Consider the following 144179-nt stretch of genomic DNA (forward strand, 5'->3'; position numbering starts at 1 on the left):
GTGTTAACTGATATCATCACTTATTATATAGAACAAAAAGAAGTAGCCAATATTTACACTAACCATTTTGCGATGACTCGACGAGATGATGCTTTCGTCTCTCGTTCCTCCGGATACGATTTTCTCGAGAAAATTCTTCGAGAAAGTTCTTGCTTTCTCAAGTTGATGTTCATCCGGAAGCATAAGATTGCTGGCTCTATAAACGTTAAGGAGCACACTTGAGAAGTATTCAGAATGTTTTTCGATGTGATCTCGAACTTCTTCACGCTCTAGAAACCAACAAAAGCTTGCTGCAAAATGCAGAAAACAATTGCAATTAATCGAACCACTTCAAAATATTACCCATGAAAGACCCCAAGGTAAAGGAACTGATTGAGGAACTGGTAACACTTGCAACTCGTACATGGTGATACACTATAACCATGCATGCGCAAAAGCCAGAATTCCAAGCTATCTTTGTATAGCTCGGCAGCGATTGAATGAATTGATTTCGTGATTGGTTTTTCATGCTTGTAGTTCCTGAAAAGAGATATGTTAGTTTGCTTGAATTAGCTAGAGATGTCATATGGACAATTTCCGTGACCTCGAAAGCAATCGTAGGCGACAGCATTGTAGCAGTGGATTTTCTAGAAAACAGCAGACTTGGAAACTTATACTAACCGATAGATTTGTGCCAAAATTTCATCCTTCTCCCGGTCAAAGAACTCAGTCAACCCTAATTTTACGAGTTGATAAGCCATGGAAAGTTTTGTAAGATCTTCATCCACGAGATATACAGATGGAACTGCTATAATCATCAAGAAAAGCCGAAAGATATTCAAGGGTTAAGAACGGTATAAAAGAAAAATATATAAATAGTAAATAAATATTCAAACTTTATGCTGGTGGTATATGCTATATTTTATTCTCTTTTCCGAAAATGATGATATATAATTTTCATGAAATGAAATTAGTCAGGGAAATAAGAACGACATGTTCCAAAAGCATCTAAAAATCTCTTGAACATGGCATTTACTTACCACCATTAGAAGCACAATTCGAAGCAAGAGATTGAAGATAAGCCAAGCATTCTTTGTTCCCGGTGGCTAGGTATGCGCTTGATGTTGCAGAGGGTGACTGAAACAAAGAGCCGTCGCCGTTCAGATGCTTCAATATGGTTTCATGGCTGATTTTGTAAGTTCGAGGCAGGACCTCAAGATACGACAACAATGGGTAATATTGGTTCTTGTCGACAAGTTCTTCCCTGCAAAAGGCCAAAACCCTAAAAGTTATGATTGTGTCTGAGGAGGAAAAAACAAAGTGGTTGTGGCTGGCTTTAGGGCCCCAGCTTTTTGGCGCTTTTAGATCTGAGGCTTTGAAAACCCATTTGTCTAATCTTCTAGACTTAGATTGCGAATGATAATCATTCCGTTTTTATTTTTCCGTTTTAGAAATAAGTTCGGAACAAAAATCCGTTTGATAACGCAATTTCATTTTTCAATTTCTGGAACAAATTTTGATTTCAGAAATAGGTTTCGAACAGAAATGAAAAGTAAAAATTTTCTACTTTTCTATTTTTGAACAAAAATAAGAAATTCTTCTCATCGCTCGCCCTCGCTACTAGCCGGTCGCCCATCCACCGCCCACATGCCGGCCGCCGCCTCCCGCCATTTACTATCTCCCGCTGCCGGCCGCTGTGGGCTGCTGTCCGCCGGCCGCCGTCTCCCACCGCCGGCCGCCCTCCTCCCTCCGCCGCCCGCCTCTTGCCACTGCCCTCCTCCTCCAGCTGCTGCCCGCCATCCGCAGGCCATCATCTCCTGCCGCTCTCCTCCCGCCGTCGCCCCCCTCCCGCCGCCGGTCGTCGCCTACCTCCTGCCGCTGCCCAACATCGACCGCCTCCAGTTGCTGTCCTTCACACTGGCCGCCGCCCCCCTCCCGCCACGAGCCGTCGCCCACCTATGGCAACTGCTCGACGCCGGCCACCTCCAGCCACCGTCCTCCACACTGGTCGCGTCGCTGTCCGCCGCCACCACCCTCCCACCACCGATTGTCGCCCGCCTCCCTCCACTGCTCTACGCCGGCCGCCTCTAGCTGCCATCCTCCACATTAGCCGCATCGCGGTAGGTCGCCTCCTCCCCCCGCCATCCGCCGCCTGCCGTTCGCTGCCACCGTTCGCCACCTGCCGTCCGCCACCGCCATCCACTCACCATCCACTCGCCAATCACCCGAGAGGGAGAAATTTTGTGCCTTTATCAAATAAATTTTTGTTTCGGGAATAAAAATTTTGTGTCGTTATCAAACGTGTTTTTTTGCTCAGAAACTCGTCAAGGAACAGAAATAGAAAAATTTTCTGGCCAGAAATTGATTTTTGAAACAGAATGGTTGTCATTCGCAGCCTTACTATCATTGAGCCAAAATTCTGGTTGGTCTCACTCCATGACAATTAATTGTTGTTAAGTTGGTCAACTGATGAAGACATCTTCTTCTTTATATTGTAAGTTCCTTTAACAAAATAAGAAAAGAAACCTAAAGGGTAATTAACAAGTCAAAGCAAAAAGTTGAAAGACAAAACTAGCACAAACACACCGACGAGTTCATCGATGTCGGGTAATTGGGTCACGCTTCTTCCATGCGACTCAGTTTTCAAGTGAAAAAGGTGAGACTCATTAACAAGGACGAACGCAATCGCTTGTCGATTTGGTCGAGGGAATGAGATTGAACTAGATTGAAATGGTTGGGGCTATATGAGTACGAAATGCAAAAGTAGGTCCACTAGAAAAAGAAAAACATACGATTATTTTCAACCGATAAAGAAGGAGAGTATTAGAATTACCTTTTGAGAATTCGTTGGCGATTGCTGAATAAATCTGCAATGGCACGTTCTGTGCTTTCGGGGAATATAATCTCCAAACCAACAGCATGTGCCAAATCAACCAATCCGGGCAAGATGATAGCGATCCAACGAGGAAACTTTCCATGCTTGTTTCTTGAAAGAAGCAATTCCGCATTTTCATGAATGAACTTTAATCCTGAAAAGTGAAAAAACCAGAAAATGGAGAAGTATTAGAGAAGAGTTTGTGAAGAACTATATCACTATTGGATTTCATTGAGAAAACGAATACAATAGTTACTTGCATCATCTTTTATATGCTTTCTTAATATGAGAGGTCTCATGTCTGTGTTAGCTTAGATTTGACTTTCGTCGATGATCGGTCAACTTTATTTTAACTAGAAATCACATTATATGTGATGGGTCAGGCCATGGGTTAAAAAGTGAACAAAGTTGTTGGTCGAAGATTGAAAGTTAAGTATAGAGTTCAGTTAGTGATCACAAAAGTAATCTAATCGAACAAAATTATGTTTGCAATGGGCATAGTTCGATGTAAATAAAGAAAAATCATGTTTGTCATGGCCAAATTTCAGTGTTTATTTGAAAGTGAAGTAATGGTACCTTTCTCTATCAAAGGTGAACCAACATGCCACTTTTTTAGCACGGTCATGCAGACAATGGCTGAAGCAAGACACTCCAAACCGTCGGACGTTTCATGTTCGTCGTAATCATAATCTCCCCAAAATCCTTCTTCTTTCTGATTGTGGAGCACCCAATTCAAACACTCCTCGAACATGGGACAATCATGTTGGCGAGGATCGGGAATCATCGCCAACCATGCGGTGTCATATGGTGAAGGAGAGAGGAATGAGTGCGAGCCCAAGTTGGGGAGTATCTCTCTTTTGATCGCATTGACGAGAGATTGAATAGATTGGGACTCCATGAAGATTTGGGTGAGAAGAATTTGGTACGCTTCTTTAAGTGAGGGATTACATAAACCAATTAGGTCTATTTATACATGACTTTGAGCCGGTTCCTTCTAGGAGCTGTCATGTCAAAACGTGAATCGTGAGGGGAGAACTAAGATTTGTTGGATTGCATCTCTGACGTTGGTCTGACTAGTATTCGTGGCACCAGACAAAAAGAAACTTCTCTTGTCCCGAGGTGGAAAAGAACTTTTTTGGCCAAAAGAGGTGGAAAAGGACTTTTTTTACTTTGAGATGGCACTTGAATAACGTGTCAACACCGAATAAAGTGAGATGAGATCAAGGTGATTAGGTTCAAGAGAGGAAGCGACTAGTGTCGTGAGCGAGTGAGGCTGCGAAAGGAGCAACGAGTGTTGTGACTCGTCAACGCGCAAGGGAAGCGATTTGCATCTTGAGCGACGAGCGATGCTGCAACCTGCGAGCACCGAGAGCAAGCTGTGAGAGAGACTAAGAGAGCGAGACTGCAAGAGAAAGTGAGAGAGCAAGCTGCGAGAGAGATGAAATGAATTAGGATTTTTTTAGAGAGAACGTGAGAACTGAGGAACGTGAGAGCTGGAATTAGTGTTTTGACAACATAAAAGTTAAATCAGTCTAGGTAAGTGGTTCCACACCTGAAACTGATAACTTAACCGATGCTCACAGGTTCTTGTGGATACCACCCAAAAATCGGCCGGTTCGATCCAATTCAGGCGATTCCTTGCCCATTTCCCGATCTTTTGCTTACCCCTAAGTGATAGTGGGATTATGTGCGATCTAGGAATCAATGAGATGGAATTGAGATGACAGAGTTTGCTCGGGAAGCTCAATTGAAGTGTCGAAGCTCAACAGAAGTGTAATGGCAGAAGGGTAACGGTTTCATTACGAGGAACGTTATCAAAAGAGAATCCAAGATGAACCAATTAAGGGAGACCTATTTTGGCATAAAAGAAATATATGGACACGCTTGCGTTCAAAAGCTTAAATTATTGAGTTATGAACTTACTGAATATGTTAACCACTTCAAAAACATCTATTTTACGATTTGGGATTTCTTTCATTGGCATGTTCGTGCGAGCACCGTGACAAATCCTTTGTTCATTTTAAATATTTCATGTTAGGCCAACTCTTTCCTCAAATCCGGCCTCAGGTATCCATGTACACCACTCCTTGTCGCCATGCATATAGCCTCCATCGTCGCCATCGGTCACACCTATAGTCACCATCAGACACTGGAGCATAGGGGTATCTATTTTGTTTGCCAAGCCCCTCGTTGATTTAATTGCAAGAACTATTGCATTTTCATAATATAATACAACAATCTTGCGTGTTTTAATTTGCTTGTGCTTCCTGTGGAGATATTCTTTTTCTTTCATGTTACTTCCATGATCATAGGAGCAATGGTCGCCATACTCAAAGTACAAAAGGCATGGTACTACTTATTGGAAAGCACAATATATAACGTATACCTCATTAATTACGGGAAGATCAATAAGGGGAGCCCAAATTCGAATTCCCTGAGGTATCTAGTCGGACATAACTTTCTTAAAAAATGAATTCGTTGAGTTACGAGCATATTAAATACATTAATTGCTCCAATAGGGTCCCAATTATCCAATGTGGAACTTCTTTTAATAACAGCTTCACACGTAAACTTTAGCACGATTGTCCATGTTTCAGCTTAAATACGCTAGCCCTGTATAAATAAATCATGTCAACAGGCAATTGGCAAAATCAGATAATCTTGTTACTTGCCAAAAGCACCATTAACTATTGAGGATTTGGTCTCAATGAATTAGATCGCAGATCTGGATCTTAACTGACTGATGTGTCCTGTTATAAAGGTGTTATCCTATTACAAATAAATAATCTCAGTATATGCTGGGCAAAAAAACAATCATCTTGATATTTGTTAAAAGCACTATTAATTCTTAAAAATTTGATTAAGTGGTCAAAGTGATTCGTTAGGACGAAGTAGATTGCTTATTTGAATCACAACATTTCTAGCTCATAATAATCCGAAGAGCATCCCACCATCTTGTGAGTGGAGCCATATTTGATGGCCAGTGTTCAGAACAAAACCAAAATAAAACCCTTCAAATAATTTTGATCAATCACCTCCTGCAAATCGAGTTGCATGACAGTACATCATAAGCTACTGTATTTGTCTACCGCTACCATGTTAATGGCATATTAGAATATACGGTATCTATCCTACATATCTCCAAGCACAATTCCAGTAGAAAGTTGGTAAAGACCCCACTAGAAAATTCTAAACATATTATACAGATGCCAATTTAGTCCTAAATTTTTCAATTTTGTCAATTTAATCCTATACCTTTGTGCAAAATTGCAATATAATCTTTCTAGTCAATTTTTGCCGGAAATCACTCACGTGGCTGTCTAATCATTGTCGGTCGTCCTATGTGGCACACCGTCGCGTCAGGGATTGCTGGCAAGAATTGACCGGAGGGTTACATTGGAATTTTGCTTAAAGATTTAGCATTAAATTAGCAAAATTGAAAAGTTTAAGACTGAATTAGTATCCTTATAGTATGTTTAGAATTGATTGGATAATTTCTCTGGAACAAGGAGTTGAAGCCGGAGGAGAGCACGCCGCAAGGGGTAGCGGCTAGAAGTGAGAGGGGAGTTGCAGGGATGAGGAGAGAGAGAGTTGGAAATTGATGATCCAGGGCAAGTCATGGTACCTGCAATTTTTGTCTAAGCCATATCTCTTATCTAAGTTTGAACTTGATTTGGAGCTAGATTGTTTCGCTACTTTTTATCATTTTAAACTCGATTTTTTATATTTTAGGTCACGTTCACACGTGTTTTTTGGACACTTGTTAAGTATAGTTTTGAAAACAGTACTTACACATAATATGAGAAAAGTCAATAGACTAAAAAAATTCGTGTCCTTTTAGGGCTTTTCGCGTATATAATTGCGATTGCGATGTACAGCTAAAATAAATGGCAAAGTCAAGCATGAATACATGGATGTCATCAATGACGTGGTGTGGTGTGTTTGTTCATATTTGGCCCATGGGCATCTATTTATCAATTCCTAGTGAATTGGCTTCCTCCAGCAAATTGTAGACGTGGCTTTTTCTTGGTGGTGTTAATGGTCTTTTCGTAGTTTTTTTTCCTTTTTAGACTTTCATAATCTATAGAACCAAGTACAAGAATTGGTGGTGGTTGAGGATTTAGGCAACTCCAATGGATCACAACAACTTTGGCACACCATTCAAATGAATATTCAACATAATGAATGGTTCCATTAGTACTGGTAATGGTGCACGCGACCCGTTTGCGCTTCACTAGATCAAACACAAATTACAGATAGAAAATTTGAATATGAAACTAGATGAAAGGCCTAACTTTATATGGTGATGGAATATTTAACATATTTCTATCATAATTCAATTATTTGGCATGTAGAATCAAAGTCAAGATGTTTTAGGCCAATCCGAATTAATACAAATTATAAATATGATTATGAAACGCCAACACGAATCGCCAGTCCCAGTTCTAATCATGCTGCCACCCGACTAATACGTTAATCAAATAATTATGTTAGAAGTAGTAGCTTAGTATGCATGAATACTCTCATCACCTAATAGTTTAAGTTTAAATATGGTTTGATCGCATACGTTTACGACACATTTCGATATATTCTCATCTTACTGACGAAACAAGTGTTCAAATTGCAGTTTGCATCCAAATTGAAATTCTAACCCAGATAGCAACCACATTTACGTAATTTAAGGTTGAGAAATGCCCGAGCAGGGAGCTCGATTCGGGTCGGATTCCGTATAGTCCTGCGATCCTATGTAGGTCACAATTGAATCGTTGATTTTGTCCGAGCCAGTATGTTGATCTAACTGAATCTGTCACACCCGAGTCATCGTCTGTCGGAGCGACTATGACCAATAACTCATTTGCCGAGTTTTATCGATGTGACAGAATCAGTGACATTGATAGATCTAATTGATTTTCATGGCGTTTGTGTGAGATCCATGTAATTAATGACTTTAATTGATTGATCTAGTTCACTTAAGTCTAAATCATTGCATGTGCGGGTCATCTCGATTTTTTTTTTAATTCGTTTATCAATGTGGCAGAACCAGTGAAGCCGATAGATCTGAATTCATAGACCATATTTCTTCGAAGGCACACTAGGCAAGCAATCACCGGGCGCTAAAAGCTTTTTTTTTGTGCACTTTCACACACCTGAATTTCATTTTAGGATTTCTTTTGCCAGAAAAAGGTATACATTTTAGGTAGATAAATTTCATACTGATGAAAGTAATCCACTAATCTAACCATGCGAGCGGAATGGTTCAAAACAATAGCGTATGGTCCGAAGAAAGTATTATTTAGCGCTTGGTAGCGTAGAACATTGAACATATGACGTGCATTCAATCGAAGCAGACACATGTTCGCCCGTTGCATATCTCAACAAAAATTACACGTAAAAGATTCTGATTCCCGGTCATAAAACACACTATCAACAATGTGGTCATTAGTTTGGGTAAGATGGCTTGTGCTAGAGATAATTATGATATTTTCATTGACTCTTTATATCTCAGGAAAATACTGACCAAAAAAAAATCTTAGGAATGTGCATGTATTTGACCAAAAAAAAAATCTTTGATTGTATATATCCCTAAATGATAATAATTTATGTCTAAATCTTGTTAAGTTATTTAATAAAGCCTATAGATAGGCTCATATACTCTTCATTATAAAACGAGCAGAGAAATATATATAGAAAGTTATAGAAGTTACACAATTCTTTCTTTTGCCTTATTGTTATTTTGGTATCGAAGCTAAGCAACCCTAAGATGCATCGGGTGCACATTGCATCCGAAGCACACCTTGCATCTGATATCATTCTCTTTTTTTCAATAGATAGGTTCATGCACTCTTTTGACTCTTTATAAGTCCAAACCTCGTGTCGACGATGGACTTTTTCACCAAACGCTTTCACCGCACCTGAACAAATCTCGAACACAAGTCTGGTGTCCATCCATGCTATTGAACCTAACATATATACTCTTTTGCTAATATCTTGCGAATATTGATCTGCCTGTGGTTCCTATGGAGCTACACACTTACAAATCTTCTTTTTCTTTAGTGTAGCTTCTAGATCATAGCAGCACTGGCCGCCATGGCTCAAACACAACCACTGGGTGTGACAGCAAGGAGCAGAAGACGGAGGAGAGCACGCCGCAAGGGGCGATGGCTGGAGGTGAGAGGGGAGTTGCAGCGATGAGAGAGAGAGAGAGAGAGAGAGAGAGAGAGAGAGAGAGAGAGAGAGAGAGAGAGTAGTTTCCAGGATTTTGAGTGTAGTCTCTCATAAGAAGGGGGCGCTTTAGTTATTTTGGAGTAATTGTAGATAATCCACATCCTTCTTCCACGTGATCCTAATAAAATTAAAGCAAAACAATACTCGATATATTATTAACAAGAATTTGCAAGGTCATGCCAAAAGTGAGATTTAGACATTGACATGTATACATTGTTAGTTGCTATATTCATGTATTTTCTAAAGCAATCTTATATTGTACGATGTTGATGTAAAAAATCATTACACAAGTGAGATTTAGACATTGACATGTATACATTGTTAGTTGCTATATTCATGTATTTTCTAAAGCAATCTTATATTGTACGATGTTGATGTAAAAAATCATTACACAAGTGAGATTTAGACATTGACATGTATGCATTTTTAGATATTGGCAACTGTGCTTATGATATTAGTTGGTAAAAATTTCTATTTCCTGACTAGTGTGAAAAGCATTTTATGTTGGTAGTGTGTACCTCATATAAGTCCATTTTCTAAATCAGTTTTGTAAATCTTTCCTAGCTGGGATTGTATATTGAAATATTGTTATACACCCCTTTGTTGATAGCACGTGTGAGTTGTGAGAAAGTCTCTCTTGGTGATCTCCCCAAGTGATGGTAGCAGGCTTCTACTGTGTATCTCTAACAAATGGTATTAGACCCAATGTTAAATTAGCGGGTTCCCAATCTGTTTCGGTGTTTGGTGAATATCTCAATGAAGGAATCTCGTGATCAATGCAGTTTTCTAGCTATAGGCGTTGCGGGGTAGTAATGTGATCCTGATGAGAGGTGGATGTTTGAAATTCAAGTTGAGACATGTTGGTGCATAATGATACCTAAATTAAGGGGGAGTAAACCTAACGCTGAGCTCGCACGTGAGGGGAAGATTGTTAATATACACACTTGAGTTGTGTCAAAAAGTCTTACATCGGAGAATTGTGAAGCAGTTAATATATCATAATTGACCAATAACTCATTAGCTTAAAATTTGAGTAATGGTGAATTCAACCGAATATGTTGACGGGCTTGGCCTCGGTGCTGGCCCTTGAAAAAGGTATCCAGACTTCTGCTGCGCGGTCCCGACATCCTTTTTTTTTTTTTTTTAATGGAGGGCTTTTATGGAGAATGTATAATGAAATGTGTAGGTTCAATAATCAATATATAAACATTATAGGTGCGTTTATTTCGGGAAAAATCAATAACTTAAAAACTTTTCCAAAAGTGATTGCTTCATAGACTATTGTTGATTATGAAATATTTTCAATTGACCAAGTTTTCAAAGTAATATAAGTGATCATTTTGAGGATAATGTTTTATAAATCATTGATATTTCGCGAAACAAATGCATCCATCAGCGAATCCCTTAACAACTGACATTACGCTAATCAATTACTAGCTATTATTCTGGTCTAGATTAGCTATTAATCAGTTGGAGTCATTGTTGAAGACAAAGAACCCGCCAAGTAGCATATTTGGAATCAAATCGACCATCTTCAGGAGTTCCAAACGAGGAGGTAGGTTGTTCCAAGAGTTTGTGGAGTGGTAGGATCACTTAAAATTGAATAAGAGGACTCAAGTGATGGTAATATATGTATCACGATTTTAGTACTTCATAACTTATGATCAGGGGCAACTTATTGTACCTGCAATTTTTGTCTAAGCCCTACTCTTATTTTAGTACTTCAAAAGTTGCTTAGTATACATGAATACTCTTTCCACCTGATGTTATTCTTTATATATATATATATATAGAGGTGTGTGTGCGCGCGCGTGCGCATGCTTGCCGCCTCACATTTCTTGAATTTTATATATTTTGATTGCACTTGTTTATGTCACATGTCGATATATTGTTAAATCTCGCCAATGAAGGAATTCATATTACAGTTTGCATCCAAATTGAAGTTTTCTGACCCAGATGGCTTCGCAAATCGAGCAGATAACCCGAGTTTCACCAATCAGAAAATGCCACCAAACAATTTGACCGTTCAACTGGGTCCCCGTGGGTATTAGGAATTGGGCCTACTTTTACGTAATTTAAGGTTGAGAAATGCCTACGTTGGTGGATGTACTGTTCATCTGGCATGTCCGGAAATCATTGATACTGAAAGATGACAGGGCAACGGTTTTCTGAGATTTCTGTTGGATATTGTCGCAATAATTGCAGCAATGGCGAAAGCCTCTTGTAATACTGCCGGTATATTGCATCCAAATTGAAGTTTTCTGACCCAGATGGCTTCGCAAATCGAGCAGATAACACGAGTTTCACCAATCAGAAAATGCCACCAAACAATTTGACCGTTCAACTGGGTCCCCGTGGGTTTTAGGAATTGGGCCTACTTTTACGTAATTTAAGGTTGAGAAATGCCTATGTCGGTGGATGTACTGTTCCTCTGGCGGTCTGGAAATCATTGATACTGAAAGATGACAGGGCGACAGTTTTCTGAGATTTCGGTTGGATACTGTCGCAATAATTGCAGCTATGGCGAAAGCCTCGTGATACTGCCGGTGGGCTCGACTTTCTTTTTGCATCGTTTATCAATGGGATGGAATCAATGACACCGATAGACTCAAATTCATGGGCCATTGATTTGGATGATGCTTACATGGGATTCATGAGTTCTTGGCGACCGAAAATGAGGACTTATATCCGAAACTCTGCATGAAAACGAAATTAGCTTTACGCCTTTTTTTTTTTTCTCTTCCTCTCTTTTTCCCATATTTTTTGGAAGGTACACTAGGCTGCACTGAAAGCTTTTTTCCCGTGTACTTTCAGACAACTGAATTCCATCTTAGGATTTCTTTCACCTCGAAAAAATCTATTTTAGATAGATAAATCTACTAACCTGACGATGTGAGCGGTATGAGTCAACTAGAGTGGATGGTCTAAAGACAATATTACTTACGCTTAGTAGCGAAGAACATCGAAGATAACATGTAGATTCAATCTATGCAGACACGTTCACCGATTGCATATCTTAACAAAAATTAAACGTAAAAAATTCTAATTCCCACTCATAAATTAGAATATCAATAATATGGTCATAAGTTTGGGCAAGATGGCTAAAAAAGTATAATCTTAATCATATATGTGTCAGAGATAATTAGGGTATTTATATTATTTCTATATCAAGATTGTGCGTATTTCTCCTTTGATTATGCATATCCCTGATTAATTGTAATTGATGTCGTAATATCTTGTTACCTTAAATAGTAATCTAACACAACCTATAGGTTCATGTACTTTTCATTTTAAAGGCATGGAAATATATACACGAAAACATATAGAAATTGCACAATTCTTTTTTCCGCATTATTCTTATCTTAGACTCCGTTTGTTTCGCAAAAAACATTTTTCGAGAAAATATTTTACTCATTTTTCGACGTTTGGTTTTCTTAGGAAAATGAGTCAACGAAAAAAGTTATTCGAGTCAACGAAAAAAATATGCTTAAATTTAAGAAAATGATTTCCATTTTAAAATATCAGAAATCATTTTCTTAAATATGATTGAGTATCAACTCGTGGACCCGAAACTATACGTTTAGGCATGAAAACCCCAATGATGATTTCCATGTCCTCAACGTCCAAGACTAGGTCTCCAACACCTGGGCTCGGGTCCATTGAGGTTGGGTCCGTGACCTTGGTGCTTATGCTCGAGACCCCAATGCTCGTACTTGGGTCCTAGACGCCCGCGCCTAGGTCCATCGAGGTCGAGCCCGAGACCTCAGTGTCTGTGGCCAGGCCCCCGACACCCACGCCCGAGTCCATTGAGGCCAGGATTGAATCTCCGGTGCCTGTGCTCGATAAAGGCACCCGGGCCTGAGTTCATAAAGGCCGAGTGTGAGATCTCAATACCCGAGCTCGAATCCGTAACACCTAGGCTCGGGTCCACAAAGGCAGTGCTCGGGTCCTTGGTGCTCGGGCTCGGGTCTCTAGTGCCCGAGCCAGGGTTTTTCGAGGCTGAGGCCCGAGACTCCGGTGCCTATGCCTGGGTCCATCAAGGCTAGGCCGAGGACCCCGATGCTCGTGCTCAGGTCTATTGAGGCCAAGTCTTATACTCCGACACTCGCACCCCGGTCCATCAATGCTTGGCCCAAGACCCAAGTTCCAGTGCCCCGATCCCTAGTGCCTAGGTCGAGGTTCGTCAAGGCCAAACTCGAGACTTTGGTGTTTATAACAGGTTCCCCGGCTACCTACAAGTAAGTTACTAGCGCATGTATAATGTATGTCTATTTAGGAAAATTAAATCAAATTTTCAAAACCAAACGACGGAAAATATTTTCTAGGTCATTTTCACTTTTCAGCCAAACATCGAAAAGTATTGTCATTTTCCTGAAAAATGACCTCTTAGAAAATATTTTCCAAAAATGTTACATTTTCCTGAAACAAACGGAGCCTTAGTAGTAGAACTAGGCAATCCCAGTGCACCATGTGCACATCGCACCTGGATTACACTTTGCATCTCATGTCATTTTTTTAATTACTACTAAGAGGGCACACCTGAGTGCACATTCAAAGCACCCATCTTGTGTTATTCTCTTTTCAATAACGACCGATATCTCTCTTTCGACTTTCAACATTATTCATCTATCTTGGTGGTATCACGTAACCATGTCAACTTACCAATAGATATGTATTAAATGAATGAGTAGTTTAATATTTTAATATTCTATCACCTTAGATGGTCATCTTATAAAGTTTTAAAATAGGCTAATGTTCTCTTCGTTAAGAGACACATAGAGACATATACTCAAAAACATAAAGAAATTATACAATTTTTTATCCCACATTATTCTTATCTATTAGTTCGTAAAGAAAAGGTAGAGTTTATGCAATATGTATCGCTATCTTAGATGCACCACAAAACGTCTATCTTGGGGCTGCGTGAAGTGACGAGATGGTGGGAAAGTGATCAATTATAATGAGAACAATCAACATCCATAACGTGAACCTTTAAAGAAAAGTGTACTCAGGGGCGGCGCCGCCATATGTATAGGAACTTCAAAATTTTTCTCCTAATATGAATTTTTTCATTCATGAGAAATAATCAAAGTGTTATCTTACCAAGTGAGATTAGATTTAATTTTCCTATGCTTCTAAGTTTCAAAACGAACATATATGATCAAATTTCGGGTGTTCAAGTCACTCAGTCACTTTGTTATGAAAATAATGAATGGGCATTGATAAGGAAATTTTAGTCCTAATACAATTCTTTCAAGTTTCAAGTCACATGAACCTGTCAATTGCTCGAATTAAATTTTATATGCACGCATTATTGGATGATTATATGTATTTATGAAGAAAAGAAGCAATGTGGGAGGAATTGGATCGTCACTTATCTTGACACCTAAAATCTAAATAACCAATTAAAAACTATTTCACAAAAATTAGGAATTAAATTTTTAACTCCTAAAACAAAAATATTGTTATTGCATGGTATATAGACATTATGCACATTTGCATTAATAGTGTCTGTAACAAAAATCATGAATGTGTATTTCTCATTTCATTTTAGTAAGTCTCGCCCGGAACGGATCCTTTTCGGGATACTGACCATTAGGGAATGGCTAACTAGGAAAACGGTACGTGGACCTAAGAACTCGACCGTGAATCGAGTCCGATTCCGAGGAATGACGAGAGAATATTTTGGGCTAATGTGGGCCGATCCAAGGAAGGTGACGGATTTGGTTTGGCCAACGACGTACGATCGGAACGCGGGTGATTCCGCACGACCGAGAGTACGTGTGGCAAACAATCCCGAACTTATTCAGAACGATCGCGACCCTCGGACCTAATGATAAATTCTCGTGTTATCTTGGAAATCGAGATCGTCACGACTCGAGTAATCCTAAGTCGATACGCGTAACCCCTAAACAGCCGCCCGTTAGTGAGAGACGCTAAAATCGCATTTAAGCGAAATTGATCGTGGAATTGAGTCCGGACTTGAGTGTCGAATTTCATGGACGTACGCGACTATTTTTGCAAGGACAATGTCGTATTAGTGTGGCCAATTATATTTGGGATCAGTATAGTCGAAAAATGAAATTTCGTACCGGAATCGGAAAATTACCAAATTGCCCCTAAGCCCTAAGTGTTAATTCCGAATTTTAGAGGTTTTTAATTGATTCTATTCAGCCTAATAGTGCCGAAAATATTGGACATTGGTGCCCCCATCACTCTTGCTCAATTCCCTAAGTGCCCCTAGATATTTTGTGTAAGATTGAATCATGGCCATTGATCTTGATTGGATGTGATTGGCCTTTGAATATTGGTCATTAGATTAAGTCATGAGAGGAGTGGATAAAATGGTACTTGCTAGGGTAGTTCACCAACTCCCACCAACCCACATTTGGATAAAACCTATCTCTCTCTCTCTCTCTTCTCTCACTCTCACTCTCACTCTCACCATCACCAACCGGTCTCTCCTCCTCCCTCACGCCTCACTCTCTCCATTCCCTCTCTTCCTTGGCCATGAGGAACAGCCTCGCCGGAGCAGCCGCCGGCGCCGCTCGCCGGCGCCGCCCGCCGAAACCGCCGCCTGTCCGCCCACACACCACCGCCTCGCCTCACCATCACCACCCGACCGACTCTCTCTCTCTTCCTTCTCATTTCGGCACCATCACTATCACCATCACCATCACCGTCGCCCCATCGCCGTCCAGCCAGCCGAGTCGCCGCCGCCCGCCGTTCACCACCGAGCAACGCCGTGAGGATACCGGAGCGCCGCCGCTGAACCGGCTTGATCCAGCTGCTGTTCGGCCCGTTTCTCTCCTTGTTCAACCCACCTTTTGAAGCCTTAAACCTTGTGAGTGGAAACCCTAACCCTTAATTAGGATTATGTGTACTTTAGACAAGTTTTAGGGGTTATTAGGGTATTTTAAGGGTTAATTAGTGTGGGCTAATTAGGGCTGATTTTGTGGCTATTTTGATGGATTAGTGTGATGATTTAAATGTGGTTTGGTGGTCTAGAAAGGGCTGGTCATTGGTTGATTATTGTGGACTTGATTTGGGCTATTATGTGGATTAAAATAGGTACAATTTGTGGGCTGAGTAGTGGCTGATTTGTGGTGATTTTAATGGCCTAAGGTGATGATTTGAAGGTGGATTAGTGACCTAGGGTGGACTGATTAAGTGGCTATCCATTGAGGATTTGATTGGGCCTTATTCGGTTAATAGGTGAATTATTTGTGAAATGCCGAGTAAACCTTGATTTGCCTATGTAGTTGCTGAATTGAGTGTGATGGTTAATTGATTGTGTGATGCCATGTTGAGTGTTTGATGTGACTGAAAATTGAGGGGCATGGCGGGCCATGAGTGTGCTCAATTATATTGATTTATCGCATGAATTTGGGTGCCAAGAATGTGTTATGGCTGTTTAGAATTCATTGATTTGTTGGGCATGCTAAGAGATGATTTAAGCATGTCGTGGCATATATTGAGCATTGGCATAACCTGTGCATTATGTGAGTGTGCACGATTGGCATGAGCATGTGTTCACCTAAATCGCCCTGAGGCGTCGTTTACGCGGGGTTCAGATAATAATTGGTGGATTGCGCTCGTGTGATCACATAAACCCTGAGGCGTCGTTTACGCGGGGTAAGGAACCCGTTCTGAGGCGTTTACGCGGGACGATGCCCGGATTACCGGAAGATGGCCAACCTGAGGCGTCCCACACGCGGGTTGTGTCATGAGCCTGATGCGTTTAACACGGGGCGGAGATCGATCGAAAAGTGATAAACCTGATGCATTTTACGCAGGTCGATGAATAAATGGAAAGTTGGCACGTGTGCAAGTGTGCAAGTGTGCATTGAATTGTGCAAGCATAAGCATGACATTGGCAAGTGTGCGAAGAGTGCATAAACGAGTGCAAACATGTGTGTGGCATGTGACAGTGGCCAATGGACATGTGTATGTGCATTGCTGGGCATAGTATTATTATTATTATTATGTGTCTAACCTGCATAGTCAATTAGATGTTGGATTTGGGCCGAGGGCCTAAGTCATATAATTACTCAATTGTGTGTTTAGTTGATACTTGTCCGGGAGGTGCATGTTAGCCTAGTTTCGGATTAGGGGGCCTACTCTCTGAGATTTATTCTCATTGTTGTTTAAACCCCGCTTTTCATACCCCCGACCCTGAAGATGGTGGATGCGCCACTTCGTTTTGGGATCCCGTATCGCATAGATCGATCGGTGACGGTACACCCCGTAGGGAACGGGGAGTCGTATGTTAGGTACTACACTATAGTATGGGTCGATGAGGGCGGACCACATTTCCGGGCCCATCCCTATCTTGCGTGGTGTTTTCGGGACGAGTTCGGCACCCATGGACCTCTTAGGACCTTCGATGTCCCATTCGATATATTAGGCCAGCCGGATCCGCAGGCCGCCGATGGAGAGGTCGTGAGTCCCGCTGCCTCGTCCGAGGAGGATTCCGACGCCCGGCCAGTCATCATCGAGATGGATACTGAGTCCGAGGGAGAGGAGCCGATGGACTGGGAGTCTGACGTCGAACTAGAGCCGGAGCCCATGGAGCAGGAACTAGAGCCGGAGAGTGATTCCGGGGAGGAGTCAGTGGACGCCGAGTCTGAGCAAGATTCGATGGATTCCGAATACGAGTCAGCTGACGATTCGTCCGAGTCCTCAGGATCCGACTCGGACTGGATACCCTAGGGTTTGTCCTCGACCATAGTAGGGTAGGGCCGACACTTTTTGGATAGGTGCCCTTCTTAGGTTTAGTACCCTGACCCTTGAGCCACATACCCCTTTTTGATGTTAGTGGCTGTTGACCCATTTTGGTTTATATGTGTAGTTCTTTTGCGATGGATATTGTAAATCCATGTTGTTAATGCAAGTGTGTATTTATGATGGTTGTTGTTCGACGGCTATCCTTGGTCATTTGTTTTATCGTATGGGTGTAATGTTGCTTCCGCTTGTGCATTGTTCTCTATTTTGGATTTTGGGTCGGCGACGCGTCCTGGGACGTCGCACTGAATAGACCTCGGTTGGGTTGTCGCGCGCTCGTAGGGTTCGGGGCGTGACATCCCCTGTTGATTTGGTATCAGAGCAAGGTCAGCTCGATCTAATTCGGTCGAAGCCTGGAGTGATAAGGAGTGATGACCATGGGTAGCCACATAGGGTAACTTGCGTGCTACGTGTACCTCCGGACTGCTTGGTTTCTCGATTGATTGAGTGATTGTTGAAATGACCCGTAAAGTGCAGGTGCGGCAGGATCCGAGGTGAGTGCGCATATCTCTTGGTTGAGGCTTCGTGCCGTTGTGATTGATTGCTGTTGTGATTATGTGCCTAGGGCTTTAAATTGGTGTAGTTTGGCCTAGGTCTCTAATTCCTGAGTGGAATTATAGCAGGTAGTTGAGTAGTAAGGAAAACCCATAAGGATGAGCAGAGGAAGGGGAAGTCGAGGACAATTGAGCACTAGGGGCCGAGGAACAGGTGACCCGAGGATTGATGGGGTCATTCAGGCCATGCAGGAGATAGGAAATGTGGTGGAAAGGCAGGCTCAAGAAAGGACTGCCGCCATTGCCCAAGCTGCCGAGGCCGCAGCTTCTGCTGCTGTTAATGGAAACCAGGCCAATCAAGGGCAGGTCCCAGTGGTTGCAAATAGGCTGATGCACCAACTGGTAGAGCAGTTCCTAAAGTTAAAGCCGCCAAAGTTTGACGGAAAGGGTGACCTCGAGGCCGCGCCACGCTGGGTGGAAGAGCTGGAGAAGGCCTTTGAAGTACTGGGGTGCATCGAGGCTGAGAATGTGACCTTAGTTGTGTATCAGTTGCAAAATAATGCTAGTGATTGGTGGAAGGCCATTAGGGGAAGAGTATTCCCTGAGGGTGTCGTCCAGACTTGGGCTGTGTTTTCCGAGAACTTTATGGAAAATTCTTCTCTGAGAGTGCTAGGGAAAGGAAACTAGAAGAGTTTATGAGACTCCGCCAAGGCCAGATGACTGTGGATCAGTATGAGGCAGAGTTTGCTAGGCTGTCTAAGTTTGCGCCAAGGATGGTAGAGCATCCTGAGGACAAGGCGCGAAGGTTTCGGGATGAACTAAAAGCCGACATTCGCACTCAGTTGATACCGGTGAATTTGAGAACTTATGAGGACCTATATGAGAGGGCTCAGGCTATTGAACGGGATCAGGTGGACAGGGCAGCCGCTTCTGGATCGCGGTTTGCCCCGGTTAAGGACAACCACCGCTTCGGGAAGAAGCCGATGGCGGGAAATAGGCGATTTGTCCCTCCCGTAAGGAAGAACATCGGGAAGCCGAACTACGAGCAGAATAGGTTTGGGGCTTGTTTTAAGTGTGGGAGCACGAACCATCAGATCAGACATTGCCCTCATCTGGGTCCAACAAGACCACCAATGCGAGCTCAGCCGCCCCAGATCGGGAATCAGGCTGGGAATCCCCCGTCGGCTATTCAGGGCAGGCCGCCAGCGAAAGGAAGGGTGTATGCGATGGCACAAAGGGAAGCTGAGGACACGCCAGGCGTGATCACAGGTACGGTCTCTCTCTGTGATCATGCTGCGTATGCCTTGTTTGATCCGAGGCCTACCCACTCGTTTATATCAGAGCAATTTGTTAGACTGATTGGAATTGAACCGGTTATGCTTGAGGTTATGCTTTGTGTGACGACCCCTCTAAATGATAAGGTATTAGTCTCGCTAGGATATTTTAATTGTAAGATAGTGATTGGGGATAGGGAAGAAATGATAGATTTGGCAGTTTTGGCCATGTTCGACTTTGATGTGATTATTGGAATGGATTGGTTAGATAAGCAAAAGGCTGTAATGGACTGCAGTAGCATGGTGATCCAATTCAATCCGATTGGACGTCCTAGATTTGAGTTTCAGGGAAACCAAGGAGGAACCTCGATCCCTTGGATTTCTTCACTCGAGGTGACCAAATTGTTGGATGAGGGTTGTGAAGGATATTTGGTGAATGTGGTTGATCTGACAGTTGCGGAACTAAAGTTGGAAGAGATACCAGTGGTGTGCAATTTTCCCGAAGTCTTTCCTCAGGAATTGCCGTGTTTGCCACCAGAAAGAGAAGTGGAATTTGTAATCGAGTTGGCCCTAGGAACTGAGCCAATTTCGAAGGCACCGTACCGGATGTCCCTGTTGGAACTAAAGGAATTAAAGGTCCAGATGCAGGAATTGTTGGATAAAGGATTTATTCGCCCAAGTACGTCTCCATGGGGAGCGCCGGTGCTGTTTGTAAGGAAGAAGGATGGAACGTTGAGATTGTGTATCGACTACCGGCAGTTGAATTAGGTGACCATCAAGAATAAATACCCACTGCCGAGGATTAACGACTTGTTCGATCAATTGCAAGGAGCCTCAGTGTTTTCTAAGATCGATCTACGGACGGGGTATCATCAGTTGAGAATTCGGAAGGAGGATATTCCTAAGACGGCCTTTAGGACGAGATATGGGCCTTATGAGTTCACAGTGATGCCTTTCGGATTAACCAATGCCCTAGCTGCCTTCATGGATTTGATGAATCGGGTATTTAAAGAGTTTTTGGATCGCTTTGTGATAGTTTTCATCGATGACATCTTGGTATACTCGAAGAGCCCTAAAGAGCATGAAGAACATATGGCAGAAGTACTACGGATCTTAAGAGAACACGCACTCTACGCCAAGTTCAGTAAGTGCGAGTTTTGGCTCAACCGAGTAGCGTTCCTTGGACATATAATTTCCGGAGATGGAATCTCCGTAGACCCGACTAAGATAGAGGCAGTGACTAAATGGCCAAGGCCGACGTCAGTAACAGAGATCCGGAGTTTCTTAGGCTTGGCAGGATATTACTGGCGTTTTGTAGAAGGATTCTCATCAATAGCCACACCGATGACTCGATTGCTTAAGAAAGAGACGAAGTTTGAATGGAACGATAAGTGTGAGAGAAGTTTTCAGGAGCTAAAGCATAGGTTGACGACGGCGCCTGTGTTGACCATCCCGTCAGGACCGGGAGGATATGAGATTGATAGCAATGCTTCGCTTAAGGGACTTGGATGTGTATTGATGCAACATGGAAGGGTAGTTGCTTATGCATCACGTCAGTTGAGACCGCACAAGATGAACTATCGGACGCATGATTTGGAATTGGCTGCGATCATTTTCGCCCTCAAGATTTGGAGGCACTATTTGTGCGGGGAAAAGTTTCAGATTTATATGGATCATCAGAGCCTCAAGTATTTATTTTCGCAGAAGAAATTGAATATGAGGCAGCATCGCTGGATGGAACTTCTCAAGGATTACGACTGCGACATTTTATATCACCCTGGGAAGGCCAAGAGAGTAGCGGATGCGCTAAGTCGGAAGTCGAGTATGGCGCACATGATGGTCAAAGAGTGGAATTTATTGGAAAGGCTAAGAGATTCAGAGTTTAAGTTTGAGGTAAGCCAAGTGTCGAATCTACTTGCCGTGTTGAGAATTGAACCAGAAATCCAAATCAAGGTTAAGGCTTTGCAGTCTACGGACCAAGAAATTCAAAAGATTGTGGAAATGGATGTCACCAAGAGAAAGTCGGACTTCCAAGTATCCGAGGACGGGATCTTGAAGTTCCGTGGATGTTTGTGCGTGCCCGACGATTTGGAACTTAAGGAAGAGATTTTATCGGAGGCTCATAGGAGCAATTATAGCATTCATCCGGGCAGTACAAAGATGTACCAGAACTTGCGGCAGCATTATTGGTGGAATGGAATGAAGGTGGATGTGGCCAAGCATGTGGCCAAGTGTTTGACGTGCAAGCAAGTAAAGGCTCAGCATTGTAAGCCTGGAGGACTTCTGAGACCGTTGGAAATCCCAGAATGGAAATGGGAGCATATTACGATCGATTTTGTAACGGGATTGCCAAGAAGCCAGAGAGGACACGATTCGATTTGGGTGATTGTGGATAGACTGATTAAGTCAGCGCACTTTCTGGCGGTGCGAAAGGATTTTGAGTTAGAAAGATATGCGGATTTGTACGTTCGACAAATTGTCCGACTGCGTGGAGTACCGGTGACGATCACTTCGGATCGTGATCCTAGATTTACGGTCAATTTTTGGAAAAGTCTACAAGTGGCCTTAGGGACGAAGCTTCAGTTCAGTACGGCATATCATCCGCAGACGGATGGCCAGTCGGAAAGGACGATCCAGACCTTGGAGGACATGTTGCGTGCATGTGTATTGGATTTCCAAGGTAAATGGGAAGAACAGTTGCACCTGGTCGAGTTTGCCTACAACAACAGCTATCAGCAGAGCATTCAGATGGCACCGTTTGAGGCATTGTATGGCAGGGCGTGCAGAACGCCAGTGTGTTGAGATGAGGTTGGAGAATGGAGTATAACGGGTCCAGAGTTGGTACAACAGACAATTGAGTCAATCGAAATCATTCGGGATAGATTAAGGACAGCTCAAAGCCGTCAGAAAAGTTATGCCGATCAGAGACGGAGACCCTTGGAGTTTCAGGTTGGTGATCATATTTGTCTCAAGGTGTCGCCAATGAAAGGATTGTCCCGATTTGGCAAGAAAGGAAAATTAAGCCCGAGGTATGTAGGTCCATTCGAGGTTTTGGAAAAGATTGGAGATCTGGCCTATAGACTCGCTTTGCCGCCTAATTTGTCCCAAGTGCATAATGTATTCCACGTGTCGATGTTGAGAAAGTACGAACCGGATCCGACCCACGTGCTGAGATACGAAGAAATAGACGTGGACGACAGAGTGTCGTACGTGGAAATGCCAGTAAGAGTCGAGGACAGAAAAGATCGTGTGCTGCGAAACAAGACGATCCCGATGGTCAAAATAGTTTGGAAACATCATGGAACGGAAGGTGCCACATGGGAAAGTGAAGAAGCAATGCGACGTCAGCACCCCCATTTGTTTGAGTAGTTGGGTTTGGGTTGTAAATTTCGAGGACGAAATTTTTGTAAGGGGGGAAGAGTTGTAACATCCTGAATTCGACTCACTTTCGTGATCAATGAAATAGATGTGTATTTCTCATTTCATTTTAGTAAGTCTCGCCCGGAACAGATCCTTCTCGGGATACTGACCATTAGGGAATGGCTAACTAGGAAAACGGTACATGGACCTAAAAACTCGACTGTGAATCGAGTCCGATTCCGAGGAACGACGAGAGAATATTTTGGGCCAATGTGGACCGATCCAAGGAAGGTGACGGATTTGGTTTGGCCAACGACGTACGATCGGAACGCGGGTGATTCCGCACGACCGAGAGTACGTGTGGCAAACAATCCCGAACTTATTTCAAACGGTCGTGGCCCCCGGACCTAATGATAAATTCTCGTGTTATCTTGGAAATCGAGACCGTCACGACTCGAGTAATCCTAAGTCGATACGCGTAACCCCTAAACAGCCGCCCGTTAGTGAGAGACGCTAAAATCGCATTTGAGCGAAATTGATCGTGGAATTGAGTCCGGACTTGAGTGTCGAATTTCATGGACGTACGCGACTATTTTTGCAAGGACAACGTCGTATTAGTGTGGCCAATTATATTTAGGATCGGTATAGTCGAAAAATGAAATTTCGGACCGGAATCGAAAAATTACCAAATTGCCCCTAAGCCCTAAATGTTAATTCCGAATTTTAGAGATTTTTAATTGATTCTATTAAGCCTAATAGTGCAGAAAATATTGGACATTGGTGCCCCCATCACTCTTGCTCAATTCCTTAAATGCCCCTAGATATTTTGTGTAAGATTGAATCATGGCCATTAATCTTGATTGGATGTGATTGGCCTTTGAATATTGGCCATTAGATTAAGTCATGAGAGGAGCGGATAAAATGGTACTTGCTAGGGTAGTTCACCAACTCCCACCAACTCACTTTTGGATAAAACCCCTCTTCTCTCTCTCTCTCTCTCTTCTCTCACTCTCACTCTCACCATCACCAACCGGTCTCTCCTCCTCCCTCACGCCTCACTCTCTCCATTCCCTCTCTTCCTTGGCCGTGAGGAGCAACCTCGCCGGAGCAGCCGCCGCCGCCGCTCGCCGGCGCCGCCCGCCGAAACCGCCGCCTGTCCACCCACACACCACCGCCTCGCCTCACCATCACCACCCGACCGACTCTCTCTCTCTCTCTCTCTTCCTTCTCATTTCGGCACCATCACCATCACCATCACCATCACCATCACCGTCGCCCCTTCGCCGCCCAGTCAGCCGAGTCGCCGCCGCCCAACGTTCACCGCCGAGCGCCGCCGTGAGGACGTCGGAGCGCCGCCGCTGAACCGGCTTGATCCAACTGCTGTTCGGCCCGTTTCTCTCCTTGTTCAGCCCACCTTTTGAAGCCTTAAACCTTGTAAGTGGAAACCCTAACCCTTAATTAGGATTATGTGCACTTTAAACAAGTTTTATGAGTTATTAAGGTATTTTAGGGGTTAATTAGTGTGGGCTGATTAGGGCTGATTTTGTGGCTGTTTTGATGGATTAGTGTGATGATTTTAATATGGTTTGATGGTCTAGAAAGGGCTGGTGATTGGTTGATTATTGTGGACTTGATTTGAGCTATTATGTGGATTAAAATAGGTACAATTTGTGGGCTGAGTAGTGGCTGATTTGTGGTGATTTTAATGGCCTAAGGTGATGATTTGGAGGTGGATTAGTGACCTAGGGTGGACTGATTAAGTGGCTGTCCATTGAGGATTTGATTGGGCCTTATTTGGTTAATAGGTGAATTATTTGTGAAATGCCGAGTACACCTTGATTTGCCTATGTAGTGGCCGAATTGAGTGTGATGGTTAATTGATTGTGTGATGCCATGTTGAGTGTTTGATGTGACCGAGAATTGAGGGGCATGGCGGGCCATGAGTGTGCTCAATTATATTGATTTATCGCATGAATTCGAGTGCCAAGAATGTGTTATGCCTGTTTAGAATTCATTGATTTGTTAGGCATGCTAAGAGGTAATTTAAGCATGTCGTGGCATATATTGAGCATTGGCATAACCTATGCATTATGTGAGTGTGCACGATTGGCATGAGCATGTGATCACCTAAATCGCCCTGAGGCGTCGTTTACGGGGGGTTTAGATAATAATTGGTGAATTGCGCTCGTGTGATCACATAAACCCTGAGGCGTCGTTTACGCGGGGTAAGGAACCCGTCTTAAGGCGTTTACACGGGACGATGCCCGGATTACCGGAAGATGGCTAACCTGAGGCGTCCCACACGCGTGTTGTGTCATGAGCCTGATGCGTTTAACGTGGGCCGGAGATCGATCGAAAAGTGATAGACCTTATACATTTTACGCGGGTCGGACCCGATGCGTTTTACGCGGGTCGGTGAATAAATGGAAAGTTGGCACGTGTGCAAGTGTGCAAGTGTGCATTGAATTGTGCAAGTATAAGCATGGCATTGGCAAGTGTGCGAAGAGTGCATAAACAAGTGCAAACATGTGTGTGGCATGTGATAGTGGCCAATTGACATGTGTATGTGCATTATTGGGCATAGTATTATTATTAATATGTGCCTAACCTGCACGGTCAATTAGATGTTGGATTTGGGCCGAGGGCCTAAGTCATATGATTACTCAATTGTGTGTTTAGTTGATACTTGTCCGGGAGGTGCATGTTAGCCTATTTTCGGATTAGGGGGCCTACTCGTTGAGATTTATTCTCATTGTTGTTTAAACCCCACTTTTCAGACCCCCGACCCTGAAGATGGTGGATGCGCCACTTCGTTTTGGGATCCCGTATCGCATAGAGCGATCGGTGACGGTATACCCCGTAGGGAACGGGAAGTCGTATGTTAGGTACTACACTATAGTATGGGTCGATGAGGGCGGACCACATTTCCGGGCCCATCCCTATCTTGCGTGGTGTTTTCGAGACGAGTTCGGCACCCATGGACCTCTTAGGACCTTCGACGTCCCATTCGATATATTAGGCCAGCCGAATCCGCAGGCCGCCGATGGAGAGGTCGTGAGTCCTGCTGCCTCGTCCGAGGACGATTCCGGCGCCCGGCCAGTCATCATCAAGATGGATACTGAGTCCGAAGGAGAGGAGCCGATGGACTGGGAGTCCGACGTCGAACCAGAGCCGGAGCCCATGGAGCAGGAGCTAGAGCCGGAGAGTGATTCCGAGGAGGAGTCAGTGGACGCCGAGTTTGAGCAGGATTCGATGGATTCCGAATACGAGTCAGCTGACGATTCGTCCGAGTCCTCAGGATCCGACTCGGACTGGATACCCTAGGGTTTGTCCTCGACGATAGTAGGGTAGGGCCGACACTTTTTGGATAGGTGCCCTTCTTAGGTTTAGTACCCTGACCCTCGAGCCATATACCCCTTTTTTATGTTAGTGGCTGTTGACCCATTTTGGTTTATATGTGTAGTTCTTTTGCGATGGATATTGTAAATCCCTGTTGTTAATGCAAGTGTGTATTTATGATGGTTGTTGCTCGATGGCTATCCTTGGTCATGTGTTTTATCGTACGGGTGTAATGTTGCTTCCGCTTGTGCATTGTTCTCTGTTTTGGGTTTTGGGTCGGCGACGCGTCGTGGGACGTTGCACTGAATAGACCTCGGTTGGGTTGTCGCGCGCTCGTAGGGTTCGGGGCGTGACAGTGTCGATTAGAGCATATTTTCTTTATAAAAACAAAGAGGCCCGGCCCGACCTCCCTCCCCTTTTCTTTCCTTCCCGCTAGGCTCGGCCCAGCCCGCTTCTTTCTTCCCCTCTGGCTCAATGCCTCTTCCTCTTCCACTATCCCCTTCCCTCTCTCTGTCGCGAACGCCGCACAGCCGAGTGAAGGAGAGCGCTCCACAGCCAAGCAAAATCGAGCGGAGCAGAGAGCAGAGCAGGCGCAAAGGTGATTGGGGTGATGGCTGACGGCCTTAAGAGGAGAGAGAGAGGGAAGAGTTGAGGAGGAACCGGGAAAAAAAACACGAGAGGGAGAGTGAGCCGAGGGACAGAGCATAAGAGGGAGAATAGGAAGAGAGAGCATGCCCCGACCAGCGTCTTAGCCGCACGCGAGCTCCGTCTGGCCACCCTCGGCCGACACCTTTGAACCCCGAACCGGTAAGCCCTTATTCCATGCTCTGTTTTGGGCTCGTCGGACCAGACTTCGTCACTATCCGGTTTGTACGAGCCCCCGGCCCCCATTCATGTGTCTGTGGCTACTTTAGGTTGCTATTAGAAATTAACATATTTTTACAGTAATTCAATTGATTGGCATGTAGAATCAAAATCAAGATGTTTTTGGGTCAATTTGAATTAATTCAAATTACAAACACGATTATGATAAATCAACACGAATTGTCAGTCCTAGTTCCAATCATGCTATCACCGGACTAATGTTCCACCTTAATCAGACAAGTACGTTAGAAGTAACTTCATATGCATGAATATTCTCATCATGGAATAGTTCAAGTTCAAACTTATGTTTTTTCTCTCTGGTAGGAAGTTTCAAACTTATTTTTGCCACCTCACATTTCTAAAATATTCGTACAATTTAATCGCACTCGTTCATGTCACGTGTCCATAAAATCTTAAATCTCACCAATGAAAAAGGACTTCAAATTACAATTTGCATACAAATTGAAGTTCTGACCCAGTCAGCAAATTTAGCAAATCTTGCAGATTTCCAGAGTTGATCTGGACCTATCACACCCGAGTCATGTCTGCAGAGCAAATATGACAAATGAACTCGTTTTCTGTCCATCTGGCGTGTTCGGAAATAATTGGTACCGAAATACGATATGACAGACTAATTTCTAAGCTTTTTCCTCGTTTATCAATGTGATGGAACGAGACCCATGGATCCAATTGATTTTCTTGGCAATTCCATGAGATCCTTATCATTAGTAGCTTCAATTGATGGATCTAATTCGCTTAAGCATAAATTATTGCAAGAGTGGGACGTCCCGATTTTCTTTTTGCGTCGTTTATCAATGTGATAGAATCAATGACCCTAATAGATATGAATTCATGGAATACTGATTTTTATGATGCTGACATGAAAACGAAAGGGGATAAATACATTAAAAGTCTTAAAATCTATTATGAAAGTACAATTGAATATTAAAAATTTTAAAAAGTGTAATTAAGTATTAAAAATTATCATCAAAGTGCAATTGAGTTCTCAAATTTTTCAAAAAGTGCAATTGAGTCATAAGTTTTGTCAAGTTGGTGTGTTGAAGTCCTAAAACTGATTTGTATTTTCCGTTTGTTAAGTTTGACAGACTTAGTAGAAGGGCTTGATTACACAAACTTTACAAGTTTTATGATTTTATTGCATTTTTGAAAATTTTAGAACTCAATTATACTTTTGTAATAAGTTTTATGACTTTCAGTACATATATCCCAAAATGAAATTAGTTTTGTGACTTCTTTTTATCTTCCTCTCAAGCGCACTAGGCAGGCAACTACCAGGCGCTGAAAGCTCTCTTCTTGTGCACTTTCACACAACTGAATTCCATTTTAGGATTTATTTTATCACAAAAAATGATTTATTTTAGGTAGATAAATATCAAATTGATCAAAGTAATCCACTAATCTAACGATGTGAGTGGAATGATTCAAAGCCAGAGCAAACGGTCCAAAGATGGTATTATTTATGCTCGCTACCGTAGAACATCAAACATATTAAGTGTATTCAATCGATGCATACACGTTCGCCCGTTGTATATCTGAACAAAAATTGCACGTGAAAACGTCTAATTCCCGTCATAAAACACACTACAAATAATGTGGTCATAAGTTGTGTAAGGTGACTTAAAAAATCTAATCTTAATTATTAGTGCTAGATATAATTAGAATATTTTCATTGACTCTTTATATCGCAAGAATATGCGTATATCTCCTTTGGTTGTGTATATTCCTAATTGACAAAAACTTATGTCTAAAATCTTGTTAAGTCATCTGATAAAACTTATAAATGGGTTCATATACTCTTTATTAAAAGACATGTAGTGACATATATACAACAACATATAGAAGTTACACAATTCTTTCTTCCGCATTATTTTTATCTTAGTATCGAAGCTAAGCAATCCTAGGGTGCATCGGGTGCACATCGCACCCAAATCACACCTTGCATCTCATGTAATTCTTGTTTTTTTTTTCAAGCACTACTGATGGTTTACACTAACATATACATTCGGAGCGTACCTCACATCTCGTGTCATTCATTTTCAATTATTACTAATATCAATTTTCGACGTCATTCGTTTCAGTTAGTGGAAATGTCAGTAGTCTACCACGTCAACTTGCTGTGTGTGTAACCTGCTACACAACCACGTCAGTATGTTTTGCTGTCGCGTAGCTTGCCACGCAATCACGTTAGGTTGTTCAGCTGTCTTCTGCATTACAGCTATGTCAACCTCTTATGTTGTATTTGCATCGTTGAAACGTCAACCTCTTCCACTATCCCTGCATCGCAGCGACGTAAGCCTCTTCTGCCGTCCCTGCACCACAGCCACGTTAGCCTCCTACGTTGTTGAATAGCATGCACACAACCACATAAGTAGTAGAAACACCAACCTGTTGTCACGTAACCTGTTGGACCGGTTCTTTTATTATCACTTAATTTGATTGCATATGTATTTAAACACCAGTTGACGTCTTCTACGTCATGTAAGAGATAATTCGGATATTTTTATTGAATCTCTATATTTCTTCAAATTATGCATATATCTCCATTGATTGTGTATATTCCTGATTGACTATAATTGATGTCGTAATATTTTGTTAATTTAGAAAGTTATCTAATAAAACTTTACGTACTCTTCATTAAAAGACAAACAAAAATATATATAATTACACAGAAATTACCCCATTTTTCCTTCCACATTATTCTCATGTATAAGTTTGTACAGAAAAGATAGATTTTATGCAATCGATATGTATCGCTCATCAATCTTTTATCCAAGACTACATGCAAAAGAATCCCTCTCTTAGATGCACCGCGAAAATGTGTATCTTCAGGCGGCGTGATGTGACGATAAGTTTATAATCAAAATTGGTAACATCCACAATTTGAATCTTAGAAAATAAGCGTACTCCGGGGTGGGACAGCTATTCAAAATGTCCTCCTAATATGAATTTTTCATGAAAAATTAAATTTGCTCTCATATATATTTAATATATCACCTCAAACAACTAGTCACACAATGATGTTGACCCAATATTTTTTATGAATTATTACTACTAATTAACTAGATTGAGTTAAAAAAAAAGGGGATTTGATTTACAAATTCTCTGAGGCAATTTTTCTATGCTATCAAGTTTCAAAACGAATATATACGATCAAATTTTTGGGAAAACACTATACTTCGTTTAACTCATTTAACGTAGATAAATATTCCAGACCACATAAATAGTCAACCAATCACTTTGTAATGGAAATTGTGAATGACACGTTACTAAGGAAATTTTAGTCCTAATACAATTCCTTCTAGGCTCATGAACCTGTCAATTCTTGTAAGAGATGGTCATCAAATTACTAAAGCGCAGAAATGTGCTATGCAAACACGCGAAGTTGAATGGTTATATGTATATATGAAGAAATGAATCAATGTGGCAGTAGATACGACGGAAAGTTATACGATGTGTGAGATTGTAATGAATAGTTTTAATCTTGATATCGTTCAATGAAGTGATGGCTTTGAAGGTCTAAGGAACGAGATAAATATAAATTTCCAGCAAAACCTTTTAATGAAAAATGCATAAATAAATTTATGGGAATAAAATGAGCGCGTCGGTCTTCAATTTCGTCATTGCCCCCATTGATGAAAATAGTGTCTTGGGTTAAAGTTGTAATAGCTAACTTATGTGTATCTATTCATTCGTAATCTGTAATTTATTATTTAAAATTGACTTCCACCAGAAGGAGGCAATCCTTTGCTCTATCGCCCTACACACCAAGAAATCCATCTTGCAACCCTTGAACAATCTTTTCAAATCTTCCCAAAGTTTGGATCGTCTTCACAAAGTTTCTTAATCATGTGAAAGCCTAATACTTTCACTTACATAGTTAATAGCAAGGAATGCCTACAGCTTAATGCATCCGCCACTTGATTAAGAGCTCCAGCTCTATGTTTGATAAGAAAAGTGAAAGCTTGAAGAAACTCTACCCAATTGGCTCGCTGATTGTTAAGCTTATGTTGAGTATTCATGAACTTTCAAGGCTTCATGATCCGAATAGAGAACAAACTCCTTGAACAATAGACAATGTTGCCAATGATCCAAAGCTCTAATAGTAGCATAAAATTCCTTATCATAAGTAGAGTAATTCTTGCGGGAATTATTCAACTTCTCACTAAACAATGCAATAGGCTTTCCTTCTTGGCTAAGAATTGCACCAATTCCCACATTAGAATCATCACAATCAAGTTCAAAGACTTTATTAAAATCTGGAAGTGCAAGAATAAGAGCCTTAGTTACCTTCTCTTTAAGAAATTTGAAACTTTGTTGTGCTTCTTTAGTCCACTTGAAATGTTGTTGACACCCAAATTGTGGCTATTCATTTAGGGTTTAGTTACATAGAAAATTAGGAATTAAACTTTAACCATTAAACAAAATAATTTTTATTAAATTGCATAGTATGTAGACACTAGGTGCATTTGCATGAGTAGAATTTAATAGAACATATTTTCTCTCTCTTTTTTTTTTCTTTCTAAAATAATTAATTTTAAAAAAAAAAGAGAGAAGGGGGTGAATCAGGGTCGGGTCGGCCTAGACCCCCCTTTCTCCCTTTCTTCATGCCTAGGCCCAGCCCGGCCCGTCTCTTTCCTCCTTTTTCCCCCAAGCCCAGCCTCTCTTCCTCTCTCCTTTCTGCACGCAGTCTGACCGAGACAGAGAGCAAAGACAAAGCAGTGAGCGCAGGTTGATCAGTGGCAGCTTCGAGCGGAAAAAAGAAAGAAAAAGAGCTGGCTTCGTTGACTGGCCCAGGATCGTTTTGGAGGGACGCCAAAGAGAGAGGACCGGCAGGAGTCTAAAAGGAGGAGGCTCGGCGAGAGATACTGGGGGAGAGTAAGAGAGACTGAGAGGGAGAGCAAGAGAGAAAGGGCGAGAAAATCCATCCCGCTCGCTGAAATAGCTGTGGTTTTCGTCAGAGATCAACCTACTGGCCACCATTTGTCGCCAAAAAGCCACACAAACCATGTAAGCTCAAAAAATGCTCTGTTTTTCCCCTGCCTCTCAGGAAACAAAGACACCGGATCTGTTCGGTGATCTTCGGGTTCTTTCAATGGAAGCTTATAGTCGTTTCATACTAATTGAGGTCAACCTGAACATCGTATGTGGACAAATATCCATGAACCTTGTCAAAATCAGACCTGTAGCTTCATTTCTCAGTCGCCTCCCACGTGTTCGATAAAATGCCTCACTGAAACCGTATGAGCTTAGAATGCCAAATCTGGTCGTGTCGATTTTTAGAGTTTCTTTGTAAACTGGAACATATTTGTGGTGTAGTATGGTTTTTTATAGCTCTACACATCACGTTTGAGCCAAAAATCACGTTCAAGACCAGTCTTAAGTCCCTGTTCGATCGCGCCTACCACCTGTTCGACAAAATGCCTAAATGAAGTTCCGAATCTGTTTTTGTGAAACCGACACCCCAAAGCTTTGTTATATGCTTGAGTGGTTCTAATATAGTCACTGATTTTGTGCTTTCCTTCGATTTTGAGGCATATCGTTCAATGTCCGAGTCGGTCAAGATGAAACCTTTGTCAGAGGCGCCACTCCCCTCGCCGGAGGAGCTTGCGGTTTGAGGTCGCCTCAGTCAGTCCTATATTTCCTTAGCCTTTAGTGTGCATATACGTGTTTGATTTGCTGGAATGGCGTTTGTTTTTCTATGAGTGTTCTTGGTGACATTGACGTCGCCGGAATGGTCTGACGTTAGCCAGAGTGGTGGCCGAAAAGATGACCGACGGAGATGGCTTGGTGGTGGACGGCGATGTTGGCAATTGACGTCGATGGCTAGAGGTCATGGTCGACGGTGCTAGGGAAGTTCACCGGTGGAGAGGTTTCGGCGCGGTCTCGGCATTGAAGAAGACAGGCGTGAGGAGGTCTCGGTGAAGAAGAAGGTATACAGTAGAGGGGGGGTAAAGAAAAGGAATAAAAAATTAGAGAGAAAAAGAAATATAAAAAAAGGGGAAAAAATATAAAATTGGGATATAATCCGGGCGGGTCGGAGCGCTGAATCGGACCCGGTCCCCCGACCCGGTCCGGAGTTCTTCTTTTTTTAAAATTAATTTATTAATATTAAAAATTTAAACAAAATCAGAAAAATTCCAAAAAAATTCAGGAAATTAGGAAGTGTTTAGAAATTAGTTCTTGGCTTAATTTCATTAGATCTTAGTGTTAATTTCATTCTAGATTTAGTTTAAAAACTTATAAAAATTGAGAAAACGCTTTAAAAATTTCCCAAAAAATCAGATAAGCCTTTAGGATTAACCTTAGAACTTTTGATTGCATTTTCTTTTTAGAGAGAATGTTAGGTTGCTGATTGTTTATTTTCATGTCGATTATTTGGTTGCGCACCTTTAATACATTAGTTTTTATTTTTCATTTTTAGCATGGTTAGGATGAGCTTTAAGCTTCTTGATAGGCTGCCCTAGGGCGTTAGTTAGCGAGCGATCAAGTTTAGGTACCGAAATGGCACTAGTTAGATCACTAGTGTAATCAAGTCCCCGATCCTTTAAATCTCTAGTTACGTACATATCGAGATGACACTCCCGTGTTTCGATGAGGTTTCTAGCCAATCCTTGATTATGGCTAGTGGCGACTCCAATTGAATGCATAATTTATACAATTCTCGTTGCATGATATATGAGACTTGGAAGCACCTCGATCCTTGGATTAATGAACTATTTGGTTTGTCCTTCAAACGAATCAATCAATGTTCACATCCATCGACAAATATCTCTTGACCTATTCAATCATTTTTTTTCCACCCGATCGGGATGGGCAGGTCGCGACAAATGTCCACCCTCCAATCACCCAGTGATAGGCGAAATAATGGTGTTGAAATGTTTGATAAGCGACGATAAAATGATGCCAAACCATGGAAACTCTGAATATCATGTATACATGTTGGAATAGGCCAGTGTATATTGCCTCCACCTTGCTTGGATCCATCTCAATACCTTCTTCGGAAACAACAAAGCCTAGGAAGACAAGGTTATTGGTAAAGAAGTGACGCTTCTTTAAGTTGGCATATAACTTTTGCTTTTATAGAAACCTGAAAGCTTGGTGAAGATGCTCCAAGCGTTGCTCTTGAGTAGAACTACAAACAAGAATGTCATTAAAATGAACAACAACTAAGCTGCCAATAAATGATTTGAAGATATGATTTTTAAGGCTCATAAATGTATTAGGAACATTAGAGAGGCCGAAAGGCATGGCCATCCATTCATAGAAGCCACCTTTTGTTGTGAAGGCGATTTTCCACTGATCTCCAACTGTCATTCGAATTTGATGATACCCACTTCGAAAATCAATCTTAGAAAAGATAGTAGGGCTATGTAATTGGTCAAGAAGATCATCGAGTCGATGAATGGGAAAATGGTACTTGATGGTGATCTTCTTCTCCGCTCTACTATCAATGCACATGCGCCAACCATTCTTTGGCACAAGAAGAGGAAGGACAGCACATGGACTCATGCTTTCTCTCACCATTCCTTTAGCCATGAGTTCATCCACTTGCCGTTGTAGCTCTTCATGCTCTTTAAGACTTATTCTATATGCTGCTTTGTTTGGAATGATGACTCCCAAAAAAAGAAATCAATGCAATTTTGAATGTCTCTTGTGGGCGGAAGACCGGGTGGAATTTCTTCCGAAACAACATCCTTAAGTTCTTGGAGAAAGAGGTTCTTTATTTTATTCTAAAACCACAAGTACATATGCCTCCATGGATTCTTCCGAGGCCTTATCAACTTCAGATTTGAAGAGTAAATTAATTCCCTTCGCATTAGTTGGTTTAGGAGAACTCTCTATTTTGGAAGGACCCAATGTGATTTTGACTCCGTCTTTCTTGAAAGTGTAAGTATTTTTTAACCCATCATGCTTATTTTTTTTTATCAAATTGCCAAGGTCTCGACAAGCATCCATGGGAACAACATTACACCATACTTCATCATTATATCTTTTCCAATGGAGAATTGAACAAGACATCTTTTATCAATCCTTACCTCATTCACTTTGTGAAGCCAAGAAAGCTTGTAAGGTCGTGGGCGTTTCTCCGTCTTGAGATGCAATTTATCCATCATTGTTGTAGCCACTACGTTCTCACAGCTTTCATTAATGATAGCATCACACACCTTTCCATGAGAAGTGCATCTAGTATGAAACAAGTTGTTGCGAAGACACATACCATTTTCACTAGGTGTGGCATTCAAGACCCAATGAAGGATTACAGACTCTTCTTGATCTCAATAGATAATTTCATCTCTTTCCTCCGGTCCTTATTGGAACTAAGTGAGTTTTCACGTTGCTTTTCTTCAAGCTCCTTTTCTACTAGAGAGACAATATTACGATTTGGACAAGCGGATGCTATATGTCCAAACCCTTGGCACTTGAAGCACTTGATAGAGTTAAGGTGCTTAGAACTTGATGCTCCATTATTTTTAGCAGACAACTTTGAAGCGACTGCTTTAGTCCTAGTAGAGGCACTCTCACCTTTGGAATAGCCTTCTTTGTCTCAATACCGAGAGCAACTACCACGAGCTTCTTTAAGTTGTCATTCCACCTTTAGAGAAAGTTGACAAACATCGTTATAAGTCCAATAAGGTTGAAGTTGGACAACATTACCGATTTCTGATCGAAGTCCACCAAGGTAGCGGGCAACGGTTCACTCCTCTGGCTTAGAAATATCCCAAAACATCATGCGGTGATCAAACTCCACTGTATATTCTTCCACAGATAGCTCCTTTTGTTTGAGATTGTGAAACTGGAGGAATGTATCTTAACGGTAGTTCGTCGGTAAGAACTTCTTCTTCAATTCTTTCTTCATCTTCTCCCAAGTTACGATACAACTTCTTCCTTCACGAGCTATTTGCTTCTTCAAATGCTCCCACAAATAGATGCATGTTTTTTGAGCTTGATGGCGACTAGCTTCACCTTTCAATCATTTAGTATTTCTTTGTAGTCAAAGACTCTTTCTACAGCATGTAGCCAATCCATAAATTCTTCCAGTTGCATCTTCCCTTCGAATTTATGAATTTCAACCTTCACATAGGAATCTTGTTCAATTTCATGAAACCTTTGATATTGACATTGAGATCCTTCCTCACTTGAAGCACAACTTCGAGTACCAGCAAAGGGGTTAACATCCTCTTCATCAGAGAGATCATCTTCTAAATCATGACGCAAATCATCACATTCTAGAAGTTCGAAGCGTTGCAAATGACCCTGCAGTTGTTGCACTTGTCTCCTTAAATCATCCACCTCTACATTTTGTAGGTATTTCTCCAGCTGTAGAAGACTCAACGTTTGGTACACGTCAAGGATGAGCAGCCATTGAACCTTGCTCTAATACCAATTTGACGTTGAGAGAGTGTTGAGAAGTAGGAGGTCACACAAGTAAGAACTTATATGGATATGTCGCTTGCCACCCGTAAGAATCCACCTAAGGGATAAGAGCAGTACTCACCACTTGTAGGTAATCAACATAAGGGATAAGAACAAACAAGAAAAACTTATTGTTCTCAAGTCAAAGGCTTAAATAAGTTATGAGTCAATCGAGTCTTCCTTTTTTTATTCATCATAGCATGCTTATATAGATGAGTAAGGAACAATCCTCCAAGTATGAGTAATTCCTAGACTCATTGGAAAGACATAACATAATAAAATCCTTGGAACTAGAACTTTGACTCTTGGAATATTCATCACAATTAAGACTCATAAAGACCTAGGAACTAAGAAATGCAATAATGACATTTATGAGACATTGAAAATATGAGAAATATAGTTGGTTGTAGGTTTACAAATTTTGACTATTTCCAAAGATGCCGAATTAATGGCCTTCAAGGGATGCTCCGGCATCAATTAGAAAGTGGACTTGTAACGCTTTCCACACGGACAACAACGAGATTGAAGCATGAAATACCATAGTTGGTTCATGACTATAAGTACATGAAGATATACCACTGCCATAACTAAGCGAAATATAACTTAAAACTAGATGACTTGTACATCTTCTCCCATCTATTCACTGGACCAGTTTGGGAAGACATTTGATACCCAATAAAGCTTTTCCTAGGAAAACACTTGAGGCCGAATTTGCCGGACAGGCTCTTGGTCACTAACACCCGAGGCTTCGATCCCGGTTGCTCCGGCAAAGGCCTCAGGGGCTTCAATTTGGGGACTTGCGGCGGGACTACGAGCGCTTTCTGGATGTCGTGGAGCATGTCCGTGTCTGAGTCGTAGCGGTTGGAGGAGTTGAAGAACATGTGGAACACTTTCAAGCACCCAAGATGGAGCCGCCTGCTCGGTTCGGGCAAGTCGCAGAGCCCGTTGAGGACGTGTTGGAGGAACTCTTTCTTCAGTTGGTCTATCAGCAATTGTACGAATTTGATGGAGTCCTCAATGTTGGCCTCGGGGTTTTCCTTAGGTAGAGCAGCACAAAGTTCAATTTCCCTTGCTTTTCTTCTTTCTGTAATGAGAGAGAGAGAGAGAGAGAGAGAGAGAGAGAGAGAGAGAGAAGCAGGTGGGGCAAGTGAGGACAGAATCATAACAACAGGGAAAAGAAATAAGAGTGTGCCACCAATGAACAAGCGCCACCAAGGGAAGACCGGCCAACTATAGCTGCTTGGCCATTGGTCAAACTTAGCTCTATCATATTGAACAGGTCAAATAGCCTCAAGACATTAAAACCTTTACCGAGTAGCTTTGGATGTCATTCAACAACCGAGTGATGACCATGAGCAATTTGGTGATGGGCTGGTAGGGGTTGGACCACAGGTGATGCAACGGCGTCGTGGGGCTCACGAGGCACGACGAGGGAAGGACTAAGATGTGCGCTGCGTTAGACATAATGCCCACGTCAAGGTACTCGGGTGTCACAGGCGCACCTCCACTTCGACTCCACTTCGCTTCCATGAGCCACGAATGAAATGTCTCGCCCCACTTTCGAACCAAACACACCATTTTAGTCCATTTAAAAGAGAAATATTGCTCGATGTAGCAAAGTAAAGAAAGAGAAGTGTAATGTGGGAACATGAGACGTACTATATGTTGAAGGTTTTTCTTGACGTCCTTCCCCGATTGTTTGAAGCATTTCACTCTGAAGTCGGCGACGATATCATCGAGGGCTTCAAATAAGGTCTTTGCGTGCCCCCTTAGTACTTCACCGTCCCACCTAGTATAATGTTCGTACCGCATAGAAAGAGGCGATTCTAAGGGTAACTAATCGAATGGACTGTGATGCCATGGGAGATGAGTATAGAAACCATACACATACTAATTTTGTATCTAGGCATAGAGTCGCCTTGTGCATTTGGTTTAGTGAATGCACCTCTTGATATAAATTTTAGAAATAGTAAGTTAGAGTTGGACAAATACTAAGCCTTTGGTATAGGTTCACATCCTGTTGGACGCACTTTTTTTCCATCTACTTCTTATCTCAAGAAGGATATTGATAGTTTGAATGATTTAAATAAGAAATGCTTACAATACATTGTTTAGGTGATAATCGTACCTTTGAACTGCATTGGTAAGCTTTTCCAGATCCTCTAATGAACCTTCCATGTCGAAAAAGTCGTCGGCGACAGTTATTATGATTGCGCTCTTGGCAACCAGTACTCGCACATCGGAGTTGCAAGGCAAAGAAACGGAAGAGGTGACAGCAAAATAAGAGTACAATGTCTTCTCTCGACCGAACCCCATCTTGCTAAGTCCGGTTTTTTCGGACCACCTGAACTCATCCATTAATGAAGAGCCATTATAAATAATTATTTTCTAACTAACAACACTTAACTAAACCATATGCATATATACCCTTTTACTACGTCAAGCTCCATCCTGTAAACAGATTATCTCAGTACAAAGTTCTGCACAGCAAGTTGCACTATATCTTGATTATGAGCCAGTGATGACCTAATGAAATCAAAGAAAAGCAAAAAGTCAATTGCATGTTATAGCATAGTAATAAAGCAACATTCCTCTTTAAGACATTAATACCTATGGCAAGAAAATTTTCCCATCCATAATACACAAGCATCTTTTTCCTCCAGCCACATCCTATGTTCCAGGTGGTCGAGGCGAGCCATCCATGGAAGACCTAGTTTGTGCTCAATCTACATGGACATGTCAAGCGTTAACCGATATCGTAACTTATTATACAGAACGAAAAGAAGTACCCAATTTTTACACTAACCATTCTACGATGACTCGACGAGACGATGCTTTCATCTCTCGTTCCTCCGGAAACGATTTTCTCGAGAAACTTCTTCGAGAAAGTTCTTGCTTTCTGAAGTTGATGTTCATCCGGAAGCATAAGATTGCTGGCTCTATAAACTTTAAGGAGCACGCTTGAGAAGTATTCATAATGTTTTTCGATGTGATCTCGAACTTCTTCACGATCTAGAAACCAACAAAAGCTTGCTGCAAAATGCAGAATACAATTGAAATTAATGGAACCACTTCAAAATATCACCCATGAAAGACCCCAAGGTAAAGGAACTGATTGAGGAACTGGTAAAGCTTGCAACTCGTACATGGTGATACACTATGACCATGCATGCGCAAAAGCCAGAATTCCAAGCAATCTTTGTATAGCTCAGCAGCGATTGAATGAATTGATTTCGTGATTGGTTTTTCATGCTTGTAGTTCCTGAAAAAAGATATGTCATATGGACAATTTCGGTGACCTCAAAAGCAATAGTAGGCGACAGCTTTGTCCGTCCCCTACTCTCTCTGTTTTTTTTTAGCAGCGGATTTTCTAGAGAACAACATAGAGACTTGGAAACTTTTACTAACCGATAGATTTGTGCCAAAATTTCATCCTTCTCCCGGTCAAAGAACTCAGTCAACCCTAATCTCACTAGTTGATAAACCATGGAAAGTTTTGGAAGCTCTTCATCCACGAGATATACAGATGGAACTGCCATAATCATCAAGAAAAGCCAAAAGATATTCAAGAGTTAAGAAGGGTATAAAAGAAAAATATAAAAATAATAAATAATTATTTAAACTTTACACCGATGGTATATGCTATATTTTATTCTCTTTTCCAAAAATGATGATATATAATTTTGGTGAAATGAAATTAGTTAAGGAATTAAGAACGACATGGTTTAAGAGCATCTGAAAATTTCTTGAACGTAATGTTCACTTACCGCCATTAGAAGGACAATTCGAAGCAAGAGATTGAAGATAAGCCAAGCATTCTTCGTTCCTGGTGGCTAGGTATGCACTTGATGTTGTAGAGGGTGATTGAAACAAAGAGCCGTCGCTGTCCAGATGCTTCAATATGCTTTCATGGCTGATTTTGTACGTTGGAGGCAATGCCTCAAGATACGACAACAATGGGTAATATTGGTTCTTGTCGACAAGTTCTTCCCTGCAAAAGGCCAAAACCCTAAAAGTTATGATTGTGTCTGAGAAGGAAAAAACATAGGAGTTGTGGCTGGCTTTGGGCCCCTAAACAACTTTTTTGCGCTTTTAGATTTGAGGCTCTCAAAACCCATTTGTCTAATCTTCAAGACTTACTATCATTGAGCCAAAATTCTGGTTGGTCTCTCTCCATGACAATTAATTGTTGTTAAGTTGGTCGACTGATGAAGAAATCTTCTTCTTTATATAGTAAGTTCCTTTAACAAAATAAGAAAAGAAACCTAAAGGGTGATTAACAAGTCAAAGCAAAAAATTGAAATTCAGAACTAGCACAAAACTAGTACAAACACACGGACGAGTTGGTCGATATCGGGCCTTTGGATCACATCTACCAGCAATTGGGTCACGCTTCTTCCATGCTACCCAGTTTTCAAGTGGAAGAGGTGAGACTCATTAATAAGGACGAGCGCAATTTGGTCGAGCGACTGAGATTGAACTAGATTGAAATGGTTGGGGTTATATGAGTACTGAAATTTAAAAGTATCGTGCCCAAAATGCAAAAATAGGTTGACTTGAAAAAGAAAAACATACGATAATTTCCGACCAATAAAGAAGGAAAGTATTAAAATTACCTTTCGAGAATTTGTTGTCGATTGCTCAATAAATCTACAATGGCACCACTACAAAAACATGTTTTTGCGCCAGATTTTGACGAAAAATCGCAAAAATCCGTCGCAAATCATTTTTATGACAATTTAGCGACGGAATTTTTCTGTCGCTACTAGGTCGTCGCAAATTTTTGCGACGGAAAATATTAAATTTCGTCGCAAATTTGCAACGGAAAAATAATTAATCGCAAATTAGCCACGAACATTATTATTCGTCGTAAAGTTCGTCGCAAATATTTCGTCACAAAATTGTCGCAAAATCCGTGGCAAAATCATTAGCCACGAACATTATTATCATAAAGTTAAGCCGCAAATATTTCGTCACAAAATTAATCGCAAAATCCGTGGCAAAATCCGTCGCAAAATTCGTGGCAAAATCCGTCGCAAAATCCGTCGCAAAATTCGTGGCAAATTTTGCATAAAATCCATCGCAAAATTCGTCGCAAAATGCCATAAAAATCGCCGCAAAATTAGTCGCAAAATTCGTGTCAAGGTCGCAAAATCCGTGCTAAAATTAGCCACGAACTTTATTCGTCGCAAAATCCATCGCAAAATTAGCCACGAACTTTATTCGTCGCAAAATGTATTGGACGGAAATTATGCACGAACTTTTAATTTTGTAACGAACTTTTATAATTTGTGATCGTACGATAAAATCATTTATTTTATTTTTCGATTTTAAACTTAATTAAAAGCAAAATTAATTTCTGAAATTTATATTTAACATTGATTAAGCACTTAATAACATCAAAATATTATAATAATATGAAAATGAAATACATTCATCTACATTTTCCACAAGAATGACATAAATATTTATCTTTATAGTACACATAATGAGAGAATAAATAATCTTGCATAATAACTAATCTTGCACAATAAACAATGACGACAGAAATGAATCAATGACCAATGATTTAATATCTTTTAGCTCCTGCCACTTTGATTCCGCTTCATTTTCATGCAAATCAGTCTCTGATGAGGATATAATAGCCTCATACTCTTACTTCTGCCTCTTGAGATTAGTTGCAAGGTTAGTCTCAAGCTCTGCTTTTCTTGTTTCCATCTGCAAACAAACAAAAGTGATGACCAATATGCACAAAAATAGCACAACTGTACTCTGGCAAGGTTCTCATTGCCAGCCTCAATGTGAATATCAACAATACATAGAACCATATCCTACCTTTTCATCAGTTACAGGCTTTGTCAACTGGCGATTGCATTCTTGTTCTGAAGTGACAAGCAAGAGAATGAGCATCTATCCAAAGAAAGCTTCAAAAAAATTAACACATGAAGCACTACCTTCTGCAAGTGAAGTCTGAGTGTTCTTGAGCATCTATCCAACGATAGCTTTGTCCTCTCCATTTTCTTCCTTTCACCCAGAAAAAAAAAAGGAAGAACACCCAAGAAAGAACTCACGCCGATTCGAGCCTCGCCTCGCTATTCGCAACAGCATAAAAAAAGTCCAAAATTGCACGTCTATTCGCAAATTGGAGAACTGGCTCATTCATCAAACACTTGCAAAGCACCCTATCCTAACCCATTTACCCTATAAACTCACAAACATCCTCTCCATTTCTCGATGAAGACTATACCCAATTCCATTACTTACAGGATGTGGTAAGTCAGTAACTTTATCACTCTCATTTCGTATGGGATGGTCAAGTCCAATAGCCTCACAAAACTGCGCAGACATTATGATGTAAAGAGAGAAATTAAATCATAATCAACAAAGACAACCCTCTTCAGGCTGAACAGATCAAAGCACCAACGTCTTACAGAAAGCTCTGATCCTGAAAGTAAATAGCCAGTAAAAAAGATAAAGCATACCTCTCCCTTCCAAGAAATGCCATACAAGGATCCGTCAGAGAGTCCAAGCAGCATATGCCTGTTATCACTTACAATATTGCTCCTGAGGAAGAGACATAAGCTCGGTAAACATTCATCAAACATGCCCACTAGGTTTCTAGACTGCTTTGTTCATTTAATATTTTTTATTTTAAATGAGCAAAACCAATATACTTATAAGATGTTATGTGATTTTTGTACAACTTAACCGAGTTTAGGGAATAATAAAGACAATGGCGTGCCCACAGTCCACTAAGGCACAAGTTTAGATTTCCAGCATATACACAAATACATTAGCGTAATACTCACACAGATAAATTCATGTCTCCAAAGGGAACCTGCTCGCTGAGGAGAAGAGAAATAGTCGCAAAATACAAACCAGACGGTTGCTTCCCTCCAATCTGTACTCTTTTCTCAGAAAAGTGAACCTTAAATAAATGAAGATAGAGTGAAGTCGTCTGCAAAAAATATGAAAACACGTCATAAGAAGCAACCAGGTGCCCTCGAGGGGATAATATAAGAAGCAACTGGTAGTTTATTTTACTAGTCAAAGCAAGACCAAGGAAGGAGGAAAGAATGCTCGGATTCACTAACAATAGGCACAATTGACAAGCATCACCTCTCTAGCTTCTATTAGAGATAATTATCTAAAGGGTCATACCGATACCCCTTTGGCCAAAATTAAGTAGCTACAAAGATCAGTCCGAAGAGTGACAGCAGTCAACCGACACGCAGAATTTCTAACTGGAACAGCCAAAGAAGAGATCTACATCAGGGCACCCAGCCCTCATTTTGAGCACCATCCTTTGCGGATGCATTGCAGTCAAGGTAAGTTTTGTACACGAGTACATCCCAAAAAATGAACTTATACCAATCCATAGTTATAGGCCGACCAGATATGAATCAAGAACGGCAATGCAAATGCAAAATCAATTGCAATTGCCCGACTCACAAATCGACCGGATCATTTCATGTTTCATCAAACCTATCCATAAAAACATCTCGAACTCACCACAACGGCAATCAATTTGGCATCAGGGCTCCACACGGCCTGCGAATTCTCCCCCTCCCTCCGCAACGAATCCGCATCCCTCTTGTACTTCCCCAACCTCACCCTATGCTGATCACACGAAACCAAAGACAACATCAAGAACAGTCACTGTACGAAACCAGTGACGACCGCGGGAGCGAGCTCGTTTCGTACCTGGGAAGAGCTCCAGAGCTCGAGGTGAGACCGGGGACGAACTCTGTTCGGCTGGGAGATTGTGGGGCCCTCGGTGACGGAGCACCGGATCCCGGCGGGGCGCGCGAGAGGGCTTGTGGGCGCGGAACGGGCGGATGGCGACGGAGGAGGAGGCAACGGCGGCGGCGGCGGCGGTGGCGGTGAGGGTGGCCATCATGGCTGGCGGAGGGGAGGAGGGAGCGACGGAGAGGTGTTTGGCAGAGGGGGGGTGGTTCTGAGGAATAGCAGAGAGAGAGAGAGAAAAACCGGGGTGAGGGCAGGCAGATTTGAGAGATTGGCGGGGGACTAAATTCAGAGTTCCGTCGCAAATCTGCGACGGATTTATTTTTCCGTCGCAAATTTACGACGGGTTTTTTTTTCCGTCGTAAATTTATAATGGATTTTTATTCCGTCGCAAATTCGAGATTGCGACGGATTTTTTTTTTCCGTAGCAAATTTGAGATTGCGACGGATTTTTTTTTTCCGTTGCAAATTTGCGACGGATTTTTTTTTCCGTCGCAAATTTGGGACGGATTTTTTATTTCCGAAAAAAATTTGCGACGGATTTAGTTTTTCCGTCGCAAATTTGTGATTGCGACGGATTTTTTTTTTCCGTCGCAAATTTGTGATTGCGACGGATTTTTTTTCCGTCGCAAATTTGCGATTGCGACGGATTTTTTTTTCCGTCGCAAATTTGCGACGGATTTTTTTTTCCGTCGCAAATTAGAGATGAAAAATTTCCCGTCGCAAATTTCCATGGCAAAATTCATGTTTTTTTGTAGTGCACGTTCTGTGTTTTCGGGGAATATGATCTCGAAACCAACAGAACATGCCAAATCAACCATTCCGGGTAAGATGATAGCGATACAACGAGGAAACTTTCCATGCTTGTTTCTTGAAAGAAGCAATTCCGCATTTTCATGAATGAACTTTAATCCTGAAACATGAAAAATCCAGAAAAATGGAGAAGTATTTGAGAAGAGTTTGTGAAGAACTATATGACTGTTTGATTTCAATAAGAAAACGAACACAATAGTTACTTGCATCATCTCTTATATGCTTTCTTAATATGAGAGGTCTCATGTCCATGCTAACTTAGATTCGATCGGTGATCGGTCAACTTTATTTTAACTATAAACCACGTTCAATTTGGTGAGTCAGGCCATGGGTTGAAAAGTGAACAAAGCTCTTGGATTGAAAGTTCAGTAGAGAGTTCAGTTAGTAATCACGTATATAAAGAAAAATTATGTTTGTGACGGCCATGGTTCGGCGCTTACTTGAAAGTGATGCAAATGGTACCTTTCTCTATCGAAGGTGAACCAACATGCCACTTTTTTAGCACGATCATGCAAACAATGGTTGAAGCAAGACACTCCATACCGTCGGACATTTCATGTCCGTTGTAATCATAATCTCCCCAAAATCCTTCTTCTTTCTGATTGTGTAGCACCCAATTTAGACACCCCTCGAACATGGGATGATCATGTCGGCGAGGATCAGGAATCATCGCCAACCATGCGGTGTCATATGGTGATGGAGAGAGGAATGAGTGTGAGCCCATGCTGGGGAGTATCTCTCCTTTGATCGTATTGACGAGTGATTGAATAGATTGGGACTCCATGAAGATTTGGGCGAGAAGAATTTGGTTCGCTTTTTTGAATGAGAGATTACATGAACCAATTTGGTCTATTTATACATGACTTTGAGCCGGTTCCTTCTAGGAGCTGTCATGTCAAAACGTGAATCGCTAGCGGACAACTAAGGTCTGTTGGATGACATCTCTGACGTAGGTCTGACTAGTATTTGTAGCACCAAACAAAAAGGATCTTCTCTTGTCCCGAGGTGGAAAAGAAATTATTGTACATTGAGGGGAAACTTGAATAATGGGCGACAACAAAATAAAGTAATATGATCTTCCACAAATTGAGAACTGGATATTGCCCATTATTTTTTGGAATCACCCGAGAACAGATCATCGGTCCAGTCCGGCAACGGGTGTGGCCATATAACCGGCCATGTCTTGAGAGGTTGGAAATGGAAAATGTTTCACTGGCAGTTCATTATTTTATCTCCATTCTCAATTTTCTTCCATAAGCAGGTATTCCAACTCATTCAAGCTCTATGCGAAGTTACCATCATGTTCAAGGGGAGGTGCGTTCAAAGTCCATCATGTTTAAGGAAAGCTCCATGTGAGTATTTTACATATATACAAAAAAGTGTCTTGCTGAAAATTCCTAACTCAGAGTCCCGAGGGCCATGATCTGATGCAAATGAGAGTACCTTCCCAAACAAAAAATGGCTATACATGCAAGTTCACAAGATTGTACAGTAATGAGAAACTCCTAAACTCCTCTACATTGACTTTAGAGTGTTTTACATTCCTAATTCCAAATTTAATCATCTTAACACTTAAGGTCCACCACTCCTGAGGTCAAGTATCTACTTAATTCCTCATGTTGACCACTCTAGCCGGAGAGGGGATTGAGGACTTACAGGAGAGGGAGTGACAAGCGACGTGAGCGAGCGAGGATGCGAGAGGAGCGATGAGCGCTGTAAGCGGTGAGTGATGCTGTGACTACAAGAGTGAGTTGCGAGAGAGAGGCGTGAGACTTGAGTGAAGAAACTAGAAAAGGGGCAAATGGCAATTAGGGTTTTGAACTTATAGGAGAGGGGCGATAAGCGTCATGAGGGAGTGAGGCTACGAGAGGAGCGACGAGCGTCGTTACTTGTTAGTGAGTGAGGGGAGAAATTCACATCCTAATCGGCAAGCGACGCTATGACCTGCAAGCTCCGAGAGAGGGCGAGCTGCGAGAGAGATTGAGATAGCGAGACTACGAGAGAGAATGAGAGAGCGAGCTGCAAGAGAGATGAGAAAAATTATGGTTTTTTTAGAGAGTGAGGACTGGGGAGCGTGAGAGCTAGAATTAGCATTTTAAAAACATAAAAATTAAATATATATTTATACCGGTCCGGTCTAGGTGGTCTAGGTGGGTAATTCCACTCTTAGATCTAGGAACCAGATTAGCACTCACCGGTTTCCATGGGAACTGCCCAAAAACCGGCCGGTGCGATCCAGTTTGGATGGTTCTTTGTCCAATTCAATTCTTTTGCTCACCCGTAGATGAGATTGGGACTATGTGCGATCTAGGAATTAATCAGATGGAATTGAGATGACAGGGTTTGTTTGGGAAGCTCAACAAAAGTGTAATGGCAAAAGGACGACCATTTCGTTACGAGGAACATTACCAAGAGAGAATTCAAGTTGAACCAATTTGCATAGACTTGCTTTGGGTAAAAAGAAACATATGGACACATTTGCATTCAAAAGCTTCAACCATTGAGTTATGAACTTACTAAATATATTAATTCCTTCAAAACATCTATTGTACAATCTGGGGCTGCTTTCACTGGCACGTTCGTGTGAGCATTGTGACAAATCCTTTGTTCATTTTAAATATTTCATGTTAGGCGAACTCTTTCCTCAAACCCGGACTCAGGTATCCATCTGCACCGCACCTTGTCGCCGTGCATGTAGCCTCCATCGTTGCTATCTGTCACACCTATAGTCACCATTAGACACTGAAGCATAGGGGTACCCATTTTGTTTGCCAAGTCCCGACAAAAGACCCAATGGTATAGGTGATTTCGCGTTGATTTAATTACAAGATCCCTTAGCATTACAGCATTTTACTACAACCATCTTGTGTGTTTTAATTTGTTTGTGCTTCCTGTGGAGCTCATTCCTACAAATATCGCTTTCATATGACTTCTATGATCATAGGAGCAATGGTCCCCATTACTCAAAGTACAACAGCCATGGTACTACTTATTGGAAAGCACAATAGATATCATATACCTCACTTATTACGGGAAGATCTGTAAGGGGAACCCAAATTTGAATTCCTATCCAGTCGGACCTAACTATCTTAAAAAATGAATTCGCTGAGTTATAAGCATATTAGATCCATTAACTGCTCCAATAGTGTCCCGATTATCCAATATGAAACTTCTCTTCATAACACTTTCACACGTTAACTTTAACACGATTGTGTATGTTTCAGTTTAAATGCACCAGCCTTATTTAAATAAAGGGTTAATACCACGAAAAACCCCAAACTGGTACACTTGTGATCAATTTACCCTGAATTAATTTTTTAACAACTAAAAACCCCAAATTGGTATACTCGTGACAAATTTACCCTCCGTTAACTATTACAGATTTGGTCTCAATGAATTAGACCGTATATTCGGATCTTAACTGACTGATGTGTCCTATTATAAAGGTGTCATCCGATTACAAACAAATAATATCAGTATATGCTCGGCAAAAAATAAAATAAAATCATCTTGATATTTGTTAAAAGCACTATTAACTCAAGAATCTGATTAAGTGGTCAAAGCGATTGGACAGGACGAAGCAGATTGCTTATTTGGATCACAACAATTCAAGCTCATAATAATCCTTAGAGCATCCTCACCATCATGAGAGTGGAGCCATATTGGATAGCCGTGTTTAGAATACCTTTTCTAATCCGTCCCACAAAAAAAAAAAAAAAACCGACAAAACAAAACCCTTGAAATAATTTTGATCAATCACCTCCTGGAAATCGAGTTAAATGACAGTGCATGATAAGATACTGTATTTGTATTCCCCTCCCATGTCAGTGGCATCTTAGAATATCCGGGGCAAAAGGACACTATAAGTGCCATAACTTGTGTACGGAGATCACTTTGGTGCCATAACTTTTTTTCGGATCACTTTGGTGCCAAGTTGGAGGAAAAACGATCACTTAAGTGTCATAAGTTTTATTTGGATCACTTCAGTGCTAAAATTTTTGAAAAACGATCACTTAAGTGCTAAAATTTTTTAAAAACGATCATTTAAGTGCTAAAATTTTTTAAAAACGATCGCTTAAGTGCCAATCTCCGGCGAGCCACGTCAGCTTCAGAAATTAATAAAAAAAAATGCCACGTCGGATTTCCGGCGAAAAATTGTGTACGGCACCGGAGTTGGCACTTAAGTGATCGTTTTTCAAAAATTTTAGCACTTAAGTGATCGTTTTTCAAAAATTTTAGCACTAAAGTGATCCAAACAAAACTTATGGCACCAAAGTGAGCGCCGTACACAAGTTATGGCACTTGTAGTGTTCTTTTGCCGAATATCCGGTATCTATCTGTGATATCCTGAAAATTCGACCAAATTTGGTGATTTATGAAATGGTGATTTCATCGACGCTCTATTAGTTAATTCTCGCTCTGGCCTGATCACCTAGGGAATACTAACCAAAGAGGAAAGACTATCGAAAAATTTATTTCTAGCAACCGCCCGTTAGTTCGAGATAAACTATAGTTGCGATTGATCGATTTCAGCCACGAATTATGATCCGATTTTGCGTGTCGAGTGCTCAAGGATATCACACCCGAACTATAGGACGTCGCCTCATAATTTTTACAAATTGGCCATCGAAAATTATTTGCTAAATTACCCTTCTAGAAATCTCTTTGTTAGATTAAATTTTGGCTGTTAGATGGAACTTGGAGGGCAAGGCTTGATCTTGACCGTTGGATTAAACTTGGGCATCAAGAACACATCCTAGCCCTTGATCTTTGCTTGGGCATCAAGAACAAATCTCAACCATTGATCCTGATTTAAATTTAAACCCTCTTTCTCTCTCTCCTCACTTCTCTCTTATTCTCTCTCTCTCTCTCGGCCGAATCACCCCACCACCACCGTTCACCCACCAGCACCCTCACGCCACCATCATTGAGCCCCGTAGATCGCCGTGTGCCGCTCACCGCCGTTTGCCGCTTGCCGTGTCAAGCCGAGGCCACCACGGACAACTTGTGTCGTTGTTGTAGTCCTCGCGTTGTCGTCGTTTTTAGACGAGTAAGTTAGCATCTAATCCCTTGTTTAGGATGTTTAACTTGCATTGGGTAGTTTAGCTAGTTAATGTTTTAGTGCGTTTGAACTTCTAGAATGAGTGTTGGCGAGTCTTGATTGCTAGATTAAGTTGAAATAGATGTTGGATGTCGTTTTGAACTCTTGGTGTGGTATTTTCATGGCTGAGAAGTGGTGGATCTCAAAGTTGAAGGTGTTTCTTGGAGTTTTTATCTTGATTTCAGAACTGATTTTACTGTACGGTCCCTCGTTTTCCATTTTTATAAAGCATTTTGTGGTTAGAATCTTGAAAAGTGTTCTTCATCAAAGTTGTTCACAAGATTTTGATCTATAACATACTTAAATTTCAGATTTTTCTGAGCTCAAATGGGTTACACGAAGGTCCAATTTCTTACCGAATCAGAATTTTTTTATACTGTGGATTCCGTGACCTTCGTGCCTATTCGGATTTTTATAAAAATTTCCAGTTCGATTTCAACCATACTTCCTTCAAAATATTTGTAAATGAAATCCATGTCTACAACGTGTAAAAATTTCAAAGTGTTTTGAAAGGATTTGATTTGTAAAACGAGTATTTCTTTTGGTTCAGTTCCCCTGTTCCGGCGGACCAGTTCTGGGTTGTTTCCGAGTCATCAAAAGTGATCTTTGTATAAGGATTTTGGGATTGTGTTCTTCATGGAAAATATTTTTGAAGGTCTTGTTTATAACATGTTTGAATTTTATAATTTTTGGAAACCAATTGCTATGCTTTTGAAGTTGATTTCCCAAATCATGCAAATCTGTCCAGTTTCACTAGAATCCCATAACCTGCCGGTCTTTACTTGAAATCTTTGGCTTTTGATTTCCGGCCTAATAGAGACAGTAACTGCAATTACCTAGCTTTTCAATAATGTTTATTTGGCTGTGATCCGATGTTGAATTCATGTTTTAAAATGAGGTTCACAAAATCGATTGACCATTTGCATGTGTGACCACTTGTTATTGTTGTGTGGCATTGATGTGAGCACGATTCATGGATGTGTTGGCTAAATGAAAAGATAAGAATTGGCCTGAATGCTTGTGTGCTCGTGTGGTCACACGTCGGAGCCGTCTTGCTATAGATCGCTTGACGATGCCTGATTTATCGGATGCCTGGAGATTATCTGGATTGCCGATACTCCGGATGCCTTGTCGCGGCCCGAGGCCGGACTCGATGCTCCTTATGGGATACCATCTTACTGTAGACCGTTTGATGTTGCCGTATTGGAATGCCGTCTTACTGTAGATCGTTTGACGTAGCCATGCCCGATGGGGCGGGACGGAGCCCGGTTACGCCGGAAGACTGCCATCTTGCTGCAGATCGCTTGATGTGTAGTGGCCTGAGGGGGCATAATAACTGGAATACGTGTGATGCATAGTGCTTGATTATAGGGTAGAAACTACTAGGCATGGTATGGGACGTGCCCAAGTGGATTCTGTCTTATAATCGAGACACGCGCGCCTGTGATGCATTGATGCATGGGAAATCTATTTAAATGCTTTGAGTATGTGACATGTTCATTTCATCAACGAGTGTACCAAGGCGAGGTAAGGATGCCTGTGGTTGTTTAATAATGTTGCTGTTGATGCTGTATTGCCTGGTTAGGGACCCCCGAGGTGAGTTGACCTTCTAAACGGGGCTTAGGCGTTAACTTATTGAGATTTTTATCTCATTTGTGGTTGTTAAATATTTTTCAGGCCCTTAGCATGTTGGTGCACCCAGTACGGTTCGGGGTGCCTGGAAGCTGACTTTTGGTGAAGTAGATTGACCCCAGCCTGACATCTTTTTGTAGACTTTTTGGAAATGCCTGAAGTGGGCTTGTAAAAATGTTCCCAGGGGTTAATCAAGTAAATGTTAAAATGGTGTTTTGATTTCGATGTTGTAAACCGTTTTCCTATCTATCCTTGTTTACTGTTATTGTCTGGGTGAATATTTGTTTAGCTTCCGCATGCGTAACCAAAAGATAAAATGTTGGGTCGGCGACGCGTCCTGGGACGTCGCATCATAATGACCATTGCAGGATGTTGCGCGCTCGCGGGGTTCGGGGCATGACACTATCCTACCCAACTCTCCGCACAATTCCAGTAGAAAGTTGGTAAAGACTCCGTTAGAAAATTATAAACATATTGTACAAGATGCTAATTTAATCTTAATTTTTTTTATTTTGTCAATTTAGTCATAAAATTTGTACAAAATTCAAATAAAATCATTCTAGTCAATTTTTGCCAGAAACCACTCATGTGGCGGTTTAATTATCATCGGTCGTCCTACGTGACACATTGTCACGTCGGCGAATACTGGAAAGCATTGATCGGAGGGCTACATTGAAATTTCATATACAGATTTAGGACTAAATTATCAAAATTGAAAAGTTTAAGACTGAATTAATATTCATACCATAGGTTTAGGACTGATTGGATAATTTCCCCGCAACAATGAGGAGAGCATGCCGCAAGGGGTAGCGGCTGGAAGTGAGAGGGGAGTTATGGTGGTGGGGAGATGAGATATTGATATAGATATATATGTATATATATATATGTGACTCGATTTTAGTACTTCAAACTTATGATCCAGGCAAGTTACTGGCAATTTTTGTCTAAGCCCTATCTCTCATGTAAGTTCGAACTTGATTCGGAGCTTCATTGTTTCGCTACTTTTTATCATTTTAAACTCGATTTTTTATATTCTAGGTCATGTTCACACGTGTTTTTAGGACACTTGTTAAGTGTAGTCCATATCCAGATAAACTAGTTTTGAAAATAGTACTTACACATAACATGAGAAAAGTCAATAGACTAAAAAAATTCGTGTTCTTTTTGGGCTTTTTGCGTAAATAAATGCGATTGCAATATATAGCTAAATAAAATGGCAAAGCAAGCATGAATACATGGATGTCATCAATGATGTGGTGTCGTGGGTTTGTTCATGTTTGACCCACGGGCATCTATTTATCAATTCCAAATGAATTGGCTTCCTCCAGCATATTGTAGACGTGGCTTTTTCTTGGTGGTGTTAATGGCTTTTCGTAGTTTTCTTTACTTTTTAGACTTTCAAAATCTATAGAACCAAGTACAAGAATTGGCGGTTGAGGATTTAGGCAACTCCAGTGGATCACGACAACTTTGGCACACCAATCAAATGAATATTCAACATAATGAACGGTTCCATTTGGACTGGTAATGATGCATGTGATCGTTTGCGATACACGAGATCAAACACAATTAGGGGTGAGTATCGATCCAAGGTTGACCCTACACCGACCCTGGACTGGCCCAACCCTACCGGTCCTGGTCTAGTCCTCAGGGGGACCGGGTCGGTCATTAGTCCTAGGACCCCTGCACTATGCGGGTTGGTACTCGGTCATAGGAGTTTCGGGTTGATTCAATCCGAACCAACCTTGTAAATACTATATATTACATTATATTATATATTATATCATATAATATATGCTTTTGTCTACTCTAAACTCTAGCGCCTCCTCATCTGTTCTCTTCTTTCTTATGCAATTCAGTTCGCCGTGTAAATTAGAAAGTAGAAAGAAACCCAGCCTAATTCGACCAAAAAAAAAAATAGAAACCCTTTTGGCTTGCCTCACTCTATTTGCTCGCCTTGACCTCGCTCGCCCGCCTCGACCTCCCACCTCAGGAGCACAGCTCAGTTGGACAAACATACTTTGTTAAGTATTAATCATGTATGTTGTTTGTTTTCTTTTCAAGTGTTTGGAAGTTGAAGCGATCATTTAAGAATGAACAAGATATGAAGTTGTATAATTCATGATTTATATTAGGTATTTTGAACTTCTTATGGTTTAATTGTATTTCACGTGTTCATTTTCATGGTTTGTTGCTTTTAACAAGTGTGAATTTTATACTGTTAGCTTATCTTATATTTATGTTTGATATGTACTGGCGTTCATAGTTTATCTGCTCAATGTTGCATTGTTGATGGGTATATAATTTGAAATAATATATTTGTCTTGTCCAGGAATACAAAAAATAAAACAAAAAAAAAATTGGTTGATCCTTGGTTAACCTTGGAACCTGACCGTCTTTGTGGGTCCAGTCCGGTCCTCGGTCCCAGGCTCAACAGGGTTGGTCATTGGTCCCAAAAATTGGGGACCAATACTGTGCAAGTTGGTCCTTGGGTTAGGTGCTAGACTGGCTCACCCCTAACATAAATCACAGAGAAATAATCTGAATGACACTAGACGAAATGCCTAACTTTAAAATGTTGATGGGGAATTAACATTTTTCTATCGTAATTCAATTATTTGGCATGTAGAATCAAAATCGAGATGTTTTAGGTCAATTCGAATTAATATGAATTACAATCACGATTATGACACATCATCATGAATTGCCAACCCTGGGTCCAATCATGCTGCCACCCGACTAAAGTTCCACCTTAATCAGATAATTACATTAGAAATAGTAGCTTAGTATGTATGAATACTCTCATCACCTGATAATTTAAGTTTCAAACATATCTTTACACCTCACATTTCGTGAATTTTCATATGGTTTGTTGCACACGTTTACGACAGATGTCGATATATTCTCATCATACTGATGAAACAAGCGTTCGAATTACAGTTTGCATCCAAATTGAAGTTCTGACCCAGATGGCAAGCACGTTTAGCAAATTATTAGTTTGTCGGTTTGACTGGGTCTTCGTGGATATATGGAATTGGACCCACTTTTACATAATTTACGGTCGATAAATGCCTGAGCTAGGAGTTCGATTCGATTCGGATTCCGTATAGTCCTGTGATCCTTTGCGGGTCATAGCTGAATCATTGATTTTTTTTCTGAGCCAGTAGGTTGATCTGACTGAACCTGTCACACCCGAGTCATCGTCTATCGCAGCGACTATGACCAAGAACTTGTTTTTTGTCTATTTGGTGTGTCTGTCCGGAAATAATTGGTGCTGAAAGATGTCATGACGGCCGAGTCAAGAGATTTTTGCGTCATTTATCAGTGTCATTGAAAGGCATAATGGGTGGACCACCCAAGATGGGCCAAACCCAGCCCATGAGCCATAAGGGCACACAAGGTGGTTATTTGATTATTACTATAAATAGTAAACACCCATTGCAAAAACTAACGTGATTTTCATATGCGTAAGAACACATCCCTTCGAAAGTAACGTTTTCTCCATTTTCCCTTTGGAACATAGTGGGTACGAAAGACGATCGAAGAACATTCTCAAGTGCAAAGTGGCATTTAATTAGTGACAATTCTGGGTATGTTCGTTATGTGATATGCATGTACGATCGATGATACAAACTGATGGTTATTGGGCACGTTTTCCACATTGATCGAATATGTTTCGAGTATGTCTATCGGGGAATGAGTTTTCCCAATAGTCACGAAATGGATGACATGGATAGATCTAATTGATCTTCGCGGCACTTACATGAGATTCACGTGATTGATAACTTCAATTGATTGATCTCATTCACTTAAGTCTAAATCATTACAAGTACGGATCGTCTCGATTTTATTTTTGCATCGTTTATCAATGTAATAGAATCGGTGACGTCGATAGATCTGAATGCATAGACCATTGATTTTCTTGATGCTTACAAGAGATTTATGAGTTCCTTGCCACCGAAAAGGAAGACTTGACTGGAAACTCTGCATGAAAACAAAATTAGTTTTGTAACTTCTTTTTCTCTTCCTCTCTCATTCCCATATTTCTTCGAAGGCACACTAAGTAGGCAAGCACCGGCACAGAAAGCTCTTTCCTTGTGCATTTTCACACAATTGAATTCCATATTAGGATTTCTTTTACCACGAGAAAAAAAGATTTATTTTAGGTAGGTAACTATCATACTGATAAATGTAATCCACTAATCTAACATTTCGAGCATAATGATTCAAAGCTAGAACTGATGGTCCGAAGACGGTATTTTTGAAGTGTGATTTATACTTCCCATCGACATAAAGGTACGGGAGTCTCATTACTCGGTAAGTGGGCGGGGGTTGCGGGGGCCCCCAAGCAACTAGAGGGTTTTTATAGTTTGAGCCTGAAAAATGAAAGTTTTTTAATTCAATTAGGTTTCCTATTTTCTCCCACTTGGTAAATACTCCATATGCTTCTTTAGACCCAATACAATTATACACCGGTCAAACTTTTCTCTACTCACTGCCTTGGTAGAAAAATCTGCACTATTCACCCATGTGACAATTTTCTCCGGCACTATAACATTTTGTTCCACTTTCTCTCGGATAAACTGATATTGTATGCTAATATGCTTTGTTCTTGCATGAAATCCAGGATTCCTAACCAAGAATATAGCACTCTGGCTATCACATCCAATCTTCACTCTTCCTTGTGTAAAACCAAGCTTTTTACACAATTTGCGCATCCATATTACTTCTTTAGTAGCCTGAGTAAGGGCCATGTACTCTGCTTCAATAGTAGATGAAGCAACCGTGCTTTTCTTCTTGATCATCCAACTCACAGTTCCGCCAAATAAGGAAATAACATATCTGCTGGTTGATCTCCTGCTATCAATATCACCTCCCCAATTAGCAACCACAAAACGCTTCAGTTCTAACATTACTGTCCCTTTGAGTTTTTCATGCCTTCATAACATAGCTCAAAGTCAGATGGACTGCGAAGGTAACGAAGCACCCGCTTTACTGCAATCCAATGCTCTTTCCCCGGATTGGACATATATCTGCTCAATACTCCCACTGCTTGGGTAATATTTGGACGAGTACACACCATGGCATACATCAAGCTCCCAATTGCGCTTGCATATGGAACTGTTGCCATCTCTCTAGCTTCCTCTTCAGTCTTGGGACATTGAAGCGTTGATAACTTGAAACATGTGGACATGAAAGTCTTCACGGGTTTACAGTCAGCCATGTCGAACTTTTTCAACACACTTTCAACATATTTCTTTTGACTTAGCCACAACTTCTCATTCTCACACTCCCTTTTTATCTGCATGCATGAAGTTTGTTGGGCGTAGATCTTTCATCTCAAACTGTTTTGCCAACGGTTCTTTCACAGTACTAATCATTGTCAAACTATATCCAACTAGCTGCACATCATCAACATATGAGGTTAAGATAATAAAGTCATCATCTAACTTTTCACATACACAGAATGATCGGCATTACAACGAACAATGCCAAGTTTCAAGACATATGAATCGAAATTTTGGTACCACATTCTTGGAGATTGCTTAAGCCATGCAAAGACTTGTTCAGTTTACAAATAAGATCTTTTTTTCTTTGACCACAAACATTTCTAGTTGCTTCATATAAATATCCTCCTCCAAGTCACCATGGAGGAATGCTATCTTCACATCAAGCTACTCTACCTCCAGATTGTATACAGTTGCTACAGATAAGACAAGTCTTATAGAATTTAATTTAGTAACGGGATAAAAAATTTCACCATAATCGACTCCTTCTATCTGCGAATATCCCTTTGCAACCAAATGAGCTTTGCATCGTTCCATCTCTCCATCTACGGATATCTTCTTCTCAAACACTCACTTGCAATCAATTGCCTTTTGGGCTGCAAGTAGTTTTACTAGACGCCACATTCCGTTCTTATCTAGTGACACAATCTCAGCTTTCATGGCTTTCTTCCACTGTTTGGCATCCTTCACGCTTCTTGCTTCTTTGACATTACTTGGATCATCATTTGTAACAGTCGTAGTACAACTCTCGTTGCTAGCAAATAGGATATACCTCTCAGGTGGTTTTCTCAGCCGTGTGAACCTTCTTAAGACTAGTTTAGGTGGTGCTTCAACTTCAAACTCAGTTACAGAATCTAGTATATCATCTGCCTCGTCAGGCTCATTAGCTTCAGATTTTAAATTTTTTGTTCCAGCTAGTGTAGCCTCTGTCTTTTCCTTCAAACCAACCTCTAACTCAACCATCTGTGGTTTTCCAAGAGCTTGGCAAACAATCCGATTTGTCGTAGATTCTCTGAACACCACATCCCTACTGTAAATGATACATTTAGTATCAATATTCCAAAGCTTCTACCCTTTGACACCATCCTTGTACCCAATGAAGATGCGCTTATCTGACTTGCTCTCAAGCTTGTTCCTTTTTTCCTTTGGCACATGTATATATGCTTCACAACCAAATATTTTAATATGGGATATGTTTTGCTTCTTTTCAAATAGTGCCTCAAATGTTGTATGATATTTCAAAATTGATGTAGGAGACCTGATTTCAAATAACATGTGGTAGCCATTGCTTCCGCCTAAAATTCAGCTGCTAAGACTGCACCACTTAGCCTATTCCTTGCATTTTCCATGAGAGGCCGATTAAGACTCTCTGCCACCCCATTCTGCTAAGGTGTATAGGGCGTTTGCCTTGCAATGCCACTGGTCACACAAAATTGATCAAATTTTGTTGAATAGAATTCTCCTCCGTTATCAATTCGTAAAATTTTGACTTTGATATCATACCGATTTTCCACCAAAGCTTTGTACTCGCAAAACTCTTCAAGCACATCATCTTTCCTATGCAGAAAATATATCCACACAAATCTAGAAAAATCATTAGTAAAAGAAACATACTACCTTGACTTTCCAAACGATTCTACAGGTGTAGGACTGAAGATGTTACTGTGGGTCAAATTTAGAATTCCTTTCACTCTCCCTCCTATGGATTCAAAAGATACCCGATTTTCTTTCCCATGTAAACAATGTTCACAAAATTCAAAACCCATGGAACAACTTGGAATTCCATCAACAAGTTTCTTTGAGATAAGGGTCATCAGCCCTTTCTTACCAATATGACCCAATCTCCAATGCCACAGCATCAAAAAATCTTCTTCTACCTGCTCTGATATATAACTCTCACTGCTGATCACTGTGCTTCCTAATAACTTCCACAATTTTTCATACCCTTTTCTTCGAACTTCTCTACTTCAATTCGTGATTGACCAGCTGACAACATCTTTCCAAGATTCAATTTTTCAGATCTGTCTTCACCAATAAACCCTAATCTCAAACCTTGCTCTGATACCAAATGTTAGGATTTGCCGCACAATCACAAAGAAAAATATAGAGTAAAAGCGAGAAAGAGAATTTGAGACGCAAGGTTTTATCCTGATTCACCCTTAAACTAGGGCTACGTCCAGTTGAGGATTCTACTATAATTAGCACCTTGCACCTCTCTATTACATATCTCAATTACAAGAGAAAGAGAATATATATAGGCAATAATTTGATTCAAAATAAAAAAACCTCTTTCCATGAAACCTACTCTAATTAGGAAATCTATTCAAAATAAGGAACCTAATAAAATTAGGAAACTTTCCTTTTTCGGGCTCAAACTATAAAAGCCCTATAGCGCTCGGGGCGCTGACCCGGCGACCTGCTCGCTCACCGGATAGTGGGATCCCTGTGCCTTCCTGACGATGGGAAGTATGAACCACACCCTAATATGTATTATTTACTCTTGGTAGCATAGAACATTGAACAAATGATGTGCATTCAATCGATGCAAACATGTTCGCCCATTGCATATCTCAAAAAAATTACACGTAAAGGTTCTAATTCCTGGTCATAAAACTTACTATCAATAATGTCGTCATAAGTTTGGGTAAGATGGCTTAAAAAATCTTATCTTAATCATTAGTGTTAGAGATAATTATGATATTCTTATTGACATTTTGTATATCTCAAGAATATGCATGTATCTCTTTTGATTGTGTATATTCCTAATTGATAATAATTTATGTTGAAAATCTTGTTAAGTCATCTAATAAAGCCTAGACATATATACAGAAAGACACGCATAGACATATATACAGAAACATATAGAAGTTACACAACTCTTTCTTCCGCATTATTCTTATCTTAGTATAGAGGCTAAGCAATCCCGAGGTGCATCAGGTGCACATTACATCCAAACCGCACCTTGCATCTCATGTCATTCTCTTTTTTTCAATAAATAGGTTCATGTACTCTTTTGACTCTATATAAGTCCCAAACTCGTGTCGATGATGGACTTCTTTTACCAAACGCTTTCACCGCATCTGACCAAATATCACGTTCACTTAAGTCTTTCATGATAGGCCGACTGTTTTCTTTAGTGTAGCTTCTATGATCATAGCAGCACTAATCGCCATGGCTCAAACACGGTCACAGGGTTTGGTACCACTTAGTGAAAAGCCAATAGAAATCTGAGAAGGGGGGGGAGAGGTTTCTAGAATTTTAAGTGTAATCTCTCATAAACAATGGGGTGCTTGAGTTATTTTGGAGTAATTGTAGATAATCCACATCCTTCTTCCACGTGGTCCTAATAAAATTAAAGCAAAACAATACTCGATATATTATTAACAAAAATTTACAAGGTCATGACAAAAGCTTAGTTAAGCTTAATTATGATCTACTTTGTTTGAGTATGGTTTACTTATTAGTTGCTATATTCATGTATTTTCTAAATCACTCTTATATTGTACAACGGTGGCGTAAAAAGTCATTACACAAGTGAGGTTTATGCACTGACATGTATACAATTTTAGATATTGGCAACTGTGTTCATGCCTTATTTAGAGCCAAATTGACCATCTTCAGGAGTTTCAAACAAGAAGGTAGGTAGGATCAATAAAAATTGAATAAGGGGACTCAAAGTGATGGAAATATATGTGTCGCGATTTTAGTACTTCATAACTTATGATCCAGGGCAAGTTATGGTACCAGCAATTTTTGTCTAAGCCCTATCTCTTATTTTAGTACATGGGAAGTAGCTTTGTATGCATGAATACTCTTTTCGCATAGTTTAATCTTCAAACATATGCTTGCCACCTCACATTTTGTGAATTTCCATACGGTTTGATGGCACTCGTTTGTCACATGTCGGTATATCCTTAAATCTCACCAATGAAGGACTTCAAATTACAGTTTGCATCCAAATTGAAGTTTTCTAACCCAGATGACTTAGCAAATCGAGCAGATTTCCCGAGTTTCACCAATTAGAAAATTCCACTAATAAATTAGACCGGTCCTCCACCGACTCGGCCTACTCCGCCATGGTGAGAGAGAGAGAGAGAGAGAGAGAGAGAGAGGCGGTGATGGTTTGTTGAGGAAGAAGAAGATGCGAAGCGAAGAAGAAGAGGGAGGAGAAGAGGAGGAGAATGTGCTGCGCTAGGGTTTTTTAAGTCACGGGCCGGCTATCAAAAAAGCCCGGTCCGGACCGACCCGGCTCAAAATAGGGATAATATTCAAAATTTAGAACTATTCCCGACCACTACAAAAAAACATGATTTTTGCGACGAATTTTGCGACGAAAAATTTGGAAAAATCCGTCGCAAATCGAATTTGCGACGAATTTAGCGACGGAAAAAATTCCATCGCAAAATTTTGCGACGGAAAATTTAAATTTCCGTCGCAAATTTGCAACGGAAAAAAATTCGTCGCAAAATTCGTCGCAAATATTTCGTCGCAAAATTCGTCGCAAATAATTCGTCGCAAATTAGCCATGAACACTATCTATCGCAAAATTCGTCGCAAATTAGCCACGAACTTTATTCGTCGCAAAATTCGTCGCAAATTAGCCACGAACTTTATTCGTCACAAAATTCGACGCAAATTAGCCACGAACTTTATTCGTCACAAAATCCGTCGCAAAATTAGCCACGAACTTTATTCGTCGCAAAATTTAACACAAAATTCGTCGCAGAATTCATTGCAAAATTCGTCGCAAAATTAGCGAAGAACTTTGTTCGTCGCAAATTAGGCACGAACTTGATTCGTCGCTACTTATTTGTCGCAAATTAGCCACGACTTGTAATGGTTGCAAAATTCGTCTCTAAATATTCGTCGCAAATTTTACACCATTTCGGCCATCAAAACTTGTCCATATCAATAGCTACGCATTAATGAACATCATGTAATACATTCAGAACAATCAAAGGACACGAGAAAATCATAGATTCCACTTCAGAAACAGAAAACGAACAAACCAGACACAATGCCAGATAATTGAAAAATGTAACTGAAGGAAAGATGCTAGTCCGCAAAAAAATAATGATATATGCAAAGTTGCAAAGTCTGACATGATGATATTTGATATCCAATCTTATAATACATTCAAAACATTCATAGGAGGCGGGACAACCATAGATTCTGCTTAAAAAACGAAAAATCGACAAACCAGACACAAGATTGGGCAGCTGTGGTACTCGACAGGACACCAAAAGCAGTCACTTTTGTCAACACCTGATGAAATGTGGATACATAAATAAAGATATTCAATCAGTCCAGAATATAAAAGAAGTGTTTATGCATAAATGTGGAACAAGGTATAAAAAAACAAGTAAGAGGGTTAACAAAAAAACGTTTCAGGACGAACATCAATGTTCTTACATATGAATATGAGTCAACTTTGACATCCACTGTACTTTTTTCACCTTGTAAACCGTATTCCTGTCACCTAGGAAAAATTAGATCAAAACAGTATTGCAACAGTTTAATGACTTAGAGAGGTGAATTACCAACACTAATTCCCAGGAAGAGATGACTCAAAGTCAATTAAGGCATGTATTTCTACAATGTTCAAATATCATGATTTTTTTTAACACGCATGCGATCCTGGGATCTCTAAATTTTCAGTTTTTCGCAAGCAAAGAACCTTGTTGTAAGAAAGTTGTGCACAAAAAGTAATTGTAGGGTAGGAACATATTAGGTGAAACTGCACTTATGTCATAAAAGATTGTGAAGCAAGCTTACCCCCGATTTTGGCAATTTTAACTAGAAAGGACCGAGAAAATCATCATCATCATCATCAATCTCAGCATCATTGTGTTGCTCATCATTGTGCCCATCACTTGTTGGATTGGCGGGAGGTATAGGAGGAACCTCACCGCGATTGATATTGAGGTGTCGCATAACGATTTGCATTTGTTGTTTCAAGTCATTTATTTCTTCGTCCCTCTCTACAATTATATTTTTCAGTTGATTCACTTCTTGGGTCAATTGCTCGTCATGTCGTGTCCTCCTTTGACCAGTCGCATTGGATGATGAAGTTCCAGCATGATTCGGCATGTACATCCTTGACAAGGATCCCATCCCAAATATTTTTCCTTTTTTCATCCCACCCGTTGCCTCCACCCATAATGCCATACTGTCAACTGATGGCTCAGACGCAGCACAACCATCACTACCACTAGCATTGCCCATTAAAAGTTCATCATATTTTTCCTACATTAACAATATAGATGAAAATAAAATAACTTCAAATATATATCTACCATAAATATTAAAAGCATTCACGATTTTCATTCTAGTTTCCATAAAGCCCAAAGTATAACCTTGCATACCTTAACAGATTTTGCTCGATTGCCAATCCATGTCTTATCTTTCTTTTGAAATGTGCGTTCAAATGTAACTGCAAATGTCAGTTCCGTCCCCAATTCTTGTGCCTACAAAATGTAAACATGAGTAATTGAATTAAATTAACTTATAACTTATTTAACAGACTTACCAGTCGTTTGCGGTGCTCCCCAATATTGATACAGCCCCCAGCATATGTGTCAGACCCTTCACTAGAACTAGAAGAGCGATTCTTTTTATTCAGCTCACTGATTTGCTAACTCCTTTCAGTTTCCCAAATTCTGTTAATTTCTGTCCAATTGTCAGCTGTAATGAAAGCTGGCTTCACTTTCTTGATCTTCGCTCTATTCATCACATTTCGTATAAAATCACTGACTTTCTTCTGAAAAATTCTTCTCACTTCATTCTCTTCCTCTTGAGCCCACCTGAACTTCCGCTGCAATCAATACAAGAAAAACTGAAAGTTATAATGATGGTCACATATCTATTACCATGCACCAGACAATTCGGCAATAGACTTTGTCAAGTTCATCTCGGGGAAAATATCTGGTCCCTTTAGTACCGAAAACTAAAGAATTGTTCTGGTCCCTTTACATCATTCTTGACCATCAATATACTACACCGAACTTAGTTGGTGAGAAAGTAGAATATCTAAAACTTACCTTGAACTCATTCCACCACAAATCTTTCACTTCTTGTGGAACACTTCTGTAATTAATATACTGCCCCATCCAATAGTTTTTGACTATTTTATTCAGTTCCCTCACAACAAACGGAGCATCCGTGAATCTGCAAACATACGAATATTGTGCAACATCGACAATTCAGTTGACATCCATATCTAAAGCCATAAATATTACATATACTAAAAAAAATGAAGTACTTACGAATCTCCAAATGGGCATATCATGAATTGTTGATCTTCTTCACCTTTGTTTCCGTCATTATACGAATGTTGCGCTGAATAATAAGGAGGAACGGAAGGAGAGAGAGACAAAGGAGATGGAACTGGAGGAGATTCAGTTGGCATGTAGCCAAGTCCCATAACATGTTCTTGAGCGTTGGAGGAAGGACCAACGTGTCCATATTGTCCATCAGCATATTGTGCTTGAGGGTTTGATGAAAGGACAGGAGACGAGGAAAGGACCGGGGACGAGGACGTTGAAGAAGCTGGTCTTCTATGCATGTGACCTCTACGTTTATACTGACAAGTAGGAATGTTAGACAAATATGTAAAAAAATATGAACACGTATTACGGACACATAATGACGAGATGAAGTTTACCATTTTGGTTCAGAAGTAGAAAATGTTCCCTCTTAATTAGCCAATGCCGAGTGTTTATGATGGGCAATTTCCTACGAACAAATGTACTATGAATCGCACTCATTTTGATATCAAACATCAATATATGAGCACGATATGCCATGCTAAGCCGACATTAGCCATAATTAACAACACGATCCACTTTCAAACCACACGATAATTCATCAAGTACAAGAACAACCATGAAACATCAATTTCAGCGACATGATCTTCGTTCTCGGCCACACGATCATCAATCAAAGTGGCTAGCCACAAGCATTATAAGCCATTAATTTTTGTGGGCATCTAAAAAAATTTAAATTTCACTCAAAGTGGGTGGCCACAGGTATTCTAAGCCATTATGTAAAGTTTTGAAATTTTTTTATTTTTTGTATTTTTTAACTTTTTTGGCCACGTAAAAAAATTAAATTTCACTAAAAATGGGTGGCCACAGGTATTATAAGCCATTCTGTGAAGTTTTGAAATTTTTAAAATATTTAACTTTTTTTTGGGCCACCTAAAAAAATTTATTTTTCACTCAAAGTGGATGGCCACATGTATTCTAAGCCATTCTGTGAAGTTTTGAAATTTTTTATTTTATTATTATTTTTACATTTTTTGTGCACCTAAAAAAATTACAATTTCTCTCAAAATGGGTGGCCACAGGTATTTTAAGCCATTTTATAAAATTTTGAAAATTTTGAATTTTTTATTATTATTCTTTTTTTGGGTACCTAAAAAAATTTAAATTTCACTCAAAGTGGGTGGCCAGAGTTATTTTTTGCCATTTTGTGATATTTTGAAAGTTTGGTTTTTTTTAATTTAAAAAAAATTCAACAAATTTAATATTTTCCCAAAATATAACTTTTTTAATTTGAACGAAATTTTTCTGAATTTTTCTACACTTGTTCAATTTTAATGCATTTTCTGAATAAACGCTTAATCAACCACCCGATCATCATTGACCGCTTAATCGGCGATATAATAGACAAATTAACCAGTCGAACATCGATCAAAGCTACATGCAATCCTGAAATCGACCCCTAACTTAGCCAACCAATCAGACACTAAACAATCCCTAAACAAATCCGATTAATCCTGAAAAAATTCTCTCGCAAATTTGCGACGGACCAAAAAACGTCATTCGCAAATTTTGGGACGGGAAAAAATTTCCTCGCAAATTTGCGACGGACAAAAAAAATATCCGTCACAAATTTGGGACGGGAAAAAAAATTCCCTCCCAAATTTACGACGGAAAAAAAGTCCGTTGCAAATTTGCGATGGACAAAAAATGTCCGTCGCAAATTTGGGACGGGAAAAAAAATTTCCTTGAAAATTTGCGACGAACAAAAAAAGTCCGTCACAAATTTGGGAAGGGAATTCCCTTCCCAAATTTGCGAAGGACAGAAAAGTCCGTCGCAAATTTGCAACGGACTAGCATTCCGTCGCAAATTTTCGACGAACAAAAAAATGTCCGTATCAAATTTTGGGAGGGGAAAAAATTCCCTTGCAAATTTGCGACGGACAAACGCAAATTTGCGATGGACAAACACAAATTTGCAACGGTTGATGGAGTCCGTCGCAAATTTGCGACGGACAAACGCAAATTTGCGTCGGGCAAAAAAAATCCGGCTCTCTCTCTCCCCCAGCATGCGCACGTGCCCCCGTTAGCTTTTCTTATTTTCTGACAGTCACGGACTGTGTTACTCCTCTTCTTCTTCTTCTTATTCTTCTTCTTCTTCTTCTTCTTCTTCTTCTTCCTCCTCCCGTTGTCTTCGCCGAGTGCCGTGGACCGTCGTCGTCGTCGTCGCTTGCCCGCCTTGCAGCTCTCAGCCGTCGGCCCCGTCACCGTCGCCGCCGTCCCCGTCATCCTTGCCCGCGCGTGGTGTTGCCGCTCGCCTGGCGGAGCTTGCCATCGCCTAGCTCGCCCTCGCGCCTCGCCCGCCCGCCTCGTAACAGCCTGAAGCCGTCGCCGAGATCGCTGTCGCCGCCGCCAACCGTCGCCGCTCAGCAGCTGCCAAGCCGTCGCCGCCCATGCGACAGACTTTTTTTGGTCCGTCGCAAATTTGCGACGTATTTTTTTCCTTTCCAAAATTTTGCGACAGACAATATTTTTCCATCGCAATTTTCCGACGGATTTATTTCAGATTCCAAAAATAAAGGACATTTTCGAATCCGTCGCAAATTTGCAACGGATTCGGAAAATTGCCGTGAATTTCACTTCCGTCGATAATTCTTCGATGAACAGTAGCCACGAATAAGTTGTTGTCGTAAAATGAGCGACGAAATTAGCAACGATCCAAATCCAATGGAAAATAGAATATCGCAAATGTCATCGCACGAATAATATTTGACTTGTCGTCATTTAGCGACAAATTTTCCGACAATCAATTAAATTAATAAGAATAATCGACAACAACAATAATAACAACAGCAATAATGAAAATAGCAATAACAATAATAACAAGAACAATAATAATAATTATGACAACCAAAATAACACTTGTCGCAATAATAATTTAACTAAAAGTGTTTTGTCACAACAATTTTAATCTTCATTTTCGTCTTCGTCTTCGTCTTCGTCCTTGTCTTCGTCTTCGTCCTCGTCTTGATCTTGATCTTGATCTTCATCTTCATCATCTGTCTCAAAATCAGATTCTGAACCATCTTGTACATTTAATTCGCAAATTTCAGTTGGATCCACATTTATCATTGCTCCACATGGATCTTGTAAAGTTGGAATGTTATATTCCTCAGTTTCAACCGTGTTGCAAACTTCCTCTTGTTGATAGGCTCTATCCTTCCAGTGTTCCTCGATTTTTCTCCGTGTTTTGATTTTACATACAGCCCACCAATCAGCTTTGTCACGTTTCAAACTAGGATATGATGCATAACATACTTGAATTGCGTGTTGTGCCAAGACAAATGGTTCATATTTCATATACCTTTTCTTGTGATTTATTTCAACCAAATTAAACTTTGTATGCACCTTCATTCCTTTGACGGGGTCGAGCCACTTGCAGTTAAATAACACAACCCGTATCATTAAAGGTCCAGGGTACTCTATCTCTATGATTTCATCCAACAAGCCATAAAAATCATCTTTTGAACTGCCACCATTGGATGACCGAACACACACACCACTATTCATTGTGGCTTTTCCCATTCCATATTCTTGAGTGTGAAAATTATATCCATTTATGAAATATGCTGGCCAACTTCGTACTCTTAACTGTGGACCCCATGACAAATGATATAGCAATCCTTGCTCTCCAAGTTCATTATGATTACTGTGAACCTAAGGTTACACACGCAAGGTCAATAAAATATATTTTAATAAATGATGTATAAAATTTAAATAACTTGGTTTTGGGCCATAGGCAACTTACATATGTTTTGAACCATGCTGCAAATTGTTCATCGCACAAACGGTCGAACTTATTTGGTGGTAGTCCACACATTGAAGTTTGGAAAATCCTAGTAACAAATACCATTTATATATTAGCAAATATTTGACACACAATACATATATTTGCAAATTTACACTTACATGAAGTATGGCTCGACTTCTGGGCAGTTTAGTAAAATATATGTATGGGCTGCATGCAATTCTTCGCCTGTTAAGTAACGAAACTGACATGCACCGCTTGGTCGATCCAGATAATTGAAAATAGAGAATGCTTTGCAATTGTGATCACTGGGGCCCTCATCATTTCTGCCTGCTCTCCGCCTCTTGCACTGCACGTGCGGCTCAAAATAGTATGACGCAAATGTTGTCACTTCTTCCACAATATATGCATTACAAATTGAAGTTTCAATACATGCCTTATTCTTCACTTTTTTCTTCAAATGATATAAGAATATAGTTACAATAGAAAGAAACTTATCGGAACATAATATATAATAAAGTAATTTTAACTTTATTTTGAAAAAAAATTACCTCTCAAATGGATACATCCATCGAAATTGGACGAGACCTGCAACTTTGGCCTCATAAGGCAAGTGAACTAAGAGATGCTCCATCGAATTAAAAAACGATGGAGGAAATATCCTTTCTAAGTTGCAAAGAATAATTGGAATATCTCTCTCTAATTTCTCCATGTGTGATGCTTTTAACATTGTCGAGCAAATATCATGCAGGAAATTGCTTAACTCTGTAATGGCGCCCCATACAAAGTTCGGTAGAACTTCCTTGAAAGCTATTGGAATTAGTCTTTTCATCAATATGTGACAATCATGACTCTTCAAACTGTCAACTTGCATTCATTCAAATCAACACATCTCCCGAGGGTTGAAGCATATCCATCAGGAAACCGCACAGATTTCAACCATTGACAAACAACTCGCCTCTGCTCCTTATCCAATGTATAAACTGCTTTTGGTTTTGGTCCCCTGCTGCTTGCATCCACATCTAGTATTGGCCGATCACAAATATCTCTCATATCTTTTCTTGCGTTCAAGTTGTCTTTTGTTTTTCCGGTGACATCCATCACAGTATTTATGATATTGTCGAAAACATTCTTTTCTATGTGCATGACATCAAGATTATGATGAATAAGATGGGCCTTCAAATACGGTAGATCCCAAAATATACTGCGTTTTGTCCACTTATGTGTACTTCCGTACACAAAAGTCGTACCATGAGGGTTCTGAACAACAGTTGGAAAGTCCTGCACCCGCTCCCAAATTTGATCGCCGGTTAACCTCAATGGTGGACGTGTTCTTTCAGTTCTATTCTTGATGAACTCTTTTTTATTCCTTCTGAATGTATGATTTATCGATAAAAATTGTCTGTGACAGTCAAAATAGCTGGGCTTCTTTCCATATTTTAATCTAAATGACTTTGATCTCTCCAAACATATCGGACATCCTAAGATCCAGCTGTACTCCATCTATATAACATTCCGTAAGCTGGAAAGTCATTTATCGTCCAAAGAAGAGCAGCCTTCATTACAAATGTTTTGATCGGTAGAAACATCATATGTAAGGACACCTTCCTCCCATAGCCGTTGTAACTTTTCAATTAATGGTTGCATATAAACATCTATTAACTTTTTCGGATTTTGCGGCCCAGTCACGATCAATGTCAAAAACATATAAGGTGTCTTCATGCACATACCAGGTGGAAGATTGTACGGCGTTAAGATAACTGGCCAACATGAATAACTTTTTCCTGATTTCCCAAATGGGGCAAATCCATCAGAGCAGAGACCTAACATGATGTTTCGAGGCTCTATCGCAAACTCAGGGTACGTTCTATCAAAATGTTTCCATGCCTCTGCATCTGAAGGATGACACATTAGATCATCTTCTGTTTCATGATTTGCATGCCAAGTCATGTGTTCGGCGATGGCTTGAGGCGCATAAAGCCTTTGCAAACGGGATTAAGGGCGGATAAAACATTTGCTTGCATGGTCTACGCTTCGATTACGACCACGCTCCTGTTAATCTTGTACCTAGGTTGGCTACAGAATTTGCAAGATTCTGCATTTTCATCATCTCTCCAATATAACATACAACCCCTACTACATACATCAATCCTTACAACCGAAAGACCTAAGTTATCCACTAGCTTTTTCATATCGTAAAAATCACTTGGCATGCTGTTATCACGAGGCATTGTTTCCCGCATTACGTCAACAAAGAGTTGAAGCAATCTTGCGACACATTATACTCGCCTTGATATTTAATGATCTTGCTTCATCCTTGATAACTTAGTGTGGTTGTCACAACCTAGCCATAAAGATTTATCTGATGCTTTCAACACTTCCCAGAACTGATTAGATGAAAAAGCTCCATTACACACATTCTCATCAAAACCCGTTACTCCTATCTCTTCCAATTGTGATGCATGACTAGTACCCACTTGTTCAGGTGTAGGAGTAAAACTAGTACTTACATGGTTCGAATTTGAAACAAAATTCTGACCAGCTGCATCAATCACCATCCTCTCATATGGGTTCAATTGGTCATAATAGCTACATTCTTCCCTAACTAAAAATTGGTCACTTCTTCGATATCCTTCATCAGATATAAATGGTTCACCATGGCAAGTCTAATTATAATAATTCGGAGTAAACCCAAATCTACAAAGATGTTCTCTAACTGTATTATACACATGAAATTTACCATTACTGCACTTTCTACACAGACACCTTTACTTATTTCCATCCATGAACTCATATTTACTACTAGCAAAGTCTAAAAATAGTTCCAACCCAGTATGAAACTCATCGGTCAATCCTCGACGTCCAGGTAAGTTCTTATTATACATCCAAGCCCTGTCTCTTTGCATTGTGTCTGTATTAAAATAAAAAAATCTCGTAAAATATTTAAAATATCATATCTATTGTTGTTAATTAAAACAATAAAATTATGAAAATTAAAATTTTGTTTTTCACGCAACAATTACTTTGAAATTTAAAAAATTGAAAAAATTACCATGTAAAAAAGACTCACCCAGATATTTGACTGAAATCTTGGTAGAAGAAAGTAGTCAATTTGAAGACAATTGCAACGTTCACTTGGATTGCGAGACCTTCAATTGGACACGTACCTAAATAAAGCAAAATCACTTAACATTCATTTTTAAATTATTTTTTATTTTTTCCGAATTTTTTTAATTTTTTTTTCTTATATGACCGGCGACTGGCTGACGCCGGCGAGGCCGAGCGGCCTCGCCATGGCCGCCGGTCCGGCAACCGACTGATCTGGGCGAGGCTGAGCGGCCTGGCCATGGCCGCCGGTCGACCTCGCCTTTGCCCAGCTGGGCGACGGCGAGTCGACTGGCGGCCCCGGCGAGGCCACTCGGCCTCGCCCAGATCTGGGGGAGGCCGAGCAGCCTGGCCATGGCCGCCGGTCGACCTCGCCGTCACCCAGCCGGGCGACGGCGAGTGTGACATTCCGAATTTCGCTAGAATCGCACTCGATCGAATTTGGCCGTTATTTAGAGCCCAAACTTTGGTGTCGAATTTCTCGGAGTTCCGGGTCGAATTTAATTGGATGGTGTCGATATTATTGTAGCCAGCCTCGAGTTTGCCCGGGATATGTGAAAAGTGAATTTTTGATCGGGTGCGGATTTGGACTAGTAGACCTCCCTCGGGATAGTGTGATTTAATTAATTTGGCCTTTATCCCTGATTATATTCTATGATTAATTTTGGACCGTTGGATCGCACTCGATGACACTTTGACTTTCTCCCTCTCTCTCTTCTCTTCTCTCTCCTCTCTCTTCTGCCGCACACATTTCCCCCGCGTCTGTCCTCTCTCTCTCTCTCTCTCTCCTCCCCCATGCAACGTCCCATCCCCCCTTGACAGACCCATCTCTCTCTGTCCCCTCTCTCTCTCTCTCTCTTCCTTTCTTCTTCCTCTTCTTCTTCTTCTTCGTTTTTCTTCTCAGGTTTTCTCTTCGCCCGCGATTGCTTCGGTTTCTGCTTCTGCTCGCCCGAACCGTCACCGCCGATCGCCCCGTCGCCGGCCGCTCGCTCGGTGCCACCGCCCCGCCAGCCGCCGCGCCGTTCGTCCGTTTGCGCCATTGCCGCCACGAACCCCCCCACACTCCTTCTCCTTCCCCTGTTTCCCTTCGTCCCGAGCTCGCCCCTGCCCAGCTCAGCTCGCCGCCGTTCTGGCCGCCATCGCCCCCACCGGCTCGCCGCCACCATCCCAGCTTCCCCTTTAGCCGCCATCGCCCTGCTCAGCCCGGCGACAACGCGTCTGCGCTCCCATTCGCGGCCGAGCCTCCGTAGGCCCGGCTCGCCGGCTGCGCTCTCGCCCACCTCGCCGTCGCCGTCGGCCGCTCATCCTAGACCGGAGCTATCGCCGTTGCCCCTTCTCTTCCTTTTCTTCCCCTATTCGCGCGGCCTTTGGTTGCGCCGGAGCCGAGACTGACCAGATTCGCCGCTCGCCGCCCGGCCAGCAACCACCGCCCGTCTGCCCAGCTGTCGGCCGCTCGCCGTCGCTGGCTTGCCGTTCACGCCCCCACCAAGCTGCTTCTCTCTCCCCCTCCTCCCTGGTTTAGCCGAGCTTCTTCCCCTGTTCCCGCCCGCCGATTCGTCGGCTGCAGGTGAGTCGCCCGCGCGTCCGCGGAGTTCTTCTTGTTCCGACGAGGCCCTCGCTCGCCCTCGTTGCCGCCGAGCTCTGCCGCCTCGCCCGGAGCTCCCTTGCCGCCCCTGTCGCCAGGCCATGGCCGAGAGCCTCGTCGATCGCCGTTGTCGCTACTGTTCCGGCGAGTCCCCGCTGCCCTTGCCCGTTTCGTGCTCAAGTCAAGGTAAGCGACTTCCTAATTCCGACTTAGGATGATGGGTAATGCTAGACTTGTTTAGGGGTTCGTGTATGGGCTGAATATAGAGGATATAATGGCTATCATGAGTTGTTCGGCGTGGTTTTGGCGGCTGTTTAGCGGAATTTGGTGGTTGAATTGTGGGCTGGTTGAGGTGAATGAATGGGCCGGAGTATGGGTTGAATCGAGGTGGTTTATTGATGATTTTATGACTGGTTTGGAGGTCGTATAATGCTGGAAATTTATGTTGAGTTTATTAGTTGTTCGCTTGTGATTCAATGTTCGATTGACGATTGTTCGTGTTGGTTTGTTTGGGCCGAGCTAATGAGAAAGTGTAAGCTGAGTTGTGGCGGTTTAAGGACCGGCTTGGTGTGATTGAATGAGGAGCCGGGAGTGTTTGAATGGCGGGTTAACTTGTGATGGTCCATGTGTGATTTAATGCTTGAATGTGAATTTGGTGGATTGGCCTTGGCGTGTGATTGAGCATTATATGAGTTGGGTTGGCGGATTATTGAGATTTGTCTAGTGGCGATTGTATGTGCTCAATGAAATGTGGCGCATGCGCTTGTCTGAATGGCCTGAGGCGTGTTTACACGGGCTGTGGAAGGAAAGTTGGACCTGAGGCGTGTTTACACGGGTCATTGGAAAGAAAGTTGGGCCTGAGGCTTGTTTACGCGGGCAGTGAGAATGAGCCTGAGGCGTGTTTACGTGGGCTGTGAGAATGGACCTGAGGTGTGTTTATGCGGGTCGTGTGATTGGGCCTGAGGCGTGTTTACGCGGGCTGTGAGAATAGACCTGAGGCGCGTTGACGCGGGTCGTGGATAGATGGTTGGACACGTGTGTGTAATGTGAGTGGTTGAATTGGTTGAATGTACGTGTGGATGTTTGGTTGGATTGGTTGAGTGCAAGTGTGGATAGCGCTAGAGTGATTGTGTTATATTCTCGGGATATTATTGAATTACTATGATTTGACTAATGTGCAGAGATGGCGTGTGATTTGAGGCAAGGTAAGTACATTATGTGAAATTTGTTACGTTAATAGTTAGATTGCATGTTTAGACTTGTCTGGGTACGCATTGGCCTAGGTTGGGTTTAGGTTGTCTACTTATTAAGATTTATCTCATCCCCCATTGTTAAACATTTTCAGGTTTGGAGTGATGGATAGTCGTCACGTGCAGTTCAGAGACCGGGAGTGACCTGGGCCATTTGATGCTTCGTCTCATCTTTGGGTGCCCCCTCTCTTGTATAGTGTAGTAGGCTACCCAAACCACTGTTTCCTTTGATGTTGTGTTTGTGATTGTTGTAGTGCTACCCTTTGGTCATTATTTTATTGTCTGGGTTATTTCTATTTCGCTTCCGCTTGCCTTTATCGTCGAGTGTTTGGTATGGGTCGGCCACGCGTTCTGGGACGTCGCATTCAATACGACTATCGAAGGGGTGTCGCGAACCCGTTGAGGTTCGGGGCGTGACAGCGAGGTCGACCCGCGGCCATGGTTAGGCCGCGCGGCCTCGCCGACCATGGGTCGAGGCCGGTCGGCCTCCGCCAAATCTGGGCGAGGCCGCCATGGCGGCGAGGTCAACCGGCGGCCTTGCCCGGGTGTGTCCGTCGCAAACTTGCGACGGACACAGACCGTCCGTCGCAAATTGTTGGCCGTCGCCGATTTGGCGACCGGCCACCAATTTACAATAAAAACAGAATAAAAAAAGTCAACAAAAAAAAATTTCACATCAAGCGATAAATAGAAAGGACAGGACCGTATTAGTCGCATGTTTAGTCACGAAATTAGCTACGATACTTATCGGTGGAAAAGTTTTACCAAGATTGATTTCTGCGCGCACGGCTTGTTGAGAGAAACGAAAAAGGGAGAAGGCAGGAGAAAAGCGGGCGATGTGACGAATTACTACTGAGAGAGAGAAATTGACGGGTGGGGTGCATATAACGAAATTAATTTTCCGTCACAAATTAGCGACGAATCCATTTTCGTCGCAAAATCCGTCGCAAATTGCGACGGATATAATATTCGTCGCTACTTTCGTCGCACAAAATTGCGTCGGAAAATCAATCCGTCGCAAAATTCGTCGCACATTTTGCGACGAAAGTTGCGACGGAAAATAATTCCGTCGCAAATTTGCGACGGATTATTTTCGTCGCTAATTTGCGACAGATTTCTAAATCCGTCGCAAAGTTTGTTGCAAATTTGAGACGAAAAATTCCCCGTCGCAAATTTCCGTCGTAAAAATCATGTTTTTTTGTAGTGGACCCAGAGGAGGCCCACCCCGAAGAAGCCCTAAATTTCCGGGCTGGGCTGGGTCGGTCCAGGCCGGTCCGGGTCAGGCCGAGCTTTTTTGACAGCCCTAATCTCGACTTTCTTTTTACGCCGTTTATCAATGCGATGGAATCAGCGACATCAATGGATCGACTAAAATTCATGGACCAGCGGTTTTGATGACGCTTACATGGGATCCATGAGTTCTTTGCCCCCGAAAAGGAGGACTTAGACCGGAAACTCTGCATCAAAACGAAATTGGTTTTGTAGCTTCTTTTTCTCTTCCTCTCATTTTCCCATATTTCTAGGTAGGGACACTGGGCTGCACTGAAAGCTTTTCTCTTGTGCACTTTCAGACAACTGAATTCCATCTTAGGATTTATTTTACCACGAAAAAAATCTATTTTGGATAGATAAATCTATTAACCTGACGATGTGAGTGGAATGAGTCAACATCAAAGCTAATGGTTTGAAGACGGTATTACTTACGATTGGTAGCGTAGAACATTGTAAGATATGACGTGGATTCAATATATGTAGACACGTTCGCCCACGGCAGATCTTAACAAAAATTAAACGTGAAAAATTCTAATTCCCAGTCATAAATCAGAATATCAATAATATGGTCATAAGTTTGGGTAAGAAGGCTTAAAAAGTCTAATCTTAATCATATGTGTCAAAGATAATTAGGAAGTTTCTATTGATTTTCTATATATCAGGATTGTGCGTATTTCTCCTTTGATTATGCATATCCCTGATTGATTGTAACTGATGTCTTAATATCTTGTTATCTTATATAGTAATCTAACACAACCTATAGGTTTATGTACTCTTCATTTTAGAGGCACGAAAATATATACACGTAAACATACAAAAATTACACAATTCTTTTTTCCATATAATTATTTTTATCTTAGGTTCCATTTGTTTCATGTTCTCATTTTCCAGCATTTGGTTTTCATAGGAAAATGTTATTCAAGTCAACGGAAAATATATACTTAAATTCAAGAAAATAACTTTCTGTTTAAAAAATCAAAAATCATTTTGTAAATATATGACTATGTTTAACTGCTTAGACCTGAAACTCTACGCTTAAGCATGAAAACTCCAACTCTGATTACCACATCCTCTGAGTCCAGAACTAGATCTCCAATGCTCGAGGCTAGGTCCATCGGGGTTGGGCCTGTGACCTTGGTGCCCATGCCTAAGACCCCGATGCCAATGCCTATGCCCGGTTCCTAGACGCCTGGGCACGGGTCCATCGTGGTCGAGCCCGGGACCTCGATGCCTATGCTTGGGCCCGCGACACCCACGCCTAAGTCCATTGAGGCCAGGATTGAAGCTCCGGTGCCCGTGCTCGATAAAGGCACCTATGCCCGAGTCCATAAAGGCCGAGTGCGGGAGTCCAATATCCGAGTATGGATCCCTAAAACCCAAGTCTGGATCCACAAAGGTTGTGCTCGGGTCCTCAGCGCTCAAGCTCAAGTCCCTAGTGCTCGAGCTAAGTTTTATTGAGGAAAAGGCCCGGGACTCCAGTGCCTATTCCTGTGCCTGGGTCCATGGAGACTGGCCCAGCACTTCGGTGCTTGCGCTCTAGTCTATTGAGATTGGGTCCGGTACCCTGACCCTCGCGACGCGGTCCATCAAGGCTAGGTCTGAGACCTAGGTTCTAGTGCCCCGATCCCTAGCACCCATGTTGGGGTTCATTGAGGCCAGACCCAAGACTCCGGTGTTCGTAACAGGTGTTCATTTTCACGTTTCAGCCAAACACCGAAAAGTATTGTCATTATCCTAAAAAATGATTTCTTGAAAAATATTTTTCAAAAATGTCACATTTTTTCGAAACAAACGGAGCCTTAGTATTAGAACTAGGCAATCCTAGTGCACCATGTGTACATCACACCCGGAGTACAACTATGTCATTTTTTTTAATTGCTACTAAGAGTGCACATTCAAAGCGAATCTTGCATCTCGTGTTATTCTCTTTTCATTATTCATGTCTTTTACTATTATCACACAGCCAACCTGTCAATTATTCTAAAAGTTTCAGTTGTTAGATGAACGCATGATTTAATGTTTAAATATTCTATCACTTCCCCTCAGGCTTAATCTAGTCTTTTTGCCTAGCGTTTACATCTTTAATTGGGAGGCAGGCATAGAAAGATTTGAACTCGAGACATCCTGTTTTGATATTATGTAAGATTTTGTAGGACCACTGTCAACTGTTCCAAAAACTTAAACTATTAGATGAATGGGTGATTTAATATTTAAAATATTCTATCACATTAGATAGTCATATTATAAAGTTTAAAAATAAGCTAATGCACTTTTCATTAAGAGACATACAGAGACATATACACAGAAACATATAGAAATTACATAATTTTTATACCACATTATTCTTATCTAATAGTTTGTAAAGAAAAGATAGAGTTTACGCAATTGATATGCATCGCCATGGCTCAAACACGACCACAGGGTTTGGTACTACTTAGTGAAAAGCCAATAGAAATCTGAGAGAGAGAGAGAGAGAGAGAGAGAGAGAGAGAGAGAGAGAGAGAGAGAGAGAGAGAGGGGGGGCGCGGGCGGGGGAGTGTAATATAATCCATATCCTTCTTCCACGTGGTCCTAATAAAATTAAAGCAAAACAATACTCGATATATTATTAACAAAAATTTACAAGGTCATGCCAAAAGATTAGTTAACCTTAATTATGATCTACTTTGTTTGAGTATGGTTTACTTATTAGTTGCCATATTCATGTATTTTCTAAATCACTCTTATATTGTACAACGGTGGCGTAAAAAGTCATTACACAAGTGAGGTTTATGCACTGACATGTATACAATTTTAGATATTGGCAACTGTGTTCGTGCCTTATTTAGAGCCAAATTGACAATCTTCACGAGTTCCAAACGAGGAGGTAGGTAGGATCAATAAAAATTGAATAAGGGGACTCAAAGTGATGGATATATATGTGTCACGATTTTAGTACTTCATAACTTGTGATCCAGGGCAAGTTATGGTACCCGCAATTTTTGTCTAAGCCCTGTCTCTTATTTTAGTACATGGGAAGTAGCTTAGTATGCATAAATACTCTTTTCGCATAGTTTAATCTTCAAACATATGCTTGCCACCTCACATTTTGTGAATTTCCATACGGTTTGATGGCACTCGTTTGTCACATGTCGGTATATCCTTAAATCTCACCAATGAAGGACTTCAAATTACAGTTTGCATCCAAATTGAAGTTTTCTAACCCAGATGGCTTAGCAAATCGAGCGGATTTCCCGAGTTTCACCAATTAGAAAATTTCAATAATAAATTCGACCTTTCAACTGGGTCCTCGTTGGTACGAGGAATTGGGCCTACTTTTACGTAATTTAAGGATGAGAAATGCCTACGTTGGTGGACATTCTGTTCATACAGCACGTCCGGAAATAATTGATACTGAAAGATGACAAGGCGACTGATTACTGAGATTTTGGTGGGACATTGTCGCAATAATTGCAGCAATGGCGGAAGCCTCTTGTGATACTGCTGGTCATCTCGACTTTCTTTTTACGCCGTTTATCAATGCGATGGAATCAGCGACATCAATGGATCGACTAAAATTCATGGACCAGCGGTTTTGATGGCGTTTACATGGGATCCATGAGTTCTTTGCCACCGAAAAGGAGGACTTAGACCGGAAACTTTGCATGAAAACGAAATTGGTTTTGTAGCTTCTTTTTCTCTTCCTCTCATTTTCCCATATTTCTAGGTAGGGACACTGGGCTGCACTGAAAGCTTTTCTCTTGTGCACTTTCAGACAACTGAATTCCATCTTAGGATTTATTTTACCACAAAAAAATATATATATGAGCGGAATGAGTCAAAATCAAAGCTGATGGTTTGAAGACAGTATTACTTACGCTTGGTAGCGTAGAACATTGTAAGATATGACGTGGATTCAATCTATGTAGACACGTTCGCCCTCGGCAGATCTTAACAAAAATTAAACGTGAAAAATTCTAATTCCCAGTCATAAATCAGAATATCAATAATATGGTCATAAGTTTGGGGAGAAAATTACCAAAAAAGTTCTAAACCTTTTTTTTTTTGCCAATTCATTCCTAAACCTTTTGCAATTGTGCCAATTCAGTCCATCCGGCCACTTTTGGCCGGCCGGCGCTGACGTGGCCACCGGCCGACTGACGTGGCGCCGGCCGGCGTCCATGTGGTAATATTTTAATAATTTTTTTATTTTTTTCGAGTTTTTTTTCCTTTTTTCTTTTTTTTTTCTTTTCCTTATCTCCCCTGGCCTGTCCGGCCAGGGGGGAGGCTCGCCGGCGAGAGCCTAGCTCCGCCGAGGCAAGTTGGGCCCTCGCCGCCGCTGGGCGAGCTCTGGTGAGGCGAGCTCGCCATGGCTGGGCGAGCTCGCCCTTGCCCAGATCCGGCTAGGCTCGCCTAGCGGCGGCGAGGGCGGAGCTCGCCCAACCATGGCGAGCCGGGCCCTCGCCCGGCTCCACGAGGCGGAGCTCGCCCGGCCATGGCGAGCTCCGCCCTCGCCCATCTGGCGAGGCGAGCCTTGGGCCGGGCGAGGCGAGCTCGCCATGGCCGGGCGAGCTCCGCCTCCGGATCTAGGCGAGGGCGGAGCTCGCCCAGCCAAGGCGAGCCCCGCCTCGCCGAAGGCCGGGCGAGGCGGAGCTCGCCCAACCATGGCGAGCCCCGCCTCGCCGAAGGCCGGGCGAGGGCGGAGCTCGCCCGGCGGCGGCGAGGGCCCGGCTCGCCTCGCCGCGGAGCCGGGCCCTCACCGGCGAGCCTCCCCCCTGGCCTGACAAGCCAGGGGGAGAAGGAAAAGAAAAAAAAAAAGAAAAAAGGAAAAAAAATTTGAAAAAAATAAAAAAATTATTAAAATATTGCCACGTGGATGCCGGTCAACGCGGGCGAGGTGGGGCTCGCCCAGCGGCGGCGAGGGCCCAGCTCTCCTCGCCGGAGCTGGGCCCTCGCCGGCAAGCCTCCCCCCTGGCCTGACAAGCCAGGGGGAGAAGGAAAAGAAAAAAAAAAGAAAAAAGGAAAAAAAAATTCAAAAAAAATAAAAAAAATTATTAAAATATTGCCACGTGGACGCCGATCGGCGCCACGTCAGCCGGCTGGGGCCACGCCAGCGCCGGCCGGCCAAAAGTGGCCGGATGGACTGAATTGGTACAATTGCAAAAGGTTTAGAACTGAATTGGTAAAAAAAAAAAAGTTTAGGACTGAATTGGCACAATTGTAAAAGGTTTAGGACTTTTTTGGTAATTTTCCCTAACTTTGGGTAAGAAGGCTCAAAAAGTCTAATCTTTATCATGTGTCAAAGATAATTAGGATATGTCTATTGATTTTCTATATATCAGGATTGTGCGTATTTATCCTTTGATTATGCATATCCCTGATTGATTGTAACTGATGTCTTAATATCTTGTTATCTTATATAGTAATCTAACACAACCTATAAGTTTATGTACTCTTCACTTTAGAGGAACGGAAATATATACACGTAAACATACAGAAATTACATATTATTATTATTATCTTAGGTTCCGTTTGTTTCATGTTCTCATTTTCCGGCGTTTGATTTTCATAGGAAAATGTTATTCAAGTCAACGGAAAACATATGCTTAAATTCAAAAAATAACTTTCTGTTTAAAAAATCAAAAATCATTTTCTAAAATATGACTATGTATTAGCACTTAGACTTGAAACTCTACGCTTAGGTATGAAAACCCCAACTCTAATTACCACATCCTCGGAGTCCAGAACTAGATCTCCAAAGCCCAGGGCTAGGTCCATCGAGGCCGGGCCTGTGACCTTGGTGCCCATGCTCGAGACCCTGATGCCTGTGCCCGTGCCCGGTTCCTAGACGCCTAGGCACGGGTCCATAGTGATCGAGCTCGGGACCTCGATGCCCGGGCCTGGGCCCGCGACGCCCACGCCTAACTCCATTGAGGTCAGGATTGAAGCTATGGTGCCCGTGCTCGATAAAGGCACCTAGGCCCGAGTCCATAAAGGCCGAGTGCGAGAGCCCAATACCCGAGTTCAGATCCCTAAAACCAAAGTTCGGATCCATGAAGGTCATGCTCAGGTCCTCGGCACTCAGGCTTGAGTCCTTAGTGCTCGAGCTAGGGTTTATTGAGGCTAAGGCCCGGGACTCCAGTGCCTATGCCTGTGCCTAGGTCCATCGAGACTGGGGGTGCTTGCACTCTAGTCTATTGAGGTCGGGTCCGATACCCCAACATTAGCTGCCCGGTTCATCAAGGCTAGGTTTGAGACCCAGGTTATAGTGCCCCGATCCCTAGCACCCATGTTGGGGTTCATTGAGGCCAGACCCAAGACTCCAATGTCCGTAACAGGTGTTCATTTTCACGTTTCAGCCAAATACCGAAAAGTATTGTCATTATCCAAAAAAATGATTTCTTCGAAAATATTTTCTAGAAATGTCACATTTTTCCGAAACAAACGGAGCCTTAGTATTAGAACTAGGCAATCCTGGTGCACCATGTGTACATCACACCCGGAGTACAACTATGTCATTTTTTTTAATTGCTACTAAGAGTGCACATTCAGAGCGAACCTTGCATCTCGTGTTATTCTCTTTTCATTATTCATCTCTTTTACTGGTATCACACAGCCAACTTGCCAATTATTCTATCGCTCCCCCTTAGGCTTAATCTAGTCTTTTTGCCTAGCATTTACATCTTTAATTGGGAGGCAAATGAGGCATAGAAAATTTGAACTCGAGACATCCTGTTTTGATATCATGTAAGATTTTGTAGGACCACTGTTAACTGTTCCAAAAACTTAAACTATTAGATGAATGGGTGATTTGATTTTTAAAATATTCCATCACATTAGATAGTCATATTATAAATTTTAAAAATAAGCTAATGCACTTTTCATTAAGAGACATACAGAGACATATACACAGAAACATATAGAAATTACATAATTTTTATACCACATTATTCTTATCTAATAGTTTGTAAAGAAAAGATAGAGTCTGCGCAATTGATATGCATCGCCATCTCAGATGCACCACAAAACGTGTATCTCGAGGCCGCGTGAATTGACGAGAAGGTGGCAAAGTGATCAATTATAATGAGAACAATCAACATCCACAACGTGACTCTTTGAAGAAAACTGTACTCAGGTGCGGCTTCGCAATATGATTACGAACTTCAAAATTTTCCTCCTAATATGAATGTTTTCATGCAAAATTAATTTTGTTCTCATATATTTATAATCTATAACGTCTCTCAACAAGTCATATAATGATGTTGACCCTAAGATTTCTCATAAATTATCACAAATTAACAAGATTGAGTCACAGAAAATGTTCCCCGTGCAACAAAAGCAGGAAAAATAATCAAAGTGTTATCTTACCAAGTGGGATTTGATTTACTAATTCTCTCGGGTAATTTTCCTACGCTTTTAAGTTTCAAAACGAATATTATATGATCAAATTTCGGGTGTTCAACTCATTTAACATAAATAATTATTTTAGGACACATAATAGTCACCCAGTCACTTTGTTATGAAAATTATGAATGGGCATTCATAAGGAAATTTTAGTCCTAATACAATTCTTTCACGTCACATGAACTGTCAATATAAACATAACTTTTCCAGCTAATCCTTTTCAATGAAAAATGCATAAAGATATACATGGGAATAAACAAACGCGTGGCTCTTCATTTTTTGTCATTTTATGTTTATCTTACCTTCCGTAATCTATAATTCATTATTGTGAGTGATACAAGTGATTATTTTTAGGAAAATATTTTCTAAATTTTCCGTGATTTATATGGATTCTGAAAAATGAACAAATATTTTGAAGATTTTAATAGCTCTTTTGACATGATATGAGAGAGAACACTATTTAAATTTTACGTTGATGCTATTGAATTTGAATTTTCACCTTTTCAACCCTCACAAAAAAAAAATTAAGGGCAGTGAAAGCTCTCATCAATTTTGAGGCGGAAAAGAAGATATAAGTTCTTAACGAGAAGAGATCTACAGTCATTTCCCTCTATTAATCTATAATTATAGATAACCAAACTTCATTCCAATTATCACAAAAAATTGTGTTTAGGATACTAGCTAGATTATGTGACTTTTGTTCATTGATTTTATTCATAACCATCCAAATGGCGTTTTCGCTTGAAAAACTATTTTTATTTTCTTTTAAAAACAGAAGAAATATTTATGTAAACGTAATCAAATGGCCTCTTCATTACGCTTGTGTCGCTATAGACATAACATGTTCCTATAGTGAATTTATGAAAGTTAAAACAAAATAAAACTATTTTGAAATCTAAGAAATTCAATTTGATGAAGAATGCCGACCTATACATTTGGCCCTTTGGATTAATACTAAGTTGGTTTGGGCCCGTCCTTGAGCCTAGGCAACCGAGTCTTTGTGAATCTTGTTAGATAGTAGATGGTGTTGCAGAGAACAAGCGATGGAATACTAAAATAAACAGAATAAAGAAATAAATCGAACATTGGATTTACATAATTCGATCGGTGTGACTTACATCAATAGGAAGAGCAACACATAATTTTACTATAAATCAAGCAATACAACGGAAATTACAACCATACTCAAGTCACTCAAACGCCATTAGTATTTTTCAGCTCCCAAATACACCTAATAACTAATCAGTGTTTAGCCCTCACAATTTCTCACGAAATAATCTCTTGATCTCACAAAGAAATCAAACAAATTTGTACTGGCTCGAACACTATCGAATTTCACAAGATGTAATTTGATGAAGAAGCTCCCGCCTTGGATTACGAGCAAAATTGCTCGCGGCCACAACACTTGTACACCAAGTTGATATGAAGTCAATAGATACGAAATATCCAACTTGGACTATACCGAATAGAAAGTATGATTTCCATGGTGCATTGTCGCAGACATCCACAAACCTTCAACTTTCGGACTTTCCTTTAATCAACTAGGCTTCCTTCTGATGAGACTAGCAAATATCACCTAGAGGGGGTGAATAGGTGATTTGAGTGCAAGTTGATCGATTTTAATGCGGAAGTAATTTATCTTAAGTAAAAGTCTTAACAATGTTCAGATTTTAGTCAGACTTTGAATGGCAAACAGATAAATGTGCAATAAAGAGTTTTAGGAAAGAGAGAATATGCACACAAATGTATAGTAGTTCGGCTTATAGCAAGCCTACGTCCACTCTCCCATACTGACAGCCTACTGGCTGGATTTCACTAGATGATCGATCAAGAGATTACAAGTTCTGAGTGATATTCAGAATGATCACTCTATCTCTCTTACAACAAGTCTCTCAAGATTACAAATTTAAGTTGGAGAAAGACAAGTAAAAATTGGTCAGAGTTTACTCAAACTTTGGAATGGATGATTTTGGATTTTCGTCTCTCTTCCTCTGCTTTTCGATGATTTGTCTCATTTTATACTCCTCCACTTTCAAACTAGCCATTGGACAATCTTCAGAGGATCATCTTCCAATTTTCATCTTGGACAGATTTGTATAGAAAGGATTGAGTAGCTATTGAGTGACAAAATCAGAATCCCGCTAAATCTGGTCTCCCATAGAACCAAAATTTTGGTTTCCATAAGTAGAGCTTCTCTATTTAGAAATAAACTTGTCGTGGGGTTTTATTGTCAATCAATTTATGATATCTTGTTATATAAATATTCCTTGCAAAATAGTGTCGTGACCTACCCTCGGGTGCACCACCTAGGGGTTCGGCTAATGGATTGTTAAGTTTAGGCTTAACTCGGGCTCTCCCAAGCCCTTACCAATTCACGACTTAAGGTTTAAGTTCTTAACATGCAAATCGTTTCAATCGAGAGTCGCCACTAATCTATTTTTTGGTGAGCCGATTAGAAACCCAAGTAAAGTGTCGGGAGAATTACTTTACTCCTACGAACCAGAGATTATGGACTCGGGGACTTGGTTACACTAGATTACTCTGATGTCCTTTCGGTACATTTTCTCTTTTATTTCAAAAAAAAATATTTGCAGGCAGCTTGGAATGATTTTAAATCTATCCACTAACATGCGAGGTGATCATGCGGGTGCGCAACCAATAATATAACACTCAATAATGTAAAGCAATAAATAAATTACAAGATAGGGACTTACCTCAAAGCAATGAAAGCATCTGCAATGTTAGTTAGAAAATCACATTGACAACCCTAATATGATTTCTAATTAACACACAAACTCACTCAAATCTTTTTTAGGATTTTCTATGATTTAACGAAAACTAAACTTTATGCAATGCATTCTACGTCTAGTATGACATGCGACATACGATTTATTTAAATGTCCAAATTCTAACAACAATTAAATGCACTATCTCTAATATGACACGCAAATGAACCTAGACGTACGATTTCTAATGACACCCGAGCATTGACACATGGCAAGGTATGAATGACGTGGCAAGATGATGCAATTAATCTATATGACATGTCACGCCCCGTACCCCACGAAGCATGAACATCCGCGTATAGGTCGAGGTAAGGTGCAACGCTCCCAGGAAGCATTGCCGACCCAACGCCCAATCAGAGATCAAACACATGCGGAAGCAATACATAACAAAACCACGACTATTATAAAATACGAGCCAAGGATAGCCAAGCAATAAACAACGATCAACGCAGAAAATATGTACATATTTATATTACTATTTTAAAAACTCTTTTACGAGTGTTCACTACAACCAAAAAGGAAACACCATCAGCTTTGAAATAACCCAACAGCCACTTCTCCGCTGCCTCAGTCTCCACGGGTGCATGCTCGACGACATTGGATAAAATGCGGTATTCAAAAGAGGCGGTGACCTCGGCATCCTCTGCTTTGGGGTCTGAAAATGTTTCGGTTTACAAAACCGTGAGACAAATCTCAGTGAGTTCAACCCCTAAACCTAGGCTAGGCTAGCATGCAATCTCGACCGAAAACAAATATTTATAATCACAACACGACAATAATCAAACCATTCTCGGACCCACGGGTTAGACGGATCAACATATAATAATCACGGCACATACGTAGCACGCATGATCACCCGTATGCCAATCACATGCTCATGCCTTGATTCTCACACCTTCGTATGCCGGTCTATGGATGTTCATGCATGCAAATGTCGTCGACATATCATGCGTATTTCTCCGGCCCACGCCCACACCGCACACTTGCCCAATTCATTATTATTACGACTCGAGTCATCAATTTTTCACGGCCCGGTGCGTCTAGCTCGCTTCAAAGTGCATGAGGCGCAGCAACCGATCTGCCCGGTGTCTCTACCTTTGCTTCAAAGTGCATGAGGCGCAACACTTTGTCTCCTTGCGAACGAGCACGCTTCAAAGTGCATGAGGATGGTCGCCTTCAGGACGTACCGGGCATCGTCACTGCTTCCAAAGTGCATGAGGACGGTATCGACCCGAAGGTCCTTAAGTGATCACACAACTTATTATTATCGAACCCGCCGTATAACGCTTCAGGGTATTTTAGGTGATCACATGCTCATGGCAGACACGCATTCTCGCACAATTTCACCACATGCCACACTCTTGGCATACACAATGCGTGTCCATGTTATGCAATGCAATGTACCACGAGCACCAATGAAATCAATCACTCAATATCACAGACACATGCTCAATTGGCCCAATTAATACCGTGTGGCCCAACGTGCGATTCACAATTCAAACACATATTTCAAACCAATCATTGGCCAATCGCACACCACAAAATCAGCCACACAATGTCACGAGAGATGAATACAAGCCAAGGCACTCAAGGTCGATCTCCCACTAATATACCAAACATACTCATGCTCGATTTAGACGCATTCAACTCATCCTCAATACAATCAATTTATTTCCGTTCTCACCCAATCCATTCAACATTGATTCCGCACATTTATTACAATTCAATGTAATGCGTCTAAGGCCCGCCTTCACAAATTAGACTTAGTCCTCATTCTCATTGGTACGGGGTCAATAGATAGGATTTATATAAGTCCTAAATAACCCCTAAAAATGCCTAATTCCTTGCCATCAACCAATGACTCAACTAAGTACTCAACTTGGACAAATTGCACAAATTCGGTACTCAATGAACAGTACCAGGGAGGACACATTTTGTCCACTAAACCACAATTAAACACCCTCATTAGGCTCTAATCTCAAACTCCAATCACCCAACAACCAAATACACTTAATTAGGCCTCAATTAAGTCCAAATAACACTTGAATTGCCTAATATCAAGTCTTGAATCATTGAACTCAATTAGTGCCACACTTAGACAAATTTGTGCAATTTCGGTACTAATGAACGAGTACCAGGCCAGATTAAGCCTTAGTCACTAGTTCACACTTAAACAATCACATTAAGGCCTAATCACATACCTAATCACCCAACTACCAAATACACTTACTTAAGCTTCAAATAAGCTTAATTAGCCCCTAAAATGTCCAATTCTAAGTCATTAACCATTGAACTCAATTAGTACAAAACTTAGACAAAAATACACAATTTCGGTACTCAAGTGAAGTACTGAGCACGGGGCATTTTGGGCCTTAATCGACCATTAAAACATCTCATTAGATCCTAATGACCCATACAAAACATCACACGCACAATTAAACCTAATTAACCCTCAATTAGGCCTAATTAACCCCTAAAAATGCACAATTAAACTAATTAAGGGTTTAGGGGTTTATACTCGCCTATTAACGACTCGGGACGACGAGGAACAGGCGGTCGATCACCGATGCGCGGTAAGGATCGACGGCGGCGTTCGGGTGCAAGCCGGCGGTCGCGGCGACACCGGCGGAGGCGATTTGCTGCTGGTTTTGTTACGTTTGGGCTGGAAATGGGACTGTGGATGGGGAACGGTGAGAGGAAGGTCAAGGGTGCTTGTGGCGTGCGGTGGTAGGTGGCCAGCAGCTCGGCTGGTACTGTTCCGGCGTGAACGATTACAGAAAATGCGAACGTGAAGCTGCAGAACCGAGAAACGGAAGAGAAGAAGAAGATTTTACGGGGAAATGACCGAATGAATCTCACGAGAGAGAGAAATGGTCGGTCCAAGTGAGTCAACAATGGGTGAGTGGATTCCAAGTGTCAAGATCTAGGGCTATTGGACAATTTTGCCCTTGATCCGATGGCTATAATTCCTTCTTATCCAATTATTTAGGGGTAAAATGGTCATTGGTCCTTAACCCAAGCTGACCAGACCTGATTTAGCCCTAAGTCACCTTGGTTAGTCCCCTAATTAAATCCAAAATTCGGAATTACCAAAAATGGGTCCAAGGGCATTTTGGACATGACATGCATATGATATTTTTGTATTTTTCATGAAATTCGAAATTAATTAAATACTTTAATTTAAACCTACAATCTATCTTAGAAATGAAAATCTAATTTATTCTATGAAAATATTTTTGGTTTTTTTATTAAATTCGGAATGAGAAAATTACTCTAAATATGCAATATTATATAAAAAAATAGATTTCGAATTATTGACTAATCTTTTTTTGATTTTTTTTATAGAAACACAATCAATTCAATTCAAACAACAACAAAAAACCGGAAAAAAATAGCAATCAAATTAACACGACACCAAATCAAAAAAAAATATTATCCATATCCATTTAAATTTAGAAACAATAGATTGACAAATCATATCTTGGGCATGAGGATCGGATTGGTCAATCTTCCGCACAATCGCGAATCATATCTCGGGCGGGAGATCGGATTGACGATTTTCCATGCGATCGCAAGTCATATTTCGGGCATGAAATCGGACTGTAAATCATATGCACGTTGTGAAATTAGGAAATAATTCCTAATTTAAAGGCTATTCGAGAACTTAATGGATACGATAATATTACTCAAAGATTCACACAAGATTGCAATATTTCAAACAAGGAAACATTATACTTGAAAAGCGAATTAAATGAGATTTTTACCTAATTCGAATGTTTGCTTTTCAAGTTTGGACTGGCAGACGGTAGTTCGCGACCAAGGATAGCCGCTAGCTTGGCTACTTGGTGTGGACGGTTCACGGTGGTGACACAGCAGAGATGTCACGGCTCACTGCAATAGCAATTATTCGGTGGGGGCTCGCTGGATGTTGCTTGATGAATGTTAGAAAGAATAAACGTGAACTGGACCAACACTTGACTTTGCTGAACTTGGTGGTGACTGGGAACCCACTAATACTTCACTGCAGGACACCACCGAGAATCCTGTGAGAAGCAGCATCAGCAACGTTGATCGTTGGTCAGCGGTCAGACTCGGAACAACAGCACGCTTCATTATCTCGCAGTGCACAGCAACGTTGTCGTCGGGACAGGGGAAGCAACTAAGCCGGTCGCAGCTCACTCGTCGCCAAAGCAATGAGGCAGCAGCTTCACAGAAGGAGGAACTCTGCCATGTTAGATCATCGTCAAAGAAGCGTTAGCAAGCAGCAACCGGCAGGGCTGCGGCCGAGCGTGGACGAACGAAGAACGTGACCGCGAAGTGAACTGGGTTTGTCGAAGGTTGCAGTTGCAACAGCGATTCGAGTGTGAGGGCGCGGAGGAGCTCAGTCGTGGTCATGGAGATGCACGGCCGAGGAAGAAGACTCCTCTCTCTCTCTCTCGCTTTGTGCTTTTTTTTTTTTTTTGTGTGTCGTCAATCCAAAAGAGAGACCCCCTTTTCTTGTCCGTAGGAGGCCTTTATAGGTGAGAATGCCTAAGCCTTTTTAGGAAGAGACCCTCTCAAGAATATTTAAAACATATTACGCTTTGGCTTCTTTCCTTTTTGCTTATGCCCATGACGCCACAGTGTAGTTCCAAATATATATCCCCCACGTTGACCCATTCCGTTTTCCTCTTCTGGTATCCTTCATATTTTTTTTTCCTTTGCACAAAGATACAAAGAAACAAAATCTGCTGATGCTCCTCCCTCTTCTTTTATATAGTGCCCTCTTCTCAGTGAAGAACTTGCCCCCTTTACTTTGTCATGACGCCCAAGATTTTTAATGGAATTTCCGAAAGAGATATTGTCAATTACTGTCCATGGATGCATATAGGATATTACTCCCTCCTATCTTCAGACAATACGGCAAATATAATGAATCTCCCTTCCTTCTTGGTCTTCCATGTGGCAGAAAATATATATATATACAGAAGATCTTTTGCGATCGAAGATCACATGTGCAAAACATGTGACTTTTGGTCATGGGCTTGATTGAATTAATTTCATTTAAGCTCCTAACCATTCGCTCGAGTCCATCTGCCGTCTGTCCGATAGATGGGCAAACTATATGGGCTTAATTAACTATTAATGAAATGCTCCTAATATCTATATGCAATTTAGCTAATATTTTTTGTTTAGGGGTCGGGGTCGATCCCTAATTTTCTATGCAATTATTCTTAAATGACTAGTTAAAATTTAGGTGTCAACAAATAGCATTTTAAGATCAAATCAATCAATTCTTTCCATTAGTAAAATCCAAGCCAGATTACTGGCCGTTGTTTACATTCTGAGTAAGCGATAACATCTTAATAAAGTCCTTACGCTCAGAACTTGAAGTTAGAGTGGTTTGTTCAATAAATTCTAAATATATTGACTCCATTTTATAAACTGAGTTTCTTCAACTTCTATGCACAAAGTCTAAACTTTGTCTTTTGTAGTGCAGAACCTGGACTTCTTCTTCTGATATACTTAAAGTCTGGACTTCCAGAATATAGCTACCTGGACTTAAAACTTCAAAAGCATATGTCAGACTTTACTCATGAATAGTTTTGCATCATCAAAATCTATTAAGAAGTTTTCTCAACACCTTCTAATTCATCTCAGGTCGTGATTCATTCACATACTTAAACTCGAGACATAACTTAATAAATAGATTAATGGTGAGAGTTTATTTTCTTTCCATTGCCTTTTCCCCATATTCATAATCATTAAAAAAAAACACCTAAAATTTTCTTTTAGTAATTGAAAATTGACGACGCGTGACTTGATGGCGCAAGCTTCGCGAGATTAGGACATTGATTCTGCTGGGTTTTTGGGCATGTAGCGGGTAGCTTGCCTCGCTAATGTTCCAAAATAAGACTAATCTATCTATTTAATTGAAACAATCATTTGATTTTTTGTTTATAACTTATTTATTGAATTGAGACACGTTCGCTAAAATGCTTTTTTTAATTTAATGCACGAGTAACGGAAATTGAACTCACACATGGCGAATCCGCTTGGCTACATCTGCCAAATTTAGTAACGCATGCTTAAAGATCTGCAGTGTAACAACCTAACAAAGTTATTATATATTACTAGGGAGAATACACATATATAAAGAGTATATAAGCTACATAATTAAACGATGCGGGATATTTAAACATACACATAAATATATAGCGTTTTTATTTTTACAAAAATTATGCAAGAGTTTGTCCGAAATATAGACCATAAAAAGTTTTAACAAAGATCATTCCAGTATCCAACATGGACAGGCTAATTGGCTTCTTCAAGAAGTAAAGCACGTGGCTTCTCGCCCATTTCTCTTTTTTTGTTTTCCTTTCCTTTATTGTTTTTACCTTTATACATGTCTAGAATATGGCATCTTTGAATCCCTTCCTTTATTTCATGTTTATTTAATTTAACATAGATAGAAGACATTCTCCTTGTGTTCCTTCAATTATTAAAGCATATTTTATGTAAAACTTATTCCGTGATTTCTCCTTTCACGTTCAAGTAAAATCTATAAGTTACAATCTCGCAATGCTTTTACATTCTAATCCAAGTTAATTTTCCACATCTTCTATCGTGTGAATTTCTTTCGTTAATAGAAAGTAAATCTAGCGTGTTGGTGATATCTTGCTATGTACAAATTTAATACATATATTAAACTGAATTTGATTTGCCAAATCTTGTGAGATACACCCTGAACCAATATGAGTAACACAGTCTCTTATTATCCGTATCTAGTTTATTATATATACCACGCTAAATTTAGCCACATAGGCAATTTGTTTTTAAGGTGGCCCCTCTAGGACAATTGTTCCCTTTTTGGTGTCTGAAGCGCATCTGTTTCTCCCAAGTTTTGTCAACTTTTTTTTTATCAAATTTTTGAAGCCCCTCTATCTTTCCCATCAGCGTTCGCTCTCGGGTGTGAGCCAACCCCTTCGATCTCCCCCTCCAGCGTTGCCCTCACTGTTGAGGGTAGGATACGAGACCGTGACAAGCCAGAGGTCAGATCGAGGTTCGGATCGGGCAAAGGCCTTGGATCTCGGGCTCGGCAAGACTGGACCTGAGCCCCAGATCTCGAATCTAGGCCAGACTCAAACTCATATATGAGACTGAGACTCAAGCGCATTGGCCAAGCTCGGGTTCAACGACAGCATGGACAAGTCATGGCCACACGAGTGGAAACCAGAAGCAAATAGGGGTGTGTAACCGGATCCGGTTTACTTAGGAACCGAACCAAATCACTCGAAAAATAGGTCCAAGAACCAGTTCCTTTTTTTTTGAGAACCGGTTGAAACCGGTCCAGTTTCCGATTCCAAGTGAAGACCCACTTGGGAACTAGGCCGACCAAACCGGTTTTTAGGGTATGTTTGTTTTGGTGAAAGTGTTTTCTCGGAAAGTGATTTCTAGACTTTCATCCGTTTGATTCTCCGATAATGATTTGATTAACGGAAAATATTTTCCGATCAACACAAATATCATGTTTAATTTTAGGAAAGTAAATTCCCTTATCTAAGAAGGTGAAAACACTTTTCGGAATTACTCATATTGAATTTGTTAATATTTTTTTCTTTTCTTTTCTTTATTTTTATATTTTCCTTTCCTTTTCTTTTCTTTCTAAGAACGAAAACATTCATGTATTTTCTTTTCTTAATAAAAATAATTTAAAAATAACAGATAATTTGAAATAATTTAAAAAATACAAATTTTTTTGATAATTTTCACCATCAGATTTTCATCACCAAACAACAGAAAATACTTTCCAAGTCTTTTTTAGGTTTAGCCAAACACCGAAAAATAAACTCATTTTTCTGGAAAATGATTTCCGGAAAACATTTTTCAAAAACGGTACGTTTTTCATTAAACAAACGCACCCTTAGTTTGTGTTAAAAAAAAAAAAGTTAGATAATACTATTACTATATTTTGGATTGTTGCTTTTAGTGGATAGTAATTTCTATTGCCCATCTTAAGAATTGTTGCTTTTGGCGGATAGTGATTTTTATTATTCATTTTTTACTTTAAATTATTTCATTGCTATTCATATTATTTTGCTGGAAAAAATGAAACCAAAAAAAGGAAAAAATGAAAAACAGGTTCTCAGGTAGACCTTGGAACCGGACCGGAAAAAAAAGGGTAGGTTTCAAAATAGGTTCTAAGTTCCAAAAATTGAGAACCGATTCTACCAAAGTAGGTTTCAGGTTTTAGGTCGAGAACCTACCCACCTTAAAATCGATCACCCTTAGCAGCAAAGGAGTCAGCCGAGATTAAAGGGGTTGGTGGTGAAAATCTGTGGCAAACAGTGGTGGAAAGCGGATGTCACGACTGTGGTCAAGGGCGGAGGCAACAACAACTGGCTGTGGTGGCAGTGGTCCTTACGTCGTTGCAAGTGGCAAATCCAAGGTTCATGATCTCGTTTCTTCTCATGTGCTCAAGCCCACAATTTTGGTTTTAACTAATTAAGGGTGTATTTGTTTCGCGGAAAATAAATGATTTAGAAAATATTTTCTTAAAAATAATCGCTTGTATCGCTTATACAAATGAACAAACGAAAAAAAAGTTCTTCGTCCACGAAGTGTTCGATATAAATTGTTGTCGATAATAGAATATCATTGACTAATTACTTTTGTTAGAATTGACGTGTAAGTTGTGTTAGAAAAATTCCACATCGAAGAATTGGTATGGTGTGGAGTAGTTAATATATCCAAGTTGGCCCATAACTCATTGGATTAAGTTTTTGAGTGCAAGTTGGTTCAACTGGATATGTTGACGGGCTTGAACTTAGGCTCCCTCTTGGCAATTTCCCCGAGTGAAGGTATAAGACTTCTGCTACGCGCTCCCAACAAATGATAGCAGAACCAATGGTCACCCCCAATCTATTCCGGTGTTTGGAGAATGTCTTAGGAAATGAATCTGGTGACCATGCAGTTTCTGGGTGGTGGGCATTATGGTGTAGCAACGTGACCCCGATAGGCAACTTCATGGTTCGGTCTAAAGAAAGAGATGAAGGACGAAGTTGGGCATTGATGGAGATTTAAGCTGAGATATCTTGATGCAGAAGGATACTTGGATTAAGGGGGAGCAGACCCAACAATGAGCTCACACGTGAAAGTGGAGATTGTTGGGAAGCATGTTAAGAAAGTCCAGTATCGGGAAATTGGTGTGGTGTGGAGTAGTTAATATATCCAAGTCAGCCCATAACTTATTGGCTTAAGCTTTTAAGTGAATGTAGGTCTAATTGAATATATTGATGGGCTCAGACTTAGGCTACTTTTTTGCGATCTTCCCAACTGAAGGTATCAGGTTTCTGCTCGGCACTCTCAATAATTTCAAGTGATATAAGCAATCATTTTTGAGAAAATATTTTCCAAATCATTCATTTTTCACAAAACAAATGGAGCCTAAATGCTCTCTCTCTCTACCCCCTCCCCCCGGCAAAACAAATGGAGCCTAAATTGTCACACCCCGAGCCCCATCGAGCTTGCGACATCCCCTGCTCCGGTCGAATAGTTGCGACGTCTCAGGAACGTCGCCGACCCAACCCAAATATCAGAGTCACATGCGGAAGCGGATATATATAAAACAAAACCCCGGACAGAAAGATGACGACAACGGGGTAGAACAACAGAACAGACAAACAATAACAGCAGCATTTCATACAATATTACTGCACCACAAAAACTAACATTATATTACAAACATAATTATCAAACTAGCATCCGAGATCACCGTCATAACAAAAGATCAGGGTCTGGTTAACTTAACTTCCCTATGGGTCAACCTGATTTACACAACCCCTAAAATACCCTAGGGAAAACCTAAGGATCGCCTTCCGTTCTGCTCCTGATTCTTCGGGCTTGAGCCTCCGGACACTCACCTGCAGTTCCACCGGGCACCAAAAACGGTTCCTCGAACTTCCAAAAAGAAGAGGCGAACTTCCCGGGTTTACGGCTGGGGGTCTGAAATTGTGGATTATACAACTATGAGACGAATCTCAATAAGTGTACAACCCCAAACCCCACGTAGACACTCACGTACCGCCAGACAGAACACGCATCTCACACAACGATCAATCAATCTAACAATCACACACGAACCTACTTGGAATCCATCATGCACGTTCCTGCATGTTAGACCATAATACATCCAGCACTTCACAGTAATACATCACAGACGCACGCGTGCCTTAATTATAAGACAGAAACCACTTGGGCACGTCCCATACCGTGCCTAGCAGTTTCTACCCCATAATTAAGCATCACATCACGCGATACAAACACACTCGCACACTAACTCACACAATGCGTCCCTTTCTCAAACCTCACACCTCAAGCCAATTCCCACTCATTCTCAACTCTTCCACCACTACCGCGCCCGCGTAAAACGCATCAGGCCAACGGTCTTCTGATCTCGTCAGGCATCGACACCCCGTCGGGCCGGGCATCGTCACCTCGTCAGGGACGGCATCGTCTCGCGTAAACGAACACACCTCAGGACGGAATCCTACACACACTTTCCTTCTATCGCGTCCACGTAAAACACATCAGGCCAACGGTCTTCTGACCACGTCAGGCATCGTCACCCCGTCGGGCCGGGCATCGTCACCTCGTCAGGGACGGCATCGTCCCGCGTAAACGAACACGCCTCAGGACGGATCCTTTACCACAAATCCTACATTTCCATACCCTCGTTCCACTCAAACCACACTTACACACGCCCAACAATCGCACGGCCAAACATACACACCTCACACACACATTTCACAATTTCACATTCTCGTCACACGAACACGCCACCCAATCACACATTCTTGGCACGCGAATACAATACGCGAATGCACTATCACACCACCACACCTCACGGCCACACACCTACGGCACATTACCGCACCACCTTCAACCCAAGCATAATCCAAATCAGCCCACAATCACAAATCACACAACCACGTACACAATTCAATTCATAGCATAATCCCACCGATCGATTGCACAAATTCAACCCCCAATCCAGCCACAACATCACAGCCCTACCCGAGCTTCCTAAACCTCAAATTTTCATCCCCAATTCAGTCCACAACCACCAAATGATCAGCCACTCATTCAGTCCCAAAACAGCCACAAAATTGCCTCATCAAAATAAATAGTAAACGAACTCCAAAAATTCTAAAATTTTGATATATCATAAAACACATCTTGATCAACATTTCTTATGAAGAACATGAAATCCGGTTCAATCTACAACCATGCCTTTTTGTCCCTCGAAATCAGACCAAAATCAGTTCGCTCTAACAGACTATTTTGTCCTCAAAATACATTTCTTTCAACACCCAAATCACCTTGAAAAGCTTTGAAATTTTTATATGTTATAGCCACAAATGTCCCCAACAATTTTTGTGAAGGAAGTATTTTGAAAATAGGCCTGGAAAAATTTATAAAAATTCCAACAGACCAGAAGGTCGGGTGAACAGTAAATCGGGCAGTTTTGTTTCGGTCCAAAGATGGACTTCCGAATGGCCTCAAATGATTTCCAAAAATTCCCAAATTAAATTATGTTATAATTCAAGATGTTGGGAGAAACTTTCATGAAGAAAACTTCCTCAAATTCGGCCCCCAAAATTCTCCACAAAAATAGCAAACCGGAAGGGTACAGTAGTCACAAATCCGAAAATCACACCAAATCACACGAATTCAAACCGTAATCGTTCCGTATCATCACGGCCCTATCCAAACCTCCCAAACCTCATATTTTCAGTCTCCAAATCAGTCCACAACAACCAATTTCCAGCCCCTAGCTGAAACCCAAAACAGCCACTTAATTCACCCTAAACCGAGCCCTAAACGAGCCTAGCAATACCCAAGGTCCTAGGCGACATTTGGGGAGGTCACTTACCTAAGAAAGGCGAGACGAACGGGCTGGATAAGGGCTGGAGCAGCCGGCCCCAGCAGCAGCAGCGTCGCCGGCGGCCAGGCAACGAACGGCGGCGCGGCGGCGGCGTGCGGCGGTTCCGGCGAGTCCACGGCCGAGCAAGGGGGAGGACGGGAGAGAGAGAGAGAGAGAGAGAGAGAGAGAGAGAGAGAGAGAGAGAGAGAACACGGGAGAGTGAGGGGGAGGGAGTGAGAGAGGGGGAACAAGAATGGGGGAGAGAGAGAGAGAGAGATTTGACTAAGTTGGACCAACTTTTCCTAAATGCCCAAAATGCCCTCAAATACTTGGCTCACATTAATCCTCATCCAATAATTGAGGGGCATTCTTGTAATTTACTAGGCTGAATTATTGGGCTGAAATATAGCCTTAAATTAATCCCCAAAATAGCCCAAAATTCGGAACCCCAAAATTAGCCTAGGGGCAAAATGGTCATTTTTCCGGTCCCGGGTCGAAATTCCATTTTTCGCCCGTACCAACCTCAAATGGGTGTGGCCAACGTAATATGGCGTCGGAATCGTGAAAATAGCTTCTTAAACCCTCGAAAATCAACTGCAAAGTCCTGGGGAATAAAATAATATTATTTTTCACTTCCGAGCCAAAATTCCAATTTTTGATCGTAACAACTCTAAATGTGTGTGGCCACCCCCAAAATGACATCAGCCTCGAAAAATAATCTCATACGGCCTAAAAATCAACGTCGGTGACCAGAGGGGCAAAATCGTAATTTTTCCGGTCCCAAACCGAAATCCATTTTTTTGCAGAAATGGGTGGCCCCAAGGTTGGCCAAGCCAAAAACGTCATCGGCCGCTCAAAATTGTCACTTTCAAAATTCTCGATTCCCGGGTCCGAATTCCAAGAAATGACTAAAATTGAACAATCGCAACTTTAGCTTATCTCTGGCTAACAGGTGGCTCATTGGGATTACGCGCTCTCGACCCGTGACCGACACCAAGTCAAATCACGTTTAAGTTTACTCTACCCGGGACGACCTCAGTTGCCATGTAATTGTGAGGGTCTGTCGCTAGTTCGCTTTGGACACGATCAATCAATTAGATCGGTCTTGGTTGGCTCAAAACATTCTCTCGTCAATCCTTATAGTCGAAGGTCGAACCAAGATCGAGTTCTTTGGTCGTGCGAACTCAATCCCGTAATGGCCTTACCCCTAAGGTTAGCATCCCGTGAATGCGTATTTCCGGGTGAGATCTCACTATAAGTGCATTGGCCAAAATATTCATTTCTTAAATCCCGGGAAAAGGATCGAAAATTCAAACTGTTACATAAATGCTCTCTCTCTCTCTCTCTCTCTCTCTCTCTCTCTCTCTCTCTCTCAAAATAATTCAATCAACCTAACTAATGCACTAAACTGAAATTGGACAAGCATCACAATTGATGGAATCCACTTGAGAGTTACATCGGACTCACTATTTTTAATGGTTTAGATTTAGTTTAGTGTATATTACATACTTATTGCAACTTAGTCTCGATCAAATATGACTACTAACCGCTACTATTTTTATCGTAATTTCAGTTAGAAGATTCCAAATTGCTCAATTCTGACAGAATTGGAAGGTGGACTTGTAACGCTTTCCACACGGACAACAACGAGATTGAAGCACGAAATACCATAGCTTCAGGTGGGGCAACCTATAAGATTGGCTTATGACAATAGTACATGAAGATATACCACTGCTATAACTAAGCGAAACATAACTTAAAACTAGATGACTTGTACATCTTCCCCCATCTATTCACTGGACCTGTTTGGGAAGACATTCGATACCCAATAAAGCTCTTCCTAGGAAAAAGCTCGAGGCCAAATTGGCCGGACATGCTCTTGGTCCCAAACATCCGTGGCTTCGGTCCCGGTTGCTCCGGCAAAGCCCTCAAGGGCTTCAATTTGGGGACTTGCGGCGGGACTACAAGCGCTTTCTGGATGTCATGGAGCATGTCTGTGTCTGAATCGTATCGGTTGGAGGAGTTGAAGAACATGTGGAACACTTTCAAGCACCCAAGGTGGAGCCGCCTGCTCGGTTCGGGCAAGTCGCAGAGCTCATCAAGGACGTGTTGGAGGAACTCTTTCTTCAGTTGGTCTAGCAGCATTTGCACGAATTTGATGGAGTCCTCAATGTTGGCCTCGGGGTTTTCCTTTAGGTAGAGCAGCACAAAGTTCAATTTCCCTTGCTTTTCTTCTTTCTGTAATGAGAGAGAGAGAGAGAGAGAGAGAGAGAGACAAGCAGGTGGGGTTTGTGAGGACAGAATCATAACAACAGGCAAAAGAAGTAAGAGAAGAGTGTACATAGGTGCACAATAAGAGCACCAATGCACAAGCGCCACCTAGAGAGCAGCGGCTAATTATGGCTGCTTGGCCTGCGGCCAAACTTGGCTCTATCATATTGAACAGTTCTATCATATTGAACAGTTCAAATAACCTCAAGACACTAAAAACTTTACCAGGTAGCCTGGGACATCATTTAACAACCGAGCGATGAGCATGAGCAATTCGGTGATGGGCTGGTAGGGGTTGGACCACAGCTGCTGCAACGGCGTCGTGGGGCTCGCGAGGCACGTAGAGGGAAGGACTAAGGTGTGTGCTGCGACAGACGTCATGCCCACGTCGAGGTACTCGTGTGTCGTAGGTGCACCTCCACTTCGGCTCCACTTCGCTTCCGTGAGCCATGAATGAAATGTCTCACCCCACTTTCGTACCAAACACAGTGTTTTAGGCCATTTAAAAGAAAGATAATTGCTCGGTGTAGCAAAGTAAAGAAAGAGAAGTATAATTAAGGAACGTGAGACGTACAATATGTTGAAGGTTTTTCTTGATGTCCTTCCCCGATTGTTTGAAGCATTTCACTCTAAAGTTGGTGACGAGATCGTCGAGGGCTTCGAATATGGTCTTGGCGTGCCCACTTAGTCCTTCACCGTCCCACCTAGTATAATGTTCGTCACCCACAAAAAGAGGCGATTCTAAGGTTCAACTAATCGAATAGACAGTGACGCCATGGGAGATGAGTATAGAAACCATACACACTAATTTTGTATCTAGGCATAGAGTCGCCTCGTGCATATGGTTTAGTGAATGCACCTCTTGATATAAATTGTAGAAATAGTAAGTTAGAGTTAGACAAATACTAAGCCTTTGGTATAGGTTCACATACTATTGGACGCACTATTTTCCATCTATTTCTTATCTCAAGAAGGATATTGATATTTTGAATGATTAAAATAAGAAATGCTTTAATACATCGTTTAGTTGATAATCGTACCTTTGAACCGCATCAGTAAGCTTTTCTTAATACATCGTTTAGTTGATAATCGTACCTTTGAACCGCATCAGTAAGCTTTTCTAGATCCTCTAATGAACCTTCCATGTCAAAAAAATCATCGGCGACGGTTATTATGATTGCGCTCTTGGCGACCAATACTCGCACGTCGGAGTTGCAAGGCAAAGAAACGGAAGAGGCGACAGCAAAATAAGAGTACACTGTCTTCTCTCGACCGAACCCCATCTTGCTAAGTTCAATTTTTTCGGACCACCTGAACTCATCCATTAATGAAGAGTCATTAGAAATAATTATTTTCTAATTAACAACCCTTAACTAAACCATATGCATATATACCCTTTTACTACGTCAAGCTCCATCCTGTAAACAGATTGTCTCAGTACAAAGTTTTGCACAGCAAGTTGCACTATATCTTGATTATGAATCAGTGATGACCTAATGAAATCAAAGAAAAGCAAAAAGTTAATTTCATATTATAGCATAGTAATAAAGCAACATTATAATTTCCTCTTTAAGTCATTAATACCTATGGGAAGAAAATTTTCCCATCCATAATACACAAGCATCTTTTTCCTCCAGCCACATCCTATGTTCCAGATGGTCTAGGCGAGCCATCCATGGAAGACCCAGCTCGTGCTCAATCTACACGGACATGTCAAGCGTTTACCGTTATCATAAGATATTATACGGAATGAAAAGAAGTACCCGATGTTTATACTAACCATTCTGCGATGACTCGACGAGATGAAGCTTTCATCTCTCGTTCCTCCGGATACGATTTTCTCAAGAAACTTCTTCGAGAAAGTTCTTGCTTTCTCAAGTTGATGTTCATCCGGAAGCATAAGGCTGCTGGCTCTATAAACGTTAAGGAGCACGCTTGAGTAGTACTCATAATGTTTTTCAATGTGATCTCGAACTTCTTCACGATCTAGAAACCAACAAAAGCTTGCTGCAAAATGCAGAATACAATTGAAATTAATGGAACCACTTCAAAATATCACCCATGAAAGACCCCAAGGAAAAGAAACTGATTGAGGAACTTGTAAAGTTTGCAACTCGTACATGGTGATACACTATAACCATGCATGCGCAAAAGCCAGAATACCAAGCAATCTTTGTATAGCTCGACACCGATTGAATGAATTGATTTCGTGATCGGTTTTTCATGCATGTAGTTCCTGAAAAAAGAAATGTTAGTATGCTTGAATTAGTTAGAGATGCCCTATGGACAATTTCGGTGACCTCAAAAGCAATCACTATCGACAATAGAAAATAGGCGACAGCTTTGTCGGGAACTTTAGTAGTTTTTCTAGATCAAAACAAAGAGACTAGGAAACTTTTACTAACCGATAGATTTGTGCCAAAATTTCATCCTTTTCCTGGTCAAAGTACTCGGTCAACCCTAATCTCACTAGTTGATAAACCATGGAAAGTTTTGTAAGCTCTTCATCCACGATGTATAGAGATGGAACTGCTTTAATCATCAAGAAAAGCGAAAAGATATTCAAGTGTTATGAACGTTCTAAAAGGAAAATTCAAGTGTTATGAACGTTCTAAAAGGAAAACTATGTAAATTTAACAAATAAATTTTCAAACCTTACAGCGATGGTATATGCTATAATTACTCTACTCCTATTAAATGAGTTTTCGTTAGTTTGGCTTTTAGTGATCCACCATTTGAAGTCTTGTCTCACGCCAAACACAGCCTACTTAATCTAAAAGCATGATTTGAATTTCAACTTTAAGTCCCTATACAAGGACTTGAAGGATTTTGCCCATTGAAATATCAAAATCTTCGGTTTTGCATCTCCGGCCCAAATTTGCTGAAAAAAAAATCAAAGTTTCTGTTCTATGTATGCAGATAGGTTCCAGTTTGAGGCCGTCTCATTGGCCATATAAGTTCAGCTGAAAGAAACAAAAAGACACAAATAAAGTTGATGCATTCCTTGTCATACCTTCTATAGAACGAGAGAATTTCAATGCCCCGAATATATGACAATTCCATCAACTCGGATCAATCACAACCCATCAATTATTACGATAATTTTATTCTCTTTTCCGAAAATGACAATATATAATTTTCATGAAATGAAAATAGTCAGGGAAACAAGAACAACATGTTCCGATAGCATCTAAAAATCTTTTGAACATAGCATTCACTTACCACCATTAGAAGCACAATTCGAAGCAAGAGATTGAAGATAAGCCAAGCATTCTTTGTTCCCGGTGGCTAGGTATGCGCTTGATGTTGCAGAGGGTGATTGAAACAAAGAGCCGTCGCTGTCCAGATGCTTCAATATGGTTTCATGGCTGATTTTGTATGTTGGAGGCAGGGCCTCAAGATACGACAACAATGGGTAACATTGGTTCTTGTCGACAAGTTCTTCCCTGCAAAAGGCCAAAACCCTAAAAGTTATGATCGTGTCTGAGGAGGAAAAAACATGGGAGTTGTGGCTGGCTTTAGGGCCCCAACTTTTTGGCGCTTTTAGATTTGAGGCTCTGAAAACCCATTTGTCTAATCTTCAAGACTTACTATCATTGCACCAAAATTATGGTTGGTCTCACTCCATGACATTAATTGTTGTTAAGTTGGTCGATCGACTGTTGAAGAGATCTTCTTCTTTATATAGTAAGTTCCTTTAACAAAATAATAAAGAAACCTAATTCGGCCAAGAAGGATGCATGCCGTTTTGGTGGGGGACTGAGATTGAACTAAATTGAAATGGTTGGGGCTGTATGAGTACTGAAATTTAAAAGTATAGCGACCGATGTGCAAAAGTAGGTCCACTTGAAAAAAAAAACATATGATAATTTTCGACCAATAAAGAAGGAAAGAAATAGAATTGCCTTTTGAGAATTCGTTGTCGATTGCCGAATAAATCTGCAATGGCATGTTCGGTGCTTTCGGGGAATATGACCTCCAAACCAACAGCACGTGCCAAATCTACCATTCCAGGCAAGATGATAGTGATCCAACGGGGAAACTTTCCATGTTTTTTTCTTGAAAGAAGCAATTCCGCATTTTCATGAATGAACTTTAATCCTGAAACGTAAAAAATCCAAAAAAATGGAGAAGTATTAGAGAAGAGTTTGTGAAGAACTATATGACTGTTAGGGAAAATTTTCAATAAGGAACCAAGTACAATAGTTACTTGCATCGTCTTTTATATGCTATCTTAATATTAGAGATCTCGTGTCCTTGTTGACTTAAGTTTGACTTTCATAGATGATCATTGACCTAATTTTAACTAGAAACCACATTATATTTGATGGGTTAGGCCGCGGGTTGAAAAGTGAACGAAGTGACCTTATTGAAAGTTGAGTACAGAGTTTAGTGAAGTGATCACAAAAGTAATTTAAAGTATATTTTATCCTGGAAGGAAGAAATATATTTGCGATGGACATTTTTTGATGTAAATGAAGAAAAATTGTGTTTGTGATGGCCACATTTTGGTATTTATTTGAAAGTGAAGCACATGGTACCTTTCTCTATCAAAGATGAACCAACATGCCACTTTTTGAGCACGGTCATGCAAACAAGAGTTGAAGCAAGACACTCCACTCTGTCAGACATTTGATACTCGTCGTGATCATAATCTCCCCAAAACCCTTCTTCATTCTGATTATGGAGCACCCAATTCAAACACCCCTCGAACATAGGACAATCATGTTGGTGACAATCGGGAATCATCGCCAACCATGCGGTGTCATATGGTGAAGGGGAGAGGAATGAGCTCGAGCCCATGTTGGGGAGTATCTCTCTTTTGATCACATTGACGAGAGATTGAATCGAGGGGTGTTGGGACTCCATGAAGATTTGGGTGAGAAGGATTTAGCTTGCTTCTTGGAACGAGAGATTGCATAAACCCATCGGGTCTATTTATAAAGGACTTGGAGCCAGTTCCCTTTAGGGTCTGTCATGTGAAAACTTGAATCCTTTGTTGGACGCCATCTCTCTCGTCGGCCTGACTAGTATTAAAGGCACCAAACAAACAGGACTTCTCTTGGCCTGAGGTGGAAAAGTAATTATTGTAATTTGATGTGGCACTTGAATAACGTGGGAACAGAACAAAATGAGATGAAATGGGGATCATGTGCGAACTAGGAAGAGTTGGGATGGAATTGAGATGATACGGTCTGTTTGGGAAGCGCAACAGAAGTGTAAGCGGAAAATTGTAATGGTTTCGTTACGAGGGAGATTACTAAGAGAGAATCTAATAAGAACCAAATAACATAGACCTACTTAGGCATAGAAGAAACATATAGACACACTTTCGCTCAAAAATTTGAATTATTGAGTTATGAGCTCACTAAATTTGTTAACCGCTCCAAAACATCGATTAAACAAACTCTATTTTCATCTTTAGATCTTTCATGTTAGGCCAACTCATTCCTCAAGTGCGAAGTCAGGTATCCATCTGCACCACGCCTTGTTGTCACCATTTTGGGGGGGTTGGTAACTGTGTTCATTCCACCGACTGGTGAGAGTTCTCATTTCATTACTACTTGTGTGAAAAACATTTTACTCTAGTGTACCTTATATAAATCCATTTTCTAAAATAGTTTCATAAATATTTCCTAGCTAGGATTATATACTGAAATATTGTAATACACTCTTTTTGTTTAACAGGGTACTTTTATCCATAATAGGTAAAAACACCAAAAAATCATAAACATATTGCATTGATACCAATTCAGTCCTACACTTTTCAATTTGACCAATTTAGTCTTAAACCTTTTCACATTGGTACCAACTGGGCCCATCTAGCCAATTTAGACCAAAAATCAATGACAAGGACACCGGCCATCCTAAGTGCCACGACTGGTGTTGATGTGGATATTTTGTTTTGTTTTTAAATCACCGACGAGGACACCAGTCCTACATTTTTCTTTTCTTTACTATCTTCTCTTTTCCTTATTTTGCTTCCTTTTTTTCTTTCCTTTCAATTCCTTTATTTTTCCTTATTCACCTCCACCAATCTTCAACCTCCATAATGGTCGACGGAGGTCGCTGGACACCAATGAGGGTCGGGACGCCCTTGCTGACCTTTGGCGAGGTTTGGCCTCACCTGGGCAAGGCCCCTTACCATCACTAGAGGCTAGGGGTGAACCAACCGATTCAGTCTGATTCCCGGTTCTTAAAAGTGAAACCGATATCCGAGTGGTTTGGTTCCCAATTCCAAGGGAGGAACCGATGAGGGTCAGGACGCCCTTGCCGGCCTTGCCTGGGCAAGGCCCCTTGTCGTGCCAAAGGCTAGGGGTGAGCAAGGCGGATTGACTGAACTAGGAACCGCTCGGATCAAACTGAATCGGCCGGTTCAGTCCGATTCCTAGGGGTGCCGATCCGGTTCTCGGTTCCTGGTTCCAAGGGGGGAACCAGACCGTCCACATCGATTAATATTTATTTATTTATTCATTTTTTAAATGTAAACCTAATAATCTAAAATCCCTCATGCATGCGTCCTCTTCCTTTCCTCTTTCCGTCTTTCTAAATTTGCCCATGACACTCACGCCACCTCTTTAGCTGCACTCACATTGAGGCTCGTTTGACCAAATTATGTGTTCAATTAGAGTAAGTTTATTGATTAGAATGTAGTTTAGATATAAGTGATCTAGGCAAGATACTCGTTTACGAGGGAAATCTATTTGGGTAACATGAGATTTTGTTTTATACCATTTTACAGTGTTCACAGTGAGATGAGAATATGGTGATTATGTTTTGGACAGGCTTGTTTACTTCAAGAGTCCCGACCCTCACCCTTGCCGGCCATCATGGAGGCTAGCAACTGGTAGAGGGAAAAAAGGAATAAAGAAAAAAGAGAAAGGAAAGAGAAGAAAAGAACATTAAGAAACTGAGTCTTAAGGTATAAAAAAGATCAAATATTCCAGTTGGTTCCGTAGTTTTAGAATTCTGCTGATCCCATAAAGGGAAGTGAAGATTAAGGAGCCTTGCCCGGTAACTAAATCCACCTTGCATATCATTGGGCATACCTTGAACCTAGCCCAATTGCCAACAGGATGCTCCTACCCCACCATGCCTGGCCTTACCTGAAGAAGAAAGAGGAGGGTATGAAGCGTGGATACGCACAGGTCCCACTCCATCTTTTACATCGATGTATCGTACTCTCTCAACCAAGACTTTCCTATCCTAGACTTTACTAGCCTAGACTAGCCTTATAAAGCTCCTAAGAACCCCAATGAGAAAATGGGAGTTTTATTGGTCGTTTTAAGCCAACTAATAGGCCAAGAGCGAACACTTTTCCCAAGCCTAAGATCCGTTCATAGCCACATTTCTTCTTTGATTTCTCATCAAAGTGACTTTCCCCTAATTCGTCGAATTCTCCTCAAATGCCGCTAGGATGACGATATCGACCGGGACTAAAGGGTGACTGGACTAAAGGGGAAAGGGCCTTTACCAATGTGCGCAGGAGCACACTTCCGTTAAACAGCTTAACCTAACAGCATCTATCCCTTTTAATAAGACTCGAAGATGCAAGTCTATGACAAGCCCACCAATCCCACTGTGGATAGCACACCCCTACTCACTTAAAGGATGCTACTTAATTACGAAGGAATTTCATTCAACATCTAGAGAGTTCACCCCTAACCACAACTCATCCGCTGATTCTTCACACTTGAAAGCTGCTCACAAAAGAAAAAAGAGGCCTGGAAATTTTTAAAAAAAAAGTCCATGTGAGCACCAACCATACCACGTAGGATGCGTTGCATCCATGTCAATATTTTGTTGCCTAAATTGCCCGAATAGACTCAATTGATACCAATGTAAAAAGTTTTAGGACTAAATTGGTTAAATTGAAATGTTTAGGATTAAATCGATACCAATGCAATAGGTTAGGATTTTTGGTACCTTCCCTATCAAGAATGTACAACAAAATGTGTCGGTTCAATAATCAATATATACATTATAGGTGCATTTATTTCGCAAAAAATCAATAACTTAGAAAAAATTTCCAAAAGTGATTCCTCAAATTGCCTCAGAAAATGAGTGAATGAATTGATTTTCCTTATCGACTGAAATGTTCAACCATAAATTGTTGTTGATGATGAAATATTTTCTATTGACTAATTTTTTAAAACTACAATAAATCTTTTTAATGAGTTGGAGTCATTGTTGAGGGATGAAGACGAGGAACCCACCAACTAGCATATTCGGAATGAAATCGACCATCTTCGGGAGTTCCAAACAAGGAGGTAGGTTGTCCCAAGAATTTGTGGAGTGATAGGATCAATAAAAATTGAATAAGAGGACTCAAGGATTGGAAATTTATGTGCAGCGATTTTAGTAATTCATAACTAATGATCCAGGGCAAGTTACGGTCCCCGAAATTTTTGTCTAAGCCCTATCTCTTATTTTAGTAAGTTAGAAATAGCTTAGCATGCATTAAAACTCTCATCACTTGATAGTTTAAGTTTCAAATATATGTTACCACCTCACATTTCGTGAATTTTCATTTGGTTTGAGCGCACTCGTTTATGTCATATGTCTATATATTCTTAAATCTCACCAATGAAGGACTTCAAATTACAGTTTGCATCCAAATGGAAGTACTGACCCAGCACATTAGCCAGTAAAGAATAATGCGGAAAAATAAATCGGAGAATTTTCTATATATTTCGATATGTATAGAAGAATGATACATGAACCTATTTACAGGATTTAATAGATGACTAAATAAGATGATATATTAATCAACATATTCATGCGATCCTAAGAGAAATGGAGAATCAATAGAATTATCAAATATCTCCAGCATAGGAATTACCCCTAATTATCTCTTGCATCCCCTCTAAGTCAGCTTGAGTTTGAATCAAGCCAAACTCAAGGTGACGACGTCTAGAAGCTGAGACACTGGACGTGGCGAATGAGGTGGCGTTCATAGCTGTTCATGGCGAAACTTCCAAATTTAGCTGGTCTAAGGCGGCGAGTCTGGTGGTGGTATTGGCTTCTCAAAACAATAAGCAAAAGGTCAAGAATCGGAGGGGAAACAGCAAGCGGCCGATTCGGTTGGCTTGTGAAACAGTAACTGAGTGACGCGGCCTATATAGCTGACTTGGAAAAATAGTTACAAAGCGATGCCACTACTCACCTGTGAAGCTGGCATCGAAAGAAAGCCACCTCCGTGAAAAAGGCTCGAGTAGGCGACATGATCAGTGCAATTAGTGTCAAAACACGACTATTGTGGAATGAACTCGATTAAGTGCTTCCTCATATGAGACTTGCGCGCACGAAATGAATGCTATTGAGTGGTGAGGATGGATTTTTTTGAATGTGCACGGGATGGATTTATTTGAATGTGCATTGGGTGGCACTCGATGTACTTAAGGTTTCTTTAGGAGCAGTGGCTTTTATATCAAGTTAAAAAAAATAAAATCTTATATGTGTATAAAAGAATAATACATGAGCCTATTTATAGGCTTTATTAAAAGATTATCTAAGATAATATATCAATCAAGATATGTGTGCAATCTTGAAAGATTCAGATGATCAATTGAATTATCTAATATCTCTAATATAGAAAATTATTTTAGAGAAATTTCTAATTATCTCTAACATAGCCAATCGAGCAGATTTTTAAGTTTCACCAATCGGAAAATGCCACCTTTAATTGGTCGGCTCAACTGGGTCCTCGTGGATATTACGAATTGGGCCTACTTTACAAAATCTAAGGCTGAATATAAGGATATTGCGTCTATATGGCATGTCCGGAAGTAATTGACACTGAACATGACATGACGACCGATTTCAGATGTTTTGATGGGACATTGTCGAAATAATTGCAGCAATGGTGAAAGCCTCTTATGATACTGTGGCTCCTCTCGATTTTCCTTTTGCGTTGCTTATCAATGCGACGAAATCAATGACATCAATAGACATTGAATTCATAAACCATTGATTTTAATGGTGCTTACATGAGATCGATGAGCTGTTTGGCATCGAAAAGGAGGATTTAGACTTGGAAACTCTGCGTGAAAACGATTGTATCAGGCGCCGAAAACTTCTTCCCTGTCCCTGTGCTCTTTCACACAATTGAATTCCATTGTAGGATTCCTTTGCCACGAAAAAATCTGTTTTATGCAGAAGAATATCATTCTGATGAGTCAAAGCCAGAGCAGATGATCTGACGTTGGTGTTATTCACGCTTGGTAGTGTAGATATCGGACATATGCAAACACGTTCGCCCGTTGCATATCTCAACAAAAGTTACACATAAAAATTCTAATTCCGGGTTATAAATCACAAATATCAATAATGTGGTCATCAGTTTGGTAAAGACGGCTAAAAACATATATCTTAATCACATGCGTTGGAGATGATTAAGATATTTCCATTGATTCCCTATTATGCGTATCCCCAATTGGTTGTTCATGTACTCTTCACCAAGGGACACAAAGATTTATACACCGAAACATAAAAAAATTATACATTTCTTTTTTCCGCGTCATTCCTATCTTAGTATCAAAATTAGGCAATCCTAAGGTGCATAGGTTGCACGTCGCACACAGAGTACAACGTGCTTCTCCTGTCATTTTTGTTATAAGCGTGTCATTATTTTTATTATTACTAACAATGGGGAAAAGAGTCAAAAAAGTCATAAACCTTTTGCATTTGTGCCAATTTAGTCCTAAACCTTTTTTTTGTGCCAATTCAATCCTAAACATTTTGCACTGGTGCCAATTCAGTCCTAAACCTTTTGCATTTGTACCAATTCAGTCTTAAACCTTTTTTTGGTGTCAATTCAATCCTAAACCTTTTGCATTTGTGCCAATTCAGTCCTTCGACACATAAATAGCTATTAGTTGGAATGACTGAATTGGCACCAATGCAAAAGATTTAGGACTGAATTGGCACTAATGCAAAAAGGTTTAGGATTGAATTGGCACCAAAAAAAGATTTATGACTGAATTGGCGCCAATACAAAAGGTCTGGGATTGAATTGATACCAATGCAAAAGGTTTAGGACTGAATTGGCACAAAAAAAAAAGTTTAGGACTGAATTGGCACAAATGCAAAAAATTTCGAACTGAATTAGCACAAAAAAATGGTTTAGGACAAATTGACACAAATACAAAAGATTTATGACTTTTTTGACATTTTTCTGACTAACAATGCACACCTAAGTGCACATTCAAAGTTTATTGCATCTCGTGTCATTCTCTTTTCAGTTACTACTATTATCCCTCTTTCGATATTAATCTTCAATATTATTTGTCGGGAAAAGTGCCAAAAAAGTCATAAACCTTTTGCATTTGTGCCAATTTAGTCCTAAACCTTTTTTTTGTGCCAATTCAGTATTAAACCTTTTGCATTTGTGCCAATTCAGTACTAAACCTTTTTATGGTGCCAATTCAGTCCTAAACTTTTTATATTAGTGCCAATTCAGTCCTAAATTTTTCATTTTTGTGCCAATTTAGTCTTTCTGGCCAATTTTAGCCGGATTTTGCTGACGTAAATGCCGGCAGCCGGTCACCGGCGCCAACGTGGACAACTTTAATAATATTTTAATTTTTTTTTTGAATTTTTTTGAGTTTTTATTTTCTTTTTTTCTTTTTTTTCCCCCTCCCCTCTCTCTTTCCTCCAGCCGGTCGCCGGACCGGCGACCAACCAGAGGCCAAAGGCCAGCGTCGGCGAGGTCGACCTCCTCGACCGCTGGCGAGGGCGAGCCTCGCTAGCGCCAACCTCTGGCCTCTAGTAGGTCGCTGGCGACCGGCTGGAGGAAGGAGGGAGGGGAGGGGGGAAAAAAAAGAAAAAAATTAATAAAAATTCAAAAAATATTATTAAAGTTGTCCATGTCAGCGCCGGTGACCAACCGCCGGCCGGCCGGCATCCACGTCAACAAAATCCGGCCAAAATTGGCCGGAATGACTGAATTGACACAAAAACAAAATGTTTAGGACTGAATTGGCACAAATGTAAAAAGTGTAAGACTGAATTTGCACCATAAAAAGGTTTATGACTGAATTGGCACTAATACAAAAGATTTAGGACTGAATTGACACCAAAAAAAGGTTTAGGACTGAATTGGCACTAATGTAAAAAGTTTATGACTTTTTTGGCACTTTTCCCATTATTTGTCTCTGTTGGTGGTGACAACCGTAGCTTACCATGCAATCATGTCAGCTTCTTCTTTGGTGCCACACAACCAAGTCTAACATGTTCCGCTATCACGTTGCTTGCCACGCAATTATGTCAGCTTCTTCTTTATTCTTACACTAGAGTCACGGCAGCCTCTTCTATTGTCCCTACACCACAGCCACGTCGACCTCTTTAGCTGTCCCTGCACCACAGCCACGTCGACCTCTTTAGCTGTCCCTGCACCACAGCCACGTCAGCCTCTTCTGTTTGTTGCGTAATCTGCACGCAGCCACTTCAGCTTGTTGTCGTGTAACTTGCCAGACTAGTGTTTCCAGTGTTTCATGTTTCCACCATCCGTTGATCAGATTATGGATGTATTCAAACTCCAGTTGGCATCTTTAACGTGATCTTGAGTTTGAATTATAATCAGAACTATGAACATCCACAACGTGAATGTTTGAAAATAATTGTCCTCAGGAGCGGCGCCGCAATAAGCTTAGTAACTTCCAATTTTCTTCCTAATATGAATTTTGTCATGGAAAATTAATTTTGTGCTCATATATGCTTAATATGTGACGTCACTCCACATGTCATACAATGATGTTGACCCTACGATTTCTCATCAGTTATTACTAATTGACAAGATTGACTTGCGAAAAAATATTCCACGTGCAACAAAAGCAGGATGAATAATCAAATTGTTTTCTTACCAAGTGGAATTTGATTTACTAATACTCTCGGATAATTTTCCCATGCTTATAAGTTTCAAAAAAAATTCAATATGATCAAATTTCGGGTTTTCAACTCATTTAACATAGATAAATATTTGAGGACACATAAACAGTCACCCGATCACTTTGTTACGAAAATTTTGAGTGGGCATTCAATAGGAAATTTTAGTCCTAATAGAATTCTTTCAAGTCACATGAACTTGTCAGTTCAAATTACCAATTGGTATTTCAAATGAAATCAACTCAATAATATCAATAAAAAATTCAAAAAGAGAGATCACTAAAGTAGAGTATTCAATTAAAATAGATTACGTACTGGACATACCGTGATTTTTAAAATAAATTTAGGGGTATAAAAATAACTGAAAATAATAAAAATTATCTAAAAAACTTACGATTCAAGGAAAAAAAAAGTATTGAACATACCTTAATCCATTGATGGCTATTGAAGAATGAGGAGCATGAAAATGGAAATCAATATTGTAATCTTACTCGATCAACAATCTGGATTGACAAATTTGTTTTGATTTTCGAGTCAAATAAAGTAATGAAGGCTCCATTTATTTCGCTGAACATGAACAATTTGAAAAATATTTTCCTAAAAAAAACCGCTTACATCGCTTAAAATATAATTAGTCAACACGTGACACCCGGGCCAAATAGAGCTCAGACGTCTACCTATTCCTTTGAATACAACTCTATCTAGTTGTCTACCTTGACAAAAAGATCGAAATGAGAGTCCAACGATATTTCTTGGACAACATCCAAACGTCTTTCGGCCGGTTGAAGACAACCCCATAAAGGAGGGAGAACTTCTTTTAAAAAAACAATTCTTTTTCTAATGGTGGAAGTAGATAAAATCAAGAATTTTATTTTGAAAGGTTCTTTTAAATTTTCACCATCTCAATTGAAATGATCGTAGAAAAATCTTCTCGAGTTAGGGGTTAAATTGTTATGTTCAATTCATCTTCCTCGAAAGATTGACATATCGGCAACTTTAAATTCAAGAATTGAGATGCGCCTTCCTTTTTCCCTCTTTTCCTCTATTTTCCCTTCTTTTCCCTTTTCATTTCCTTTAGCCCGAAATTTTTAAACATAAATTAATGTTAATTATAAATTTCTATTAACTAATAATTAAGTGATACAAGTGATTATTTTTAGAATAATGTTTGGCAAATCGTTAATATTCCACGAAACAAACACACCTAGCCAACTTCCTCAACAATTGACATCATGTACATCAGTTACTACTTGTTATTCCGAATCTTATGTAAGTTCGAATCTATTTTGAGCTTGGTTGTTTCACTTGCTCTATTACATTAAACTTGGGTTTTAGTTCGTGGGTCACTTTAGCAAGTGCTTCTAGGACACTTGTTAAGCATAGTTTCACATGGAATGCTAATTAGCGCCTGGTTAGTTAAACCATCTAGAGGCAATTGTAAGATGAAGTATCTATCAAATAACTTGTAAAAGCTGGAGGAAAAAATTAAGACTTTGCCAACTCAGCAAAAAAAACACGTTTTAGAAGATACAAGAAGTCTAAAATCATGGGAGATTATCACAAATGAGTATAGTACATGAACTAAAATGAATCTTTACGACCGTAAATAAAAAACAATAATAAAAAAATTAAAAGGTTACTGTTCCGGTGCCGAAACAATAACTTCTCTCGCCTGCTAGCAGCTAGTTTGGCCGGCCGGGGACCCAAGTCCTTATTTGAGACTTTTTGGGCACTTTGGGTCTTTATTTGAGACTAATTGAGCACTTCAGACCCTTATTTGACATAATATTCACTTTGGGCCCTTTTTTTAGAATTTGACCCCATTTGGGGTCCTTAATTGGAATTTTCCCTTACTTTTATAATTTATATTTTCATATCGTCAAGCGTAAAATAAATGTTATTATATGGGGAAGATAAATGGGAAAGTCGAGCAAGAGCTCTTGTACTTCCTCGAGCATTTATGTCCCTCAAATCACGTGGTGTGGTGTCCTCGTGCGCGCTGTATGTGACCCATCTGACAGACAAACAGCCAGGACAATCTTTCAAATTCCAAATGAATTGGCTTCCTCCAGGGAAACGTAGGCATGGCCTTTCCTTGGTGATGCTAATTGCTTTTTGTTTCTTTCTTTTCGGCTCCATTCGTTTCGCAAAAAATATGACGTTTTTTTAAAAAAAAATTTCAGGAAGTAATTTTCCAGGAAAAAGACCATATTTTCTGGTGTTCGGTTGAAATCTGAAAAAGACCTGGAGAATATTTTCTGTCGTTCAATATGGAAAATCTAATTTGATTTTCTTCCTTACACTCTTTTTAATAATTTTTATTTTATTTTATTTTTAAAAAAATCAATTTTTTAATTTTTATATTTCTTTTCTTTTCTTCTTTCCCTACAGGTTGTCGGCCACCGCGACGGCCGGCAACCGGCCACAGGCGAGGCTCAACCTTGCTCACCCAAGGCCGGCGACCTCGAGTGAGGCCAAGCCTCACCTCGCTGGCCAAATATGGCAAGGCGCTGGCCTTGAGTGAGACCAAATTTGGCGAGGTTCGACCTCGGGTGAGGCAAGATATGGCTAGGCCGAGCATCGTCGGATCTAGCAAGGCCTTGCTCGAGGCCGGTCACTGGTCGTCGCCGTGGTCAGCGATCGGCCGGAGAAGAAGGTCCAAAAAAAAGAAAAGAAAATTAAAAATTAGAATTTTTTTTAAAAAAATTAAAATAAAAAAAATGAATGGTGAAAGAAGGAGGGGGAAAATGTTTTCCTCTTTTCAAAAAGAGGAAAACAATTTCCACACTTTTGAAGGTGTTTTGTCCATTGAGGGAAAATATTTTTCATGGTTAATTTATTTTCCGTGAAACGAACGCCAAAAATTCGAAAAATGGATTTTTTAAAGTTATTTTCCTTGAAACGAACAGAGCCATCTGGAGCTTCAAAACATGTAGAACCAAGTACAAAAATTGGTGGTGGAGGAATAGACAAAGACATGGCTTTTGCTTTTCCTTGGTGATATGAATGGCCTTTTGTTGTTTTTCTTCTTTTAGACTTTCACAACCAATAGAATCAAGTACAAGGATAGGTGATTGAGGAATTCTACACATACTTTTACCACTATCTTACCATAAAAGATTTCGAAACTGATACATTTGTAACAAATTTATCCAGAATTACTTTTTTGACCATCAAAAACCCTAAATTGATACACATGTAACAAATTTATTTCAAACTAATTTTTTTACTATAAAAAATCTCAAACTGGTACACATATAACAACTTTACCCTAAATTAATTTTTTTATCACAAAAACCCCCAAACTAGTACAATTGTGATAAATTTTCCCTCCGTTAGTTTCCATTAAATTGGATTAATAGCACGAAAAATCACAAACCGGTACACCTATATCAAATAGAGGTAAAACCTCAAACAATATACCCGTCAATTGTTACGTGTCATCCAACTCAACAATTTAACGGAAACTAATGAAAGGTAAATTTATCACAGGTGTACTAGTTTGGAGTTTTGTGTGGTCAAAAATTACTTTTGGGTATACCAGTTTAGGGTTTTTCATAGTATTAACCCTTTAAGTAACATGATATGGATTTTTTTTTCTTTTAACTTCCATAAGCTATAGCCTATAGAAGCCAATGCCTATAGTTAAAAATTTCAACTGGCATTTCCAGTTCTCTTCTCAAAATTATATGAAATTTACGCATTAAACGTGTCGGTGTGATTTTCTAGGTAGAGGCCATTGTAGTGACTAAGCTGCTATAATTATTTAGGGTGGGGAAAAAATTGATACTGTAGGGGAAGATATGATGTTGAAAATGCATTGCCAAGATGATTGTAGCAATGGCGGAACTATGATGGGTGATTCGTCTCGAGCCGACGTAGAACATTAAAGCCCATCACGCAATGAATTTTTGACATCGTGTTGAATTCTCTTTTGTGTCTGTTAAGATGCGACATGCTTTCAACTCGACGGATTAAATTCAATGTTCTGTTTGCTTTTTTTTTATCAATGTGACCGAATCAGTGATACCAATGGACTTGAATCCATAGACCCATTAATTTTTGTTACGCTTACATCGGATCTGTGTAAGTAATAACTTCAATTGATGGATCCAATTCATTTAAACTCAAATCGATACAAGTGGCCCAAGCTAACTCTCTTTAGCTTCGCATGACTCACGTGATGCTTGAAGCCAAAAGCTCGTTGGCGAGTTCCTCGCCGCCGACAAGGAGGACTTGACCGGGAGACTCTGTATGAAAACGAAACTTTTGAAAATGAATCGGGCAAGAAACGACCAGGGCCTGACCAAGGAGTAAGGAAAAGACCTGATTACACAAGGGATTCTGAATCAGGCCGATGAGACTGTTAAGATAATAACCCATCTATGCCATTTACGACAGACACAACAATAGTATAAACTTTCATTCAATAATGTCTATTCCTGTGCAAGATAATTGTCCTAGAGCTCCCCCACCTTATCCCGTGCAATATAATTGTCCCCATCACTTTTTTCGATCGGGCTTGGATGTGAAAGGGGTTATTACAAATACGAAGTTTCGGCAGATTCCGTGCATATGGAACCTCACTAAATTCAATAATTTTCTTAAGTTTATTTTTATCGGTCCATTTTATATAATTGGGTCCCATGGACAAGTCGGAGGTTCGATCATCAACATGGACACGGTGAAATTCGTTGCAATAATATTACCTGATCAGTTCTAAACCTATTGGACGGATGTCAATTCAGTCATAAACTTTGCAATTTTGCCAATGTAATCTTAAACTACTAGATGAAATTCCAATTTAGTCCTTCTGGCCGATTGCCACCGAAAATTGCTAATGTAATGTCTATTCATCATCGATTGTCCTACATGACACACTAACGTGGACGACTTGTGAATTGTCATGTCAGCTATTTCTGGAGGCAATTGGCTGAAAAAACTATATTGAAATTTAGCGTTAAAATTTAGGGCTCTATTAGCAAAATTGAAAAGTTTATAATTGAATTGACATTCGTACACTAGATTTAAAACTCAATTGATAACTTTTATGGAAGTCGTTACTCACGATGGAACTTCAAGACTAAGCGAACCAACACTTCCATTTACAAGTTAAATGTGTTGCGGTACTTGTTTGGAAGTTGTGTTTTTTTTTAGTACGAATCTCATGGATTCTTAATATGTGACTCATGATGGAAATTCAAGACTATGCGAACCAGCACTTCCATTGACAAGTCGTATGTGTTGCGGTACTTATTTGGAAGTTGTGCTTTTTTTTTTTAGTACGAATCTCATGGATTCTTAATATGTGACTCACGATGGAAATTCAAAACTATGCGAACCAGCACTTCCATTGACAAGTCGTATGTGTTGCAATACTTTTGGAAGTTGTGCTTTTTATTTTAGTACGAATCTCACGGACTCTTATTATGTGATTACTTTGATACAATAGACTTAAAGTGTGTTTCAAGGCCGCATTAAGTTCTAAAATGTCATTAAGTGCCTTTGATAACAACTGACTACACACAACTCAATTAATTGTTTTAAGTAAAACATCATCTAATGAGGTAAGTAAGGAAGACTTACTTAACTGGCTAAAAATTAAATATACGATGTAATATCTTACAAATTATATTAGCAAAACATTTAAACAATGCGCATTATCACCACATTTGGTCCGAAAAGAGTAAAACTTACAATGTGATTTTCTTATGTTATGAGATAATTTTTATTTTCATGTTCAGTACTCAAAGATTTTAGCACTTCATTTTCCGTAATTTTCGACATTTGTTTTTCAATTTCATCAAACGAGCCCTTAATCTACATAATTCCCTATTGAGTATAAGAGATTCTGAGGTCTATGAATTTTTTTTTCCAAAACCAACTATTATTACAATCTGTAACATGACACACATGATACAAATTTCTCTCCTCCTGGACTGTACCCCAGGCGAAAGTGTGGACTAGAAATTATCGGAAAACTGTCGACCTTATAAGTATACGAAAGCGACCTCATAGAAAGTAATGTTTGGTTACCCCGAATTATAAACATTTATTTAATATCATGTTCACTTGATAATAATTATCATGCCCACATGCCAATTATAGATTTTGCTAATTTATTTACTCTATAAAATGTTACATTCATATGCTATAAAGTTAATATAAATATCAATTAGTTAGAAATAAAAACAGTAGCTCATTTATTTCTTAATTACATAAAAAAAATCTACTCCCTATTCAAAGATATATCATTATTGTTTATTAGACATCGAAAATATTAATTATTAAAAAACCGGAAAAAAATATTTTGAAGATTTTAATAGCTCTTTTGACATGATACAAGACGGATTGCTATTGATTGTATGCAGCTGCTATTGATTTTCACCCTTTTAACCCTCACAAAAAAAATTAAAGGCACTTTAAATATAGTGGCGAAGAAAAAGAAGAAAATATAAGTTCTTAAGGAAATCTGCAGCCATTTTCCTCTATTAATCTAAAATTAGAGATATAAAAAATCACTTTTCGATTTAAAAAAAACAAAATTTTGTGTTCAAGATAATAGATGTGGCTTTTTGTTTTTGAAATACTTAATATTTATCCATAGTCATTCAAACAGTGTGAAAATTTACTTTTTTTTTGTTTTAAAAAAAGAAATAATATTTATATAAATGTAACCAAATATCCCTCTTAATTATGCAAATTTCATTATTGACATAACATCTTCCTATATAATGAATTAATGAAAGTTAAAACTAATGAAATTATTTCGACAAAGAATGCTGCCCTATATATATGGGCTTTTTGATTAGTTCTAAGTTGGTTGGGCCCGTCCTTAAGCCTAGGCATCCAAGGCCTTGTGAATCTTGTTAGATCAACGGTGTGAATTTATTTTTCTTTCCTTTGCCTTTTCATAATAAAAAAAACCAATAGAAAATTCACGACACATCTTCTCGCACTCCGGCGAGCCTTGCTCAATTTTCCAAAATATAAGGCTCCGTTCGTTTGGCGGAAAATATTCTCCCGGAAAATATTTTCCGGGTTTTCCGGTGTTCGGGGGGCGGAAAACGTTTTTCGTGGAAAAATATTTTCCTTCCCCCCTCACAAAATAGCCTAAGTTTACGGAAACTGACTTCCGCTTCTTTAAAAGCGGAAATCATTTTCCGGAGCTTCTTCTTCTTCTTCACTAAGGTCGTCGGCCGCCGACGCGGTCGCCGGCCGCCACCGCCCGTTGGACGTCGGTCGCCGCCGCCGCCGGACGTTGGCCGTCGGTCGCCGCCGCCGCCGCCGCCGCCGCCGGTTGCCGGACGCCGCCGCCGCCGGTCGCCGGACGCCGCCGAAAAATATTTTCCGAAACTTTTTTATATTGGTCGCCGAACACCGAAAAATTATGTTCCGGGAAAACATTTTCCAGGAAAATGACTTCCGGAAAAATATTTTCCAAAAGGAGAATATTTTCCGCCAAACGAACGGAGCCTAAAATTGACCTATCTATTGGATTAAAAAAAATCACCTTGATTTTCTGTTTACAATATATTTGTTAAATTGAGACACGCTCATTAAAAGTTCTTTTGAAACTAAACTCACACATGATGGGTACGCTACATCCACCAAGCTAAATCTATCAAATTTATGACCTCACTCGTACTCTAGGGGTACGCATGGCAATGATTCTATGCACGAGAACTGATTCTACTCAGAAATGATTCTTTTTTATTTTGTGCCTAAGAACTGATTTTGAGCATTTGAAGGTATTTGGTAACGACCCAAAATTTCTATTCCAGGAATAGAAAAAGAACAGATGCGTTTGGTAACGGCACAAAATTTCTTTTTATTAATAAATTTTAAAATATTTTAATATTTATTTCTTTCTTTTTTCTTTTTTTTTTCTTTTCTTTTTTTCTTCTCCTCCTTCTTGGCCATGGCCGATGACCGGCCACAGGCTAGGGCCGGCGAGGGCTGCCCTCAAGGCTTGCAGCCTGGGCGAGGGCTGGAAAAAGCCGGCGAGGGCTGCGACGCCCTCGTTGGCCCTCACCTGTGTTGCCGATGGCCGGTCGCCGGCCAATCAAGAAGAACTGAAGAAGAAGAAGAAAAACAGTAAAAAATAGGAAAGAAGAAGAAGGAAAAAAAAATAATTTCTTTTCCAATTCTGATTCTTGTTCCCATAATCAAGAAGCTACTTTTTTTTTCTTTTTGATTATGTTTCAAAACTGATTCTGGGAATAATTTTTTGCAAATTTGTGCCCAGGAACAAAAAGCTTACCAAACGGATTTCTATTCCAAAATTGATTTTGGGAACAAAACAACAAAAATTTTCACTGTTTGACAACTTGCCAAAAGAGCCCTAGATAATACTTATATGTACAATAACTACCTTATCGTTTTATTTTTGAGAAAATCATGCAAGAATTTCTCATTAATATAGACCGTAAGGAGTTTTAACCCGGCACATGTTTACTACATATATGACATGAATCATTCCTGTCAATATTAGTAGTTTAGAATAGTTCCGACCAAAGTCCCTAAATACAAAATCCATGATGGACAGAAGTCCCAATTCATTATGATTGATTCAATATCGGTTGTAGAGCGAATTCCCAATTCGGCATCGTTATTACAGAATCTAATCGGATCGAAGCCCCATTTCAGCATTAGTGATTCAATATCAATAACAGGCCAAAGTCTTGATTCAGTATTAGTGACGGGTCGAATCAGTAATAATGTCGAGCCGAAACCCCTGCTCAGTATCAATCTATGTAGATTCAAGCATATTCTTATCAGTTTAAACAGATAATAATTTCAACAGATAATTTAGTCATCATTGGAAGGCCAATAGATTGAAATAGGTCTGAGCTATTTATGTCTCTGACTAGAAGTCGCGACTCCTCTATCTCTCTCCTTTCTGGATCTAAAACCAGAACAAAAGTGGACCAGCCAATGGGCTTCTTCAAGAAGGACAGAGGACGTGGCTTCTGGCCCTTTTCTTTCTCTCTTATCCTTTCCTTTTTGTTCTTACTCTAAACACCTCTAAGATCGTATCTAATGGCATATTTGAATCCTTCTTTGCAAGTTCATATTATTGTCCATAAATACAGGACATTCTCCTTGTGTTCCTTCAATTGTCGGGGCGTATTTTCTATGTAACCCTTATTCCGTGATTTCTATGTTCCCCCTTCTGGTGCTGTTAAACATTTTAATCCATTTTGATTCTCCGCGTCTTCTGTGCTGTGAATTTCTTTCGCTATTATAAATTAAATCTGGCATGTTGGTGTCAGGAAAATTACCAAAACAGTCATAAACCTTTTGCAATTGTGCCAATTCAGTCCATCCGGCCACTTTTGGCCGGCCAGCGCTGACGTGGCATTATTTTAATAATTTTTTAATTATTTTTCGAATTTTTTTTCTCTTTCTTTTTTTTTCCTATACCGGCGACCGGCTGAGGACGACGAGAGGCTGAGGACGGCGAGTTAGAACTCGCCAACCATGGGCAAGGCTGGCCCTCGCCGGCACTGGCGAGGGCGAGGCCTCGCCGTTGCCAGGGGAGATCGAGCTCGCCATGGCCGAGCGAGGTCGACCTCGCCCAGCGACAGCGAGGCCTCGCCCGATCATGGCGAGCTCAACCTCGCCCGGCGACGGCGAGCTCGACCTCGCCCGGCGACGGTGAGGCCTCACCCATATCTGGCGAGACCTCGCCCGGCCATGGCGAGCTCAACCTCGCCAGGCGACGGCGAGGCTCGCCCTCGCCAGTGCTGGCGAGGGCCAGCCTCGCCCATGGCCGGCGAAGTGGAACTCGCCGGCCTCAACCTCTCGCCGATCGCTGGTCGTCGGACCTGCGACCGGTGAAGAAGATAGGAAAAAATAAAAAAGAAAGAGAAAAAAATAAAAAAATTCGAAAAATTATTTTAAAAATTATTAAAATAATGCCACATCAGCCAGCCGGCGTCCACGTCAGCGCCGGCCGGCCAAAAGTGGCCAGATGGACTGAATTGGCACAATTGCAAAAGGTTTAAGACTGAATTGGTAAAAAAAAAAGGTTTATGACTGAATTGGCATAATTATAAAAGGTTTATGGCTATTTTGGTAATTTTCCCTGTTGGTATCGTGTTACTATATATAACTGAATTTGGATTGTCATATCTCAGAGGCTCACTTGTTTAAGTGGTCCTTGGGGGAACACTGCCCCCCCTTTTTTTTTATTTCGGAGGCTCACTTGTTTCGCTCAAGCTTAATCGATTTTTTTTTATCAAATCTTTTAAGCCCTCTACCTTCCCGATCAGCGCTCACCTTAGCTGCAAGCCAGCCTCCCGCCTCACCATCGAGGGGGAGGAGACGTGGCCATGATGAGCTGCGACCCAAATCGAGGCTCAAATCAAGTGCTAACTCTTGGATTTCAGGCTCGGCAACACTAAAACTGAGCCCTAGATCTCGAATCAAGCGCACGCTTGAACTTATATCTGAGATCTGAGGCTTGAGCGCACTGGCCAAGCTTGGACTTGGAGAAGGCAAGCAAGATTAGGTGTCATCCGAGATTATAAGCGTTATGGTGGAGATCTGTGGCAAGGGATAGCAAAAAAGGAGGTCACAATTGTGGTCGAGAGCGAACGCAACACAGTGATTTGTGGTGGTGGTGGTCCTCGTTTTGTGACTAGCCATGGTATCAATGGAGGTGGCGGCAGGGCGGTGTGGACGAACAGAAGAGAAGGAGAGGGCAGCTGGGTCACCGTCAAATTGAGCCATGAGATGGATTTGTTGCCAATCGGAAGTGGGACAGTACAGGGTTACTGCACTCTGGAACAGTACCCCACGGCCATCACCCACATGCAAAACTAAGTAGATATAAAAATGCATTACATCCCGATTGTAACCCATTAATTAAAAAAGTGGGTGGACGAAAACATGCACCTTAAATTAAGCTTTTGAGAACTACCTTTGAAAAAGAACTAGGCAATTATTTCATGGTTGGAGTTGGAGAGAGTGAGTGGTGGATGAAAACCACAGAGAATAACATATCAGTATCCCTAACTCTAACTTTTCCTAATTAACATAGGAAGGGTCTTTATACATGTACATCTACATATGTGGATACACATTTCTCTGGCTAAGCATTGAACTTTGCACGCCATATTGAACTAAAATCAACCCTAGAATGAGCAAATATTTTTGTCGTCGCCTTAAGGATGCATGCCTGTTCTTGTTTTCCAAAAGGGAAAAGTTATTTAAGAGCTGAAACAATCGCATTGTGTTCTATTAGATTAGAGGGTGACAGCAAATGAGGTTTATCAAAGTCTTGTCAGTTCATCAAGAAAACGACACCCTTTTTTTTTGTCATCTTATGAACAAACACGATTAATCGAAGTTGAGTTATGTGAGAAAGAGTGCATGAAAACATTCGTGTTTTGATGGGGAAAAAGGAGTGAGGGGGTTAATATCAATACCATAAATACAATTTTCTAGAATTAATTTTAAAGAGGTGTGAGTTTTTGAATGTCGAAAGGACGATTGATTAACCGTCGTTTTGAAATGCGACAATATGATCTTATTACATTAGACCCATTTTGGATAATTGTAAGAGAAGATTTCAATTGGTTGTTCAAATATATTCAAATTAAAACTCAGAAAAAACTAGCTTTCACCTTTTGCACCATATATGAATCCTTGAAAACCCTTCTCTCTTTTTTTCTTCAGAGCATCTCAAGAAATTTTAGGATTTATTGTCTGTGATTTCTTCAAAATTATTTTAGTGATTTTGTCCATCCTAATGCACATTTTTTGAAAGAAAAAAAAAGAAGAGAAATATAAAAATTGTAACAAATGAAAAAAGAATTCTTTTAAAATATGTTTTATCACCTTATATAGTCATCTTGTAAAGTTTAAAAATAGGCTAATGTACTCTTCGTTAAGAGACACATAGAGACATATACTCAGAAACATATAGAAATTATACAATTTTTTTATCCCGAATTATTCTTATCTGTTAGTTTGTAAAGAAAGGTTGAGTTTACGCAATTTGTTTTGCTATCTTAGATGCACCACAAAACGTGTATCTTGGGGCCGCGTGAAGTGACGAGATGACGGCAAAGTGATCAATTATAATGAGAACAATCAACATCCACAACGTAAATCTTTAAAGAAAAGTGTACTTGGGGGCAACGACGCAATATGTATACGAACTTCAAAATTTTCCTCTTAATATGAATTTTTTCATGCAGGAACAATAATCGAAGTGTTATCTTACAAAGTGGGATTTGATTTAATTTTCCTATGCTTCGAAGTTTCAAAACGAACATATATGATTAAATTTCAGGTGTTCAAGTCACCCAATTACTTTGTTATGAAAATAATGAATTGGCATTGATAAGGAAATTTTAGTCCTAATACAATTCTTTCAAGTTTCAAGTCACATGAACCTGTCAATTGGTCGAATTAAATTTTATACGCATGTGATGTTGGATGATTATATGTATTTATGAAGAAAAGAAGCAATGTGGGAGGAATTGGACCGTCACTTGTCTTGACACCATAAATCTAAATGCCCAATTGAAAACTACTTCACAAAAATTAGGAATTAAATTTTTAACTCCTAAAACAAAAATATTGTTATTGCATGGCATATAGATATTAGGTACATTTACATTAATAGTGTCTATTAAAGCATATTTTATTTATAAAAATAAAGAGGCCCGGCCCGACCTCCCTCCCCTTTCCTTTTCTTCCCGCTAGGCTCGGCCCAGCCCACTTCTTTCTTCCCCTCAGGCCCAATGCCTCTTCCTCTTCCACTCTCCCTTTCCCTCTCTCTCTGTCGTGGACGCCGCACAACCAAGCGAAGGAGAGTGCTCCACAGCCAAGCAAAATCAAGCGGAGCAGAGAGCAGAGCAGGCGCAGAGCAGAGCAGACGTGAGGTGACTGGGGCGATGGCTGACGGCCTTAAAAGGAGCGAGAGAGAGAGGGAGGGGTTCGGTTCAGGGTTCGGTTCAGGGAGGAACTGGGAAAAAACAAAACGAGAGGAACAGTGAGCTGAGGGACAGAGAGCGTAAGAGGGAGAATAGGAAGAGAGAGCGTGCCCCGACCAGCGTCTCAGCTGGCACGCGAGCTCCGTCCGTTCACTCTCGGCCAACGCCTTTGAGCCCCCAACCGGTAAGACCTTGTTCCATGCCCTGTTTTCGGCTCGCCGGACCAGACTTTGTCGCTGTCCGGTTCGTGCGAGCCCTGGCCCCCATTCATGTGGATCTGGCTACTTTAGGTTGCCGTTAGAAATTAACATATTTTTATAGTAATTCAATTGATTGGCATGTAGAATCAAAATCAAGATGTTTTTGGTCAAATCCGAATTAATTCAAATTGCAAACACTATTACGATAAATCAGCACGAATTGTCAACCCTGGTTCCAATCTTGCTATCACCGGACTAATGTTCCACCTTAATCAGATAAGTACGTTAGAAGTAACTTCATATGCATGAATATTCTCATCATGGAATAGTTTAAGTTCAAACTTATGTTTTTTTCTCTTTGGTAGGAAGTTTCCACCTCACATTTCTAAAATAGTCGTACAGTTTAATCGCACTCGTTCATGTCACTCGTTCATGTCACGTGTCCATAAAATCTTAAATCTCACCAATGAAAAAGGACTTCAAATCACAATTTGCATCCAATTTGAAGTTCCGACCGGTCAGCAAATTTAGCAAATCTTGCATATTTCCAGAGCTGATCTGGACCTGTCACACCCGAGTCATGTCTGCGGAGCAAATATGACAAATGAACTCGTTTTCTGTCCATCTGGCGTGTCCGGAAATAATTGGTACCGAAATGCGACATGACCGACTGATTTCTAGCTTTTTCTACGTTTATCAATGTGATGGAACTAGACCCATGGATCCAATTGATTTTCTTGGCGATTCCATGAGATCCTTGTCATTAGTAGCTTCAATTGATGGATCTAATTCGCTTAAGCATAAATTATTGCAAGCGTGGGACGTCTCGATCTGGACCTGTCACACCCGAGTCATGTATGCGGAGCGAATATGACAAATGAACTCATTTTTTGTCCATCTGGCGTGTCCGGAAATAATTGGTACCAAAATACGATATAATCGACTGATTTCTGAGCTTTTTCCTCGTTTATCAATGTGATGGAACGAGACCCATGGATCCAATTGATTTTCTTGGCGATTCCATGAGATCCTTGTCATTAGTAGCTTCAATTGATGGATCTAATTCGCTTAAGCATAAATTATTGCAAGCATGGGACGTCTCGATTTTCTTTTTGCGTCGTTTATCAATGTGATAGAATCAATGACCCTAATAGATATGAATTCATGGAACATTGATTTTTATGATGCTCACATGAAAACGAAAGGGATAAATACATTAAAAAGTCTTAAAATTTATTATGAAAGTACAATTGAATATTAAAAAATTAAAAAAGTGTAATCAAGTATTAAAAATTATCATCAAAGTGCAATTGAGTTCTCAAATTTTTTAAAAAGTGCAATTGAGTCATAAGTTTTGTCAAATTGGTGCGCTGAAGTCCTAAAACTTGTTTGTATTTTCTGTTTGTTAAGTTTGACAGAGTTAATAGAATGACTTGATTACACAAACTTGACAAGTTTTATGATTTTATTGCATTTTTGAAAATTTTAAAACTCAATTATACTTTTGTAAAAAGTTTTATGACTTTAAGTACATAAGTCCCAAAATGAAATTAGTTTTGTGACTTCTTTTTATCTTCCTCTCAAGCGCACTAGGCAGTGGAAACTACCAGGCGCTGAAAGCTCTCTTCTTGTGCACTTTCACACGACTGAATTCCATTTTAGGATTTATTTTATCACAAAAAATGATTTATTTACCCACCCATCGGAGGCCGCGTTGGTTTGCGCTCAGTTCCTTTCACGAGAGGTCCTGGGTTCAAACTCGCCCATCGGTGATTTAAGTGGGGGGTCGTGGCGGTGGGATGCTGTGCTAGCCCCCCTCGAGGACTAGTCGGGCATCACCGCTGGTTTGAGCCCTAGCTCGCCGGCCGCGCGGACACCTCGATTATAAAAAAAATGATTTATTTTAGGTAGATAAATATCAAATTGATGAAAGTAATCCACTAATCTAACGATGTGAGTGGAATGATTCAAAGCCAGAGCAAATGGTCCAAAGATGGTATTATTTACGCTTGCTACCGTAGAACATCAAACATATTAAGTGTATTCAATCGATGCATACACGTTCGCCCGTTGTATATCTGAACAAAAATTGCACGTGAAAACGTCTAATTCCCGTCATAAAACACACTACAAATAATGTGGTCATAAGTTGTGTAAGGTGGCTTAAAAAATCTAATCTTAATTATTAGAGCTAGATATAATTAGAATATTTTCATTGACTCTTTATATCGCAAGAATATGCATATATCTCTTTTGGTTGTGTATATTCCTAATTGACAAAAACTTATGGCTAAAATCTTATTAAGTCGTCTAATAAAGCCTATAAATAGATTCATATACTCTTTATTAAAAGACATGTAGTGACATATATACAACAACATATAGAAGTTACACAATTCTTTTTTCCGCATTATTTTTATCTTAGTATCGAAGCTAAGCAATCCTAGGGTGCATCGGGTGCACATCGCACCCAAATCACACCTTGCATCTCATGTAATTCCTTTTTTTTTTCCAAGCACTACTGACGGTTTACACTAACATGTACATTCGGAGCGTACCTCACATCTGGTGTCATTCATTTTCAATTATTACTAATATCAATTTTCAACGTTGATTTCAGCATCATTCGTCTCATTTAGTGGAGATGTCAGTAGTCTACCGCGTCAACTTGCTGTGTGTGTAACCTGCTACACAACCACGTCAGCATGTTTTGCTATTGCGTAGCTTGCCACGCAATCACGTTAGGTTGTTCAGCTGTCTTCTGCATTACAGCTATGTCAACCTCTTATGTTGTATTTGCATCGTTGCCACGTCAACCTCTTCCACTATCCCTGCATTGCAGCCACGTAAGCCTCTTCTGCCGTCCCTGCACCACAGCCACGTTAGCCTCCTACGTTGTTGAATAGCATGCACACAACCACATAAGTAGTAGAAACACCAACCTGTTGTCACGTAACCTGTTGGACCGGTTCTTTTATTATCACTTAATTTGATTGCATATGTATTTAAACACCAGTTGACGTCTTCTACGTCATGTAAGAGATAATTCTGATATTTTTATTGAATCTCTATATTTCTTCAAATTGTGCATATATCTCCATTGATTGTGTATATTCCTGATTGACTATAATTGATGTCGTAATATTTTGTTAATTTAGAAAGTTATCTAATAAAACTTTACGTACTCTTCATTAAAAGACACACAAAAATATATAATTACACAGAAATTACGCCATTTTTTCTTCCACATTATTCTCATGTATAAGTTTGTACAGAAAAGATAGATTTTATGCAATCGATATGTATTGCTCATCAATCTTTTATCCAAGACTACATGCAAAAGAATCCCTCTCTTAGATGCACCGCGAAAATGTGTATCTTCGGGCGGCGTGATGTGACAAGAAGTTTATAATCAGAATCGGTAACATCCACAATTTGAATCTTCGAAAATAAGCGTACTGCGGGGCGGGACAGCTATTCAAAATGTCCTCCTAATATGAATTTTTCATGGAAAATTAAATTTGCTCTCGGATATATTTAATATATCACCTCAAACAACTAGTCATACAATGATGTTGACCCAAGATTTTTTATGAATTATTACTTCTAATTAACTAGATTGAGTTAAAAAAAAAAGGGAATTTGATTTACAAATTCTCTCAGGCAATTTTTCTATGCTATCAAGTTTCAAAACGAATATATACGATCAAATTTGGGGAAAACACTATACTTCGTTTAACTCATTGAACGTAGATAAATATTCCAGACCACATAAATAGTCAACCAATCACTTTGTAATGGAAATTGTGAATGACACGTTAATAAGGAAATTTTAGTCCTAATACAATTCCTTCTAGGCGCATGAACCTGTCAATTCTTGTAAGAGATGGTCATCAAATTACTAAAGTGCAGAAATGTGCTATGCAGACACGCGAAGTTGAATGGTTACATGTATACATGAAGAAATGAATCAATGTGGGAGTAGATACGACGGAGAGTTATACGATGTGTGAGATTGTAATGAATAGTTTTAATCTTGATATCGTTCAATGAAGTGATGGCTTTGAAGGTCGAAGGAACGAGATAAATATAAATTTCCAGCAAAACCTTTTAATGAAAAATGCATAAATAAATTTATGGGAATAAAATGAACGCGTCGGTCTTCAATTTCGTCATTGCCCCCATTGATGAAAATAGTGTCTTGGGTTAAAGTTGTAATAGCTAACTTATGTGTATCTATTCATCCGTAATCTGCAATTTATTATTTAAAATTGACTTCCACCAGAAGGAGGCAATCCTTTGCTCTATCGCCCTACACACCGAGAAATCCATCTTGCAACAAGAATTGCTTATTTGGACCCCTTGAACAATCTTTTCAAATCTTCCCAAAGTTTGGATCGTCTTCACAAAGTTTCTTGATCATGTGAAAGCCTAATACCTTCACTTACATAGTTAATAGCAAGGAATGCCTACAGCTTAATACATCCGCCACTTGATTAAGAGCTCCAGCTCTATGTTTGATAAGAAAAGTGAAAGCTTGAAGAAACTCTACCCAATTGGCTCGCCGATTGTTAAGCTTATGTTGAGTATTCATGAACTTCAAGGCTTCATGATCCGAATAGAGAACAAACTCCTTGAACAATAGACAATGTTGCCAATGATCCAAAGCTCTAATAGTAGCATAAAATTCCTTATCATAAGTAGAGTAATTCTTGCGGGAATTATTCAACTTCTCACTAAACAATGCAATAGGCTTTCCTTCTTGGCTAAGAATTGCACCAATTCCCACATTAGAATCATCACAATCAAGTTCAAAGACTTTATTAAAATCTGGAAGTGCAAGAAAAAGAGCCTTGGTTACCTTCTTTTTAAGAAATTTGAAACTTTGTTGTGCCTCTTTAATTCACTTGAAATGTTGTTGACACCTAAATTTTGGCTATTCATTTAGGGTTTAGTTGCATAGAAAATTAGGAATTAAACTTTAACCATTACACAAAAATGATTTTCATTAAATTGCATAGTATGTAGACACTAGGTGCATTTGCATGAGTAGAATTTAATAGAACATATTTTCTCTCTCTTTTTTTTTCTTTCTAAAATAATTAATTTAAAAAAAAAAGAGAGAGAAGGGGGTGAATCAGGGTCGGGTCGGCCTAGACCCCCCTTTCTCCCTTTCTTCATGCCTAGGCCCAGCCCGGCCCGTCTCTTTCCTCCTTTTTCCCCCAAGCCCAGCCTCTCTTCCTCTCTCCTTTCCGCACGCAGTCTGACCGAGACAGAGAGCAAAGACAAAGCAGTGAGCGCAGGTTGATCAGTGGCAGCTTCGAGCTGAAAAAAGAAAGAAAAAGAGCTGGCTTCGTTGACTGGCCCAGGATCGTTTTGGAGGGACGCCAAAGAGAGAGGACCGGCAGGAGTCTAAAAGGAAGCGAGAGATACCGGGGGAGAGTAAGAGAGACCGAGAGGGAGAGCAAGAGAGAAAGGGCGAGAAAATCCATCCCGCTCGCTGAAACAGCTGTGGTTTTCGTCAGAGATCAACCTACTGGCCGCCATTTGTCGCCAAAAAGCCACACGAACCATGTAAGCTCAAAATATTGTCTGTTTTTCCCCTGCCTCTCGGGAAACAAAGACGCTGGATCTGTTCAGTGATCTTCGGGTTCTTTGAATGGAAGTTTATAGTCGTTTCATACTGATTGAGGTCAATCTGAACATCGTATGTGGAAAAATATCCACGAACCTTGTCAAAATCGGACCTGTAGCTCCATTTCTCAGTCGCCTCCCGCGTGTTCGATAAAATGCCTCACTGAAACCGTATGAGCTTAGAATGCCAAATCTGGTCGTGTCCATTTTTAGAGTTTCTTTGTAAACTGGAACATATTTGTGGTGTAGTATGGTTTTTTATAGCTTTACACATCACATTTGAGCCAAAAATCACGTTCAAGACCAGTCTTAAGTCCCTGTTCGACCCCGCCTACCACCTGTTCGACAAAATGCCTAAATGAAGCTCCGAATCTGTTTTTGTGAAACCGACACCCCAAAGCTTTGTTATATGCTTGAGTGGTTCTACTATAGTTACTGACTTTGTGCTTTCCTTCGATTTTGTGGCATATCGTTCGATGTCCGAGTCGGTCGCGGATGAAACCTTTGTCAGAGGCGCCACTCCCCTCGCCGGAGGAGCTTGCAGTTTGAGGTCACCTCAGTCAGTCCTATATTTCCTTAGCCTTTAGTGTGCATATACGTGTTTGATTTGCTGGAATGGCGTTTGTTTTTCTATGAGTGTTCTTGGTGACAGTGACGTCGCCAGAATGGTCTGACGTTAGCCAGAGTGGTGGCCGAAAAGATGACCGACGGAGATGGCTTGGTGGTGGTCGGCGATGTTGGCTATTGACGTTGATGGCTGGAGGTCATGGTCGACGGTGCTAGGGAAGTTCACCGGTGGAGAGGTTTTGGCGCGGTCTCGGCATTGAAGAAGACAGGCGTGAGGAGGTCTCGGTGAAGAAGAAGGTATACAGTAGGGGGGGGGGGGGGGGGGGAGGAATAAAAAATTAGAGAGAAAAAGAAATATAAAAAAATGGGAAAAAAACATAAAATTGGGATATAATCCGGGCGGGTCGGAGCGCTGAATCGGACCCGGTCCCCCGACCCGGTCCGGAGTTCTTTTTTTATTTATTTATTAATATTAAAAATTTTAAAAAATCAGAAAAATTCCAAAAAAATTCAGGAAATTAGGATGTGTTTAGAAATTCGTTCTTGGCTTAATTTCATTAGATCTTAGTGTTAATTTGATTCTAGATTTAGTTTAAAAACTTATAAAAATTGAGAAAACGCTTTAAAAATTTCCCAAAAAATCAGATAAGCCTTTAGGCTTTACCTTAGGACTTTTGATTGCATTTTCTTTTTAGAGACAATGCTAGGTTGCTGATTGTTTATTTTCATGCTAATTATTTGGTTGCGCACCTTTAATACATGAGTTGTTATTTTTCATTTTTAGTATGGTTAGGATGAGCTTTAAGCTTCTTGATAGGTTGCCCTGGTGCGTTAGTTAGCAAGCGATCAAGTTTAGGTACTAAAATGGCACTAGTTAGATCACTAGTATAATCAAGTCCCCGATTCTTAGAATCTCTAGTTACGTACATATAGAGATGACACTCCTGCGTTTCGATGAGATTTCTAGCCAATCTTTGATTATGGCTAGTGGCGACTCCAATTGAATGCATAATTTATACAATTCTCGTTACATGAGATATGAGACTTGGGAGCACCTCGATCCTTGGATTAATGAACTATTTGGTTTGTCCTTCAAACGAATCAATCAATGTTCACATCTATCAACAAATATCTCTTGACCTATTCAATCATTTTTTATCCACCCGATCGGGATGGGCAGGTCGCAACAAATGTCCACCCTCCAATCACTCAGTGATAGGCGAAATAATGGAGTTGAAATGTTTGATAAGCGACGATAAAATGATGCCAAACCATGGAAACTCTGAATATCATGTATAGATGTTGGAATAGGCCAGTGTATGATTGCCTCCACCTTGCTTGGATCCATCTCAATACCTTCTTCGGAAACAACAAAGCCTAGGAAGACAAGGTTATTGGTAAAGAAGTGAAGCTTCTTTAAGTTGGCATATAACTTTTGCTTTTATAGAAACCTGAAAGTTTGGTGAAGATGCTCCAAGCGTTGCTCTTGAGTAGAACTACAAACAAGAATGTCACTAAAATAAACAACAACTAAGCTGCCAATAAATGATTTGAAGATATGATTTTTAAGGCTCATAAATGTATTAGGAGCATTAGCCGAAAGGCATGACCATCCATTCATAGAGGCCATCTTTTGTTGTGAAGGCGGTTTTCCACTCATCTGCAACTCTCATTCGAATTTGATGATACCCACTTCGAAAATCAATCTTAGAAAAGATAGTAGGGCTATGGAACCGGTCAAGAAGATCATCGAGTCGATGAATGGGAAAACGGTGCTTGATGGTGATCTTCGTCTCCGCTCTACTATCAATGCACATGTGCCAACCATCCTTCTTTGGCACAAGAAGAGCAAGGACAGCACATGAACTCATGCTTTCTCTCACCATTCCTTTAGCCATGAGTTCATCCACTTGCCATTGTAGCTCTTCATGCTCTTTAAGACTTATTCTATATGCTGCTTTGTTTGGAATGATGACTCCCAAAAAAAGAAATCATTGCAATTTTGAATGTCTCTTGTGGGCGGAAGACCGGGTGGAATCTCTTCCGGAACAACATCCTTAAATTCTTGGAGAAAGAGGTTCTTCATTTTATTCTAAAACCACAAGTACATATACCTCCATGGATTCTTCCGAGGCCTTATCAACTTCAGATTTGAAGAGTAAATTAATTCCCTTCCCATTAGTTGGTTTAGGAGAACTCTCTATTTTGGAAAGACCCAATGTGATTTTGACTCCATCTTTCTTGAAAGCATAAATATTTTTTAACCCATCATGCTTATTTTTTTTTATCAAATTGCCAAGGCCTCGGCAAGTATCCATGGGAACAACATTACACCATACTTCATCATTATATCTTTTCCAATGGAGAATTGAACAAGACATCTTTTATCAATCCTTAGCTCTTTCACTTTGTGAAGCCAAGAAAGCTTGCAAGGTCGTGGGCGTTTCTCCGTCTTGAGATGCAATTTATCCATCATTGTTGTAGCCACTACGTTTTCACAGCTTTCATTAATGATAGCATCACACACCTTTCCATGAGAAGTGCATCTAGTATGAAACATGTTGTTGCGAAGCCACATACCATTTTCACTAGGTGTAGCATTCAAGACCTAATAAAGGATTACATACTCTTCTTGATCTCAATAGATAATTTCATCTCCTTCCTCCGATCCTTATTGGAACTAAGTGAGTTTTCACGTTGCTTTTCTTCAAGCTCCTTTTCTACTAGAGAGACAATATTACGATTTGGACAAGCGGATGCTCTATGTCCAAACCCTTGGCACTTGAAGCACTTGATAGAGTTAAGGCACTTAGAACTTGATGCTCCATCATTTTTAGCAGACAACTTTGAAGCGATTGCTTTAGTCCTAGTCGAGGCACTCTCACCTTTGGAATAGCCTTCTTTGTCTCAATACCGAGAGAACCTACCACGAGCTTCTTTAAGTTGTCATTCCACCTTTAGAGAAAGCTGACAAACATTGTTATAAGTCCAGTAAGGTTGAAGTTGGACAACATTACCGATTTCTGATCGAAGTCCACCAAGGTAGCGGGCAACGGTTCGCTCCTCTGGCTTAGAAATATCCCAAAGCATCATGAGGTGATTAAACTCCACTATATATTCTTCCACAGACAGCTACTTTTGTTTGAGATTGTGAAACTGGAGGAATGTATCTTAATGGTAGTTCGTCGGTAAGAACTTCTTCTTCAATTCTTTCTTCATCTTCTCCCAAGTTACGATACAACTTCTTCCTTCACGAGCTATTTGCTTCTTCAAATGCTCCCACAAATAGATGCATGTTTTTTGAGCTTGATGGTGACTAGCTTCACCTTTCAATCATTTAGTATTTCTTTGTAGTCAAAGACTCTTTCTACAGCATGTAGCCAATCCATAAATTCTTTCAGTTGCATCTTCCCTTCGAATTTATGAATTTCAACATTCACATAGGAATCTTGTTCAATTTCATGAAACCGTTGATATTGACATTGAGATCCTTCCTCACTTGAAGCACGACTTCGAGTACCAGCAAAGGGGTTAACATCTTCTTCATCAGAGAGATCATCTTCTAAATCATGACGCAAATCATCACATTCTAGAAGTTCGAAGCGTTGCAAATGACCCTGCAGTTGTTGTACTTGTCTCCTTAAATCATCCACCTCTACGTTTTGTAGGTATTTCTCGAGCTGTAGAAGACTCAACGTTTGGTACACGTCTAAGATGAGCAGCCATTGAACCTTGCTCTAATACCAATTTGACGTTGAGAGAGTGTTGAGAAGTAGGAGGTAACACAAGTGAGAACTTATATGGATACGTCGCTTGCCACCCGTAGGAATCCACCTAAGGGATAAGAGTAGTACTCGCCACTTGTAGGTAATCAACATAAGGGATAAGAGCAAACAAGAAAAACTTATTGTTCTCAAGCCAAAGGCTTAAATAAGTTATGAGTCAATTGAGTCTTCCTTTTTTTATTCATCATAGCATGCTTATATAGATGAGTAAGGAACAATCCTCCAAGTATGAGTAATTCCTAGACTCATTGGAAAGACATAACATAATAAAATCCTAGGAACTAGAACTTTGACTCTTGGAACATTCATCACAATTAAGACTCATAAAGACCTAGGAACTAAGAAATGCAATAATGACATTTATGAGACATTGAAAATATGAGAAATATAGTTGGTTGTAGGTTTACAAATTTTGACTATTTCCAAAGATGCCGAATTAATGGCCTTCAAGGGATGCTCCGGCATCAATTAGAAAGTGGACTTGTAACGCTTTCCACACGGACAACAACGAGATTGAAGCACGAAATACCATAGTTGGTTCATGACTATAAGTACATGAAGATATACCACTGCCATAACTAAGCGAAATATAGCTTAAAACTAGATGACTTGTACATCTTCTCCCATCTATTCACTGGACCAGTTTGGGAAGACATTCGATACCCAATAAAGCTTTTCCTAGGAAAACACTTGAGGCCGAATTTGCCGGACAGGCTCTTGGTCACTAACACCCGAGGCTTCGATCCTGGTTGCTCCGGCAAAGGCCTCAGGGGCTTCAATTTGGGGACTTGCGGCGGGACTACGAGCGCTTTCTGGATGTCGTGGAGCATGTCCGTGTCTGAGTCGTAGCGGTTGGAGGAGTTGAAGAACATGTGGAACACTTTCAAGCACCCAAGGTGGAGCCGCCTGCTCGGTTCGGGCAAGTCGCAGAGCCCGTTGAGGACGTGTTGGAGGAACTCTTTCTTCAGTTGGTCTAGCAGCAATTGTACGAATTTGATGGAGTCCTCAATGTTGGCCTCGGGGTTTTCCCTTAGGTAGAGCAGCACAAAGTTCAATTTCCCTTGCTTTTCTTCTTTCTGTAATGAGAGAGAGAGAGAGAGAGAGAGAGAGAGAGAGAGAGAGAGAGAGAGAGAGAGAGAGAGAGAGAGAGAAAGAAGCAGGTGGGGCAAGTGAGGACAGAATCATAACAACAGGGAAAAGAAATAAGAGTGTGCCACCAATGAACAAGCGCCACCAAGGGAGGACCGGCCAACTATAGCTGCTTGGCCATTGGCCAAACTTAGCTCTATCATATTGAACAGTTCAAATAGCCTCAAGACATTAAAACCTTTACCGAGTAGCTTTGGATGTCATTCAACAGCCGAGTGATGACCATGAGCAATTTGGTGATGGGTTGGTAGGGGTTGGACCACAGGCGATGCAACGGCGTCGTGGGGCTCACGAGGCACGACGAGGGAAGGACTAAGATGTGCGCTGCGATAGACATAATGCCCACGTCAAGGTACTCGGGTGTCACAGGCGCACCTCCACTTCGGCTCCACTTCGCTTCCATGAGCCACGAATGAAATGTCTCGCCCCACTTTCGAACCAAACAAACCATTTTAGCCCATTTAAAAGAGAAATATTGCTCGATGTAGCAAAGTAAAGAAAGAGAAGTGTAATGTGGGAACATGAGACGTACTATATGTTGAAGGTTTTTCTTGATGTCCTTCCCCGATTGTTTGAAGCATTTCACTCTGAAGTCGGCGACGATATCATCGAGGGCTTCAAATAAGGTCTTTGCGTGCCCCCTTAGTCCTTCACCGTCCCACCTAGTATAATGTTCGTATCGCACAGAAAGAGGCGATTCTAAGGGTAACTAATCGAATGGACTATGACGCCATGGGAGATGAGTATAGAAACCATACACACACTAAGTTTGTTTCTAGGCATAGAGTCGCCTCATGCATATGGTTTAGTGAATGCACCTCTTGACATAAATTTTAGAAATAGTAAGTTAGAGTTGGACAAATACTAAGCCTTTGGTATAGGTTCACATCCTGTTGGACGCACTTTTTTTCCATCTACTTCTTATCTCAAGAAGGATATTGATATTTTGAATGATTTAAATAAGAAATGCTTACAATACATCGTTTAGGTGATAATCGTACCTTTGAACTGCATCGGTAAGCTTTTCCAGATCCTCTAATGAACCTTCCATGTCGAAAAAGTCATCGGCGACGGTTATTATGATTGCGCTCTTGGCAACCATTACTCGCACATCGGAGTTGCAAGGCAAAGAAACGGAAGAGGCGACAGCAAAATAAGAGTACACTGTCTTCTCTCGACCGAACCCCATCTTGCTAAGTCCAGTTTTTTTAGACCACCTGAACTCATCCATTAATGAAGAGTCATTAGAAATAATTATTTTCTAACTAACAACACTTAACTAAACCATATGCATATATACCCTTTTACTACGTCAAGCTCCATCCTGTAAACAGATTGTCTCAGTACAAAGTTCTGCACAGCAAGTTGCACTATATCTTGATTATGAACCAATGATGACCTAATGAAATCAAAGAAAAGCAAAAAGTCAATTTCATATTATAGCATAGTAATAAAGCAACATTATAATTTCCTCTTTAATACATTAATACCTATGGGAAGAAAATTTTCCCATCCATAATACACAAGCATCTTTTTCCTCCAGCCACATCCTATGTTCCAGGTGGTCTAGGCGAGCCATCCATGGAAGACCCAGCTCGTGCTCAATCTACACGGACATGTCAAGCGTTTACCGATATCATAAGTTATTATACAGAATGAAAAGAAGTACCCAATGTTTATACTAACCATTCTGCGATGACTCGACGAGATGATGCTTTCATCTCTCGTTCCTCCGAATACGATTTTCTCAAGAAACTTCTTCGAGAAAGTTCTTGCTTTCTCAAGTTGATGTTCATCCAGAAGCATAAGACTGCTGGCTCTATAAACGTTAAGGAGCACGCTTGAGTAGTATTCATAATGTTTTTCGATGTGATCTCGAACTTCTTCACGATCTAGAAACCAACAAAAGCTTGCTGCAAAATGCAGAATACAATTGAAATTAATGGAACCACTTCAAAATATCACCCATGAAAGACCCCAAGGAAAAGGAACTGATTGAAGAACTTGTAAAGTTTGCAACTCGTACATGGTGATACACTATAACCATGCATGCGCAAAAGCCAGAATCCCAAGCAATCTTTGTATAGCTCGACACCGATCGAATGAATTGATTTCGTGATCGGTTTTTCATGTTTGTAGTTCCTGAAAAAAGAAATGTTAGTATGCTTGAATTAGTTAGAGATGCCTTATGGACAATTTCGGTGACCTCAAAAGCAATCACGATCGACAATAGAAAATAAGCGACAGCTTTGTCGGGAAACTTTAGTAGTTTTTCTAGATCAAAACAAAGAGACTAGGAAACTTTTACTAACCGATAGATTTGTGCCAAAATTTCATCCTTCTCCTGGTCAAAGTACTCGGTCAACCCTAATCTCACTAGTTGATAAACCATGGAAAGTTTTGTAAGCTCTTCATCCACGATGTATAGAGACGGAACTGCTTTAATCATCAAGAAAAGCGAAAAGATATTCAAGTGTTATGAACGTTATTAAAGGAAAACTATGTAAATTTAACAAATAAATTTTCAAACCTTACAGCGATGGTATATGCTATAATTACTCTACTCCTATTAAATTAGTTTTCGTTAGTTTAGCTTTTAGTGATCCACCATTTGAAGTCTTGTCTCTTGCCAAACACAGCCTACTTAATCTAAAAGCATGATTTTTTTTTCATCTAAAAGCATGATTTGAATTTCAACTTTAAGTCCCTATACAAAGATTTGAAGGATTTTTTTTTTTTTTGGTAACCCGGGAACCGCACGGCCGACAGCCGAGGAGGTAAACCCGGGGTGACGCTAGCGCAGGACCCACCAACACGACGTCACGCTTAAGAATCCCTAACGCCAGCGCTAGATTTGAAGGATTTTGCTCATTGAAATATCAAAATCTTCGGTTTTGCATCTCCGGCCCAAATTTGCTGAAAAAAAATCAAAGTTTCTGTTCTGTGTATGCAGATAGGTTCCAGTTTGAGGCCATCTAATTGGCTATATAAGTTTAGCTGAAAGAAACAAAAAGACACAAATAAAGTTGATGCATTCCTTGTCATACCTTCTATAGAACGAGAGAATTTCAATGCCCCGAATATATGACAATTCCATTAACTCAGATCAATCACAACCCATCAATTATTACGATAATTTTATTCTCTTTTCCAAAAATGACAATATATAATTTTCATGAAATGAAAATAGTCAGGGAAACAAGAACAACATGTTTCGATAACATCTAAAAATCTCTTGAACATAACATTCATTTACCACCATTAGAAGCACAATTCGAAGCAAGAGATTGAAGATAAGCCAAGCATTCTTCGTTCCCGGTGGCTAGGTATGCGCTTGATGTTGCAGAGGGTGATTGAAACAAAGAGCCGTCGCTGTCCAGATGCTTCAATATGGTTTCATGGCTGATTTTGTATGTTGGAGGCAGGGCCTCAAGATACGACAACAATGGGTAACATTGGTTCTTGTCGACAAGTTCTTCCCTGCAAAAGGCCAAAACCCTAAAAGTTATGATTGTGTCTGAGGAGGGAAAAACATAGGAGTTGTGGCTGGCTTTAATTAGGGCCCCAACTTTTGGCGCTTTTAGACTAGAGGCTCTGAAAACTCATTTGTCTATTCTTAAGACTTACTATCATTGAGCCAAAATTCTGGTTGGTCTCATTCCATGACAATTAATTGTTGTTAAGTTGGTCGACTGATGAAGAGATCTTCTTCTTTACATAGCAAGTTCCTTTAACATAATAAGAAAAGAAACAAGAAGGATGCATGCCGATTTGGTCAAAGGACTGAGATTGAACTAAATTGGAATGGTTGGGGCTGTATGAGTACTGAAATTTAAAAGTATCGTGACCGATGTGCAAAATTAGGTCAACTTGAAAAAAAAAACATATGATAATTTTCGACCAATAAAGAAGGAAAGAAATAGAATTGCCTTTCGAGAATTCGTTGTCTACTGCTGAATAAATCTAAAATGGCTCGTTCTGTGCTTTCGGGGAATATAACCTCCAAACCAACATCACGTGCCAAATCAACCATTCCGGGCATGATGATAGTGATCCAACGTGGAAACTTTCTAGGCTTGTTTCTTGAAAGAAGCAATTCCGCATTTTCATGAATGAACTTTAATCCTGAAACGTAAAAAATCCAAAAAAAATGGAGAAGTATTAGAGAAGAGTTTGTGAAGAACTATATGACTATTAGAGAAGAGTTTCAATAAGGAAACGAATACAATAGTTACTTGCATCATCATTTATACGATATCTTAATATTAGATATCTCATGTCCGTGTTGACTTAAGGTTGACTTTCTTAGATGATCGATTGACTTAATTTTAACAAGAAACCACATTATATTTGGTGGGTTAGGCCGTGGGTTGAAAAGTAAACAAAGTGACCTGATTGAAAGTTAAGTACAGAGTTTAGTGTAGTGATCACAAAAGTAATCTACTAATTAAAGTATATTTTATCCTAGAAGGAAGAATTATATTTGTGATGGCCATATTTCGACGTAAATAAAGAAAAATTATGTTTGTGATGGCCATCTTTTGGTATTTATTTGAAAGTGAAGCACATCGTACCTTTCTCTATCAAAGTTGAACCAACATGCCACGTTTTTAGCACGGTCATGCAAATAAGAGTTGAAGCAAGACACTCCACTCCGTCAGACATTTGATGCTCGTCATGATCATAATCTCCCCAAAACCCTTCTTCATTCTGATTGTGGAGCACCCAATTCAGACACCCCTCGAACATGGGACGATCATGTTGGCGACGATCGGGAATCATCGCCAACCATGCGGTGTCATATGGTGAAGGGGAGAGGAATGAGCGTGAGCCCATGTTGGGGAGTATCTCTTTCTTGATCGCATTGACGAGAGATTGAATCGAGGGCTTTTGGGACTCCATGAATTGTTGGGTGAGAAGGATTTAGCTTGCTTCTTGGAACGAGACCCATCGGGTCTATTTATACATGACTTGGAGCCAGCTCCCTTTAGGGTCTGTCATGTGAAAACGTGAATCGTTTGTTGGACGCCATCTCTCTCGTCGGCTTGACTAGTATTTGAGGCCCCAAACAAACAGGGACTTCTCTTGGCCTGAGGTGGAAAAGAAATTATTGTAATTTGATGTGGCACTGGCCACCATCTTCGGGAGTTCCAAACATGGAGGTAGGTTGTCCCAAGAATTTGTGAAGTGACAGGATCAATAAAAATTGAATAAGAGGACTCAAGTAATGGAAATTTATGTGTAGCGATTTTAGTAATTCATAACTTATGATCCGGGGCAAGTTACGGTCCCTGCAATATTTGTCTAAGCCCTATCTCTTACTTTAGTAAGTTAGAAATAGCTTAGCATGCATTAAAACTCTCATCACTTGATAGTTTAAGTTTCAAATATATGTTTACCACCTCACATTTCGTGAATTTTCATTTGCTTTGAGCGCACTCGTTTGTGTCATATGTCGATATATTCTTAAATCTTACCAATGAAGGACTTCAAATTATAGTTTGCATCCAAATGGAAGTACTGACCCAATTAGCACATTAGCAAGTAAAGAATAATGCAAAAAATTGAATTGGGAAATTTTCTATATATTTCGATATGTATAGAAGAATAATACATGAACCTATTTACAGACTTTATTAGAGGACTATGTAAGATGATATATTAATCAAGATATTCATGCAATTTTTGGAGAAATAGAGAATCAATAGAATTATCAAATATCTCTAACATAGGGAATTACCCCTAATTATCTCTATCATCCCCTCAAACTCAAGGTGACTAAGTTAGCTTGAGTTTGAAATCAAGCCAAACTCAAGGTGACAATGTCCAACAGCCGAGACACTGGACGAGGCTGATGAGGCGGCGTTCATAGCTGTTCTTGGCAAAACTTCCAGATCTAGTTGGGACGGCGAGTTTGGAGGTGGTGTTGGCTTCTCGAAACAACATGCAAAAGGTCAAGAATCGGAGGGGAAACAGCAAAAGCGGCCGATTCGGCTGGCTAGTGAAACAATAACTGAGTGACGCGACCCATATGACTGGTTTGGGAAAATAGTTACTAAGCGATGCCATTGCGCACCTCCGTGAAAAAGGCTCAAGTAGGTGACGCGATTAGTGCAGTTAGTGTCAAAACACAACTATTGTGGAATGGACTCGATTAAGTGCTTCCTCATATGAGATTTGTGCGCATGAAGTGAATGCTATTGAGTGGTGAGGATGGATTTTTTTGGATGTACACGGGATAGATTTTTTTGGATGTGCATTGGGTGGCACCCGATGTACTTAAGGTTTCTTCAAGAACGGTGGCTTTGATATCAAGTTAAAAATAATAAAATGGAAGAGAGATTTGAGGAATTTTTTTGTATGCTTCTATGTGTATAGAAGAATAATACACGAGCCTATTTATAGACTTTATTAGAAGATTGTCTAAGATAATATATCAATCAAGATATATGTGCAGTCTTGAAAGATCCAAATGATCAATTGAATTATCTAATATCTCTAATATAGAAAATTATTTTAGAGAAATTCCTAATTATCTCTTACATAGCCAATTGAGCAGATTCTCAAGTTTCACCAATCAGAAAATGCCAGCTTTAATTGGTTGGCTCAACTGGGTCCTCGTGGATATTAGGAATTGGGCCTACTTTGCGAAATCTGAGGCTGAATATAAGGATATTGCGTCCACATAGCATGTCCGGAAATAATTGACACTGAACATGACACGACGACCGATTTCAGATATTTTGATGGGACAATGTCGAAATAATTGCAGCAATGGCGAAAGCCTCTTATGATACTGTGGCTCCTCTCGATTTTCCTTTTGCTTCGCTTATCAATGCGACGAAATCAATGACATCAATAGACATTGAATTCATAAACCATTGATTTTAATGGTGCTTACATGAGATCGATGAGCTGTTTGGCATCGAAAAGGAGGATTTAGACTTGGAAACTCTGCATGAAAACGATTGTATCAGGCGCTGAAAACTTCTTCCCTGTCCCTGTGCTCTTTCACACAATTGAATTCCATTGTAGGATTCCTTTGCCACGAAAAAATCTGTTTTATGCAGAAGAATATCATTCTGATGAGTCAAAGCCAGAGCAGATGGTCCGACGTTGGTGTTATTCACGCTTGGTAGTGTAGATATCGGTCGTAAGACATGCATTCAATTT

At 40.4% G+C, this 144179-nt stretch overlaps 4 protein-coding genes and 1 pseudogene across 6 annotated transcripts in view; all 5 read right to left on the reverse strand.

Annotated features, from left to right (window-relative positions):
• Positions 1–4147, reverse strand: part of LOC115690837 (S-linalool synthase-like) — a 6400-nt gene extending 2253 nt beyond the window's left edge. The window contains exons 1-6 of one of the 3 annotated variants that reach the window (XR_008818435.1): positions 3431–4147; positions 2813–3008; positions 1020–1243; positions 661–787; positions 404–519; positions 64–290 (exon numbers count right to left, since the gene is read on the reverse strand). Coding sequence is in view for 2 of the 3 variants with exons in the window: in XM_030617316.2 (XP_030473176.2) it covers positions 64–290; positions 404–519; positions 661–787; positions 1020–1243; positions 2813–3008; positions 3431–3752 (1212 nt within the window). In the remaining variant the exon portion in view is untranslated. The remainder of the gene's footprint in view (positions 1–63; positions 291–403; positions 520–660; positions 788–1019; positions 1244–2812; positions 3009–3430) is intronic. The other 2 variants (XM_056319776.1, XM_030617316.2) reach the window with 2 other exon arrangements.
• A 32830-nt stretch (positions 4148–36977) lies between these two features.
• LOC115686577 (S-linalool synthase-like) lies at positions 36978–104718 on the reverse strand (annotated as a pseudogene).
• LOC130140425 (S-linalool synthase-like) lies at positions 99280–102067 on the reverse strand. The gene is made up of 8 exons (XM_056319778.1): positions 101957–102067; positions 101617–101843; positions 101421–101536; positions 101231–101329; positions 100932–101147; positions 100411–100540; positions 100062–100307; positions 99280–99803 (listed from the first exon to the last, which is right to left on the reverse strand). Exons 1-8 carry the CDS (start codon positions 102063–102065, stop codon positions 99306–99308), a joined length of 1641 nt encoding a protein of 546 aa, XP_056175753.1. The 5' UTR covers positions 102066–102067; the 3' UTR covers positions 99280–99305.
• Positions 104719–136196: 31478 nt separating the features above from the next.
• On the reverse strand, positions 136197–140508 carry LOC115686607 (S-linalool synthase-like). Its single transcript, XM_056319777.1, has 10 exons — positions 140263–140508; positions 139319–139442; positions 139033–139148; positions 138693–138919; positions 138497–138612; positions 138307–138405; positions 138008–138223; positions 137539–137668; positions 137191–137436; positions 136197–136933 (listed from the first exon to the last, which is right to left on the reverse strand). The coding sequence occupies exons 2-10, from the start codon at positions 139396–139398 to the stop codon at positions 136436–136438; spliced, it is 1728 nt and encodes a 575-aa protein (XP_056175752.1). The 5' UTR covers positions 139399–139442; positions 140263–140508; the 3' UTR covers positions 136197–136435.
• A 358-nt stretch (positions 140509–140866) lies between these two features.
• Positions 140867–141920, reverse strand: LOC115686584 (S-linalool synthase-like). Its single transcript, XM_030611932.2, has 2 exons — positions 141581–141920; positions 140867–141131 (listed from the first exon to the last, which is right to left on the reverse strand). The coding sequence occupies exons 1-2, from the start codon at positions 141906–141908 to the stop codon at positions 140872–140874; spliced, it is 588 nt and encodes a 195-aa protein (XP_030467792.2). The 5' UTR covers positions 141909–141920; the 3' UTR covers positions 140867–140871.
• Between the last annotated feature and the right edge of the window lie 2259 nt (positions 141921–144179).

This window comes from Syzygium oleosum, unplaced genomic scaffold (assembly GCF_021117445.2).
Source record: "Syzygium oleosum isolate NSW1041296 unplaced genomic scaffold, Sole_v2.1 Sole_v2.18, whole genome shotgun sequence".
NCBI classification, from domain to species: Eukaryota; Viridiplantae; Streptophyta; class Magnoliopsida; order Myrtales; family Myrtaceae; genus Syzygium; species Syzygium oleosum.

Coding starts and splice junctions, on each gene's coding strand:
- LOC130140425 (XM_056319778.1), bottom strand. CDS start 102,065: ATGCATGAAAAACCGATCACGAAATCAATTCATTCAATCGGTGTCGAG. Junction 101,537..101,616: donor CGTCGAGTCATCGCAGAATG/GTTAGTATAAAC, acceptor ATGTCCGTGTAG/ATTGAGCACGAGCTGGGTCT. Junction 100,541..100,931: donor CTTACTGATGCGGTTCAAAG/GTACGATTATCA, acceptor ACATTATACTAG/GTGGGACGGTGAAGGACTAA.
- LOC115686607 (XM_056319777.1), bottom strand. CDS start 139,398: ATGGTTTATCAACTAGTGAGATTAGGGTTGACCGAGTACTTTGACCAG. Junction 139,149..139,318: donor ATTTTGGCACAAATCTATCG/GTTAGTAAAAGT, acceptor TTCTTTTTTCAG/GAACTACAAACATGAAAAAC. Junction 138,920..139,032: donor TGGTTATAGTGTATCACCAT/GTACGAGTTGCA, acceptor TGCATTTTGCAG/CAAGCTTTTGTTGGTTTCTA.
- LOC115686584 (XM_030611932.2), bottom strand. CDS start 141,908: ATGGAGTCCCAAAAGCCCTCGATTCAATCTCTCGTCAATGCGATCAAG. Junction 141,132..141,580: donor TTCAACTTTGATAGAGAAAG/GTACGATGTGCT, acceptor TTTACGTTTCAG/GATTAAAGTTCATTCATGAA.